General features: G+C 48.0%; 3 protein-coding genes across 3 annotated transcripts; 1 reads left to right on the forward strand and 2 right to left on the reverse strand.

The window, feature by feature from the left end:
- Positions 1-18,244: 18,244 nt before the first annotated feature.
- On the reverse strand, positions 18,245-75,477 carry LOC146337001 (semaphorin-7A-like). Its single transcript, XM_084816880.1, has 14 exons — positions 75,232-75,477; positions 40,778-40,911; positions 39,078-39,122; positions 38,677-38,772; positions 37,414-37,498; positions 36,168-36,278; positions 34,952-35,097; positions 32,331-32,509; positions 30,239-30,347; positions 28,843-29,026; positions 27,715-27,830; positions 25,113-25,279; positions 23,399-23,472; positions 18,245-22,650 (listed from the first exon to the last, which is right to left on the reverse strand). Exons 1-14 carry the CDS (start codon positions 75,359-75,361, stop codon positions 22,280-22,282), a joined length of 1,947 nt encoding a protein of 648 aa, XP_084673006.1. The 5' UTR covers positions 75,362-75,477; the 3' UTR covers positions 18,245-22,279.
- A 24,336-nt stretch (positions 75,478-99,813) lies between these two features.
- UBL7 (ubiquitin like 7) lies at positions 99,814-111,866 on the reverse strand. The gene is made up of 11 exons (XM_084816881.1): positions 111,651-111,866; positions 110,232-110,477; positions 108,933-109,052; positions 108,203-108,285; positions 107,979-108,063; positions 106,360-106,417; positions 105,617-105,750; positions 104,921-104,970; positions 103,987-104,154; positions 101,924-102,046; positions 99,814-100,422 (listed from the first exon to the last, which is right to left on the reverse strand). The coding sequence occupies exons 1-11, from the start codon at positions 111,712-111,714 to the stop codon at positions 100,285-100,287; spliced, it is 1,269 nt and encodes a 422-aa protein (XP_084673007.1). The 5' UTR covers positions 111,715-111,866; the 3' UTR covers positions 99,814-100,284.
- A 203-nt stretch (positions 111,867-112,069) lies between these two features.
- LOC146337003 (actin, cytoplasmic type 5) lies at positions 112,070-114,561 on the forward strand. Its single transcript, XM_084816882.1, has 2 exons — positions 112,070-112,155; positions 113,064-114,561. Exon 2 carries the CDS (start codon positions 113,091-113,093, stop codon positions 114,219-114,221), a length of 1,131 nt encoding a protein of 376 aa, XP_084673008.1. The 5' UTR covers positions 112,070-112,155; positions 113,064-113,090; the 3' UTR covers positions 114,222-114,561.
- The last annotated feature ends 4,039 nt before the right edge of the window (positions 114,562-118,600 follow it).

Consider the following 118,600-nt stretch of genomic DNA (forward strand, 5'->3'; position numbering starts at 1 on the left):
TTTATAGATAGATTTCACTGACAATGATGAGGGTTAATGACAGAGACCTGGTTTGCACAACTCCATGGCTCACCATGGCTTAATTTACCTATGGGGCCTCTCTCACTGTGGCAGGCCCCCACGGCAGCCATTCTGTGACTAGAATCATAGGATGGTAGGGTTGGAAGGGGCCTACAAGACCATCGAGTCCAACCCCCTGCTCAATGCAGGAATCTAACTAGCCGCACTCTCTGTGGGACGTATTTCATGGTGGTGCCCACAGCAGCTTCTCAAATTCCCAAATGTGCCTGCAGGTCCAAAGAGGTTGGGGGTCCTGCCTTGGGGCCTTCTTGCTGCTCAGAGCCTGATGGCAAGAGTCCTTCCCCAGGGTTCAGTAGGGAAGCCGTTCTCTAGGCCAGGGGCCTCGACTCCAAAAGGACCAGGGAGCGAGGTTGACACCTCCACAGAGCTGCTGCGGCTGCTGCTGCTCAAGGACTCCACCTCAGACGACCCGCCAGTGGCGGAGGGGAGGCACCAAAGGGCACTTTCCCATCGACCCGCTCAAACGTGGAGCCTGACAGAGACAGTGGACTTGCCACATCAGGACAGTCAGACGGTCTCTGTTGGCAAGTTCCTCATTCTATGAAAGCAGGAGGAAGAAAGGAACTGTGGCAGTTCCCTGCTTGAGACGAGGGCTGTGGAATTACCTACACAGGGAACTGAGTGAGGAAGCGGCAGTCCGCTTCCCCATCGGCTCTTAGCCTCCTCGTCCTCCGCCCCAAGTTTCGGTGTATGAGGGTGGCATCCGCAAGGAAGGACAAGGGAGCCACTGTGAAGGGAGGGACGTCTCTCTCGCGACCCATCAGCACTGCCACATGAGTCAGCTCTCCTCATCGCTGCCTTCAGTGATGCTGACGGTAGATCGCCTTCAGCCACTGCGCACAGTGGAGGCTGGTGGCTCCAATTTCGGTGGGGCTGTGAATTGTCAGGGTGGACACTGAGCCCATAGAATCCCAGAGTAGTTCTGATTCTGAGGAAGAGGAGTTGCTCCTGGGAGAGGAGCGCACTCCTCTTTCCCAGGGCCAACAGCTGACGGAGATTCCTCCCACCAGCATTCCTAGCTTAGATAGCAGTCCTGGGAGTGACAGAGCGCGGGAAGCAGACTTGATGGACACGTGACGCCGACGCAGAGAGCGGCGCCAAATGGAGGGCGCAGAAAGGAGGCGTAGTGCCCGTTTGGCGCGCAAACAACGGCTGCGCCCAGAGGATCCAAGGGAAAAGGGGAGGGACTCTCCCTAGTCCTTAAGTTCAGGGGTCTGCCAGTAATTCCCTTTCAAACGGGGACCAACTGTTCCAACGTAGGGCATAGGTACTCTGCTGCTCATATCTAGTTGCTAACAGTAGAGTTGTTAAGTTGTAAAAGAGGAATAAAGCTTTTAAAAGAATCCATTTGTCTGTGTCTGGACTTGGCTACTGGATTAGACTGAGAGAGGCCTCCAAGGAGCCCTTGACAGCTTGGTCCCCATTTGAAAGGGAATTACTGGCAGACCCCTGAACTTAAGGACTAGGGAGAGTCCCTCCCCTTTTCCCTTGGATCCTCTGGGCGCAGCTGTTGTTTGCACGCCAACCGGGCACTACGCCTCCTTTCCGTGCCCTCCATCTGGTGCCGCTCTCTGCTTTGGCGTCGCACATCCACCAAGTCTGCTCGGTCACTCCCTGGACTGCTATCTAAGCTAGGAATGCTGGTGGGAGGAATCTCCGTCAGCTGTTGGCCCTGGGAAAGAGGAGCACGCTCCTCTCCCAGGAGCAACTCCTCTTCCTCAGAATCAGAACTACGCTGGGATTCTATGGGCTCAGTGTCCACCCTGACATGAATCCACTCTGGGTTTCAGTCAGAACCACCCAGAACAGTAAAGGAGCTACCCAAGCTGCTGAACCCATGTTGGTGATATGTTTCAGAACTTTGGATAGCTCCTTTAGAGTTCTAGCTGGTTCTGACTGAAACCCAGAATGGATTCACAGCCCCACCATAATTGGAGCCACCAGCCTCCACTGGCCATGCAGAAACGGAATCCTGCCACCCAGGGCCTTTTTAAGGGGTTGGGGCAAGGAGGCAAATGCCCTGGGCCTCACATATGAGGGGGGCCTCACACATGACAGGGGGCACATCACCACCGGCATTGCTGCCAATTCATGTCTTTCAGAATCCCGCTAACTTGAGCTCCAGAAACCTAATGGGGAAAAATCACAAAGCAAACTCTACTGACGCTCCTGTCCTTTTGCCGTGGCAGAACGAGCAAGATGGCTGCAGCCGCAGGCAGTGCTATCCGCAGAAACCCAGCCCACCCTTTGTCAAACACACAGTACAGCATCCTCAATGCAGCGGCCCGGTTCACACATCACGACACCCCATCGAAGGTTGTTTTACCCTCAAGGAGCAGCTGCATGTGCTGGGCACCATTAGGAATATTCAAACCCCGACTGGGGGTTGCCATTGCGTGTGAACCCAGCCACCATGGGCTATGCGAAGGTTGTTTAACCCTCACATAACCCACAGTGGCCAGGTTCCATGCAATGACGACAACCGGTTGCGGGTTGAAAATTCGCAATGATGCCTGGCACGTAGGGTGGCTCCTCGAGCGTAAAATAACCCTCGATGGGGTGTCATGACGTGCGAACCAGGCCAGTGCCTACAGGCCCCAGTGTGCTGGTGGAGACCTGCCAGAGCGACCTCCATTTGAGGGCCCCTCAAACTAACGTTCTGCCCAGGGCCTCTCAGTGTCTTAAAAAGGCCCTGCCACCCCCATGAACCATGTGGACGTGACCTTCTAGGCTTCGATATCAAGTAAAGGTGGGTCTACTCAAGTAGAGAAGTCTCCACTCTGCAGATGTAGAGCCCCCAACACACGGAAGGCTGCAGGCACAGGAAAAGGGGCATGCGTAACAGAAGGCAATCGCCCCATCCCTTCTCTTCCCCTTGCACAGTGGTGATCGCATGTATGTGTGGCAGCGGGGAGAGCTGCTCATGACATTAGAACTGGAGGTCACTCAATGAAAGTGGCTGACAGGAATGGCGAAAGGGAAGAGGGAGACATTTTTCTCCCTCATTCAGAACAGATCACAGGAAGGTACTTCTTCACACACAGCGCAGAGTTAACCGTGGAATTCACTGCCACAAGATGGGGTGAAGGCCACCAACTTAGATGGCTTCAAATGTAATTTATTTTATATTTATTATCAGCATTTATATACCATCTTATCTGCAAAAAAAAAAGCCATTAAGGTGGCGCACAACCATTTAAAACAATAAACATGTAAAGCCATAAGAACATGAACATTAAAATGGTCAAACCATTCAACAGCTCGTTTTAAACTGAAAAGATGCATCTTGATGCCCTTTCTAAAAGCCAAGAGAGTGGGGGCCAAACGTAGCTCTTGGGGGATCACAGTCCATAGTTTGAGAGCAATAGCTTGGCGGATTAGACAGATAAGGGAAGATAAGGACTCCTAAGTGCTGCTGGTCATGATGGCTATTTATGGATTTATTTATATGTACCAATATTTATGAATCGCTTCAGTTAAAGAAATACCAAGGCAATGTACAGAAGGCAAGATTACGTTCCAGGGAATGCCTGTTGGAAAGGATATGTTACGAGGCCAAGAATCCGGAGGGGTTGCCACCAGCCTCATTTGTAGTCGTAGGGAGTTCCAGAGAGTGGCAGAAGGCCTCTGTGTACCAGGGGAACATGAGTTGGAGGGGGATGTTACGCTCATGGCCTGCTTCTGGGCTTCACAGAGACAGCTACTCGGGCATTGTGGGAACAGAATACTGGACAACCTAGGCCTTTGGTTTGATCCCACAGGATACTTCTTGTTTTCTTATTTGGGAAATATCAATATAAGTACTTATGGAATTTGCTGCCACAGCATGCAGTGAGAGCTGCTACCTTAGACTCTCTCAAAGGGGCTTCAGCAAATTCACCCATCAATGGCTACTGATCATCGTGGCTGAATAGAGCCTCCAGTATCACAGGCAGTATCCTTCTGAATACCAGTTGCTGAGCAACCCAAGCGGGAGGCTGCTATTGTGCTGTGAGGGTGACATTGGGAGAGGGCTGTTGCCTCCAAGTCCTACTCGTGGGTTTTCCAGAAGGCATCTGGTTGGCCACCATGGGAAATGGGATGCAGGAATTGATGGGCCTTTGGCCTGGGCCAGCAGGGCAGTTGTGTTCTTATCTTCAGGATTATGAGGGAGGCCAAGAAAAGGGCAGAAACATCACACAGAGCTGCTTCCCACAGAAATGAAACCACAAAACCACTCATACGATGTGACCTCCAAGCGTTCTCTCTGTTTGTGCTGAATATGAAACCAACAGCAGTCTCCTCTCACTGCAGATGGAGGCGGTTGTGTAGCAAGCTGTGGTGCAGACATGTTCTTTTTGTTGCTGACTTCCTTCAAAGGCACATGAGAACTTGGAAAGTGCTCTGGAAATGGCAGGCCACCCTTGAGTCAGATGAGCATTTTCTGTGGGATGAAAGCACATGAGCCTGCCTTTGGCAATTCCCCAAGCCATCATTTTATTCATCGACCTGAAATCGAGCGAATGAGGGGTGGCAGTCTTGCCGGATTTTACGCTACAGAAACCAGAGAGTACCGAAACTCTCAGAAGTCTGAATCATTTTGTTTTCTTGGGGGGCTGTCTTTGAAGACAGCTTGGAAACTTCAGTTGGCTCAAAATGTGACACAGGGCTGGCCCTACCGTTAGGCAGAGCAAGAGTGGCAGAACCTCTTTCAGCCCGAGGGCCAAATTCCATTTCAGAGAATCTCTCGGGGGCTGCATTCTAGTGGTGGGCAGGGCTGAAGGCAAAGGGGTGGGGCCAAAGGCAGAAAGGGTGAATCCAAAATACCAGCCATGCCAGCATATTGTAGCTTGAAGCTCTAAACCTCAAGATCTAAGCCTTATGGAAGACATTTCAACCTTTGAGAATAGGGAGGGGCCGTAGCTCAGTGTGATAGAGTACCTGCTTTGCATGCAGAAGGTCACTGGTTTGATCCCCAGCTTCTCCAGGGAGGGCAAGGAAAGAATCCTGCCTGAAACCCTGGAGTGCCGCTGCCAGTCAGTGTCAACAAGGTTGGGCTAGATGGGCCAATGGCCTTACTCAGTATAAGGCAGCTTCCTATGTTGCTATGTTCCTAATAGGGAAATGCAGCACAAAAGTCAGGAAACGTCCCAGGGCCTGATGGTCAGTGGAAAGGGGGTGTGTGTGTGGTCATCTTGGGAACCCTAGGGGGCCATATTTGGCCCATGGGCCTGAGGTTACACACCCCTGCGGAAGATCAACTCCCATTGCTCCCATTACTTTTAGGCCACCTATACTAAGAACCAGGATATCTCAAGAATCGACTCTTCCTATATAAACCTGCCTAAGCGTTGCAGTCCATCACTGAGACATCGTCCTAATCTCCCTGCCATCAGTCACACATGGGTAGATGTGAGGCACTTTTTTTCTTCTGTGGCAAAAGTTGGATCACAGCCGGTGTTTTTAACCCTTTCCTCTCCTGATGCGGTCCTGCAGGACATCTCGCAGCTGAAGCTGGTACTTGTATTGGGAGACAATCCCCCATTGCTGCCTTTAACGGGATGTTCCTCAGGACCACAGCAAGGGAGGAAAGAGTTCAGATTCCCCCTGTATGCCTACCCTGATCCCATCAGCGCCTCCAGCTGACACAGGTTGCATTTTTAAATACCTGCGCATCAAATGGAAAGGCACATTGAATTTGGCTCTATCGCCTTTGGCAGAGCTAAACCCTTTTGTAGGTCCTAAGTCCGCCCTCTGCACTGCCACTTCCTCTCAGGGCCACACCCACTTCCTGCCTGACAGACAGATGATGGCAACTCAGTAGCCAGCTAGCCCACAGACACGCACACAGACCCCTCCCACAGAGATCCTTTTCCGTGGTCAGTACAGAATTAGCTCAGCAAGGACAATTGCCTCCATCATCCAAGGGCACTATTTATGGAGAAGACACATTTCGCTGGTTATGTTTGGGCAAAACAACAGCCTTGAGAAACTCTCTGAACAATGGCTGGTGCTATATTAGCCTGTTTGAGTTGCTTATAACAATAATAGCAGGAACTGTTAATACACCGTAAACAAATGCCTGCAACGAAACAGTCACTCAGGCAGCTTCTGTCCATACAAGGAACTAGAAATGCCTGGAACAAAAATGAATCCCAAGTGGGAGATGAAAGTAAAACAGAAAGGCTATAAGCTGCACACCTTGCCCTGGCTAATGGAAATAAACAATATTAATAAAATATTAGTGTATGGAGGGGGGGTGGAACCCCTTGGGTATATTTCAAGCCCCTTCTTGAACATTCAGCTTTTTTTAAGTATCTTACAGCAGAACTGAGATGCCCCCTACTCATTTTTACTAAGCTATTTGCAATCAAAAGGAGCAGGGAGTCCTGTGATCTTGGGGGAGGGGGAGTAAAATGGATCAAAAGGAGGAAGAAAAGGGAATTATCTGGGGTAGCTGTCCTGCTGGCATCTGCCTTCCTCCCCTCCTCTTCCTCCCCCCCCCCCGCCCTGAATGCTCTCTGGGAATGACACAGAATTATGATGTAGCCTCATTCAAACAGGCATTCTGATGAGGGGGGCTTTTGCCCCATCCCACCTGCCACCCCAAATTCAAGCCAAATGCTGAAGGACTGCCCATTGAGCCCTAGAATTTCTAGCCCTTTTTATTTGTATAAGAAAAGGCATGATTTTACCCCGTTGCTCATTGAGATTTTAACCCTCTCCAGCCTTCCAGTGCTCTAGACAAGCACTAGGTTTTTCTTTTAGAATGCTATGACATTAGATTTGCTGGAATCAACAATGAATGTCCTTTCAATCATTTTAAACATAGCAAGCTCCCTAACTTTATGCCTTGGATGCTCTCTGAGGACTGAGTTTAAAAACTAGCTTCCGTTCCAGCAGGCCGTACAGAGAGAGATGAGAGGGAAAGCAAGACCATTTTCCTCTTTCTTCCCCATCACTTTTTCCTTATAAGCTGCTTCAGGAACCTTTTTGACTGAGGAGCAGGATAAAAATATTTTCAGTAAATAAGTAATAATACATAACACATTACTGCAATGCATTGTATGTTGGGCTGCCTTTGAAAATGGTCCAGAAACTTCAGCTGGTCCCGCATAGGACAGCAAGTTTGTCAACAGGGACAGGCCAATGCGATCATATGAAGCCAGTACTTTTCCATCTATGCTGGCTGCCATTCCATGTCCAGGCCCTATTCAAAGTGCTGGTATTAACATTCAAAGCCCTAAAGAACTTGGGGCCAGGTTACTTGAAGGATCATCTCCTCCCTCCCAAGTATCCCTGACCAGACCCTAAGATCATCCTCAGCGTTCCTTCTCCAGGAGCCCCCACCAAAGGAACTGAGGTGCATGGCTACTAAGAAGAGGGACTTTCCTGTTGTGGCACCCCAGTTGTGGAATAGGCTTCCCAGAGTCCTCACCTGGCACCTATGTTGTGCTCTTTTCAGCACCAGGTGAAGACCTTCTTGTTCTCCTAGGCATTTTAGTCTTTCAGTTTCTGTTGTTTTAAATCTGTTCCTGTATTTTAAATCTTTGCATTGCTGCAAAGTTTTGTGTGTTTATTTCTATTTTAAACTTTAGTTTTAAGCTTTTATAGGGCTTCTTCATGCAGAGCTTTTAACCTGCCATTGAGATTGCTCACTCACGGAAATTTGCAGGCCTTTTAGATAACGTCATGAACCTGCAGGGCATCTCCTGCACTAAATGACCTTTATTCCATTTTTAAATAGATCGGAGATCATGAGCTATCAAATTACCCCGCTTGTGTTCCGCTTGAGTTCCCTCCATGAAAAAGGAAAAGCCACAAGAAGAGGAGCAAAATCTATGAAACATGTGGAAGACTCAGATAAGGGGGGAAAGGAAGGGGAAAGGGGGGAGGAAGCACGTGTAAAGGGAGTTGTTGTGATCCTGCATTTAAAACAGAAGCAGAAAGCCTGTTTTAAATGAGGGATTTTAGGCTGGTGTAGAGATGTTCCCAGTGTATCTTATGTTGTATTTTATGCTTTCAATTGTTCTGAGCCGCCCAGAGAGCTTTGGCTATTGGGCAGTATAGGAATGTAATAAATAAATGGATCATAAAAAGCGATGCAGTGCTTAGCTGCAGATTGGGTTCCTATGCTTAGCCCAGCCCCATGACACAGGCTAGACAGCTCGCATTACCTGCTTAGCAGGAACACATGCCTGGCATGTATGCAGTTATAAGCCTGGCACGAGCAGGTGCTCCTGGCGTGGAGGAACCCTTGCCTCTCACTGACATCATTCACACAGTCTTGACATCGTGATATGACTGAGTTTCCTGCCGGCAGATGAGATCAGGCCCCATTGAAAAAGGTTTTCCTGTTTACACCAAGCAGCTGCTGTTGCTAAAATGAAATCAAGCCCGAGCTGAGTCAGGGGCCAAGAGATTGTTCACAGCTCCAGCCACCACCCTTCCCATGGAGTCTGAACTTGGCCAATGGGATGGGGTGGGGGGAAACTACCCAGACACTGAGGTTTAGCGCTCTCAGCACACACCGCAATGGCCCCATGAGGTCTAAATTCCTCGGTAGTTACAGTCAAAGTGCCAAAGTAGATGATACATGAAATGCAACTTATGCATTTTTTTTTTTTTTTATGAATTAGCAGCCATAACGGGGAAGGGAAGATGATCAGGACCACACCATACAGCAGGGGTGCTGAACAGTGGAGGCTGGTGGCTCCAATGTCAATGGGGCAGTGAATCTGCTGCAGGTTTCAGTCAGAACCAGTTGGAACTTTAAAGGACCTTAAAGCACCTTGGAGAGCTCCTTTAGAGTTCTGACTGGTTCTGCCTGAAATCTGGAGCAGATTCACTGCCCCACTGTCATCAGAGCTGCCAGCCTCCACTGGTGCAGAACCTCTAGACTGCTTGGGGCCCAAATACAGCTCTCCAGGGTTCCCAGATGGCCATGATCCCTTCCCTGGGCCCCACCCCATTTCCCCCAACCACTGATCATTCAGTGGTTTCCTAGCTGTTGTGCAGTTTTCCCCCCATTCTAAAAGGTTAAAATGCCTCTCATAAGGCTCAGTTACTGGCAGGAAGAGATTTAGAGCTTTTGTACATGAGCTTTTGTACATTTATTGTGCGCTCATGATTCCACACTCATGGTAGTTCGTGGGCGCTTTTGATGACAACGTCATCCTCCGGGGGGGGCCCCATGCATTCCAAGCATTTTTGCCGTGGGGGGGAGGTTGATCAGGGAAAGTCTGGTATTTTGGATAATGGTGGAACGAAATGCTACAGTAATTGCACAATTCTGCTATACCACAGCACCATCTAGAGGTTATGTGGCCGGACATGTAGTAAGCAGTGTCAAGAATTAATCTGAACACATGGAGATGTCTGGCAGCTCAGATTCGGAATCAGAATGGGAACAGCAAGACCAGAGGGAGGCACCCTCCCTAGTGAGCCCAGATACAGAGAGACTTTCTTGACACACAGATGGCCTAGCCTGAATGGCTCTCCCATTCCTCCCCCATGAGAACTCAAGTTTCAGAGGGAGAGGAGGAGGAGGGTGAGGGGCGTGACTTGAGGGACGCTAGGGTCCATCACAGAGGGAAGTGAGAAAAGTTAGGGGCAGGGCTCAGACACTCCACCAGGTTGGCCACTCATGGAAGCCAATGTAGGAGGTAGCCACCCTAGGGGTGGGCCATCCCTGCCAAGCAAGTCTGGTCAAGAAGTTCATGCCCAGACTGCTGGCAACTTCTCTAACTTCCACTTCATCTCCTCTACTGATATTCGTAGATGTGTGGATTAGCTGGTTCATTGCAGTCTGAGAGTTTCCTAGAATCTGCATTTGTAAATAAGCTAGTTGTTTACTAATGGTGTTGGCCTGAAGCTTGGTTTCCTGGAATGTGTTGATTGTGAAGAGAGAGGGCGAAGGAAGGTGACAGGCAGAGAAGGAAAAAATGGGGGGAAAACATGTATCTTAATCCCACAAAGACTCTGGAAGCAGAAGCCATTGTAAAGTGGCAGGTTAAAAGCCTCATCTAGAAAAGCCCTTAAGCTAAAACATGCTGGCATTTGGCTAATTTTTGTCCCACCCCTTTTGCCTTCAGCCCCAGCAAGCACTGGTATGCGGCTCCTGAGAGCTTCTCCAAAATGGAATTTGGCCCTTGCGGTGAAAGAGGTTCAACACCCCTGGGCCAGTGTCAAGGGTAGGCATGGCAGGGCACCAGCTGGAGGCCCACATCCCACCGACAAGACCCCCCCTGGAGACGCTCCTCCTCTTCACCCTTGCACCCTGCTTGTTCCCTTCCCTCCCCCTGTGGCCCAGACAACGGTAGTGGTAAGGAGGAGGAGATGCCCCTGCCTGCTTGCTCACTGGCTCTCGCCCAGTCAAGCAAGCAAGTCATCGCAATGATGCAAAAGAGGACGAGGACCAACAGCAATGTCAGAAGGCCTCTGCAAGTGATCAGGTCAGACCTTTGGTAAGAGTCATCTGTCCCTCCTCTGCTGGCAGCCTGCTGGGCAGGGAGGCACATGGGGAAAGAGAAAATGGGGTGGCAGAGAAAGAGGGTGGGCAGGCAAGTTCTGGCCCTGTCCACCTCTGGCTCTCAGTTGCCAATAGATTCCCTCCTGAGCAAAAATGGCCCTCAGCAAAAAAAAGAGAGAGCTTCCCGTCCCTGTTCTAAAGCCCTTATTCAGCACCAGCCTCGAGGGTAGGCACAGTTGGGCACTTGTCAAGGCCCACACCCCAGCAGGGGCCCAGTGGTAAGGGCTCCCTGGAGTTGCTCCTCCTCTTCACCCTTGCAATGTGCTTTGTTCACCTGCCTCTCACTCTGGCCCAGGCAATGGAGGTGGCGGGGGGGAGGATGAGGAGGAGATGCCACGGCATGCTTGCTTCTGCTCCCTGGCTCTCTTCCAGTCAAGCAGGCATGTTGCAGCCATGAGGGGAAAGGATGAATAGCCAGAGTGGCTGGTGACAATGGCCATGAGAAGGTAGACCCACTGAGGGAGGGGGCCCATTAAGGATTTCTTGCCCAAGTCTCCTCAAAAACCTGGAGCTGACACTCTCCTTAATGCAGGGATGGGCAACCACCAGCTCGACAGCAACAGCAGCTGCAGACAGTAAGAAGGGAGACTTCCTGGAGAAAGGGGCCCACTGAGGGTGTCTTGCTGCAAAGCCCCCAAAAACCTGGAGCCAGCAGTGGAAAGAGGGGTTAACCCCTTCCTCCTCCTCCAGGGTCCCACTGTAAATTGCCTGCAAATAGCTTGGGGGGGGGGGGTTCATAGAATCACAGAATCCTAGAATAGTAAGGTTGGAAGGGGCCCATAAGACCATCGAGTCGAACCCACTGCTCAGTGCAGGAATCCAAGTCAGAGCATCCCTGACAGATGGCTGTCCAGCTTCATCTTGAATGCCTCCAGTGTGGGAGAGCCCACCACCTCCCTAGGTAATTGGTTCCATTGTCATGTTGTTCTAAGAGTCAGGACGTTTTTCTTGATGTTCAGCCGGAATCTGGCATCCTGTAACTTGAGCCCATTATTCCATGTCCTGCACTCTGGCATGATCGAGAAGAGATCCTGGCCTTCCTCTCTGTGACAACCTGTCAAGTACTTGAAGAGCATTATCATATCTCCCCTTAAGTTTTCTTTTAAGGCTAAGCATGCCCAGTTCATTCAGTCTCATAGAATCATAGCATAGTAGGGTTGGAAGGGGCCTATAAGACCATCAAGTCCAACCCCCTGCTCAGTGCAGGAATCCAAGTCAGAGCATCCCTGACAGGTGGTTGTCCAGCTTCATCTTGAATGTCTCCAGCGTGGGAGAGCCCACCACCTCCCTAGGTCATTGGTTCCATCATCTTATCAAGCATTATGTTTGGTTTCCAACCAGTTTCCTGTGGGAAACCCCCAAGTAGGACATGAGTGCAATAGCATGCTTGCATTCATGTTCAACAGTAACTGATATACAGAGGCAGCATATAGCTGCCAGGACTAATAAGCATTCATAGCCGTCTGTTCCATTAATGTGTCCAATTTGTTTTGAAACCCATCCAAGTTGGTGGCCATCACTACATCTTGTGGTAGCAAACTCCAGTTTAATTCTGTGTTGTGCAAAGGGGTTCTTTTTTATCTGTCCTGAATCTCTCTCCATTCAGATTCATGGAATGACACCATGGGGTTCGAGTATTATGGGAGAACCACGCCCAAGACCAGGCAGCTATTAGTACAGGAAACATTTTCAAATTCTAAGTTCTAAGTTGTCCTGAGATTTAACTGTAAGTCACCTTGGGGGCCCTATTGGGGTCAAAAGGCAACTCAAAAATTTACAGATAATTTTTAAGGTGCAGCAGGCTAAAGTTGTAACTTGATGGAAGTGTTCTAGTGCCATTGGAATGGAGCCCAAATGCTTACCCCACAGAGAAAAACATTAGCCAGTATACAAGCTGTGTCTCACTCCTACCCTTTGCACAGACTTGTACATCGACCTTCCATAGATATTGGCTGGTTTCTGCTTGGCCAGCCTTCCATGGGTCCACTGTTGTCATTGCTGGCCACTCCACCATCAGCCACATTGGAACCACAGTGTGTGTGTGGGGGGAGGTTAACCTCCTGCCTAAATGGCATGCTCATGATCTTGATCTCACCACCCCCATGATACCCAATACATAAAATGAGTTCACACTTCCTCTAGAGAATGCCTGAAGGTTGCAGAGCCACGATAGAAGGTGAGCCAGGAAGATTAGCTCAGCTGTGCCAGGTATTATTAGGAAAAGGAACTGAAAAACAAAAACAGGAAACACCATAAATTCAGTGCAGCCAAATTTAGAATACAGTGCACAGATCTGGTGGCATCTCAGAAATACCCTAGGAATGCAAAATGTGTTTAGCAGAGTTTAACTCCACCAGTAATCAAGACGGGAATTGCAGGTGTTTTCTCACCTTTCTAAAAGTCTGCATGGATTTGCACTTAAGAAAAAAAAGATGAACCTCGAAATGGAAGTTAGGCTGGCAGATTCATTCCCTTCAAGAAAGAAAACGAAAAAATAATCCAAGGGAAAGGGCTGGTCTGAGACCAGATCCAAGAACTGGGCTTAAATCCAAGCATGGAGCAACTAGTCATCCTTAAGAAAATGGCTTTGGGCCTTGTTACTTTAAACAAAGGCAGAAAACCTGGAGGGTACCCATCATGCCAGCCATTCAAACCCCAAGGGGGAGGGGAAAGTCCCTCTTTCTCATACAAATGGGAAGTCCCTGTGATTGTCCAGAAATGTATTTGTTGTTGTTGTTGTTGTTGTTCAGTCGTTCAGTCGTGTCCGACTCTTCGTGACCCCATGGACCATAGCACGCCAGGCCTTCCTGTCCTGTGCTCTCTCCCGGAGCGTGCTCAAGTTCATATTCATTGCATCCGTGATGCTATCTAGCCATCTCATCCTCTGCCGTCCCCTTCTCCTTTTGCCTTCAGTCTTTCCCAGCATCAGGGTCTTTTCCAGGGAGTTTTCTCTTCGCATTAGGTGGCCAAAATATTGGAGCTTCAGCTTCAGTATCTGTCCTTCCAATGAGCAGTCAGGGTTGATTTCCTTTAGGATGGACTGATTTGACCTCCTTGCAGTCCAGGGGACTCGTAAGAGTCTTCTCCAGCACCACAGTTCGAAAGCATCAATTCTTCGGCGCTCAGCCTTCCTTATAGTCCAGCTCTCACAGCCATACATTACTACTGGGAAAACCATAGCTTTGATTAGACGGACCTTTGTCGGCAAGGTGATGTCTCTGCTTCTTACTATGCTGTCTAGGTTGGCCATAGCTTTCCTCCCAAGGAGCAAGCGTCTTTTAATTTCATGGCTACAGTCACCATCTGCGGTGATCTTGGAGCCCAAGAAAGTAAAATCTGTCACTGCTTCCATTTCTTCCCCTTCTATATGCCAGGAAGTGATGGGGCCAGATGCCATGATCTTCGTTTTTTTAATGTTGAGTTTCAAACCAGCTTTTGCACTCTCCTCTTTCACCCTCAACAAGAGGCTCTTGAGATCCTCTTCACTTTCTGCCATTAGGGTGGTATCGTCTGCATATCGGAGGTTGTTGATAATTCTCCCAGCGATCTTAATTCCGACCTCTGATTCATCCAACCCGGCATTTCTCATGATGTACTCTGCATATAAGTTAAATAAGCAGGGTGACAATATGCAGCCTTGTCATACTCCTTTCCCAATTTTGAACCAATCGGTTGTTCCATGTCTGGTTCTTACTGTTGCTTCTTGACCCTCGTACAGGTTTCTCAGGAGACAGGTAAGGTGGTCTGGTACTCCCATCACTTTAAGAATTTGCCACAGTTTGTTGTGATCCACACAATCACAGGCTTTAGCGTAGTCAATGAAGCAGAAATAGACGTTTTTCTGGAATTCTCTTGCTTTCTCCATGATGCAGCGAATGTTGGCAATTTGATCTCTAGTTCCTCTGCCTCTTCTAAACCCAGCTTGTACTTCCGGTAGTTCTCGGTTCGCATACTGCTGAAGCCTAGCTTGTAGGATTTTGAGCATCACCTTGCTGGCATGTGAAATGAGTGCAATTGTGCGGTAGTTTGAACACTCTTTGGCGCTGCCCTTCTTTGGAATTGGAATGTAAACTGACCTTTTCCAGTCTTGTGGCCACTGTTGAGTGTTCCAGATTTGTTGGCATATTGAATGCAGCACTTTAACAGCATCATCTTTTAGGATTTTAAATAGCTCGGCTGGAATACTGTCATCTCCGCTAGCTTTGTTGTTACTAATGCTTCCTAAGGCCCACTTGACTTCACTCTCGAGGATGTCCGGCTCAAGTTCAGTGACCGCACTATCATGGCTATCAGGGACATTCAGATCTTTCCTGCATAGTTCTTCTGTGTATTCTTTCCACCTCTTCTTAATCTCATCTGCTTCTGTTAGGTCCCTGCCTTCTTTGTCCTTGATCATGCCCGTCTTTGCACAAAACGTTCCCTTGAGATCTCCAATTTTCTTGAAGAGATCTCTAGTCTTTCCCATTCTGTTGTTTTCCTCGATTTCTTTGCATTGTTCATTTAAGAAGGCCTTCTTGTCTCTCCTTGCTATTCTCTGGAACTCTGCATTCAGTTGGGTATATCTTCCCCTTTCTCCCTTGCTTTTCGCTTCCCTTCTTTCCTCAGCTACTTGTAAAGCCTCATCAGACAGCCACTTGGCTTTCTTGCATTTCTTTTTCTTTGGGATGGATTTCGTTGCTGCCTCCTGAACAATGTTACGGACCTCCGTCCATAGTTCCTCAGGCACTCTGTCTATCAGGTCTAATCCCTGAAATCTATTCCTCACCTCCACTGTATATTCATCAGGGATATGATTTAGGTCATACCTGAACGGTTTAGTGGTTTTCCCGACGTTCTTCAATTTAAGCCAAAATTTTGCAAGAAGCAGCTCATGATCTGAGCCACAGTCAGCTCCAGGTCTTGTTTTTACTGACTGTATGGAGCTTCTCCATCTTTGGCTGCAAAGGACATAATCAATCTGATTTCGATATTGACCATCTGGTGATGTCCATGTGTAGAGTCGCCTCTTGTGCTGTTGGAAAAAAGTGTTTGCTATGATCAGCATGTTCTCTTGGCAAAACTCTATTAGCTTTTGTCCTGCTTCATTTTGTACACCAAGGCCATGCCTGCCTGTTATCCCGGTGATTTCTTGACTTCCTACTTTAGCATTTCAATCCCCTATGATGAAGAGGACATCTTTTTTTGGTGTTAGTTCTAGAAGGTGTTGTAGGTCTTCATAGAACCGATCAACCTCAGCTTCTTCGGCCTCAGTGGTTGGGGCATAGACTTGAATTACTGTGATGTTGAATGGTTTGCCTTGGATTCGTACTCAGATCATTCTATCATTTTTAAGATTGTACCCCAGTACTGCTTTTCCCACCCTTTTGTTGACTATGAGTGCTACTCCATTTCTTCTAAGGGATTCTTGCCCACAATAGTAGATATGATAGTCACCTGAATTAAATTCGCCCATGCCTGTCCATTTTAGTTCGCTGATTCCCAAGATGTCGATGTTGATGTTCAATCTTGCCATCTCATGTTTGACCACCTCCAGCTTACCTTGATTCATTGATCTGACATTCCAGGTTCCTAAACAATATTGTTCTTTACAGCATCGGATTTTCTTTTCACCACCAGACACATCCACAGCTGAGTGTCCTTTCGGGTTTGGCCCAGCCGCTTCACTCTTTCTGGCGCTACTTGGAAATACCCTCTGCTCTTCCCCAGTAGCATATTGGACACCTTCCGACCTGAGGGGCTCATCTTCCGGCGTCATCTCTTTTAGCCTTGTGATACGTTCCATGGGGTTTTCTTGGCAAGAATACTGGAGTGGGTTGCCATTTCCTTCTCCAGTGGACCACATTTTGTCAGAACTCTCTGCCATGACCTGTCCGTCTTGGGTGGCCCTGCACGGCATAGCTTATGGCTTCATTGAGTTACGCAAGCCCCTTCGCCACAACAAGGCAGTGATCCATGAAGGGGAGAAATGTATTACTTTCCAACAATACCTACATTGTAGGCTCCCCACTTCTGAGGGGTGGAAAGTCCGAGGGCCAATGTGACAGGTGTGTGTGTGTGTGCATGCGTGCGCTCTGGATGGAAGACCCCTAGAGACTTTGTGTGTCTCGATATTATTCCCTCTATTTCCAATCTTCAGGCAGAGAGTGCCGCTTCATTATATAGCCAAAATGGCATCCTTCATGCACAAGAGGAAAACAGCATCCGTTGAGGGAACCACAATGATTGCAGAAGTACAAAGAAGATCTTTAGAAAAACCCCTAAGGAGGACCCAAAAAAAATAGCCTGCTGAAGATGGTATGAGCTCAGTGGCCTGGAAATGCTGAATGTTGGCGTGTGGAATGGAAAACTGGGATGGGGATGTGGGGGCAAGGAAGCAGAATGGATCAGAATGGCTGGAAGCACTCTACATGCAACATCTTTTATGTTGCATTGGGTTGCTTTATTAATGAGAACAGTCTCATTGGGGGAACAAACAGGTACTACAGCAGGCAGAAAATTGACAGAAAGTAAATTCTTCCCCAGGCCACCCAGGTTCTCCATCAGCTAGAGTCTAAATAGAAAGTCCCACTCCAACTAGAAACTCCTAGCTCTCTTCTTGCTTAAGAACATAAGAAGAGCCATGCTGGATCAGACCAAAGGTCCATCTAGTCCAGCATTCTGTTCACACAGTGGCCAAGCAGCTGTCAACCAGGAACCCACATGCAGGGCATGAGTGCAACAGCACCCTCCAACCCATGTTCCCCAGCAACTGGTGTACATAGGCACACTGCCTCTGCTACTGGAGGTAGTACACAGCCCCAGCCAGCATGGCCAATAGTCAGGGATTATGGGAGTTGTAGCCCAAAACACCAGGAGGGCACCAGGTTGCCACAGGCCAGGGATCCAATGCAACAAAAAGGAAGATTTGTTCACAGCAAGCCTTAGTTCTAAGCAATCACAAAAAGTGCATAGGATTGGGCTGACAGTCAGAACATAAGAGATGGGCTGGATCTCAAGGGTCCATCTTGTCCAGCATTCTGTTCACACAGTGGCCAACCAGCTGCCTGTGGGAAGCCCACAAGCAGGACATGAGTGCATCAGCACCCTCCTGCCCATGTTCCCGAGCAACTGGTGTACATAGGCATACCGCCTCTGATGCTGCAGGTAGCATAGAGCCATCAGGTCTAGTAGCCACTGATAGCCTTTTATTTTAAGGCAGGGATGGGTAAACGTCTCCCTCCAGATGTTGTTGGACTATAACTCCCATCATCCTTCACCATTGCCTATGCAACCTAGGTCTGATCAGAGCTGTCATCCAACAAGATCCAGAGGGCCACACATTCCCCATCCCTGTTTTAAAGGACAGCCGTTCTTCCAAAACCGCACAGCCTCAAACATAATGCAAATCCCATGCCTAGTAACTTCTTCCCACCCAATCCTTTTCCCATTTGTATCATGCGTTTTGGACTGTGAGCCTGCAGTCAGGGTCTGTCTTGTTTTTCTTAATCTTTGTGAGCTGCTCTGGGAGCCCTTTTGGCTGAAGAGGAGTAAGGTAAAAGTGCTTTCAATCCACCAGACAAACAGCCATACTCATGAGTGGTGACGGGGTGGTAGGTTACATGACACCGAGAAGACAGATAAGTAAGAAATATCACATGTACTTCAATCTCTTTTGAACATTCTTTTTTATTTTATAAAAGCATTTAAAAAACATATCTGCTACATATCTGCTATACATTGCCCCCTTCATGAACATACACGTTATATTAAAGTACAGAGAACAAAACAACGTCAGCAAGGAAACCCATTGCAACTAAAAGGAATGGACTGTAAAAACAACCTTTTAAAAATGGTAGTGCAGCCTAATGCAGCCTCCTTGGCTTGAAAGCAGAGTGACAGAAAAACCCCTCACTAGCTACAAAGAACACACAGTTTAATTTCACAGTTTATTCTCAGGCAGACCTGATAAGGGACAGAAGAATTACACAGAGGGACAAATGAAACCCAAAGGCAGGGTTCATGGGCCATCATCTGGGAAGTAGCCATCATCTGGGAAGTATTTGAAATCACCCCTAATGCTCCATAAGGCAAGCAGTTCATGGATAGCCATTTGCTGCACAGATGCCACTTTGGTTTTTGGTTTTTCTATTTGTAAGAAACGTTCACCACCCTGATCCACCTGTCAGTCTGCTGCACACAGTTAGCTGTGTGGAGATGGCAGCCAGAGTTCACAATTTAAAAGCAGCCTTTAACTCGCAACTGCTGTACATGAGCTAGCCCTCATTGTTTAGCCATCTCACAGCCCAGTTCCAAGCCTCTTTACTCAGGAGTTAGGCTCCAGTTCCACTGATTTCAGCCAACAGGGCCTGTAATAGCCCCACTCTCTGTCATAGCCCAATGATTATGGAACTGCCTGTTAAGGAAGTCTGTCAGTGCCTAAGGGTGCTTCCAGATGAGGCTTTTGTCATGCAATTGCCCTGCCCCATTCACAGAATTTTACAGAGGAGACAGACATAGCCATCTTCCAGATAAAACCCGCCCATGTTTTCCCACCACTGCTTCTATCTTTCCCACAAGAAAATATGTTACGTTAAATGTCTTTTGATTGGTAGTGTTAGGAGCCCTCCATAGTCATAACCCTCAGCCCTTGAACCATCAAGTATGCAGAGAGAGTTCTGATGAGGACACAGGCTACTTCCTTGGGGGTAGGACAGTCAGTGCCTTCTTCAAGGCCCTCGGAGCCAGAGTTCACAGCCCTGCCATCATCCTGTGGCTCAGGAAATGAGTTACCAGCAAAAGCTCTATCTCCTCAGCCTTGCAGAAGTCTCAGGCTACAAGATCAGGTGAGGACCCTTTAACAGTTCGGTCAGCTTCTCCAAGTGGGGTGGAGTTCACCACACCACAGGTCTTGTCAACCTACATAAAACTTCAGTTGGCTTTAGCTCCCTGCTGAGACAACGTGTATTGTTGTAGTAGGACAGAGTTCCAGCCAGCAGGTCCCACTTGGAGCTATCCAAGGTCCTGTTTTCTTCCTGCCTTGTTTCAAATGATATTGGATGCTACCAGCTTCCCCTGTGAGCCTCAACAGACCTCAGTATGGGATATCCCCCTGAAAGACCCAGTGTGACACAGACCAGGAATAGACTCCTTTGCCCAGCCCTAGGAGGTGGCAGCACCACCAATCAGGCTGCAGAACCCTTGAGGAAGAGCAAGATGAGAAACATAAGAAGCTGTCTTATTCCAAGTCAGACCATTGGTCCATCTAACTCAGTATTTTCTATACTGACTGGCAGCAGCTCTCTAGGGTTTCAGACAGAAGTCCAACCTGGAGATGCCGGGGATCAAACTTGAGACCTTCTGCATCCAAAGCTATGTGCTCTACCACTGAGCTACAGTCCTTCCCCAAACAGGTACACAATGATACACTAGCAAGGTGTATCATCTCCCTCTCTCATAATACCAGAACCCAATGGGGTCATCCTATGAAGCTGGTTGGTGGGAGATTCAGGACAGATAAAAGGAAGTCCTTCTTCACAACCACATAGTTAAACTATGGAATTCATTTCCACAAGACAAAGTGATGGCCACCGATTTGGATGGCTTTAAAAGGGAATTAGACAAATTCATGGAGGAGAAGACTATCAGTGGCTACTAGTCCTGATGGCTATATGCTACCTCCAGTATCAGAGGCAATATGCCTCTGTACACCAGTTGCTGGGGAACATGGGTGGGAGAGTGCTGTTGCACTCATGTCCTGCTTGTGGGTTTCCCATAGGCAGCTGGTTGGCCACTGTGTGAACAGAATGCTGGACTAGATGGACCCTTGGTCTGATCCAGTATGGCTCTTCTTATGTTCAAGGTGTGAACACACTTTGATCTCCCTCTTTATATTTCATCTATATATTCCCTTACAGGCTTCAAGAGACTAATACAAAGGATTTTGTTTCTGAAAGGCTTAGAACAATGTTCAACATGCCATGCCATTATTAGATTGCAGCTGTTGGTTTTCTTTTCTTTCTTTCAGCATCTGCCATTTACATTAATATTTTATTCTTTGGGAAGGGTTTCCATCTTCTTTCCCTGAGCACTTTTTGTTTTGTTTTGGCTGCGGGATGAGTGGGAGGGGCAGGATCTTTTTATAATATACAATAAATAAATAAATATCTTCCACCACTGAAACAAGACAAAGGATTTCCAAACATCTGTGACCTAACCACATGGGAAGCTTGCTCTCATCTCGGCACTTCACACTCGGAAGAGCAGGAAGCTGCCTCGTCAACAAAATGCACTGTCGGGACTTTTGCCCACCAGCTTCCCACATTTGCCACCTGGATGGGCACAGAACCAAACTGGTCTGCAAATGGACAGGGTAGACCAGGGGAGGGCAGGGGATGATCTGCTGATGGACCACTGGCCAATTTCCAGTGGATCACCAAGTGCTAGCAGAGATTCTTGCAAGAGCTATACTGGGTGGATCTTAGGTTGAAACTAAGATGCAACTTCATTCTGAAGAGTGCATACTGAGAATCACTTTACATGGATTAGTTCTGCCTTAACTGTTCAGAGATCCCAAGTATGTACCCTTGCTTTGCAAATGGACAATGGAGATTCTGGTGAGAAAATAATAAGTAGATCATGCCTGGCTAAATGCTACAACAGGGTGGCTGACAACAAGCCCTACAGAGCCCTCACCTCAGAACTCACTGCCCAGTTGGAGAAACTTTATACCTAGCATGTGGACTGCCTTGGATCTTGATCTCTTGCCTGATTTTGACCACACTATTTCCTGGCTGATGGCTGTTTGCTGTTCTGGACCTCGACTTCTACCTCTTTTGCACCACCACGCACCCACTTCTGGCCCACTCGGACAGAGAGATCACTCCCCTGGGTCCCATAACCTGATTGTCTAGAGCATGACCTTTGCTGAAGCCTGATATAGTCCTACCCCAGTCATTCCCTCTACCTCATTGGCTATTTCATGCCTTGGTGTTTTTTTTAACCAGGGGTGAAGAACCTCTGGTCCAGGGGTCAAATCCAGTCCACCTGGGGTCCCAATCTGGGCCTCTGGAGTTCCCTAGATGGCCATGATCTCCAAGCCCCACCCCATTTCCCCCAACCACTGATCATTCAGTGGTTTCCTGGCTTTTGTGCAGTTTCCCCCCCATTCTAAAAAGGTTGAAATGCCTCTCCTAAGGCTGAGTTACTGGCAGGAAGAGCTTTGAGCTGCAATATGCTGACATTTTGGGTCCCATGCCTTTCCTCTTGGGTCTCACACCTTTTCCCTTGGGTCCCAGCCCCTTTTGCCTTTGCTCCTGCCCACCACTGGAATGCAGCCCCTGAGAGCTTCTCTGAAATGGAAATTGGCCTGCAGACTAAAAGACGTTCAACATTCCTGTTGTAGAAGCTTCCATTTCTCCACCAGAAGACCACAACTTCAATGGTACCAACCATGTTCCTGCCCTGGAGTCTTCTAGGATATTATTCCTCAACATAAATACAGCCACCCTGTCTGGTTGTCTCCATTCTGCTATCAACTACGGATCACTGGGCTGCCTCTTCTCCAGGCAATTGGAGGCAGTCCCCAAGGATTAGATCTAGAAGGAGACGGGAGATGTCTTCTGAACCCAAAAACCAGACATACCCCACATACACAGCCAGTGGCACAGGGTGGGGAGTATTCATGCTGGTAAGTCGTCAGGAGGTCAGTCTTTACTGGATGATCAAGAACACTGCTACCATATGCAGCAGGCCCAGCCAGAAGGATAAGGAGCCTGTGGTGGCCCAATCTCCTGGTGGCATGCCCCTGAATGCCTTTGTCTCTGGGGGCTTCATCAGGCATTCCTTCACAAGTGTCTGGTTAAACCAGTCCTCCTGGGAAACGCAGGAGTAGGTGCCATAGAGTCCATCCGTCATGTTGCCTATGAAGTGTATGCAATGACGATGTCCGGAACCACAATGTGCAACGCTTCGGCCGTCACGGTACCAGCTGTAATTGGCATGGTGGGATTCGATGGAGCAGTTCAGGTAATAGCGGGACTGTGGGACCACGGTGATGTTCTCACAGAGCTCACCGCCATTTCCTATGGGGAGGGAAGGGGAAGAAGAGGAAAAGGTGAAAGAATGTGAGCACCGCACTCAGGGCCAGAGTCAAGGGTAGGCATGGTTGGGCACTTATTTATTTATTCATTCATTCATACATTTCATTTAATTTCTATACTGCCCAATAGCTGAAGCTCTCTGGGTGGTTCACAAAAATTAAAGCCAAAAACGCAGGATGAAACAATATAAAATATAACAGCATTAAAACCAATATAAAACCACTTGTCAAGGGCCCACACCCCAGCAGAGCCCCACTGATAAGAGCCCCTTGGAGTTGCTCTCCCTCTTCACCATTGCAAGGTCGAAGCGCCGGGACTTTTTGATTAGTAGGGATGCTGACAGCAGCTGCCCCCCCACACTCAGAAATCCCTGTACCCTCTGAGCTTAGCTGCAATCCTCACAGTAGCTGGGAGGGAACTGGATTTTCCCTGGATTTTCCCTATTGTATTTGGGGTGAGCTGGTCTTGAATGGGCCATTAAGAACCACTAGCTTGACAAAAGACCTACAAAAGACATATATAATAGAGAGAAAGAGAGAGATGGATCAACACAGTTGCCTCTATTTTTGGACTCTCTTTGGGGCAGTGGCTATGGGGTCTGTTACGATGAGTGCCTGAACTTCCAATTTTATCACTACCCCACTGAGTATAGGTCATCTGCTCTCAGACAAGGTGGCTACTGGGTTCCTTCCATGTCTAAAAAGGACGACACTGTATTCGTGAACACTACCTTTTCCGTTGCTGTGGTTTGAAGAGGCACAAATATCCAAAGGCACAGCATGGGTTAGAGCCTGTAACAGTGTTCTAGAGAGAGACAGACAGACAGACAGACATTGGAAGCCTGGTAAACATCATGTACATATTTAAACTCAACCATCGCAAGATTGGCAGCGCTGTTGTTGCCATAGAAGGCCTGTTCACACAACCATTTACATTCGGTTGGCCCATGTAAAACAGGAGGAAGGCCCATAAACAAAAAAGACGGGGCAGCATAAAATCCACAAGAAATGTGGCTGTGCAGCGGATGCAGTGGCATTAGCCGGTTTGAGGAATGGTTTCCAGCTTCAGGACATAGGGCAAGGCATGGCTGGGCTGGTCCTGCCCTTTGCATATTCAGTCATGTGGGGTGGCACAAAGATGAATGAGCAGCAACAGGCAACCACTCAAAGGCTTCAATGCCAAGGGAAGGGCTGCTCCTGAGGGCTGCCATCCTTGCTGCGGTCCCTTCCAGAGCAGAGGTGCAGAACCTCTTTCAGCCCAAGAGCCAAATTACATTTCAGAGAAGCTCTCGGCGGAGGTGAAGCAGTAGAGTTCTGCAGTGGCCCAGTGCCGTGTCAGCTGGCGGTGGGAGAGTTATGTTTTTGAGCGCCGCCTAGGGATGTCGGAGGAATCCACAATGGAACCAAATGAGTTTGCATACAGATTCTGCTGACTTGAGGACCATTTTTCTAACTTTCCCAATTTTGCGCAAATTTCATCATAGAAACATATGCAAAAACATTTTAAAAAGCAGCCAAAATGTGCATTTCCCCACTGGCTAAAGTGTGAAAATGCACATTTGGGGGGGATTTCATGCACTGGGGGGGATTTGCGTATCCGCACATGTGCGCAGTTGCACAAATGTGCGTTTCTGCCAATTCTGGAACTAAAAAAACCCTGATTCCGTTCATGGACAGACTGCAGAATGAAAGGTGCCTGACAATCTGTGAAACACAGACAGAACAGATTTTACACAATCTGTACATCCCTAGTGCTGCCCTGTGAAAAAGCTCCCTGCAAGTAGGAAGTCAGCTCAGTATAAAATGGGTCAGACTAGCATTTGGCAATCTGAGAAACTGTCCTGGGCACCACCACAAAATGGCTGCCATGGGAGGCATGCAAAAGATGAGTAATCTGCAAAAAGACTTGAGCACAAGGCAGAAGAGGGGTCTGAGCCCCAACACACTAAACAGGTCCTTTGAACCCATTGTTTTCAGCACCACCAGAAACCTGTTTCACAGCAATCCCACCTCCCAGTAAGAAAATGTATTAATTTTTTTAAAAGAAGTGGGAGGGGGAGGACACCTTGGCGGGCACCAAGGACGGTCTCCAGGAGCACCGCGCTGCTTGAGAGCACCATGTTGTCCAGCCCTGGACAGAACCTTTCTCCCTGATGTGATTGTCCTCTGCTTGCAGGGAGTTTTCACACAGAAGAGCATTCAAAAATGATGTCTCCTGCTTGCAGTGGGGCGGTCCGTTCTGCTATCTCAGCTTTACCAGTTGAATGGGTGGCCTGAGAAGAACCTAAAACTCTGGAGGGTGAGCTGGAAGGCCGCCTCTGCCTTAGAGAAGAAAGCAGTCATGGGGCATTTGCTAGAGAAGACAATATGCAAGGAATACGGCGGTTCAGGCAGGAGCAATGATGAAGGTAAACAAGGGGTGAAGTGCACAAAGTGGGGGCATACCGATTTCCATGCTGGTCGCGGTCATAAACAGAAGTACATTTCCCATCGATCCATCCGCAGTAGGGATCCCTCGCCAGCACACAGCTCCCACAGTTGTCCTGGTACGCCCCACACATGGCCATGGGGAGCCGGACCACCTCGCCTTCAGAGGCTACGAAGAGTTCATTCTGCCAAATGAAAAAGAGCGACCGCTGCAGCAAGCTCTCTCAAGCACTAGGGCCAAGAGGCAACGAGCATCAATGCTCAAAGGGCGCATCCCGGACCAGTCTTTCTGCACTCCAGAGGGTACTGCCATTGTGAAAATGCTACAGGCTCCCAGTGTACAAGGTGTTACAAGGACCAGACAATGCTGGCATCCTTGCCTAGACCAGCCACACCCCCAGAATATAGCAAGGGGCCGTAGCTCAGTGGTAAGAGCCCCTGCCTTGCATGCAGAAGGCCCCAGGTTCGGTCCCCGACATCTCCAGGTCGGGCTAGGAAGGAATCCTGCCTGAAACCCTGGAGAGCAACTGCCACTCAGCTGGCCAGTTTGCACTATCACCACAGCCCACCATAGCTCATGTATTTAAGCCACAGTGGGTTGCAGTATGGCTGGGTGGCCATTTTGAATATTCAGCCCCTGCTGGGGGTTGCCATGGTTTATCATATCATCCAAACCCAGGTGGCAGGGGATGTTTGCAGGTTAAACTGCTGTCAGGGTGGAAACTGAGCCGATAGAGCCCCAGAGCAGTTCTGATTCTGAGGAGGAACAGCAATCCGTGGGAGAGGAGCTCGCTCATCTCTCACAGGCACAGCAGCTGGCAGAGATTCCTCCTGCCGGCATTCCTAGGAGAGAGAGTGACCCTGGCAGTGGGATAGATAGTGACCCTGGCAGCCACCTGGAGGGTGGCTTGCTGGACGCTCGATGCTGACACAGGGAGCGACAACAGCTGAAGGGCGCGGAAAGGAGGCGTAGCGCTCGTTTGGCCCGCAAGCAACGGTCGCATCCCAAGGACCCAAGGGAAAGAGGGAGGATCTCTCCCTAGCCCATAAGTTCAGGGTCTTCCTGTGATTCTCCTTCAAATGGGGACCAACTGCCTAACCTGGAGCATAGCCTACTCTGCTATCTTTCCCCAGTGCTGTTCCTTGCTTAGTCGCTAGTGATTAGCATCTGAAAGAGTCATTAAGCTGTAAAAAGATTAAAGCCTTGAAAAGAATCCTTTTGTCTGTGTCTTGAGTTGGCTATTGGAGTAGACTGTAAGAGGCAGCTAGGGCGCTCCTGACAACTACCCCCATATAACCCTAAAACAAGCTATGGGTTATTTGAGGGGTTCTTTAACCCTCAAACCACTGCCTGGGTTTTCATGACATGACAAGCCATGGCAAAAATGGCACCAATATGTGCTCACCATGATGCAACAGCCCCCGTGGGTGATTAAGCCAGAATGGGTAGTTGTGTTGTGTGAACCAGGACTGTGTTGAAAATACCAGGCTAGACAGAACGATGTTCTGACTCAGTATAAGGCAGCTTCCTATGTACCTAATATATACTCACAGTGGCTGGGTTCACACAACATGCTAACCCACACTCAGTTGTGGGTCAACACGCAGGTTGTTGTTGAAGTGTGGGTTGTTTGTTGAACCATGGGTTACCATGTTGTCTGAACCCAGGACATTTTCCGCAGGCCGGCTTGTTAGACATGCAGGTTGGCTTATTTTTCTCAAAGCACCTTGACAGCCCACCGTTTATTGTTGGGCTGTTCAGGGTGGTTAACAAGCCACCCTGCAGAAAATGTCCTGGGTTCAGACAACACGCTAACCTGTGGTTCAACAAACCACCCACGGTTCAACAACAACCCACACTCAGCAACGGAGTGTGGGTTAGCGCATTGTGTGGACCCAGCCAGTGGTACTGCCAGGGTTGAGGGAGCCCTGGGCAAGATGCCACCTAAGGGGGACCCCACAGCAGCCTGCACTGACCAGGCAGCAGGAAGGGAACAAATGTGTCCACCCCTTTTTCCTTCTTTAGAACACCTTTTACAGTGGTTCTCCGGCATGCTGGGCAGCCCAACGACCTCGGGGGGGGGGGATCAAGAAGGAAGGGGGAGTGACCTGTTCCCTTCCTACCACCTGCTCACTCTCCCTCCCAAGGAGATGGTGGCGGCGGCAGCAACAGCACTTTCTCCTTCCCTCTGTGTAATAGAACCCCGTTCCTGTGGGGCTCACAGGCTCCCTGAGCCAACGGAGCTGGCTGCTGCAGCTGGAGTTCTGCTCCACAGCACCCACCCCCCGTGAAAGGTCTGGGGTGCTTTTTATCGAGGAAGAGAAAGGGAAAAGGCGCTGCTGCTCATCGCCCTGCCAACCCTGGACCGTGGGGCCCCAGATCCGCGCCCAGCCCTCGCAGCACCACCGTCCTCTTTCCCTGCATGCATTTCTTTGCTGCATATGTGTTTGTCCTGCGATGTGGCCATTCCAGCCCACGGAAAAGCGCGTCAATGTTTCCGCATCTTTTTGCGGGCCTCGATCCGGTGGTTGAGGCTTTTCCATGGCCCTGGTGCCTTGGCGGCCTTTCAGGGACTCAGCATGCTGTAGTCAGAGTCTACCACAGGGCGGTTTCCCTTACCCTGGCGCTGTCCAAAGTCATGGACAGGATGGCAGAGGAGGATCGGAAGGGCTGGATTTCCAGGACATTCATGGCGGCCTTCGGTAATGCTGCAACCTTGTGGATGGTTCCTTTGTCTGCGCAAAGGACAGAAGAAAGGATTAGGAGGGGCGGGGGGAGATAAGCAGAAGGTGGGCGGTGGGGCTGGATGGACAGAAACCAAGGACGCAAAGGGACCAGCAGTGGGAAATATGGCAAGGTTTTACTATCAACCGTTGCACAGGGCTTAAAGCTGCCAGGATGTGCTGTTTTGTCCTTCCTTCCCCATCCCTTCCCAACACTCCTCTTTTTCCTGCCCTTCAGCCCTTTCCTTTCCCCCCCGCCCCCTCACTCGGGCCTCTGAAGCTTTTTATCTTTGCTGAAGCATATTCTTTGGGCTCAGCTACAAATTAGCTGCTCCAGAAGTCAATTTATTTCATTTGCTGTCAAAAAGCCAGCATGTGGATTCTAATGTCAGGATGGTGCCATGGCCAGGCTGAAAAGGCAGCATAGTGTATTGGCTAGAGCACCTGCCAGATGTGTTGGACAAGAACTCCCATCATCCCCAGTCAGGATGCTGGCTGGGGCTGGTGAGAGTTGTGGTCCAATACATTTGGAAGGCCCTGGTTCTAGGAGTCTGGGCTAGAGTGTTGGGCATTGGGAGACCCAGGTTCAAATCCCCACTCAACCATGAGGCTTGCTGGGTGATCTCTGTAGCCTCAAGTTCTAGCTTTTGGGGAGAGAGAGTTGAGCCCTAATGAGTCCCAGCAGCATCGCAGGGCTGAGCGGCCAGTGGAGGAGTTCACTCACAGCAGCAGCAATACCGAGGCCTATTGCGGGCCGCTTGTACCGTCATCCCATCACACCCAGTACTGGAAGGTCTCCGCTGGTTGCTTTCTGGGCTGAGTTCAAGGCATTGGCTTTAGCGGCTAAAGCTCTTCATGGCTTAGGGGTGGCTATCTGAGGAACCGCCTATCTCAGCATGAACCTGCTTGGTTCTTAGGACTGGCTGCTTTATTTTCTGAACTTTTTGAGAAGCCATGTTGGCTGGCTTCAGAAAGGCCGCATAGAGATCCCATACATAAATTAAATAAATAGTTAGCACACTACCTGTGGCCAAATAGAAGACATCGTAGGTCTTCCCGTCAGCCGCCTGGACCTGGTGGACGCGGATTTGCTGGTAGCGATGCTTGCTGTAGAATCTGGCTTCCTGCTTCACTCTGTGCAGCACCTCGGGGTGGCTGTCTGCCACTTTGAAGGTCTCATGGGGCGTCTTCTGTCCTCCTTCCAGACACTGTTAAGAGGGACACATAGATGATGCAACTGGATTAGGCTAGGCAAGGAATGATACAGTGATTAGAAGCCCTGCTCCCAACACCTGAGCCAGATCTACACCTCGTGTCGTATCGATACGATCCCATCACGGTAACGCTATATCCTTCCTGAGCATTTATACGTCATAGCACACACAAGGACATCTGTTGGGGTATTATGGATAATACTGAATAAATAGCGGGAAATAATACTAGAAAAGTGGTATATAGAATGTGCCCCAACCATTATCAGTGCACTTCAATACCGATAAAAAAAGCACTAGTGTAGGTCTGCCCTGGATTCTCTAAGGACCCATTTGGCTTTTGACCTACCAGACACCCTGTGCACATCTGCAAGCTTCTCCAAGCCATGAAGACTAGAAACTTGCTTTTCCCTTAAAAAAAAAACAACTGCAGTGCAGATTTCAGTTTCAGAATGGCTCACCAAAAAAAGTTGGATGAGGCATCGCTAATGAAATTAACTTGTTTTTCAGGAAGCTATTCTAGAAATGAAATGCCTTCAAAGATGGCCTTTTCATATAACTTACTGAAACAATAACTTTCTAGAAAAGTTACCACCAATTGTTTCCTTCTTGTCGAGATGTTAATCAATGTCTGAATAACTTAAAAATCAATGTTGGGGTGGGGGGTCCTGATTAATTTATTCAAGGGCATTATAAAGCATACTGATTATGTTTAGTTTTCCATTTTTTCCTAAATTTCACCAGTTCATTCATTCTTAGTAATTTTTATATGTATTTTTTGTATGACTTTAATAAGCAAAATTAAAATCTGCACTGCATGACATGTTCTATACGTTCCCAGTTACATGGAAGTTTTGACTCCATAAACTGGGTACCTTGCACGTTTTTCTTCTTGCCCTCCCAACAGTCACTCCATAATGCATACAAGATCTTACCTGTCTTTTCAATATTCCGCTTCCCCAGATTTAAATCTTACCTCTACTTATTTCACGGATGGGCAAACCAGGGCAAGAGGTGATATGGCTGCCTACCTGCAGTCACCCACTGACAACATGTCTACGCTGCAGCTTCCTACACTTTCAGTTCCGTACATCTAATCCCTCCATTCCCTCCACACTCTGCACGTTCATATGGATATACCCCAAGGCTACTCCACGGTGGGAAGAGAACCTAAAACTTTCCCCACTTTCACTTGCCTATGTCCCTTACCTGCCCAGGCCTCACAGCGGGGAGAACATCAGTATAGCCTTTGAGAGGTGATGTCTGGAAAACTTTGTTGATTTCACCAACAGAATAGACACAGACTGCTGAATACTCCCTGTGGATAAGAGCGAAAAGCAGTTCATCAGCCTGTTGGCAATATCATAGAATAGTAGGGTTGGAAGGGGCCTACAAGGCCAATACAGACTACTTTGGGTAAAATCCAATGTAAGCCCTACTTAGAGTAGACCCATTGAAATGAATTGGACAAGTTAGTCTTGATCTTATAGTAGACCCATTCAAAGGGTAAGTAGGGCTTACTTTGGATTGCACCCTTTGTTTTTTATTACCCTGCTGTTCTGTTAAAATAGAGGTGGGGAACCCATAGTCTTCTGACTAATTTCATGCAGGTAGTAGATATGGGGTGCATAGAGAAAGAAAACTGGGATGGGGGGGAGAGAGAGAGAGAGAGAGAAAGAGCTAAACAATCTTACAGTGTGGTAACTCCACCCACTTTGGGCTCCTCCTACTGCCCACCCATTAGTTCATGCAACCCACGACAGATCAGCCCCGAGAAAATGCAGCCCTTGACAGGAGGAACATTCCCCGCCTCTGTGTTAACACAGCCAAAGCAGTTTAGGAAAAAAGAAAAGAAATACATGCAAATAGAAAATCAAACAACATGGAACAGTAAAATGACGCACTAGCACATCAGAAAAGCAAACCATTTCTAAAACAGGCTATAACAATCCCTTAATATAGAAGATGGTATATATAAAGCTAGTTGAAATTTTAACGAGCCTCCAGAAGCTGTCTAAAAAGAGAGAGAGGAGGACCCTGGTTGGTCTCCACTGGGAAGGTATTTCATCATCTTAGTGTCACCACAAAAAAGGCCCTATCTCCTGTACCGGCACCTTTGAGGTCATGTAACATTGTGGGAAGAGCCGCAGTTCAGTGATAGGAGCATACGCTTTCCATGCAGCAGGTGCCGGGGTTTTAATAGCCAGCATCTCCAGGGGGAGCTGGGGGAAAACCCCTCTGAAACCATGGAGAACCCCTCCTGGTTTGGTGACCTTCTCCAACACGGTGCCCTCCAGATGTTTTAGATGACAACTTCTAGGATTCCTGACCACTGGCCATGTTGGCTGGGGCTGATGGGAGCTGAAGTCCAAAATATGATGGGAACTGAAGTTGGATGATGGGAGTTGAAGCTGAAGACTAGCCCTCTCCGACCTGGGAGTTAGAGTTGGAGTTGAAGTTGGATGATGAAGCTGAAGTTGAAGACTAGCCTTCTCCAACCTGGTGCCCTCCAGATGCTTCAGACTACAACTCCCAGAATTCTCCATCATTATATATGTTGGCTAAGGCCGATGGGAGTCAAAGTCCAAACCATCCAGAGAGCACCAGGTTGTGGGGAAGGAGGCTGTGTAGACAATACTGAGCTAGACAGACCCATGGTCTGACTCAGGAGAAGGCAACTTCCCGAAAGGATGAAGAGCAGGGCCTCTGATGCTGCTCTCAAGGGCTGGGTAGGTTCATGTGACAGCAGGAAATATACATATATGCTCTTACATTGATATGGAACTCAGGGTACATAAGATTTCTTAGACTCTGACCAGTCCCAGGACTACTTAGCTTTCAGCCTTCACACAATTGGCTACATCAGAGGTGTTGAACCTCTTTCAGCCCATGGGCCAAATTCCATTTTGGAGAAGCTCTCGAGGGCCAGATTTCAGCAGTGGGCATGGCCAAAAGCAAGAGGGGCATGCCCAAAAAGACCAGCACATTTTAGCTTGAAACTCTTACTGCCACTGGCTAAGCCTTAGGAGAGGCATTTCAACCGTTTAGAATAGAGGACAAAGCACACAAAAGCCAAGAAACTACCAACAATCGGCAGTCAGGGGAGGAGGTGGGAGTCCAGTCAGGCTGGATTTGGACCACTGGCCAGAGGCTTAACATCCCTGGCCTACATCTTGGACCTTGGTCCACCCCAAACCCAAGTCACATCCATGCCAGGAGCCATCATTGGCACAGAGGAAGCCCCTTCTACACATCCCCCCCCCCATTCATCCACATACAACCAAGGAAACAAGGCACTCACCACTCGTTTGAGAAGAGCCCGTACACTTTCGTCTCAGACCAGTGGGCAGACTCAAGGATAAAGACGTCCTGCAGCTGGTTAAAGTGCCGGTCAGAGGCCGGGTCAACACAGAGCAACGTGGCCTTCAGGAAGGTCGTCCACTTGGCACCAGAGAGCGAACCGCTGCCTCCTTTGTCTCCCTGCAAAGCGGGGAAGGAAAGAAAGGCCTTTGATCAGAGGCTGGCAACTGACTGCTCCTGGGCCAAACTCTAAGCTTTGCACACAAGCACTGAAAGTTGCATCATGGAAAGCATGTGCAGTGGTAAGCAACATGGCACCCAAACGTAGCCTGCACTGAACCCTTTCCCATCTGCAGTGCCCAACTTATTTCTAAAGACATTGCAGGGGCTTTTCAGTGGTAGCACCCCATTTCTGTAACTCCCTTCCCAGAGAGGTTCACCTAGTGCCAAGGGAATATACAGTAGATATAGATATAATTTGTCCAGACCTAATACGATATATATTTTATGCTGGATTAGAAAAAACAATAATATCCTTAAGAGTTTGGTTGCAATACTGTATATTATTGCAATTATTTGCTTGTTTTTATTTTGTTTTATGGATTGTTACTGGGGTTCTTTTCCTTCATTGTATTGGTTTTATGTAAGCTACTCTGGGATCCTCACTGGCTTAAGAGTGGGGAGGACGGGGACCCCAAACAGGCAGCAGTTTCACAAAGAGTAAAAACCAATTATCAGTATCCCAAATTCTTCTCCCAGCAAAATTCAACAGCAACTTCATTCAATGGAAGGGGGGGAAAGGACCCGTCTCTTACGAACTTCCAGCTCTTCTAAAAGCATTCTTACCTTGTACTCTCAGACATTATTTGCTTCATAGCATTGGCATAGAATAGCCTTGCCCAGCTGGGTGGCATGCAGATGTGTTAGCCTAGAACTCCTATCATCCCCAGCCAGTAGTGCATGGACTGGGGATGTTGGGAGTTGTGGGAGAAAGGCTGGCATAAAATATTTGATGTCCCTCTTGTTAGCGTGTTTGGCTCCTACAATCTTTCGTTTAGGAACACTTTGCTTCCCCATCTGAAATCCAGACTCTGAATTTTAAAATGCCAAGGAGAAGAGGGCTTTGGAGGCCACCTAGTCCAGCCCCCTGCTCAGTGCAAGAGGTCTAGCGCATCCCCAAAAGATTCTGTCTGGCCTCTGCTTGAAAACTCCCAGCCAGGGAGAACTCACCACCCCTCTAGATGCCATTGTTGGTCTTCCAGTTTATCCTAATGTTGAACCAAAATCTACCCTGCTTATAACTTCAGCTGATTAGACCTGGGTCTGCCTTCTGGCCCTCTTCAATGCAGCATCCCCTCAGGTGTTTGATAAATGCTATCACATCTTGGGGGGGGGGGCATAGCTCAGTGGTAGAGCCCCTGCTTTGTACGCAGAAGGTCCCAGGTTCGATCCCCAGTATCTCCAGGTGGGGCTGGAAAAAAAACCCTGCCCGAAACCCTGGAGATCCCCCACCAATCAATGTTGACCATACTGGACCAAGGGTCTGACCCAGTATAAGGCAGTTTCCTATGTCTTTGCTTGTTAGTCTTCTCTTCGCCGGGGTGAACATACCCAGTTCCTTCAACCAGGGATAGCCCAAGACATCTTGCCGCCTGAGGCAAAGAAGAAGATTGCGCTCCCTCCAGTTCCATGTTCAAAAGCTGACTTTGCTAGCAGTTGAATCTTGCTTCAAGACTAGCTAGGAGACAGCTTCCTCCACTGCACCTGAAGGCCGCAGGCCCTCTTAGTGGGGACAGGGCAGGCTACGTGGCACACAGCTCTCTCCTCCAATACCGTGCTGGCGCCTCCCAGCAGGTGCCACCTGAAGCGACTACCTCACTCTACCTAAAGGTAGGGCCGGCCCTGCCTTCAACACTGCTTCATAGGACTTGTTCTCCTATGACAGGGGTGTTGGACCTCAGGCCCAGGGGCCAAATCTGCCCCTCCTGGAGTCCCAATGCAAGCTTCCAGGGGTTTTCCAGATGGCTACACCCCTTCATCACATCACAAGGCGTTTTCTGGCTTCTTCCCCGCCCCCCTGCCCCAATCCTGTGGCTACTTCCCAGCTTTTACTCATTTTTTCCACCATTCTAAAAAGTTGAAATGCGTCTCCTAAGTTACTGGAGGTAAGAGATTTAAGGTAAAATAGATTGGGATTTCGGAAATTTTGGCTCCACCAAAGTAAAAAAAGAAACTGCTGCACCAATTGAATTCCCAAAGCGTTTCGAAACTTGGTCTTTCTCAAGGGAAAACCTCTTGGAGATTCTTTTGGAGGATTCCTCTCCCTTGCTTCTTCCAAAGAAGACTGAAAAGACTGAAAAGTCTTATTTTGGTAGAAGACTTTTGGAAAGGTAGAATACTTTGGAAGAAGCAAGGGAGAGGGAATCCTCCAGAAGTATTTTCCCTCCACCCTTCCGCCTCCGCCTCCACTCACCACGAGAATGTGGCCCCCGAGAGCTTGGCTGAAACTGAATCCAGCCGTCAGGCTGACAGAGGTTCTGCACCCCGTCCAGTGAGGAATGAACTGGCTTCTCATCCAGCTGCGCTCTCTGCAAAAGACACCCCCCCCCCCCAGCTCTTTACCTTGCACAGCTGAGCCACCCTGGAGATTCTCTTTGGGGCCTCCGCATTCCTTGGCGAGTCAGGGTTGTCCTCTCGGAAGAAGTAGTAGATCTTATCATTGTACGCCTGGTCTTGCTTGATGACAGCGGCCTTGACAAACTGGGGGTCTGGGAAGGGACAAGACAGAGCTCCGGGTGAGATGAGAAGGGACCAAGCAGGGGCTTACACAGATTGCTCGACTCAGCTCGAGGCTGCTAGACCTCCAGGGCCTGGAACACAGCTTCATTCTGCATATTTGCTACTGCCTTCATTAAATGTTATTTGGAGAGGTACCAGGCCTGAACAGGGTTGGCACCAAAGGTTCCCCAAAGCCTGAGGATACTTCCCTCTTGCACTTGGATGGTTCCATTTTGGCTACATAAGCACTGGCTCTCACAGCCTGAGCACTGGAAATACAAGGAAGAATAACAGTGTCCCTGCGGAGGAGAAAGCCCTGCCGGTCACGTCTGTTGTGCGCTGGAAATGCCCCCGGCAGCCTCTCCTCTGCTACATGAGCTCAGAGAAGAAAGGCCCTCAGCGGGGAGGCACCGAGTGGAACGTTGCATCACTGGAGACTCATTATCGAGGGTTTCCCGTTGTTAGGGGAACTCAGCCTCCATTGTGTTAATTGCGCGGAAGGCTCCGGCTTCTGTTATCTCCTGCTCCGAGCCACTCCCTCCAAGGGAAAGGTTGCGTTTGTTTTCAACTGGCAACTTTTTTCTCCCTTTAGCCATGATGCTCGTTCTTCACTGGGGATGCCTTAGAAACCTTCAGGTTTCCTTCCTCTGAAGATCTGTCAAATAAGGTGGCCAGGTGGCCTACTTTACAGAGGACATTCCTCTATTTGAAGAGCTGTCCGGTCCAACTCCAGTTCAAAAAAAAAAGAACCATAAGAAGGGAGGGCAGCAGGTGCCTTGAAGTAACCCAGCACCTTTTAGCACCTGGACACCAGACTGAGCAGGCACACTGTGGTGAGATATATTATATGACATCCTATCATTCCCAGCCATGCTGGCTTGGAATGATGGGAGCGGAAGTCCAAGACCTCTGGAGAGCACCAGGGTGGGTATGCTGCTATAAAGCAGCATAAGTGAAGGGTTAGTCGCCTTACAGATGTGTTGTTGAGGAGGGGTGAGAATGGGGGAAAGTGAGCCAAGCGGCCGGGGACCCCCACCCCTTCAAGAAACACAGCACTCACTATCCATCACGGTGTCACTGGTGTACAGCTCGGCAGACCCTCGAATCCGACGGAAACGTGGGATCCGCCCATTGTACTGGTGCTTCTTGATGGTAGAGTAGATATCTTTACCTGCAGGGGAGCAAATGTATGCAGACGAAATGTCAGTATGAGTAGAGATGGGTTGATTTGTCAAGACTGTTTCCGAGGACATCCTCCTTTTCCCACCTCCCATGCCAGTTCCATGTGGATCTTTCTCTCTTTCTTATTTTATGGGGGGAAATCTGTATGTATTTTTGTGCACATTTTTTAAATGAACACATGCTCCACTGAGAAAGGCGCGTTTGCACACATTTTAGAAATGTACCCAGTGGGTTTTGCACAGTTTTCAAATATGTGCAAGTTGAACACATTTTGCTTTCTTTCATAGATTTCATCACGTGTACAGATTTCCGACCACTTTGCATCTGTGTTTGCAATCCATTAGGTTTTTTACACTCCTAATTATTTTGTTCATTTTCTATCAATGGAGAGGCAACAGATTTGGGATCTCATAAAAGGGCAGGAAATTGTTCATTCTTTCCTTGCTCATTCTGGTTTTTGTTACCACCAGGGATGGGGAGAGATCCTTGTGGGGTTTCTTGCCTCATGTGCCAAAATAACTTGGGTTTGTGTGCCATTTGCTGCTCTCTCTCAGGTGGCAAAAACGGCTGGCCCCACTCAGTGCTTAGGATAAAATGGCACAAGCTACAAGCAAACACATCAACGCATCAACGCATCTGGTCCAGAGCAGGCGCGAGCAGCACATGCAATCCAAACAGTTTCCTGTCACAGCAATCATTTTGGAAGAAGCCAGTCACAATGCAGTCTCAGAAGGGCACCCTGGGAGCCCTTGCAACATCACAGAGACCACGGGGCCAAAAGTCTTGGCTTGCATGGCGCAGCTGCTTGGGGGTGGGGACTCACAACTATCGGTCTGGCGAGGGGTCACTGTTCGCACAAGAACTATGAGCCAGTGTGGCATAGTGGTTAGATCGTTGGACTGGGACTTGGGAAATCTGGGTTTTAGTCCCCACTGGGCCATAAAGCTCACTGGGCCATAAAGCTCACTTTGGGCCAGTCACTGCCTCTCAACCTAAGGTACCTCACAGGGCTGTTGTGAGCATAAAACTGAGAGGACTATGTAAGCCACCTTGCAAGATAAAAAAGGCAGGAGGAGGAGGAGGAGGAGAAGGAGAAGGAGAAGGAAGTATTCATTCAGACTTACCATCCACCAGGACAAGGGTGTTTTGGTCCAGGCCAAAGGGTGCCAGGCTCTGGGCATCGATGCCTGGCTCCTTCTTCCCACCCACCTGCAGGAGGACAGAAAAGGCAATGCCACACGGATATTTCCCAGTCAGGTGCTGCTGGCCGTCCAGCACTTCACAGAGAGGAGACAGTGGGGGCCCTGCTCTCAGCTCCTCTCCTCACACAAGCCTGGAGTGCTGTCAGAGATGCCCTGGGGCCAGGGCTCACAGGGACACAGTGCCAACACTTTTGCATTAGAAGAGACGCTGGCGTCATCTGCCTTCCCACCCCCACTCCCTCCGAGTTCCTTGTTCCCTCTGACAAGCCAGGGCAGCTCCTTTCCCCCCCGAGCTGCCTCATTAGCAGCACAGGCTATCATGACGTCTGAACCCAGCAAGGGTGGGTGGCTGGGGAAGTTTGCACCCCCCCTCCGAAACCCATGGCTTGTTCTAGGGTTGCTGAGTGGCTTGTAAACCACCCCAGCCACCACCCGGACATCACAACAGCCCCCCCTCATCCAGTGAGGGTGATTCTGCTAATTAGGTGGTTCCTGGACCTGAGGTACGGGGGCAATGGGGTGCTTGTGGCAAAGGAGACACAGAAGAGGCAAGTTTGGAGGAAAGGGCTGATGGAAGAGAAAGTTTGGGCATCGGGGGGGGGGGTCCGGGAGGCAGTTCCAGGCCCAAGGGGCCGAAGGCCTTAGGAAGGCAGTGGAGCTAGATGGAGGTTCCCAACCTTTTTGGGTTGATGGGCACATTTAGAATGTTGATGAGTGTTGTGGGCTGTCTCACAAAATGGCTGCAATGGGAGGGCTTGCCCATTCAGAAAATGGCTGCCGTGGCTGGTCACACAACACCCATTTCCCAAGCAGGTGAGACTAAAAGAAAAGCAACTTGCCCAAGAACCAATAAGGCAGAGGTGGGATCCGAGCTCCAAAACACAAAACTAGTGTTTCAAACCCAAGTAGAGATGGTGCGGGAGGGCAGCCCTTCACTTGCAGCATGCCAGCCTCCCGGGTAACAAAAAGAGAAAGAAATGTAATTAGAAATATCTTTAAAAGGAAAATAAAAATCAGAAGAGGCAAGGAGCCTGGTGGGCACTTAGTGGCATGTCTGTGGGCACATTGGTACCATGCAGAAGACCAGGGCTAAGGTCATACAGGCAGTGATGTAGCAGGACACAAGAGCAGATAGATTCGGGGCGGGGGGGGGGGAGATCACAGAAGCCAAACTCCACTCCTTACCCAATTCCAGCAGGTGGGCCTGCAGGCGTTGGTGCCACAGATCAACAGCTTGTCGTCATATTTTTCCAGCAGTGTGAGATAGTTCTTGGCATCCTCCTGGAGGGAAAAAGAGAAAATGGCTGAGATGAAGAAGAGAAGAAAAACACTGTATTAGCCTCAACTTATTCTGGCAGACTTGGAGCAGTGGCCTTATTATCTGTGGGGGCCTACCTTCTCCTTCAGTTAGAATCCCCCCCCCTCGAACAAGAGACCCTCTGGATGTAAAGCATGCACTCTACCATGGGATGCTTATTTTACTCTCCCCACTTGCTGGATAATTGAGGAGGGTAACAGAGAAAGAGAGAGGGGACACCCTTGTAAAGGTGTTCAGGGGGTGGCTACAGCTAGTTCTCCAGACTTACCTGATTTCTGCAGTTTAAGTCCGATCCGTTTACTCCAAAAGGCTCCTGAATGAAAAAGGAGGGGAGAAAAATACACACATCATTTTTCATTCAGCTTCCATCTATACCGGGGGGGGGGGCAGCATGCAGCCCCCCAGGCCTTTCTTGTGAACCCAGCCCCGCTACCCAATTTGCCACTGTAGCAGCAGCAGAATTGTATCTGGGGAGAAGCCTCCCAGGAGCGCGGCTTTGCTTCCGAAGGAGGGATGCGGGGAGTGCGAATCTCATTTTCAAGCAAAATCGGTGCTTTTTTTGCTGGCATGTCGCCCAGTTTCAGTGACAAATTTGGTGGCAGGGGTGCAGCCCCCAGTGGGGTCCAGGGAGAGCAATGCAGCCCCCGAACCCCCAGACGTTGCCCACCACATATGGATATAATTTGTATTCTTTTAAAAAAGAGATCAAATTAAATATGAATTCAACACACACAGCTGGAACATATAGCTTAGAATGAAGATGGCATGATAGAGGATCAAAAAAATAAAGCACCTCCAAGTACAGGTCCATTTGTAGCCAAAACAGTGCCATCCACACACAAGAGGGAAGTATCAGCAGGCTTGGGAAACCCTGAGGTTTGCAGAACTGCAAATACGTATATGAGGGAAAAAAACCTTTCAGGAAGCACCCAAAATGCAACCCTCTGAGGACGGAGTGTGCTTCGTGGCCACAGAATGCTAAGGGACTGTTGGAGGTGGAGCCAGGAAAGGGGAAATGCAGGGCCGGCCCTCCCATTAGGCAGAGTGAAGCACTCGCCTCAGGCAGCAGACGTGAGGGGCGAGGAAGAGCGGTGAGGTGTTGGAGGACAAAGCTGTGTATGCTACTCAGCCTACCGCCTGTCCCCTAAGCTAGCTTGCTGTCCTCGGGTTCTATGAAGGATGCTGTCCCGTTGCCAGTATTGAAGTAAAGTCCAACTGCCAGTCCGGTCGGCTTCTGTATGTGGTATGGGGGTGCATCTCGTCCTTGGCTTCAGGCAGCAAAATATCTTGGGCCAGGCATAGGCAAAGCTGGCCCAAGATATTTTGCTGCCTGAGGCAACGAACAAATTCCAAGTCCAAAAGCTGACTAGACTGACAATTAAAGCTTTCTTCGACACTGGTGATGGGACAGCATCCTTTGCCACACCTGAAGGCAGCAGACTAGCTTAGGGGGCAAAGGGAAGACGGTGTGGCACACAGCTCTCTCCTCCAACTGGCTGCCGCCTCTTCGCATCTGCCAACTGAAGCAACTGCCTCACTCTGCTTAAAGGAAGGGCCGGCCCTGGCCATGGGGAAACGGAATGGAGTATCTTACAAAAGAGTATGGCTGGCAGGCAGACACCTGGAACAGAACCACTCCACCACTGCAACAGATTGTTGCAGGTCCTGCTTGTTGTACTAAAAATCTTCCAGCAATCATGGTACACATAACAGCTTCCCATCCCACGTGGCTGCACCAGGGCAATTAGTCACTAACACTTGGATGTTTTTTCCAGACCAGCCCCAGAAGGAGCTAATTAACCTGAGGTTGCAAAAAGGAGAATATTAGTTGACATGGGATTGGAAGTTTTTCTAGATTTCGGTGGATTTCCAAATAGCTGGATTTGAAATCCTGCACTAAAATGCAATGTTGAACTCCAAAATCCACATTTGTTTGTGGATGGTGAACTTCACCCGGAGTCTCCTCACCATATGTCTGGTGGTGGTCTCAAAGTCGAAGTAATAAAGCTTGTTTTCTGCTCCCACGAATACAGAAGAGGTTCCTTGTTCATGGTAGAGCACGATGTGCTTCTCGGCAGTGTCAAACTGGAATCTCTTCTCTCCTACGAAGTACAAACAAGGGAGGAGATTCAGCACCATGTCACCGATCGCAGAACAGCTGTGGTGGAAATCACAAGGCTGGTGGAAATCACAAGGCTAGCTGGAAATTCAGCGCCATGTCACCGATTGCAGAACGGCTGGTTCTTCAGAGTTCACGTGGAGGGAACTCACAAGGCTGGTGGTGGTAGGGCCAGTGATGCATACCTAACCCACTGGCTTTACCGACTACCAAGTGTTCCCCCGCCCCCTCATAAAGTAAGTCACACCCGACTTTCCAACAACCCTAAACCTCAACCAAATTGTTGGGCCACCCACATTCCCTGCTCCTCTCGTTCCCTCACTCCCATCTAGAAGCAGATGTCTCCAACAATGCCCTTGTTGATAGCTACAGCCAAGTAATAATAAATGTATTCAGCTCTCAAACTGGCAAACCTTAGAGTGTAAGTTAAGCGTCGATGGACAGACTAGGCCCAGAGCAGAAGTCTATTCTTATTTATATTTATTTAGGTACTCAATCATCTCTCTCTGGAATGCTGTACATGGCACTCCCCACACTTGGAGCCTGGGAAGTAGGTCAGGATTATTATCAGGAAAGATGGCAGAGCAAATAGAGAGAAGCACAGCATAGCATTGCAATTCACCCACGGGCAAAGTGAACCAACAGCAAAACATTTCCCAGCTGTGTTTCCTCCTCCTTGATCCAGCTACTGAAAAGAGTCTCGGGATGAATGAGAACTTCATTTCAGTCCATTTAGGAACAAAATTTACCCAGTTCGGACCTCCCACACATGACCTGCTGTCAGAGTTTGTACATTCCTGAGCTTGTGATACTATTCATCAGAGGGGAACCACATTTGAAAAATGATATATTAGACAAATGCGCGTGAAAAAATTGTTTTGTAAATGCACACACAAACATGCTTTAATCTATGGGAGAAGGTTGCCTAGTTTTTAATGGGCACCCAAGTACTTCACAATTTCCATGTGAAAAGGGGGGAAAGTTCGCAATTGGATACACGTACAAGGACCAAGCTTTGAGGTGGAACTAGGGATGTTGGAGAAATCCATGATGGAACCAAATGAGTTCATATTTTCATGAATCTGACCCAGAGATTCCACAGCGGACCAGCTTTTCCCCTGTCAGGCAGATTCCATTGACTTGTTACCAGTTTTCTAACTTTCCAGAATTTTGCACAAATTTCATCATAGAAAAACAGGCATTAAAAAAAAAACTGGCCAAAAACATGCATTTCCCCCATAGGCAAAAGCATGAAAATGTGCATTTGGGGGAATTTGCGTGTGTGAAATTGCACAAATGTGCTTTTGCACAAATGCAAATTTGTGCAAATTCAGAAACAAAAATTATCCAATTCCAGTGATAGGCAGACAGTGGAACAAAACACAAACAAAACACAAATGAAAAGTATTTTACACATTCCATACATCCCTAGGCGGACCTCTGAGAACCTCAACAAGCTCAAGTTTTGCCGATGTCCACATCCTGAAAAGAAAAACTCATCATCCTATTTAGAGGCATTCATCCTGCCCTGATGCAAGGCCTAGATTCACAGGAAGCACAATCTAGGCTACAGGGACCTATTCCGACTCCAAGTTTCAAAGCTCCCACTCAGACCATGCGTTGGGCAGAGTCTCCCAATCATGGCTCCCAGCAGTTCGGCCCCAGTGCCTTATCCCTGGCATCACCAGGGTTCTGTTACCATTGCTATGCCAGGAGATTGAGTTCTTTGCTTCAAGGGTGCCATCTAGCTTGCAACATCAGGCAGTCTGAGCATTCTGTCACCTGACTGGCTAAGGGCCAATCCCTGTCTACCAGGCCCTATAAAGTCCTCACTCCTCATTCTGAGCAACGTTGTTTCTGCGTGAGGACAACACTGCCTAAGTATCTGCTTCCCTCCCTACCCTTCTGGATCACAGCCTTTGATTTTGACCCATCTGTTTTGGACCAGATCTGGAGCAATGAACAGGAGGCCAGGTTTAGTGTTGTGCCATGAAGTTTTTCACTGGCTGATTTCTGAAGATCAAGCCTCTGTTAAAAACAAACAAGCGAGACTGCTTGTTTTCTGTACCACTGATAACTCTGCCTTCCAAAACAAAAGACTGCTCCCTGGGGAATTAAGAGAGACGAAACAGCCCTATGGAAACTGAAGCCTCAAACATATCACCGCACACCCCTTTCTAAACAAGCCAGTCTCAGATTCTTTGGTCTCTGGGGAGTATTATATCATTATCACAAGAGGCAACAAAGCTTCCCTCCCTGGGCTCTGTGAGTCACCACTGATCATGAAGAAGGGGAATCCTTGTTATTGTAGCCAAGATGTGTCATCGATCTGGCTAAGCACTCAAACTGGAACTTTGCAAGCTTCCCAGCTCTTCTTCTGGAGACTCCCCAATAGACACAACATCCAAGTCAGCACACATTTTTAAGATATTTTAAGATATTCTTAAAATTATTAACTAGGAGCAGAGGAAGAGGCCTTCTACCAAGTCAGAGCATTAGCCCAACTCAGCATATGATGGGATGTTTAATGCACTGGACAAATTGTTTGCGGTTCTCACTGATGTTTTAGCTGTTTATGGGGTGGTTGGATTTTAATGGATAATTGTTGTAGCTGTTTTCAGTTTTGCATGTTTTAATTCTATAGTAAGTTGCCCTGAGTCTTTTTTCCTTTTGTTTTTCTTTTTCTTGTCTTTCCTTTTTTCCTTTTTGAGAAAGGTGCCCAAGAAATAAAAATAAATAAAACTCTTGCCCACTGAAAGCCAAATTGCAATACTTTGGCTCAGATACCATTCATGTTCAACCAATGTTCAGATTCCAAGATGATCCCTCTCATAATACTAAAACCCAGTGGGGTCCTCCGATGAAGCTGATTAGTGGGAGATTCAGGCCAGATAAAAGGAAGATCTTCTTCACACAACATATAGTTAACAATGGAATTCACTTGCACAAGATGTAGTGATGGCCACCAATTTGGATGGCTTTTGAAGGGAGTTGGGCAAATCCCTGGAGGAGAAGGCGATCGATGGCTACAGGTCCTGATGGCTATATGCTACCTGCATTATCAGAGGCAGTAGGCCTATGTACACGAGTTGCTGGGGAACATGGGTGGGAGGGTGGTAATGCACTCGTGTCCTGCTTGTGGGTTCCCGGTCAACAGCTGGTTGGCCACTATGCGGACAGAATGCTGGACTAGATGGACCCTTGGTCTGATCCACATGGCTCTTCTTGGGTTCTTATGTCTGATCATTTCTCATAGAGAGGCCAGGTGTCCTCTTTCACAGAGGACCATCTTCTGTTTGAAGCCATCCTCTGTTCGAGAGACTGTGTATCCAGTTCTGGTTTAATGATAAAGATCCCTCAGAACTGCTGCCCATCAAGCACTAGCACCTCAACAGGCAGGCACACAAGCCAACCAGGTCACAACCTTCCATGTATTTCCATTCAAATTATAATTATTTCTAAATTTGCATCTATACCTATAAATTGGCATATGCAAATTATGCAGATCTGTCCTCTTTTTTGGCAATGCAATTCCTCTTTTTTGGCAACATGCAAGTACCCATCCTAGCTTTTGTTGTTGTTGTTGTTTTTAATGGCAGCTTTTCGTTGGCAGCATTGTCACTCCAGCAATTCAGTCCAAAGTGCTGAATGGGCGGCATTGCTGGAGGGAGAGAAATGGAGTCAGCCGCACACACAGGGACAGAAAAGTTGCCACGTGCCAACAATTCATTTCCTAGCTGCTCTCTCTGCACAAAGGCTAAAGGCCAGGGGCACACAACGTGACTGCTCAAAAGGTCCCTATTCAGCAGGGCGGAGAGCAGCAGCATATTCCAGAAAGAAGGCTTGCAGATTTTTTTGCTTTTATGGCACAACGGACGCATTTAGTGCTTTCTCCCCTGACCCGGCCATGCGCAACCAGCTGGACTCGCTTCCCCCACCACGATATGCAGTCACTGCAAGCTTGTTGGAAGTTTTAAAGGTTTGCTGCCAGCCTGATGGCTGATGCTGCCAACTCCGAACTGAGAGCACCCTGTCAAATACCCTGGCCTTTGACCTGCACAAATCCCATAAAGCCATGGCATTTTAAAGGTGCTCCTTCCTCCACACCACATTACTTGAAACAGAGAAGTTCATGCTTGGCAACACAAAAGAATGTTAGAATCCACCGAAAAAGAGGGGGTGAGGGGGGAATAAGGCAGAACGGTTCCACTGCATTTGCACATTTTCGGCTTAACAGAGGGCCAGTTCATCACTCTCTTAATCCAGAGGCAGTTGTGGTTTATAGTCAGCTTGTGCTGACTTAACCACACCACTATGGGCTGAGTTGGTCATGTGTACATCAATGCCACGAGTTGAGAAGGCGTGTACAAGAAATTATTTTTCTTGTCATTCTGTTCCTTCACTCATTTTCATTATTTGTTCATTAACAGGCCCGTTTGATTTTCATTCCCCCCCCCCTGCATTATTTACATTTGCTTTTGTTGTGTTTGGGGTTTCCCCTAAACACAACATGTTGTTGTTTATTTTAACATCACTTATGGCAGGCTGACCATTTATGACTGGCTCCCAAAAAGAGGAAATGCGTCGCAAAAAAAAAAAAAAAAGAGGGCAAAAGAGGGCAATGATTTGCATAAATGTTGCATATGTGTATATGTATAGATGCAAATTTAGAGAGAATTATAATTTAAATAGAAAAACAGTACATAGTATGGAAGATGGTATCCAGGTGACCTAGGTGCACTGCTGTCCAGGTGGCTGCTGTTGATGGGCAACAGTTGCTTTGGTTCTTTATCTTTCAGCTAGAATTGGACAGGAGAGCACTTAAAGGACCGTCCTCCTTAAAAGAGGACACATGGCCACCCTAGGAAGGCTGTTCTAGAGCAGGGGTAGATCTCCAGATGTTTTGGATTTCCAGCTCCCATAAGTCCCTGCCAGCATGGCCAATGGTCAGAAATGTTGGGGGTCGAAGTCCAGAAACATCTGGAGATCAGAGCCAGTTGTTTCCTGTCTGAGCAGCCAAAAACATGTGGTCAGACTCTGTCTGTGGAGTGCAGCAGAAGCAGCATGGCCAAAGGCCAAGCTAAATTTGACCGGATGTCCCAATGTTTGTTCCTTTGCTTAAAAAACAGCAATCTCCGGCAATTTGGATCAGGACCCCGCAGAGCTGGCCCAAAATATTTTGCTGCTTGGCACCACATGCACCTGACCAACCCCCAGTCAAGGTGCATAGCGCTCAAGGCCAACCAAGTTATTTTGGCACCGGAGGCAAAACAATCCCATAAACACCTCTCCCCTTCCCTGGCAATTAAAAAAAACACAATGGGTTGGATCCAACCCAATAATAATATATGGAGAGCTAACAGTTTGCTTCCTATTTATGACATCAAAAATCTGCTGGCTAAGGCAGCTGCCTCACTCTAATGGTAGGACCGGCCTTGGGATCGTGGCACTAGCAGAGGGCAGTTATACCTCCCCCTCCCACACCATTTTCCCAACAGGGCTGCCCTCCCCAAATGTTGCTGTCCCAGATGAAAGACAAGATGGCACGTCCCAATACCACCACTGCCCTGTTGTACACACAGAGGTGTTGAGACTAGCAGATGACTCTTGCTTCAACACTGGTTAGGGGGCTGCATCCTTGACCACACCTGAGAGCAGCAGGCTAGCTTAGGGGTGCAGGGCAGGCTGACTGCCACCCACAACCCTCAACAACTCTCCACCCCTCAATCTGCTGCCCCGGACCACATGTGGCCTCAGTGTCATAGAATCATAGGGTTGGAAGGGGCCTACAAGACCATCGAGTCCAACCCCCTGCTCAAAGCAGGAAGCCTGATTCCCAGGCGGTCTCCCATCCAACTACTGAACAGGGCTGACCCTGCTTAGCTTCCAAGATCAGACGAGATCAGGCACATCCAGCCCTTTGCTCATCCACACATTAGACATGGACATCTGCAGGCAGTGGGGAAGAACCTACATGCACAGGCTTCCCTGAGCCCTGGACCTGTGAACATGCAAGGGGGGAATGGTCCCTGATCACCTGGAGGCTTCCCTCAGCCTGCAGAGCAACCATGCCTAGTGAGCAGATGTCAGAGACAACGCTGGAGGATGCCACGCATCAACTACAGAGAAGCACTGGAGGTGAAGACTATCAATGTCTACTAGTCCTGATGGCTGTATCTGACCTCCAGTACCAGGGGCAGTAGACCTACGTATACCAGTTGCTGGGGAACATAGGCAGGAGGGTGCTGCTGCACTCATTTCCTGCTTGTGGGTTTCCCATGGGCAGTTAGTGGGCCACTGTGTGAACAGAATGCTGGACTAGATGGACCCTGGGTCTGATCCACCAGGGCTCTTCTTACGTCCTAAGCATACAGAAGACGTTGCATTGTTGAGATTCTATGTCAGCCTAACCCAACATGTACCCTCCAGAAGTGTTGGACTTTATGACCCCCATGAGCCCCTAGCCAGATGGGAGTTGTAATCCAACACATCTGGAGGGCAGCAGGTTGGGGGAAGGGTGCACAACATCATGTTTACGCATGGTGGGTTCTCTCATCAAAAAGGAGGAGAATCAACTTGGACGCGACATAGTGTGTTTTATGGTTGGGCACTGCCAGTGCGGGCTTGAGGCTCCGATGTCAATGAGATGATGAATCCTCTCTGGGTTCCCATCAGAACTCTAAAAAGCTATCCAGGGTGGTTCTGACGAAAAACCGGAGCAGATCCACCGCCCCACTGACATTGGCACCGCCAGCCTCCACTGGGCACAGCTGAATGGCTGATCTATCATGACTGCGTTGCATTCAGGGCAGGGAGAGCTCATGATCCCCGCGAGACCAGGGTAGGGAAGGGTGGATGTAGCTGCCAATTTATCTTTCACACAGTTTCAAATTTTTTCCAACTGTAAGTTTGTTTCATCCCTTTCCACATCAGTTTGCCCAGAAAGGGAAGGGTGTGTGTGGCGATTTCAGTCTGCGTGAAAACCTGTATGCATTTTGGGGCATATTTCTCCTAATATCTGCATTTTTTGTACACAATTTTGCTTAAGATGTGCATTTTTGTTAGCAAGGTGCTTCTGCACCTTGGATGGCTTCTTTAGAGTTCTGCCTGGTTCTGACAGAAACCCGGAGCGGATTCACTGCCCCACTGGGCACTGCTGAGTGGCTGGTCTATCATGACTGGGTTGCATTCAGGGTAGGGAGAGCTCATGACCCCGCTGAGACTAACCCCGCTCACTCCCCTCCTTTGAATTACGTGTCAGGAGTACTTTGTGCCTTAGGTAGAGGCTGCACCGACACACCCTCAGCCGTTCGTTCCATCAAGGGCACGGGAGAGGGTTCGGAAGGAACGCAGAGGAGCCCTTTGCCTGCGGGTCTGAAGAGCGGCCTCCTCCCAGATTGCCAACAGCATCCTCGCAGTAGGTCCTCCAAGGGAGCAGCCTTGAGCCTATCTGTCAGAAGAGATGCCTGGTGTTCTCCAGATGTGTTGGACTACAAGAAATCTGTCCATCTCTCTCTTGGCTAACATAAATAAGCTTGAAAGCGGAGAGCCAACTATTTTGCTATAGCTGTTAAGATGAGACCATGATTAATTGATGGCTGACAGTAATTGTTTTGGGGTGATAAATGGTATGGGCACCATTTCTAATGTAAAGTTGGTTGCCATTTTTATGTTGTGTGTATGTATGTTTAGTTTTTAATTAATGCTTTTATTAGGTTTGTGCATGTGCGCGCACACACACACACACACACACACACACACAGAGAGAGAGAGAGAGAGAGAGATCTATTTGCTGTACATACCTTAATTTATCCCTGTTTTATTGCTTGTTTTAATAACTGTCTTTGTACCAATATGTGGAAAGGTCTCTGGACTAAACAAAGACTTGTGTTTGGTTGGCTATCAGAACAAATATAACAACTTTCCTAATCCTTGTCCAATTTGCTGTTACCGGATCTGTTCTTACTATGCTAAAGTTGCCAAGTCTGGGACGTGCTATAAGTCACGGACAGTCGCATGCTCCGAGGTGCACATTTTACCAAGACAATGTCCCTTTCCACATGTTCAGAAAGTGCATAAAACATGCTTTCTCCCTTCATGTGCAGGACCATGTCCGTTCTCCTCCTTGCTGACCTTCACTTGTTCACCAGCTCTATGTGCCCAGAACTGACACAGCTGTCCACTGTATGTGCATAGGTTCTCTCCATCCAATGGAGAACCCAAATTTTTCAGGAGATCATATTCTGCATTCAGCCTGCACTTGTGTAACACTGGTGAGCCAATGAAGTGTAGTGGTTAGAGCAGCCGTCCAACACGGCCATTGGCCATTCTGATTGGGGAATATGGGAGATGTAGTCTAACCCATCTGGGGTGCACCAGGTTGGGGAAAGCTGAGTTAAGAGTATTGGACTGAGGAGAGCCAGGTTCAAATCCCCACTCAGCCATGAAGCTCACTGGGTGACCAAGGATCAATCACACCATCTCTCCACCTAACCTACCCCACAGGGTTGCTGCGAGGATTAAAATGGGGAGGGGAGGAGGAGAAAACCATGCATTCTGGGAGGAAAGGTGGGATATAGATATATAAAAACCAAATCTATTGTTTCCTCTCATTTGACCTTGAGGCAGTGAACAAGTTATTTATCAACCATTTATCCTCCACCACCAATTTTTTATTACTAGACTCATATCCCACCTCTCTTCCATCATGGAATTCAAGGTGACTACATGGAGTTCCTAACTGGTCACCCATCCAGGCACTGACCAGACCTGGAACTGCTTAGCGTCAGCAAAGTTACAGCATCATATACCTTTAGACCAGGGGGGAGCAACTTGTGGCCTTCCAGATGTTTAGGACTACAACTCCCAGCAGCTCTAGCCAGCATAGCCAATGATGAGGGATGATGGGAGTTCTAGGGCAAAACTTCGCCCACCCTGCTTCAGACAACGCTCCGAGATACCCATTGACAGCTATACAAAGGACTATCTTATCCCCCATTTTCTTCCACAAATTGCTAAGAGGGTATGCGATTCTTCTCCTCACCAGTGATATTACACATCATGAGAAAATGAACACATACACACACAAAAATGCCGTTCGAGAAACATACATCAATCCTCTCCAATCAGGCTGCCAGCCAAGGGTTACTCAGGGGCTGAAGGCCGGGGGGGGGGGGGGAGAAATCACAAAGAGCTTTAAGTCTCCCCATCAAGGGCAACTTGCAGCCAAGATCAGGCATTACTAAGAGTCATTCATGCCCTGGACTCATCTGGAACAAAAGCCTTTCGACCTGGGACTGAATGTATGGAAAACTGAACCATTGGAGGATCTGGAATGGTTTCAGCTACATCTTCTCCTTAAAAAAAAAAAAAATGAAATAAAAGCTGGGGAGAGAGTTTCCAAGTACATTTTAAAAGCCAAACTACTGACCAGGAACTTAAGGTTTCCTTTTGAACCCAGATGCTACCTGCCCCCCCCCCGCAAATCACCAGTAATTTTACAGTTGCTGTTCTAACGCCATGGCCAAGGCCAAGGCGGCAGAGCTGGTCTGCAGAACTTAACACGAGCCCAGTTGGATCAGACAGCAGGACTTTAGCAGGGGTGAGGAGTGTGTGGCATTCCAGGTGTTGCTGGACTCCACTTCCCATCAGTCCCAGCCAGCAGGGCCAATGGTCAGGATGATGGCAGCTGCAGTCTGACAACATCTGGAAGTCTGCAAGCTCACCAACCCTGGTCTACCTAGCCAAGCATCTTATTTGGCACAGCTGCCAAACAGATGCCTGCGGCGAGCCCACTAACAGGACATGTGCTCATGTTCCCCAGCGACTGATACCAAGAGCCTCCGATACTGAAGGTAATATATATATATAGCCAACATGACTAGTAGCCTTTGCTAGCCTTATCCTCCACAAATTTGTCCAGTCCACCTTTAAAGCTATCCATGTGTTGTGGACATTTTGTGGTGACAAATTCCATAGTCTAACAATGTGGGGGGGGGGGTGTAGAAGTATGTGCTTTCATCTGTGCTAAATCTCCCACCATTTAACTTCCATGGACGACCTCAGGTTCTTGCATTCTGAGAACAGTGGGAGGAAAACGTCTTTATCCCACAAGAGGTGTTCAGCAATTTCTCCCCAAGGATGATGAAACTAAACATCCTAAACCACAAAGTTGACACAGCACACAGATAGGAATAATGTGGCCAACACCATAATGCTAAATAATCTGCCTTCTAGACTTGGTTTAAGTCTAAAACTTAATCATAGAAGAAAAAACCACCCAGCTCTGAGACACACCAGTTAGCTAAATTGACACATGCATCAAAACTTTAAAAAGACTCCACCTCTCCTGGGAAATTGGTATCCCTATTGTGTCTATTTTTGCCATTTGGAGATGCTCTGATAATTTTGTTTGCAGGGTTAGCTCCCTGTTGAGGGAGGCTTTTGTAAAATGAGCACATGGATGCCATTTTAAAAGTTCCCCACAATGCATTGGAGCAACGCTACATCTGGCGCTCCAGGGCATTCTGGGAAATTTTAAATGGCAGGCAGCTCCCAGTGCTAGACACCACTGGGCTCAGGGTACCTCACACAAGCCTTTCTGGAATGCTTAGACCCTGGCAGCTACCCCAGAACTCTCGGGAAAGAGCGCTCCAAGGACACCAGCCTTGACTGCGAATGCGAATTGTTAGAGTTGTCCTTCTTCAGGGTTCAGCCCCTTCCTCAAGGACTCCCAAATTTAAATATGCATTTCTATGCATGCACATGAGCACTAAGGCTCCATGTAATTCACATCCTGCCATTTCACACACAGCAGAAGCCAAGAACTGTGGGGATAAGTGAGTTCTTCATTCAGCTTGTTGTGGTTTTTCACAAGAATGGATCAAAATATGCACATATCTTCATATTCAGGATGAGAAGAACTTGAGCTAAAGAATTCAAATGAGGGAGAAAGTGAAACTGACAGACCTGTCCATGCGGGCACTTTGCACGCTTGGCTCGTCAACATCTGCCTTTGAATCCCTGTATATCCAGCCATGTTTGTGGTGCCGAATTAGGGCCACCTCTTTTTTTCCTGAAAGGCTCCTCATCTTTAACAGGTACACGACAAGCAGGGACAACATGCTGGGAATACCTAAAATCTTTTTGAATTTGGTCAGTGCAGATGGGTGAGAATGTGTTTGGTTCATTCATATATATATATATATATATATATATATATATATATGAATGAGAGAGCTTCAGCTATTGGGTGGTATAGAAATGTAATAAATAAATGAAATTTGCAAATTTCTTAATAAAATGGAAAGAACTTGAGATTTAAAAAAAAAAATCAAATGTGAGAAAAAAGCGAAACTGACAAATTTGTCCATTCCTAACTTTGAATTGTGAGAACATACTGCCAAGCAAATTACACTTTCCCATAGATCTTTAACAGAAGCAGATACCGTCTTGGCTTTTTAGAATGGTGGTGGACAGACTGTTGAAGAGTCGAAACAGCAGGCACAGCATCAGGGGTCGGCATGGGCACGCAGGTGTCAAGGGCCCAGAGGCACAAAAGGGCCCATCCTTGCCCCAGATGCCGCCATCCTCCTCGCCCACCCCATCAGCCCTGCTGGCAAAAAGAAGCACCGTGGCCAAACCTGCAACCAAGCTCTATAGTGCCCCATTTTAAAAGATTTTTTAAAAAACAAAATTACATTTTGAGTAGCCAAGATCTGAACCAATCAGACTCTGGCTTTTGTGGGAGGGGGGCACCAATGAGAGTACAGGGTGATTTTTATGTCACTTGCCCTCACTGGCCAAGTTCCCTCCAAAGGTAGCATCTGATTGGTTCAGATCACTGCTACTCAAAATGTAAGTTAAACACGCACACACACACACTTAAAATCCCATGCAGGACGTATGAGACATGCAGCCTCGACTAGGCTAACCGCACTTTGCCTCCTCAGGGAGGAGGAGGAGCCACCCTGTATCAGGTAAACGAAACTGGGTAGGGGGTGGCAGCGGGCAGATGGGTGAGTGGCAGAGGGTGGTGTGGGCAGGGGCAGTGACTGGTGGTTTGGTGGGCGAGAGGCTGCAGCGGTTTGGTGGTGGGAGTGGCAGCAAGCAAGAAGCTGTGGTGGGTGGATGGTGGGTGTTGAGAGGTGGGTGGGCGAAGGGCTGCAGCAGGCAGGTGAGGGGCTGCAGCGGGGGGTGGGTGGGGGCTTTGGCAGCAGGGGCCCACGGCAGCAGTATGCCAAGGGCCGACTCGTGTCTGGCACCAGCCCTGCAATACAGCAGGCACAGCAGAACCGCCAGGTAAGATGTCGCGGCAGTGGAGACTTGTGTAAGGACTCCTTGAACCCTCGCTGTGGTGCCCCTGCTTCCCTCCATGAAATGCTGGGGGGCGCGTTTCACCTCCCAGTGGCTGCTTTCGCCGACACAGAATCAACCAAGCACAGTGCCCGGAGCAGCAGATTCCAGAGCATCCAGGACAGCAAAGCTGACACACTCCATAGGACCTAAGCAGGGATGAAGTGGAGATGCAGCCAGGCTCAGAAGAACCCACTTCTCCAAGCGAATGATTTACTGCAATTTGCAAGAGACCTCAGTCGTGGCTGGTTCAAAGGCACCCTGATGAAAAAGTCCAGTAGAGCACATAGGCTAAAAGTTTATTGCCTGGAAAAGCACACAGGCAGGTAGATTCTTCAAGATTAAGCAGGCTTTGAACAGACCTTGAAGATGATGCAACTTGATGTGGTGTTCTGCCTCCACCCCAAATTAGCCTCCGTATGACCTGCTTCCTAGGAGTGGGGGAGAAACTCTTAAAAATCAAAAAGAAGAAACGTGTGTTTCCAGACCCTGCTTTTCCACAAGCACAAAGCAAAACAGTAATCTCCAGGCGCCAAAGCTATACTTGTTTCCTTGTCCTTGGGATGTGGCTTTGTTTCAATCTGAACCCAAGAAAGTTAAAGCGCTTGGAGCCAAGATAAGAGAAAAATGAACAACAGTGATATTGAGCCTTTGAGGAACTATTACTTGTTCAGCTCTCTAAAAGTCCAACAGGTTTTCTTTGGCAGTGTTTCAACCAGGGATAAAGAAAGAAAAAAAGAGTGTAACCCCCACCCCCTTCACAGGCAACATCAGCTTCCCCCAACTTGTTGCCCTCGAATGTGTTGGACTACAATTCCAGCCATCCCCAGCCAGCATGGTCATTGGCTGTGCCGGCTGGTGAAGGGGAGAGTTGTAGTCCAACACATCTGGAGGGGATTTAGTTTGGGGAAAGCCAGGCTCTGTCATGTCATATTGATAGGTGGTGTACGTAATAGAACATCTAAAACTTACAAACAGCCAGATTTTAAAAACAAACAAACAATTTCTTTGAAATATCCCAGAGAGCAGAATCATGAAAAACCATTAAAAGCCAAATGGAACAGAAACGTCTTCACCACCCACATAAAAACTGAGCAAGGACAAGCCCAATCTAACCTCCCAACATATTGCAAATGAAAATAGGATGCTTAACATGTGCATAACATATCATAGGACAATTTGGTGCTTACAGTCTCCCTCTAAAACCCAAGAACAAACAGCCTCGTGGCTTTGAAATATCAGTGGAAGAGAGGCAATTACCATCTGAATGAGTGTTCATTTATTTTGCACAGCCTCGGGCAAGGCATCACCCATAGGGGGGGAAAGCAGGCATGGTAATTTAGAGCACCAGAAGAGAGAGATTGTCCCTGAAAGCAGGGCCGGCCCTACCATTAAGCTGATCCTCCAGGTACTGGTAAATTGGGACATTTGGAACATATGTAGGCCTGAGGCTCTTGGACCATTAGTTGTGCAAGCTATTTATGCTCTTTGTATATTTATTCCATTCCGAGATGGCCTGTAAAGGAACCCTGGGAAAAGATCAGATAGCAGACTGACAAGTCCAGCCAAGCCATTTGGCTCAGAGCAGGAGACAGAAATTATTCGAGATAACATTTGCAAATGTGTGGTGTGGGGAGGGAAATGGTAGTTCTCTAAAGCTTTGAGACAAAGGATGCCATGACATGGGGGGCCTTTATTCATTGGCCACCTTTGGTCAAACCTATCAGCGTCCCCAGTGTTCTCTTCGAACTTGCCCTTTGTACAAAGGCAGCGATAGCCAGGCAGGGCTGCCAGCATGGACAGAAATGAATAGAATACTTTGAGCTTCACAATGAAGTCACATAAACGGGAGTGTAATCTGAAGGGAGGGAAGGAAGGAAGGACGCAGCGTGACGGCAGAGAGAACTGCACGTCCCGAGAGGAAGCTGAGGAGCAGCGACCTCTCGGGAAGCCAAACGGAGGTCGTTTGAGCAGAATCTAAGGACCATTCTGACCTTTGCTTATTGGGAATGTTTAAAATTATTAGCAAGCGGCAAATCCTTGGGTCAACACAGAGGCCTTTTAAAAGCCATCTGCATGTTCCTGCAGCTTTTACTCAAGGATGGAACGCATGTCGTTCTACACACAAGATAATTTTCCCCAAGGTCTCATGCACAGCCTATTTCAAGCAGGCCCCGGCTGACGCACTCACGACGAAAGAAATGTGATCCATGTACAGTTGTGCCTTTAGGTAACTTTAGCCCCTGGACTTAATGGTCCTGGAATGCAATCTTATGCATGTTTAGACAGAAAAAAAGTCCTAATGCAGGCTGGGAATGCTGGAAATTGTAGGACTTTTTTTTCCTGTGTAACATACATAAGATTGCGCCCTCGGGGGGCAGGGGGTTAGCATTACTTCAGTTGTGGAGCACACAACTAACATTTCTCTTCCCACCCCACCCCCTCCAACCACCATTCTGTGCTTTAAAACTGCTTCTACATTCCAGATATATTAGAACTGTAACAAAACTGTTTGCCAATGCTGATATTAAAAAATAATAGTCTCGCGTTTCAGAGGCTTTGGGATAATTTATTGATGGACAAGCTTAGCCACCATTATGAAAGTCATTAAAGGTCATTTTATGCAACGTGGTACCCGTTTTTATGGAATGTTCATCATACATCCCTGAGCCAAGCCCTTCCAGATCATTAGAAGGTTTTGCTAACCTATTGAGGGTACAATCCTATGCATGTTTAGGATAACATGGCTGGCTGGGGAATGCTGGGAGTTGTGGGACTTTTTTCTGACTAAACATGCATAGGATTGCACCCTAAAATGATTTTAGCTTGAAAGTTTTGCAGTTCTGTACTCTTGGGCATCCTAAATGAATTTAATTGTGTTTGATTGTTTTCTTCAACTCTTTCAGGCTTTGTTTAGCCCATGTTCATTGTACTGGAAAAATGATATAAAAATAAAGTTTAAAAAAAAATACTCTTTGAGCATGTGCAGTTTTAAACTCACCTAAATTATAGCAACCCCATGACCGCACAAATAAAATGGAGTTTGCATCTGCACTTGCCACTCTCTGGGTGGTCATTTGAGTAGGCTGTGCGCTACAGACTCAAGGTCGAGCCCTAGCTCACCACTGGCTGGGTTCAGACAATACGTTAACCCACACTCAGTGGTTGAGTATAGGTGGAGTGTGGGTTGTCATTGAACCATGAGTTGGTGTTGAAACGTGGGTTATTGTGTTGTCTGAACTCAGCCATGCTAACAAACTATGGTTTGTTAACCATGAACAACCGACAGTTCACAACCGAACAACAAACCATGGGTTCTCTTCAGGAAAAAGGTGGGCAATAAAACCCCAAATGGTCCTCTAGTCTGGAACAATTGAATGGTTGATTGCCTAGCATCGTGAGCACTTTGCCAGTTGCAAAACCTTTTGTTAAAATGCCCGGCATCCTCAGCATAAAGCTTCCGAGAAGAAAGCACCATTAGCCGAGATCCCTACAAATTCAGACCTACACATTCTGTAGGAAGTGAGCCTGACAGCATTTGCTATTATTCCCAGCAACAGGAGTTGCCACGCAGAAGAGCGAGCCTCCAAGGCTGCAAACAAAGAATGATATTGTCTTTGCGGAACAGGCAACAAAATGGGTGGATTTTTAGCTTCAGTTTCTCTCAGCCCTGTGTTCCCAGCCATGCGGAAGGTGTGTCTAATGGACTTCCTGGACACAGTGCTGAACCCACATCATTACCATGAGCCAAGATCCTTTTCGCCTCCCTGCTCCAGCTGCACCATGCAATCAGAGATTAAGAACCGCCGAGCAATTGTGGTCCTGGGGTGGGGTGAGTGTTTAGCTGGCTTTCCCCTCCCAAGGGTGGGCTGTTGTGCTGTTTCTAGCAGCAGTCATGGGAAGCAGCAATCCAGCTACTGTGGCTGGAACCAAGAGGTTATCATACCAGTTGTCGAAGGGCAGCATCTGGCCCCTGGGAGTATTTTTGTCTGGCCGCCGACAAGGCGGTCTTTAAGCTGCCCTGGCCTCAGACCCCTGCAGAGGAGAACTGGAGGAAAGAGGGGAGCAGTGAATCCTCCTAGCTCAAATTTGCTTGCTCATTTCATTTAGATGTTGTAAGTCCTTCCATTTCCCATCTTCAAGCCCAAGTGCCGCTACTGATGGAACCCAGACAGCACCACCCATGAAGAAGAGGGCAGTCTCTGCCTGCTCAGAGGATCCTTTAAGTAGGTACACATTTTAGGAACTTTAACAAAACAAACAAACCCACAATTGGCCAAAAAATGCAAATAGGAAAAAATTTGAATGGCTCATGCCTGCACTTGTGGGGAGTGGGGGCAGATGTGGAAGTGGTCAGCCAAGCTTCCACTCACAGCATGAACTGCACCAATGGAAGAATCTTGCCCAGAAGGAAATTACAGCCTCAGGAAAGGGATTTTTCTCAGGCCCACAGCAGAGGAGGAAAGGATTCACACACACACACACACACACACACACACCCGTGCCTGCTTTCATCCCATGAATTAGGACCCGCCAGCTGGCGCATTTGACTAAACTTGCACATCGGGGTGCAAAGATGCATTTCAACACCAAGAGTAGATTTGCCCTCAGCCGACTGGCAGGCCTGCAAGATGGGCTTCCTCTGAGAGCAGTGGAGGCTGGTGGCTCCCGTTGGGGTGGGGCCGTGGACCCATCCCGGGGCTCAGTCACAGCCAGCCACAATTCTGAAGGAGCTCTCCGAGGTGCTGAGCCCCACCCCCAAATAGTTCCAGCACCTTGGAGAGCTCCTTTAGAATCCCGGCTCCTTCTGACTGAAACCCTGAGTGGACTCACAGCCCCACCGAAAGCAGAGCACCGGCCTCCCCGGCTTGAGAGGAACTCTGAAGCTGGGCGGCCACTGAGGAGACACGGGCAAGCAGAGAGAGCGGCCTTGTGCCAGGTCAGACCACTTTTCCGTTTAGCCCCGTACTGTCTTCTCCATTCTTCCCTAGCCGGGTCCCCTCCAGATCGTTGGACGATACCACCTTGCTGGCTGAGGATGACAGAAGTTGTGGTCAACGGTTGGCTTTGAAGATAAAACCAGCACACTGAACTGAGCCTGGAAAACAATTGGCAACCAGTGCCGATCTTCTGATATTGGAGTGAGGCGATCTTGATGCGGTCAGCTGCCAAGCTCCACATTTCGCACTGGCTGAAGCTTCCAGCTGCTCTTCAAGACTGGCCCTGCGTAGAGCACATTGTTGTTCAGTTGTTAAGTCATCTCCGACTCTTCATGACCCCATGGACCATAGCATGCCAGGCCTTCCTGTCCTCCGCTCTCTCCCGGAGTGTGCTCAAGTTCATATTCATTGCATCGGTGATGCTATCTGGCCATCTCATCCTCTGCCGTCCCCTTCTCCTTTTGCCTTCAATATTGCCTTCAATATTTTCAGGTCGAAAGCATCAGTTCTTCGGCGCTCAGCCTTCCTTATAGTCCAGCTCTCACAGCCATACAATGCTACTGGGAAAACCATAGCTTTGATTATATGAATCTTTGTCAGCAAGGTGATGTCTCTGCTTCTTACAATGCTGTCTAGGTTTGCCATAGCTTTCCTCCTAAGGAGCATCTTTTAATTTCATAGCTACAGTCACCGTCTGCGGTGTTCTTGGAGCCCAAGAAAATAAAATTTGTCACTGCTTCCATTTCTTCCCCTTCTATATGCCAGGAAGTGATGGGGCTAGATGCCATGATCTCAGTTTTTTTAATGTTGAGTTTCAAACCAGCTTTTGCACTCTCCACTTTCACCCTCAACAAGAGGCTCTTTAGATCCTCTTCGCTTTCTGCCATTAGGGTGGTATTGTCTGCGTATCTGAGGTTGTTGATAATTCTCCCGGCAATCTTAATTCCAACCTGTGATTCATCCAACCCGGCGTTTCTCATGATGTACTCTGCATATAAATTAAATAAGCAGGGCAACAGTATGCAGCCTTGTCATACTCCTTTCCCAATTTTGAACCAATCGGTTGTTCCATGTCTGGTTCTTACTGTTGCTTCTTGACCCTTGTACAGGTTTCTTAGGAGACAGGTAAGGTGGTCTGGTACTCCCATCACTTTAAGAATTTGCCACAGTTTGTTGTGATCCACAAAATCAAAGGCTTTAGCGTAGTGAATGAAGCAGAAATAGACATTTTTCTGGAATTCTCTTGCTTTCTCCATGATCCAGCAGACGTTGGCGATTTGATCTCTAGTTCCTCTGCCTCTTTGAAACCCAGCTTGTACTTCCGGTAGTTCTCGGTTCACATGCTGCTGAAGCCTAGCTTGTAGGATTTGGAGCATCACCTTGCTGGCATGTGAAATAAGCGCAATTGTGCGGTAGTTTGAACACTCTTTGGCGTTGCCCTTCTTTGGAATTGGAATGTAAACTGACCTTTTCCAATCTTGCGGCCACTGCTGAGTGTTCCAAATTTGTTGGCATATTGCAACAAGAAGCTCATGATCTGAGCCACAGTCAGCTCCAGGTCTTGTTTTTACTGACTGTATAGAACTTCTCCATCTTTGGCTGCAAAGGACATAATCAATCTGATTTCGATATTGACCATCTGGTGATGTCCATGTGTAGAGTCATCTCTTGTGCTGTTGGAAAAGAGTGTTTGCTATGATCAGCGTGTTCTCTTGGCAAAACTCTATTAGCTTTTGTCCTGCTTCATTTTGTACACCAAGGCCATGCCTGCCTGTTATCCCGGTGATTTCTTGACTTCCTACTTTAGCATTCTAATCCCCTGTGATGAAGAGGACATCTTTTTTTGGTGTTAGTTCTAGAAGGTGTTGTAGGTCTTCATAGAACCGATCAACCTCAGCTTCTTCAGCCTCAGTGGTTGGGGCATAGACTTGAATTACTGTGATGTTGAATGGTTTGCCTTGGATTCGTACTGAGATCATTCTATCATTTTTGAGATTGTACCCCAGTACTGTTTTTCCCACCCTTTTGTCGACTACGAGTGCTACTCCATTTCTTCTAAGGGATTCTTGCCCACAGTAGTAGATATGATGGTCACCTGAATTAAATTCGCCCATGCTTGTCCATTTTAGTTCGCTGATTCCCAAGATGTCGATGCTCAATCTTGCCATCTCATGTCTGACCACCTCCAGCTTACCTTGATCCATTGATCTTACATTCCAGGTTCGTAAACAATATTGTTCTTTACAGCATCGGATTTTCTTTTCACCGCCAGACACATCCACAGCTGAGTGTCCTTTCGGCTTTGGCCCAGCCGCTTCACCCTTTCTGGCGCTACTTGGAAATACCCTCTGCTCTTCCCCAGTGGCATATTGGACACCTTCCGACCTGAGGGGCTCATCTTCCGGCGTCATCTCTTTTAGCCTTGTGATACGTTCCATGGGGTTTTCTTGGCAAGAAACTGGAGTGGGTTGCCATGTCCTTCTCCAGTGGACCACATTTTGTCAGAACTCTCTGCCATGACCTGTCCGTCTTGGGTGGCCCTGCACGGCATAGCTTATGGCTTCACTGAGTTACGCAAGCCCCTTCGCCACAACAAGGCAGTGATCCATGAAGGGGATAGAGCACATTGCCACAGCCTAAACGTGATGCAACACCAGAGTAAGCTCTATTGAACACGGTGGGACTTCTGTCCGGGTGACCATGCAGAGGATCAGGCTGCAGTTCTGATTTCGGAGGCCAGCTCAAGGCATGGCATGAGAGATATCCTGGGGGAGGTGTTACAGGACAGACCTGGTGGGTGGAGAAGGGTCGAGCACACCCCTCCACAGGTTATCCCCAGCAAATGCATGTGGGTATGCGCGCACACCATGCTCATGTTGTGAAATACATACGAGTTTTGGAACATGGTATTGACTTCTTCAGATGTAGCTCAACCCCAAATCAATCCATCCTGTCAATAAGCGTAAATACTGTTACATCATGACACATCGCAGCGTGATGCTAAAACAAGCAAAGTCACAACCACAGGAGGGAGGCCTAGGGTTAGACATGGATATAAATTGCTCAGGAAGGAAAGAGGAATTACAAAAATAAATATACAATGTTCATATTCCTTCTGCCAGAGGGTCAAATATAGATAGCAAATGAGTCAGCGTCTGTCTATGGGCATATTTGGTGGCAAAGAGAGACCTTCAAAACTGCTTTCGAAATCACAAGGACCAGACTGGCATACTGGCAGGTTCAGCAGATCTCTTGAACTTTGGGCTACTGCATTGGAAGAAGGTGGAGCCGGAGTAAGTGGTACTCATGTCTAGAGCTTTCTGCTAGAGCCAGCTTTGTGTCCTGGAAGGAACGTGGGGGGGGGGGACACATTGTGCCTGTGTTTTATTAGGGCATGTCTACATTATACAACAACAACTCTGGGGTCCCTGGGAATTGTAGTTCTAGGAAAGGGTGGGGATCACTCAATAAAACATCCTTGATTCCCAGAACTCTCTGGGGGAGCTACAGTAGTTAAGCTTTTTGCAAACCATTTAAAAATAATAATATGTGAATGTGCTCAAATACACATTACGCCATTCATGCTTCTTTTGTTAAGTGTGCTCGAGCTGGCCCCTTATTTTCCAGAGCATACGGGGGCCATACCAGCTTCTGGTCAAAACAATTGCTCTCGCCGGTTGTTATTTCCCCCATTTGCAATACACAGCACCTTTCGAGGGGCAAATAGGAGGAGGGATTTGGGAGGTCAGAAATTGGTGTAAGGCCCCAAGCCAGGTTGATCTGGAACATGCTGACAGGACCCGCATGCCGGCTTTTCCTTTTTTAAAAATAGGGGCAGGGGAGTGACCAGTTCAAGCATAATTTTAAAAAGGAAAGGAAAGCATGAACAATGCAGCATGTAGTTCAGCTCAGTTATTCCACCCTCCTGAAGCCAGATGAGAAAAAGAGATGGGGCCGGCAGGTTCAATCCAGACAGAGAATCATAGAATCATAGGGCTGGAAGGGGCCTACAAGACCATTGAGTCCGCCCCGCTGCTCAGTGCGGGAAGCCTGATTCCCAGGTGGTCTCCCATCCAAGTACTAACCAGGGCTGACCCTGCTTAGCTTCCGAGATCAGACCGATGGACCATTGTTCCGATTCAAGCAGCTATGCGCGTGTACGCGCGTGCGCACAGACCAGTGCCAGCTCCAGGGTTCTGAGGGCCCTTGGGCAAGACTTCCTCAATGGCCCCTGACTCAGTGGGTCCACCATCCCACCACCATGGGCACCAGCTGCTCTTGCCCCTCATCCTCTTTCTCACCATTGCTCCCACTGGCTTGCTTGACAGGCAGAGAGCCAGGGAGCAAGGAGGCCGTGGCATCTCCTGCTCATGCTTCTCACCACCTCCATTGTCTGGGCCAGAGCGAGAGGCAGGTGAACAGGCAGGTGAACAGGCAGGCTGCAAGGGTGAAGAGGAGGAGCAAGTCCCGGGGGCTCTTGTCTGTGGGCCCCTGGAGGTGCCCAACCATGCCCACCCTTGCGATCGGCCCTGCACCCCCACACACACACACGTTCACACGTGCAGCTATGCTGTCCAAACAGGACTGTGCAACAAACCGATCGGGGCGCCAAGTCGCTTGAGCTGTGCCGTCCCTCTGCAGTGGCAGCTTGCTCAGGCCACTCAACGTACGCCCGCGAGATGAAAAGGCACGGGGGTGGAGTGGGGCTGACGCCGAACTGGCAGATAAAAGCCTTTGTAGGTGGAGGGAGAAGCAGGGGCATTTCGCATGAAACAAAACCTGCGGAGGGGGGAAGATTGAGGAAGTTGCAGAGTTGCAAAGTTTTGGAGGAGGCACATGCCTCATAGAGAGAAAGTTAGTCACCACATGAGCATCTCGCGCGTCTTGTATGTATGTATGATTGACATACTTCTGAGTAAGTGCACATGGCCCCCAATTCAGGCCCATGGCAATTTAGGAGGGGGGATTTAAGCTTTCCCCCCTCATGCTGAAATCAGGAGGGGGGAATGCTTAAACACTTGTGCTGGAGTAGGGGGAGATCGTGAACATGTCCGAGACGCTCTCCGGTGTACTTTCGTCTAGAGTGTTAGGAGCACAGGGCAGAGGGCACTAAGCAGAGTTGGGAGTGGCAGTTGCCCCACAAGATCACAAAGGGCAGCAGGAGTTTTCTCCACTCTTGCTGGGTGGCTCTCTAGTCATTCCCAATGATGAAGTCACCTTGCTGGGTTCGGACGTCACAAAAAGCCACCATGGGTATGAACAACCCAACAACAAGTCATGGGTTCTCAGGGTGGTTGTGAAAATTAGCCACCCTGCAGAAACCACACCAGGTTCATACAACATGACAACCCACCACAGCTGATCGGCCATGATGGGTTGTTATGTCATGCGATCCAGGTCAATTGGTTCTCAAAGTGTCTTGTGCGTGGTTACCAACCCACGGTTAAGCCATCACGCCAGGTTTGGACAACATAACAAACCACTTTGAAACAAACAAGGCTGACAAACCACCATGGGTTGTCATATTGTGCAAAGCAACTTGAATATGTGGCCCAGCCCTTGGGAAGGCTGTTGAAATATGGCATATCCCTCAAGGATGGAGAATGAGCATGATTAAGAACATAAGAAGAGCCATGTTGGATCAGATCAAAAGTCCATATCTTCTTGCATTCTATTCAAACAGCGGCCAGCCAGCTGCCTATGGAAAACCCATGCGTGGGGCCTGAGTGCAATAGCATTAAAGGACTGGGAATGAAGCATGATTTTGCCAGTTTTCAAAATACAAAATAAAAGGTGTCCCCAGCAATTATCACCCAGCAAGTGTCAGACGTTGCTTTGAAGCCATATGCACACGTTTACTTAAGAAGATGAAAAACCTGGGCCATTTAAACAGAGGTACTCATAACTGCTGACGGGTTTTTACAAAGTGGAGAAACACAATAGATCAAGGCTTCGTGCTAAAGTAAATGATATGATATATACAAAAGGCTCAAAGAAACAGCTCTACTAGCTTTGAGATATCTCATTTCAGCCTTCGACAAGATTAACTTGGAGAGACTGTGGCTTAAACTTTGAAACTCAAATATAAACAAATGATATTTGCTCCAATTCAAACTCTTTCAAGCCCTGCTCAGGCAATCAAAGAAGATAGGTGGACTATGTGGGGAGAAGAGGGTTGTGTCAGCAAACCTCATTCCCGAACTACACAGCTTAAGATGCAGTACTATGCATGTTTGGACAGAAAAAAAAAGGCCTACAACTCCCAGCATGCCCTAGCTGGCCATGCTGGCCAGGGCATGCTGGGAGCTGTAGGCCTTTTCTCTGTCTAAACATGCGTAGAATTGCACCCTAAATATCTTTAAATTTTAGAAGTGAGCCCTACTTTGTACACCTGAAAGCTATTACACTGGGGTTTACCCCTGAGTAGTTGTGCATGGAAGTGAGCTGTAGCCTGGATGCTTGGAGGGGAGAGGTCCAAATTACATCTGGCTCAACCCATTGTCCTTGGCCCTGCCTCCTTTGACTTTAGCCCCACCCACTGCTGGAATACAGTCCCCCAAGGCACTCCCCAAATTGGAATTTGGTTCCCAAGCTCCGACAAGGCTGCCTTTATACTCCTGTGCTGCTGGCACCTCTGCAATTATACTTTCCAGCATTGCTTTTGCACCATGTAAACTCTTGTTGTTGGAATGCCAATGAAATGGTCCTTTCCACAACTTCACAGATTGGCCCAAGATGGTTGCCAAGAGATTAAGAGGCTGCATGTCAAAGACAATGGTGCAGCTAAGACCCTGGGGCCAAATTTCATGGCTCTGCAGCCTGGGTGGGCAAATGACCACCCAGTGAGTGGTAGATGATGAGGGCACCAGGGAAGCAGATGCAAATGGCACTGTATTAGTGCAGCCATGAGGGCGCTATGATGTAAGTGAGTTTAAAAGGCAAGAACTGCACATGCTCAAATTATTTTTAAAAACAAGGTTGGTAAATACTTTTGCTGAAGGAATATAGAAGCAGTTTTAAAGCATGGGATGGTGGCTGGAGGGAGGGAAGAAAAAGGTTTGCTGCGTGCTTTGCAGCTGAAGTAATGCACACGGCCATCTAAAGGGGGCCCTATAAAACCATGAAGTCCAGGATCTAAAATGACCCAGCTGCACCAGTGGAAAGAGAACAGGTGACTTGCTAGTTGCTACTGATAATTGACAAAAGCTAAAGTTAAGATGCAAAAATATACACCACTAAACTGTTTAAATGTTAAAAAGAACAAATATTAAAAATGCTGTATCTAAAACGTATGTGTCATGATATATAAAATAAAAACAGAATTGTAAAACCCAACTGTGATGTTAAAATGTTGAACTAATATAAAAGGACACATATGACAAAATCAGTGGCGGCTCCTGGCTCTGATGTCAGTGGGGCAGTGAATCCGCTCCAGGTTTCAGTCAGAACTCTAAAGGAGCTACCCAAGATGCTTCACTTCACACCTTGGATAGCTTCTTTAGAGTTCTGACTGGTTCTGACTGAAACCTGGAGTGGATTCACTACCCACCGTATCGGAGCCACCAGCCTCCACGGGACGAAATACAAAAAAAATCATAAAACCCTTTAAAAACTATAAATGGTCCAAATACTTTTCAACTTTTCATCTTCGTCAGTAGCCTGTGCAAAACTACAACATAAAAACATAACAAAGCATTTGCACTATCAGAGTCTCAACAAAGTAATTACGCTTTTAAAAAGCAACCGATACTCACTGCGTCTATGGCCTGAGCTCCAATTTAAAATTATTCTGATTTTATTTTTATATATTGCGACACCTATGTTTTGGATACAATGTTTTTAATATTTGTACTTTTGAACATTATATCATTTTAATTGTGTATATTTTTGTACCTTCACTTTGGTTTTTGTCAATGGTATATATACTTAAGGACTAGGGGTGCTTTGCTGTCATCAACACTTGTCACTTCTACCATTAAGACCAGTGTAGTTTTTATGTTACTTATTTATTTATTGCATTTATATCCCACCTTTTTTCCTCTTGCAAGGAACCCAAGGCGGCTTACATTATCCTCCTCCACTCCATTTTATCCTCACAACAACAGCCCTGTGAGGTAGGTTGGGCTGAGAGTCTGCGACTGGCCCACAGTCACCCAGTGAGCTTCCATGACCGAGTGGGGACTAGAACCCGGATCTCCCGGCTCCCAGTCCAGCACTCTCGCCTCTACACCACACTGGCTCTTAGAGTCCTTCTCTCATGACACAAGTAGACACCTGAGACACAAGAAATTGAGCAAGGGCAGCCTTTTAATGATTGGGGCACATTCCAAAAAAGGTGGTTGGACTGACTGTTTATTTGCAACTAGCATGGAAGTCTTGAGAAACATTAAAATGTTTAGGGGAGATTTTGCAAGAGATAAAAAGGGGGAACTGTCTCTCCAGACAGTGTTCCCTCAAAGAACATGGGGGAACAGAGATATGGTAACATGACAAATTGAGAGTTCCCCGAAGAACAGAGCTCAAGATTCCCCATATTAGGTGGAACTACACATTTTGCATAGTTCTATGATACTTTTGTGAAAGTGTTTTTTGTTTTTTTTAATGCAATGCAACCACTGGGTAAGCCACATTTGCATGAGGTGCGGGGAAGAGGCTTCTTAACTCCCCCACCATCACCACATTTTTCTGCTGAAGACCAACCCCACACTGGTTTTCATCCACACTGGGGGAAAAGATATGAATACCCATACATATTTTTCCCTCGCAGGGGTAAAAGCTGCAGTGGAGGGCACATTATCCAGCAGAGAAACTGAGCACATAGAAAATGTTAATTGGCGTTGTATAAAACAGGAGCAAGGAACCAGTTTGAGGTATGAGTGCAGAGAAGGGATTCTTCCCCTCACCTTCTCTCCATGCCACCTGTCTGAAGGCCAAAGACGCAGGGCCAAAAATACCATGATATTTCCACTCAGAGTTCTTCCTCCCAGTCACTAAGCCCTAGGAGAGGCATTTCGGCTTTTTGGAATGGGGGAAAAACTGCACAACAGCCGGGAAACCACCAAATGATTAGTAGTTGGGGGGAAGGGGAAGGGGCCAGGGGGAGGGAGCGTGAACATCTGGAGGACCCTGGAGGACCGGACTGCGACCCCAGGTGGGCCAGACTTGGCCCCCAAGCTTGAGATTCTGCACCCCTTCAATAGAGCAAGTATTATATTTCTGAGCGAGCTAAAAACACACATCCCCATATATTGTATCAATATGATCACAACTCAAAGTAAATTTACTTCTGAGCAAGGCACACTCAACAGAGTGGGACTTCCTTCCAAGTCAACAAACATAGGATTGGGCTGCCCATGTTGCAGTGCATAAAATCCATCCTAAGTCCTACTTAGAGTAGACCCACTGAAATGAATAAAACTTTAGTCAGTCATGATGACTAACTTAACTCCTGTTCATTTCAGTGGGTCTGTTCTAAGTAGGACTGAAGTTGGATTTTACCCACGGTGCATTTCTACACCTGGCTAAAATCCCACAACTTTACCTGGGCTTTCTGCTTCCGTTTTAAATGCCAGATCACAACAGGCTCCCCTTACACACGGTTCCCTTCCTCCCACCTTTTCCCCCTTATCTGCATGTCCTACATGTTTCATTATACAGCCACTAGATGGCACTGTGGTCTAGCTCCTCTTATTGCAGATTTTCCTCTTTTCACAAAGGAACTCAAGCACTGTAATTTGATAGCTCATTATCGCCAATCTTTCTAAAAACGGGATCAAGCTCATTTAGCACGGGAGGAGCCCTGGAGATTAACGATGTCATGTAAAGGACCTACAAACTTCCGTGAGTAACCAAGCCCAATTGCAGGATAAAAGCCCTGTGCGGAGAAGCCCATTGTCTCAAATATATTATAGATAATCAAGGAAGAAAAAAATCAGAGCAAAATACTTAACCGACATCCCGAAGGCAAACATTCAGTCAATAGTAGGGCATATATTATGTACAAAGTTGCTAAATTTGTGGCAGTTACAGAGAAGCAAAGAAGGAAGTGTGTTGAAACAGATACTGTAAATTGTTATGCAAATGCATCATCTGATATTTATTTATATTCACACATACTATTACTAACCACGTTTTCCAGCTTCATCATTGTTACATTCCATGACTGTTAGTCATGATGACTACATATTACCTTCAGTATCGGAGGCAGTATACCTCTGAATTCCAGTTGACCAGGGAACGTGAGCAGGAGGAAATGCAATTGCACTCATGCCTTGCTCGTGACACTTTCCACAGGCCGCTGATTGGCCACGGTGGAAACAGAAAGTATTTTATTTATTTATAGTATCTTTATCCTGCTCCTCAGCCAAGCAAAGCTCCTAGATCGGCTTACAATCAATCAGTCTTACAATTTAAACAGACGCGACACACAAGGAAAAAGGGATGGGCAGGAAAGAGGAAAAAATTAAGTAGAGTGCCAGCAGGGTTGATGGAATGGTCCTATTTCCCTCTCATCTTCTGGAGGTGGGGGGGCAGTCCAAATGGAGGAGAATGCTGAACTAGACCAGCCTTTGGTCTGATCCCGGCCAGCACAGGGAACAAGAGGAAGGAGACGGAGTCAGATATGGCTGGCTGGGTCCCAGGAATCTTTGCCCCAGCTCGACAAAGGAGGTAGCTGGATGACAGAGCCCTACAGCAAAACCCCTAGAAACTCTTGGGAAGGGATTGCAGCACTCCCTCAATGCACACCAATGTGAGGAAGGACAAGCCACCGCACCCAGCAGGAACATTTGCAAGACGACAACAATGCAGTCAGCTCCTGCCCTAGAGGAAGGGTGGGCTAGACCAGGGTTACGTCCTCTCTGGTATGCACACATGCCTTTGTGACTACTATTGCAGGAAAACTTACTGGAAGCAGAATAAAATTTGTGGTTTGATCAGTTGAAGTGACTTTCAAAGCTATGCAGTGCACCAAATCCCACCATCTGCCCACTGGAAAGCTTGTGTAGACTCCCCCTGCACTTTCAACCCTATCTTTCTTTGCCACATTTTTGAAATCAAGTTTCTAGTCCTTAGGATTCTGCCCTCGGTTCTTCTTCCAGGACTTGTGGAACCCACGATCGCAGCAACTCCAGCCGTGTCAGGGGAGTTTCTCCCCCTGTACACATATAATTGGCCACACCTTCCTACACAGTCCATGGTGAAAACAGACACACACCTAACACTTATCACTTTCTTTATGGGGCAGAGTAATGCCTTTGTGTGAAGCAGCCTGCAAACAATAGTAAAGCATGAGGTAAGGAATTAGGTAATAAGCCATGAATTATTCTGGCACGTACATCCTTCTGAGACTTTAAAAGCCCTACTGCATTAGTCAGACTGTTTCTCCAGGTTATGCAATCCTTTTGGGACCTTGCCCCATTATCAGCAGATACACTTTTAACAACCAGCCTCCTTACTACGCCTGAAACACAGTGCATCACAAAACCAATCGCCTGAAGGTCTTGTGGCTTCTTTGTGTCAATTACCACCAAAGATTACAAGCCTTGCTGAAACAATCCCAGGGACAAGTGAATGCCATGCATTTTTATTTGCACATGCGATGATGTTCACAAATGGAACTGGTGACCTAGCTGGAGAAGGGCCTTTCACATCACCTCCTGTTCTTTTTAACTCAGGGCTGTTGGACCTATAGCCTTCCAGATATTGGCAAACTACTCCTCCCATCATCCCTCACCCTTTGCCAGGGCTGATGGGAATTGGAGTCCAGCCACATCTGGAGGTTCTCAGAGCCCTATTTTAACTAGGAATGCTAGGGGTTGAACCTGGAACTTCCTGCATCAAAAGCAGCTGCTTGACCCCAAGCTTAGAGTCCCTCCTCGTACAAGCCAATCCTCACCTAACTGCATTCTCAACACATGAGGAAAAACAAGCATTTTGTCACCAACACTTATTTATTATCAGGTACTCCAGAAGGACAGGACTTAAAGCAGGGGCCATCTGAACAAGTCCTTCCTACACGATCCAGTTTGAGCCCACATCTCCAAGCCAAGGCAGCTAAATATCTTGTGGCATGGGAAAGAGGGGGGGGGTGTCCTATTTTCCTTGCAAGACTGGCCCACCTGCCCCAACGGCTGTTATTTCCACCCACCAGCATCCACTGCATGTACCGCTGGGAGAGGTGGAGGATCGCTACAGGATCGGAGGCACTGAATCAGCACAGGGGCAGAACCCAAGAGAGGAAACAGGTGTGGTCTCCTCTTCTGGATGCATCCCTGAGATCCGGCTGACCCTGGAGAGCTGCACCCTAGGAACCTGCTGTGGTCTGTGGCAGAGAGGACTGGACCAACCATCACTCCAAAATGGGTTTCTCAGATTCCACGGAATCTCCTCATCTTCTTATCAACCCTCTTTTCTCTCGCCATTTTCTTATAGAAACAAGGAACAAACAGCACCTACTAAATGCTTTGGCTGATTTAAAGGAGGAAGAGAGCAAAAGCCGAAACCCTTCCTGGATATGAAAACAGTTTGATCCAAGATAAAACAAAAAAAAGCTGCAGAAAAAGAAAGTCCTATTGTCAGCCCCCCACCCCACTCCACCACACACACACCCCACGCACACTTCCTTCAGCCCTTAAGGCTTCCACTTCTCCTTTTTTGGAAGAACCATCAACGTGGGCACAACTGAAAAACTCTCTGTGGAGATCTTTTCGTGAAATACAGCCAACGGAGACTGGTCATTTGACAGGAGTGGCAGCCAGAGCATGAATTAGCACGTGGGGGTGGGGGGAGATGACAGATCCCTGGTGCCCTTCACTAAATCCACAAGTCCCACCCTGACTCCCTCAAATGTTAACTTCATCATGCTGCCCTCACCCCCAAGCCCTCTTAAAGAACTGAGGGCCAGCTACACCGTAGGCTAGGTTAAATGCAAGATGGCAGTTAAGGTGTGTGTTTTGTTTTTAATAGCAGCTATAGACAGGGAGCAATCAGGATTACAGCATGTCAGGAGAGGGGTTTCACTCATTCCCCCATGCCATGATCCCAAGAAAGATCTCCCCCTCCCCTCAAAGTGAAGCTTTGCATCTTTCAGCACCAAGCTACGGGGGAAGACTTAACCAGCCCCCTTCATGCAACACAGTCTCAACGACCAGCCCCTGCTAATTAAAAAAGAACACAGACACATTAAATGCAACCGTGGATTTAATTGGGCATGTCTTCTGTCCCAAAAGGAACCATCATCACAGAAGGGAACGGGAGGGGTGGGCAGGCCTCCTCCAACAACCCGCCCCCCCCAATCCAAAGCCCCCAAGATCATGATGGCTTTCCTGCTCTAAAAATGAGCTGGGCTTCGTGTTAAGGAGTCCAAGATCATGTCAGTGACATTTCTCACCCCCTGGTGCCCTCTCCCTGCATAAGGAAGCATACAGTTGTGTGTGCTGATCTCAGTCTGACTCCTTGCCCCCATGGCCAACTGTTCCCCCTCAAACATTGCTGCGGAGTCATTTTCTCAGAAAAGGCATGCAGCTACAGCACAGCTCATTTAGGGCCAGGGTGGGTGGAAGTTAAACCTGCCTCTGCTGGTAGACCTGAGTTGTTTGCGGTAGATCAGTGTTGATCTCTAACTAGGTAGATCAGTGTTGATCTCTAACTTGCAGTTGTTTAACAGCAGCTGCACCCGAATGAATCCTGCCTGGACACATGCACACACACTCTCTAACTCAGGAGTGCAGAACCTCTTTCAGCACAAGGGCCAAATTCCATTCCAGAGAAGCTCTCAGGGGCCGCATTCCACTGGTGGGTGGGGCTGAATTCAAAAGGGGTGGGGCCAAAAATGCCAGCATATTTTAACTTAAAGCTCTTACTGCCAGCAAGTAAACGGTAGGAGAGGCATGTTAACCTTTTAGAAGTGGGGGGGGGGAGGAATACACAAAAGCCAGGAAGCCACCCAACTTTGGTGGTTGCAAGAAAGAGGTGGGGGCAGGGGAAAGACGCACAAAACCTGGCAGGCTAGATTGGGACCCCTGCCCTAAATTATACTGCTGAAATGAGGAAACCATGGAGAAACCAGGAGTGGACGTGTGCACAGGAAGACCAGCTGTGAGCTTCATTCAGTTCTGGTTCTCAAAACAAATTCCTAGGCTCAGAATTCTTTACGACAAAGTGTGTGTTTTTTGCACCGGGTTCCAGTTGGTAGAACTCGGGGTTCTGGTAAAATAACCCAACAAAGTATAGCCCACAAGCCTGACATCTTCCCACCCCTGGTTCAGGGCCCAGTTTCTAAGGAATTAACACCACACACGCACTCTAAGCAGAGTGCCCGGGAAGGACGTAGCCACCCTACTATTAAAGGGAGGCAGCCTACTTCACTTGGTGGACCACAGGGTGCAATTAAAGTGCAGCAAGTAGAAAATTACTCCATATATTTTTAACTGCCATATGAGACATCAAAGTGTCTTGGACTGTCGCCTCCAAGATGTTAATCCAAGGATCTACCACGACGGCACCCAGCCATGGGCTATTCTATAATTTCTCTGGTTAACGATGACCACTCAGCTAAAAGGGGCTCTTTGGTACATTTTTAAGCTCGCCCCAGTCTTGCCTTTGACTACCATGTTCAGTGAACACTTGAAGGGGGAGTATGCAGCACATGCCCCAGCCCCACTCTTGACCTCTGAAAACATTCACCAGAAGGTGTGGATGGAGCTGTACATGCATACAACTGTACATGGGTAGACTGTATCCCCCTGACCAGACAGTGATTGCAACCACGTGCATAATTGTACGCACATAGAATCCCATTTATACCTTCAGCTGAACTCACGGAAGTTGGGAACAGGGCCTGGGGGCACCATCTGACTCCCCTGATTGTGGTTTACAGCCAGTCAGCAAAAAAGGCAGTCCCTGACTACAGGCTTTAAGAAGACACAGCACAGAAGGAAAAAAGGATGCAGAGGGAAGAGGGAAAAGGGAAAAGGGAAAGGAAGTGCTTCAGAAAAAGGAGCTTAAATAAGAGATTGTTTTAAATGCAGAGGTGCATAGTAACGTGCAACTTTAAAAGGATATAAGTCAAAGCATTAACTGGTCCCTCGAGAATCATGCATGCACACACACACCCCTCAGGTGTTCCACTAAAGGGTATGAGAGATAAATAGCAAGGAAATCTCCTGAGACAAAGATGAAAAAATGGACCAAGGGAACAAAAAAGAATGTTAGTTTCATCAACAGATTCCTTCAGAAAAACAAACCATTAATGTCCTCTTAATTATTATGCTAACCCTACGGACCTGCAAGTGATCAGGGAGTCACCTGGCGATCTTCCTGCCACAGAGCAAAGAGTGGACCATCATCCACGCCTAGTTCTATTTCCATAATCCACACAACAGTTAGTTACAAAACTTGTACTACAGAGACATACAGATAGCTCAAGCAAATGAGCCAAGGCGCATGCAGAAGCTACAGGGGGACACAACATCCCTGCTCTCTCCCAGTTCCTAGGCAATCTGAAGGTGAAAGAAACCATTTTGATACATCCAGCCATCAGCAAATGTTTTCTGAGGGGGGATTTCTAAAGTTACTAAACTTCTAGGAACTTTAGTAATCATATAGCATTTGAGCATGCTCAAAAGCACTTCACAAACACTATGCAAGAGCAGAGCACTGAGGAGACCTGAGTTCGAATTCCTGCACAGTCACAAAGCTCATAGGATGGCCCTGAACAGGCTAACTTCACCTACATCACAGGGTTGTTATGAGGTTAAACTGCCCTGAGCTCCTTAGAGGAAAGCTGTTTACAACAATCCCATACTCTAGGCATATTATTCCACGGCTGTAAATCAAGTGACCAGCAAAGCTGGCTGGGGAATTCTGGGAGCTGTAGGACATTTTTTCTGTCAAAACGTGTATAGGATTGTGCCCTTAGTAAATTCATGGCATGGGTAAGATTCAAACTTCAGCCTCATAGCACAATCTTATGCATGTTTCTTTGTTCTTTATCCCATCCTTCTACATAAGGGTCAGCTCAGGGAACATTAACAGAGCAAGCCTATGCATATTTACTCAGAAGTAGATCCACCATGTTCAGTGGGGGTTTACTGCCAGCTAAGTGTGCACAGGGCTGTGATTTAACTGTGAGGTAGAGCGAAGGACAGAAGCTGTGTTACCTGGGAGGAGTCCCCACTAAACACAATGGGACTTGTATCTGAGTAGACTCTACTCACACTGTGGTGTAGTACAACTTTCCTGAACCTGGCGCCCTCCAGGTGTGTAGGACTACAACGCCAAATCCCACCATCCCCCAGCCAGCATGGTCATGGAGTATGGGACTAGGGACCCAGTGCCAGGTCCAACTCTCCACTCAGATATGTCATAACTATGAGCCAGTCATATGAGCCATAGTCTCTCTTTCAGCCTAACTTCACAATAGTCCTGTAAAGCAGGGTAAAATAGATCAGGCTGAATGTATCTTTTGGGAAGGACTTTTTTTCTGCCTGAACATGCATAGGATTGCACCTCACATCTTTAAAAGCTCGCCTAGAACAGGGCTCAAATTAAAGGGAGGCTTGATGAAATCCACAAGCCCGACTCTCCCCAACTTTAGCCAAATTTTGTCCGCCCCGCGTAGCCGTCTAAGAACGGGGGGGGGGGGAGGGGACGGGGACTCTGATCCCCCCCCCCTCCCCGTGCCGCGTAATTTTCTTACGCGTTTTTAAAACCCGGTTGAAGGCTCTACGGCGGGGACATGAAACCTCATTTTGCTTTGTTGTTTAAATCCCATTTTTGGAGCATCCCAACAATTCACATCAAAAGCCAGCCTGGACCGAAAGCCTCTCCCGCGACGATGGCGCAGACGGCGCAAAGAGCTCCAAAAGTTGCTTGAAAAGAGGGGAGAGGGGGCTGCGGGCGAGCGGCAGCCTTGCACACTTCGCGCGTCAGTTTCACCTGCGCCCTGGTCCATTTCTCTCCAGCTTCGCCGGAAGATCCCGCGCACACCGCCTTGCCCCCAGTCTTACCCCGCGAGGAAGCGACAATTCTCGGACTCGCCCTCGGATACGCAGCGGAGGCTGGACCGAGCAGCAGCAGCAGCAGCTGACTGGACCAAAGGACGATGAGAAGGGCCGCTCGACGCTCCTCGACACCCATTTTCCCCCCGATCTCCCGGGAGCCAAAAAGTACAATTTTGCTGAGGCTTTTTTAGCCGGCGCATCTGAGCAAGGCATAAATACATGTTCGGTACTTTGTGGCTGACCAATCTGAGCAGGGGGCGGGGCAAGCGGTGTGGGCGTGGCAAAGCCTCCATGTGCGGGAGTGGGAGATGCCGCCCTTTTCCCAAGGAGCTCAAAGGTTTCTAGCTACCCGTCGGTTCGAATATCACAATGCCCCTGTGAGGAAGACTAGGCTGAGAGATGGCGACCCCATGAGCTTTCCCGACTGAGAGTACGGGGAACATAGGAAGTTGCCTTATGTCAGACCATGGGTCCATCTAGCCCAGTGTTGTCCACGCTGACTGGCAGCAGCATTCCAGGGTTTCAGGTGCGAATTTTTTCTTAGCCCTACCTGAAGATGCCGGGAATCGAACCTGTCAGGTGCTCTACCACTGAGCTGTAGTGCCTCCCAGGGAGTTTGAACCTGAGTCTGCCCAGTTGTAGTCAAGCCCAGCTAAGGAGATTGGGTTCCTGGCATCTAGAGCAGCCTCTGGACACATTGGACTACATGTCCCATCATCCCCAAACGCCGGGATTGTGTTGATGGGTGATGTAGTCCAAAACATCTAGAGGCTGCCAGCTTGGAGGAAGGCTGATCCATTGTATAAACCACCTCAAAGCGCTTCTCCTAGATGGCACTATTGTGATCTTTGCAACAGCCCTATAAAATAGATTAGTATCACAGTACTGTGGATTCTCTGTGTGTGCGTGGGGTGGGTGGGGGAAGAGAGACTGAGACTGCCCCAGTTAGCTGCACCACTGACTGGAGATTTAAACCCCAGTCTCTCTGTTCCTATTCCAACACATACCACACTGGCTGATTTTATTTCTTTATTTCATTTCTATACCTCCCAATAGCTGAAGCTCTCCGTGCGGTTCACAGAAAAATGCACATCACAATTATAAAAACATAATATAAAATCCCTAACATGCAAAATTTAAAACAATTTAGGATGCAATCCTATGCATGTTTCGACAGAGAAAAAGTCCTACAATTTCCAGCATCCCCCAGCCAGCCATGCTGGGAATTGTAGGACTTTTTTCTGTCAAAACATGCATAGGATTGCACCCTTAAATAGCTAAAACATTTACAATAAGGTACTTGGCCTAATAGAAACAACTAATACAAATACCCCCTCAAATGCCTGGGAGCAAAGGACAGCCCTAACCTGGCTAAGAACAACAACATGCAATTTTTAAAATGTGTGTGTGTGTGTGTGTATTTACACACACACACACACATCCACACACATACACAGTAGTGCAGCAGAAAATATGAAGAAGTGCAGCTCTGGGACCTTTTTTTTTCAGAGTACAAACAATGATGGATCTGCCTTACTCTGGCAAGAGAATGAGGTGATAACGAGGCTTTCAAGTTTTACTGCTTGTGATAAATTAAGACAGAGGAAGCTGAAGAATAAGGGAAATAACTAAGCAGAAGTTGGGAATTTCTTTCATTTTCTTTTATCGAGTTTGTACTTCACACTAGCCATTTAACTTTGGAGTAGTGGATGTGCAAATTTCAAGCTTGTGGGTTCTGTGTTTTTTTGTTTTTTGTTTGTTTTTAACTAGAATGTCATGATTGACCAAGTGGAGCCTGGTGCAAAAAACATAAACTTACAATTAAGGAATTCTGTGCCTAAGAATTTGTGGACTACCAGCATCCTTCCACACAAAAAACCACTCCTGGTTACCCAAGCTTTTTTCTTTTCTTTTTTTCATTTCAGCAGTATAAATTAGAGGCAGACGGAAGGAGTAATTTTGTTGTTGCTGTTGTTAAACAATTGGGAGTTTGAAACCCTTGCTGATCTACTGCAGATCACCCAAAGCTCTACTGGTGGATCCAGATCTACCTTCTGCCCACCACTAGTTTAAATAGTAACACTTCTTAGCAGGATTGTTTGCCTTTCTATTTCTAATTCTAATGACAAGCTAAAGGTTGCATTTCAGCTTGGTAAAGATCTTTTGTTAAGGCCCAGTGTGTTTTAGAAGTTGTTGCTGTTCAGTCGTTAAGTCATGTCCGACATGGACCATAGCACGCCAGGCCTTCCTGTCCTCCGCTCTCTCCCGGAGCGTGCTCAAATTCATATTCATTGCATCGGTGATGCTATCTAGCCATCTCATCCTCTGCCGTCCCCTTCTCCTTTTGCCTTCAATATTTCCCAGTATCAGGGTCTTTTCAGAAATAAATGCCACCTTGTTCAATGGAGCCCACTCCCAGGTAAGTATACACAGGATTCCAACCATGCCCCGTACAGGTAGTTTTGAAATGTTATTAGTAGTTTGTTTGGGATGTCTGTGTTTCTATACATGTCTTGTCAGAGAGGTAAGCCCTGTGGACTTCAATAGGTCTTATTTCAGTATGGCATTTCTCCCCAACCTGGTGTCTGCCAGATGTTTTGGATTATAACTCCAAGCATTCCTGGCCATGCTGGTTGAGGCTGATGGGAGTTGAGTTCCAAAACATCTCAATGGGGCACCAGGTTACATAAGAACGTAAGAAGAACCATGCTGAATCAGACCAAGGGTCCATCTAGTCCAGCATTCTGTTCACACAGGGGCCAACCAGCTCCCTGTGGGCAAACGACAGGCAGGACATGAGTGCAACAGCACCCTCCTACCCATGTTCCCCAGCAATTGGTGTACATAGGCACACTGCCTCTGATGCTGGAGGTAGCACAGAGCCATCAGGACTAGTAGCCATCAATAGCCTTCTCCTCCTGGGATTTGTCTATTCCCCTTTTAATTCCATCCAAAGTGGTGGCCATCACTACACCTTGTGGTAGCAAATTCCGTCGTTTAACTATGAGCTGTGCGAAGAAAAACTTCCTTTTGCCTGTCCTGAATTTCCCACCAATCAGCTATATGGAATCATCCCGGGTTCTAGTATTATGAGAGAGGGAGAAAAATGCCTCCCTAGCCACTTTCTCCACGCCATGCATAATTTTGTACACCTCTGTCATGTCTCCCCTCACTTGCCTGTTCTCTAAGTTAAACAGTCCCAGACGTCGTTAACTTTTCATAGGGGATTGCTCCAGCCCCTTGATCATTTTAGTTGTGCTTTTCTACATTTTGGGAAGGCTGGTGTACAGGATTGCACTGTAAATCTCTCTCATTGGTTTTGATTATTGTACTTTTAATGGGTTGGATCTAACATAGCAGAATGGATTTCCCTCTCCCCTGTAGTCGTCCCCCCCCCCCCAATCTGATCCAAAGGAGAGGATGGGGAAGTCCCACTGTGTGAGCAGAAATCCATTCATGTAACATTGGATCCAACCCAATTTTCCCCCCTGCTCTGTGTTGTAAGCTGCTTTGAACATATGGCATATAAAAATTGTTAAATAAATTCCTTAGTGTGGTCCCATGCTATGATGTTTCCCTTGTAGATTTCTTCTGGTTAGGAAGCAATTCAGGGCACAGGAGCTCTGCCAGGAAGAAAAAGTTGGCAACCCTAGCCAGGATTTTAGAGAGTTGTGTTTTGTTTTAACTTGTCTTTCACGTCCCTATTCACAATATATCCCTTTAGGAAGGAACACAGAAGATTTTTCAGGGAAGAAGAAACCTCTCCCTACAAAGGAAATGGGCACCATTTCCCATTCAGTGATTCTAAACATGCTCTAAACATGGGAGCATGTTAAAGCTGGACATCAATAACTCATAAAAACATTAAAATGTTCTACAAAGAAAATTGAAGAAGTTTGACCCTTGAAATGCTTCAGAAGAACGGATAAAACAGGGATAATTTCAGATGGAAAATAAGAAGTCACAGCTCATAAAAGTTAAAGGTTCTGAGACTCTGCAAGAAGAACAGGAAACGTTGATTTTGGGCAGTGAAGAGGACATTATGGACTCTACATGTATATTGTTGCAGCCTTCCCCAAACCTGGGGCCCTCCAGATGGATTGGACTAAAACTCCCATCATCCCCAGTCAGCACAGATGACGTGAGCTGAAGTCCAACACATCTGGAGATGCCCCAGTTTGGAGAAAGGTGCATTATTGTCTTGCAACACTACCTGATTTTTAAATTATTATTGACTGAGATTTCTGGGACGAGTAAGAAGAGGACATCCTTCTTTACCATAAGCCATATAGGAGGTGTGTGTGAGCTAAGGCCTCGCTATGACTATGAGCAAGGGGCTTTGTTGCTGAATAGGTGGCCAATAACTCCAACAGATTCCATTTCCTGATCTTCTTCAGGAAATGAGCTGCAAACGTGAACTTCATCATGCTCTGGTTACATCCGCAATTAATGCCATCCTATCCTTGGTTCATTAACTCTGGCCCAGCCCTGCCATTAGGCAGAGTGAGGCGGCTGCCTCAGGCAGCAGATGCTGGGGAGGTGGGCAGTGGCCTAGTGGTGGATGCTTTTGCATCTCCAGTGTTGAAGTAAGATTCAGCTGCCAGTCTGATTGGCTTCTGCATGTGGAATTGTGTGGGGGGACGTGGCATCTTGTTTTTTGCCTCAGTCAGCAACTTGTCTTGGATTGACCCTGGCTCTTTATGGGAAGAGCTCAGAGGTTTTCAGGTATACATGTTTCACTCACAGTTGCATCATGGCTTTTGTGATCTTAAGGCTGCATCATCGATCATTCCTGTGTATAACTGATTTGGTTCAATAACCAGAATACACGATGCCTGTCCCATCCTGTATGAGTGTTATTCAGGACAAGACATCTAAGGGCACATTCCTATGCATGTTTAGACAGAAAAAAATCCTACAACTTCCACCATCCCCCAGCCACTATGGTTGGCTGGGAAATGCTGGGACTTATAGGACTGTTTTTTTGTCTAAGCTTGCGAAGCATTGCATCCTTAGTTTTACGTAGGGATGTACAGATTTTGTAAAATGTGTTCCGGCTGCATTTCCCAGATTGTTAGGTGCTTTTCATTCCATCATCCGATCAATGGTGGAATTAGATTTTTTCCAATTTCCTGAATTTGCACAAATTTACACTTGCAAAAATGTGCAAGTACCCCCCTCCCACACAAATCCCCCCCATATGCATTTTCATGCTTTCGCCTATGGGGGAAATGTGCATTTTTGGCCAGTGTGTGTATGTGTTTTATGTATTTTTCTATTACTAAATCTGCCTAAAATTCCGGAAACTAAAACAACTGGTCTGCAAGTTCACAGAATCCATGCAACTCGGGAAAAGCTGGTCTGCTGCAGAATCTGTGGGTTGGATTCATAGAAATCTGAACTTATTTGATCCCTTTGTGGATTTCTCCAACATCCCTAGTCATCCCAGAGCTAACACAACTTTCTGCATGTGTTTGTACAGCTGACAATCTTCAAGTCTCTGACAGGAAGCATATTGCTTCCATGTTTCATATCCATCCTTCCATCATGCACTCCCTGACCCACTGCTGAATGATGGGTCCCTATTGAGATTAATGGAAGGGTCGGTCACATTTAATTCCTAAGAATTCAGTGGTGACTTTGACATTGGGTGTGAATCCAGGGGTGGAGACACAGACTTTATTGGGAGACAGGAACTGACCTGTTGTTCCTAGAATCTGTCCCAGCACTTCCCAGGCAATGACAGGATTTTTGCTCAGAATCTGCTAGTTTTATTATATTCCTAAAATATCATGAAACGCTACTGAACGATCAACACCCCTTATTGATAGAGCCAACAATAATGAGGGAAGAGATACTGCACTCAAGATTTTCCACTTGATGCAGCCAGGGCAGGGCTGGAATGAACATTTGCACTACATATGCTACGGAGAGTCAAATGCGGCCAAAGCAGGAGATTGCATTACCTGCTTGTGAAAAGCTCCCGTTCTTTCAATAAAATCGTTTTGGTGAGCCTTGAAGGTGCTTTCAGGCACTTTCAATATGCATTGGTTGTTTCCCCTGCCTTATATGAGAGTCTGCTCTGTGATTCTGCCCTCCAGGTCAGCGTCCAGGAAATAATCTTCCCCAAAGTTTCTTGTGTACGGGAATTGGCATCTGGAGCAAAGATAACATCTGGCAACCCCTTTGCGATGCCACCGAGTTCATAGCCGGATGTACCCTATCCCAATAGTTTCTCGCAAAGGTTATGCATTACAAGCACGGATGTTAATTTTACACCCCCGAGATGCAACCTCACTGACGGAATGGAAACATACCATCGGGGATGAAAATAGAGCTTCAGGCAACACCTTAGGCAGGGAACACGCAAGGCCGAAGCGAGGCCTGGCCTTAACAGCTCTTCAGGTAGGAAAAATGTAATCACGCATGACGGAAACGGCATAGCTTGTTCTCTAAGGTTATTTAAATGCATTTGTCCTTCCTACTTACCGCTTTCAGAGAGATGTTTTGCTAAATCCTGCCTTAGAAGTCACACATGGGACGTGCAACAAAAAGCGGCCATTGGTGTGCTCTTTATTCAGGATTCAGTTTCTAGCCACTCTGTTCCCAGTCCCAGTGGTTTTCCCCCATCAACATTCCACAGCCACTGCCCCCTTGGGGTGTTTTGGAGATTCCCCCCTCCCCTTCAAGTTTGTTTGTCTTTTCTCTGCAAACTAACATTCCCTGAAGGCAGCTGATACTTCCCAGGTGGGCATGCATGCAGCCTGAACACGGGAACTAGAAAGAGCAACGTTACCCTCTGTGCTTCCTGAAGTTCTTCCTTCTAATCCCAAATGTTTGGAGGCTGGCTGGAGTTCCTTAGCAATGCGGGGAAATACTGTTTATTTTCTTGATCCTGCTTTCCTGTTAAAAATAAATGTCCAAAACTGCTGACAAAAAATATCAGGATGGGCATCAGAGAAGAGCCCAAAACAATAAAAACAAGGAGAGATATAACTGAAAACAACAGGGCGGGAAGCAAAATCAGCGGGCCCAAAAAGGGGATCCCACCAGGAGAAACTGAACCTGCTTTCCCCAAAGGCCCGGACAACAACAAGAGTTTTGGTGCAATGCCAGATGTGAGGAGCTCAGCCCAGCCTTCCCCAACTTGGTGCCCTCCAGTTGTGTTAGACTACAACTCCCATTATACCCAGCCAGGTTGCCAGGTTGGGGAAGGCTGGGCTAGACAGACCTCCAAGAAAGAGAGCGCCATAAAGTGCAGGGGGGATTGCAAACCTTCACACACATTGAATGCACCAGTGTTCGGGACCCTACATGTACATTGACATCCAGATGTAGCACTCCTCCACATGAGTGGGGATCCTGATTGGCCCAGGATTCCCCCTTTGTAGAGGATTCCTTCCCATTGGTCACTTGAACATGTGGCTGTCAGGAGATTCCACCCTGTGCCTTGATGGGTTTCTCCCAAAGCTTCTGAGCCACTGGCAGCCCGGACTAGCCGAGATGAAAAGAAGGCTTCTGCAATCCTGCCTTTCTTGCCTCACCTTCTCGCTCTCTCTGGGTGGCATTCCACAGCCTGAGATAAGTATGCAGGGACAAGGCCTTCCTGTCATTCATCCCTGAACTGCACCTTCCTTACCTGTGGGCCTCAGGCCTTTTGGCTCTTATGTCACAGCAAGGCCTGGTATTATAAGAACAGAAGAAGGGCGGTGCTGAGTCAGGCTGGCGGCCCATCTCCACCTTCAGAGCCACCAGGTGCAGCCACAGGGATGGGACTAAGCGGCACAGGCACTGTCTTGCCTGCTTTAAAGGGGGTCTGTGTGAAACCCCTAAAGTGGGGGGAGGTGATCTGTGGCCCCCACTGGATGTTGTTGGACTCCAACTCCCAGCAGCCCCTCCCCCAGCCAGGACAGCCAACGGTCAGGGGTGATGGAGGTCAACAACTTCCGAACGGGCACACGTCACCCAGCCTTTCAGAGTGCGACAGCTAAGAAGGCTCCATCCCATCCACCACCTGGCTCACCTCCAAAGGCCAGGGGATGAGGAGCAGGAAGATTTTGCTTGAAAATTTGAGAGAGCAGGTAGGTTCATATGGGGAAGGCAGCCCATAAGCCATCCTCAAGGACACCCATCCATTTCCAGGTCCAAGCCCCGGTTCTGGGAGCAGGTTACAGAGCTAGCCCTGGTTGACTCTGGCACAAACAACACCCCCATCTTTAAAAACTAAAACTAACTAAAACACTCTCCCTCCTTCCCTCTCCATATACATATAACAGCACCGCTACTGATGAGGGCGGAAGCCAAAACATTTAGCTTAAATATATTTTTGGAATACTTCGTGGTTAGTCTTTCTATCTTTCTTATATATACACACACACACACACACACACTGACCTGGTTCACACAATCACCGTAGCCCACCATGGCTTGTTTAAGCCATCATGGGTTGCAGTGCATGCCAGCCGCCATTTTGAATATGCAAGCGTGCACCATGGCTTATCCGGTCGTGTGAACCTGGGCGTTGTGGATTTTGTGAGGGTTCTTCTAGGGTCCTGCAAGGGTTGTTTTAGGGTTATCCAAGGATTGTTTAACCCTCATGTAACCCACGATGCCCAGGTTTGCATGACACAACAACCCACGGTGCCCACTCGCCATGTCTTGGGCTGGCAGCCGTCACCAAGCTCTCCGGGTGAATTAACCCATGGTGGCTTGTTGCGATGTGTAAACAGGCTCCTCTCTCACACACACACGCACACACACACCCTACCCATATCAACATCTGAGAGCCTTCTCCACGAAAGGTTCAGAGGATGGCACCAAGGAAGAGGGCCTTTTTGGTGGTGGCCCCCCTCCTGATTATGGAATGCTTTCCCCAGCGGGGTACAGGTGGCGCCCACATTGTCATCCTTTTGGCTCCAGGTTAAGACTTCTTCTGTTCCCAGAATCCCAGGCATTTGCTGGCATACGTTGGGGTTCCTTAATGCATTGGTCGAATTGCTTATGGCTGTCACTGATGTTTTCGTTGTTTTATGGGGTGGTTGTAGTTTAGTGGATAATTGTTCCAGCTGCTGTAAATTTTGTATATTTTAATTCTGTTGTAAGTTGCCTTAAGTCTTTTTTTTAGAAAGGCATTGAAGGAGGAGGAGGACGAGGAAGAGGAGGACGAGGAAGAGGAGTTCAGAACCGAATCGCCAAAATTCTCGTTTTGTTTCTCTTTGCTAGAGTATGTAATAGCCAGTTCAAAGCGATGTAGTTTCCTGTACTCCCTGATGTATTTAAAAAGGCTTTTTATGTATATGTATCTGTTGTCAGCTCATTGGAGTCTCCAGAAGTGAGACTATTAAGGGTTCTAATGTATAATGACAAATTATTTAGACACACTTAATGTGCGCTTTGCTTGTCTGTTTTCTGTTACCATCACATGAATCACTATTGATACTGGCAGTTCCACTGGGTGGAGAAAGCATCACTTCACTGTCTATTACCGACATAGAGTAAACAATTTATTTTTCAGAAACTTGAACAAACCATCCCATCCCCTGGCACACACGTTCGTCCCACCCCCCGCCACCCCCTCTCTTGCTAGGGTCTCCCAATCAAGCTTGTCCTCGTACCCTTAAAGCTAGATGTTTCTGAATGAAAGCACAGGGCAAAACTACATGTTATGATGAACGCATGATCATATTTAATGTGTTCGTAAAAAAAAAAGCTGGTATGGGGGGCAAATGATCAGACTCAGCACTGTGACTTGGGGAGGGGGAGTTCATCCTCTCCCCCTGACCCAAAGTACTGCTGAACCTTCTCCCTACTAGGTGATACTGGAGGCAGCAGGGAAGATACAAATGGTGACAAGAGTGTCTTTGGAAGGAAGATTTGAATCAGGGCTGTGGTACAGGGAGGGAAAGGGTTAGCCCTCTTCCTACACATATTTTTATTTTCTTTATTAATAGCTACTGAGTGGAAAACTAGCTTGCTTAGGGTGCAATCCTATGGGGTGGCCGTAAGCCTCCAAATGCAGAGGTTTACAGCCGTCCAATGCAGAGCGGGAGGAGCAGTGGAGGCAATCTTCAGCTCCATGCTCCCCCCACTCTGCATTTTAGCTGGACGGGCATTTGCACCTGTCTAGCTCAGGCATCAGGGAGTGGGGGAGGAAAGGAGGCTGGGGGGGCCTCTGGATATGGCATAAGCCGGCCTCCCCAGTCTCCTCCCCTCTCCGCCCATCGGAAAGCCCCTTTTCTGTCCTCTCCAAGGTCACCTTTGCAACCTTGGAGAGGCAGCCGGTTCAGTTCTTTCTGTTCCAGCTGCAAGGGGGAGGGGGCGGGGAGCTTGAACTCCTGGGTCTGAGGTCGGAGCACTGCCCCCAACCTCGGATCCAGGAATCTGAACTATCCTATGGCCCCCGAGACCCTGTCTAGGGACTGTAGGACAGCCCTCTTAAACTTTTAAGTTCACACTTTTAGCCCTCTGTGGTTGGGAGCAGCTCAGGCATTGTCAAGGGCTCCGTGGAGGCCTCTCTCAGTCTAATCCAGTAGCCAAGTCCAGACACAGACAAAGGGATTCTTTTCAAAGCTTTATTCCTCTTTTATAACTTAACAACTCTACCGTTAGCAACTAGATATGAGCAGCAGAGTACCTATGCCCTAAGTTGAAACAGTTGGTCCCCATTTGAAAGGGAATCACTGGCAGACCCTGAACTTATGGGCTAGGGAGAATCCCTCCCCTTTTCCCTTGGATCCTCTGGGCGCAACTATTGTTTGCACGCCAGCCGGGCACTACGCCTCCTTTCCGTGCCCTCCATTTGGCACCGCTCCCTGCGTCGGCGTCACGCGTCCATCAAGTCTGCTTCCCGCGCTCTGTCACTCCCAGGACTGCTATCTAAGCTAGGAATGCCAGTGGGAGGAATCTCTGTCAGCTGTTGGCCCTGGGAAAGATGAGCGCGCTCCTCTCCCAGGAGCGGCTCCTCTTCCTCAGAATCAGAACTACTCTGGGATTCTATGGGCTCAGTGTCCACCCTGACAGGCATGGGGGTGGATCTGGTTTGGGGCCACGGAGGGGCAGAGGGGGTTTGACTCTCCGCCCCAATGCCGAAGCCCCAATCCAAATCTGTAGAAGGTCCAAACATGGCGTTGCAGTTTGGCCCTTAAATGTGAAGGCTCCAAAGTGTAGGGATTTGTTACTTTCACAGCCTTTTGCAGCAATTTGACTTTCACAACAGATCTTTCTGGTAGGGCCTTATGACTTCACTGTTTATTGGATGAGAAAAACAGGGCCATCAAAGAAGCCAGTGAGCCAAAGAGGTGTCATTCCCAGTTCCCAAACTCAGCTTCAGCATTCTATGCCACCACAAGGACAAAAAAAAAAACCTGGGGGGATTCACGTGCTTCGGCTAAGATAGCTAAGGAGCTATCCAAGGAACAGAAGGCCCATGGAAGTGGGCCTTCAGCCTGACTCAGCACAGCTTTTCTTCTGTTCTTATAAGAAGACCGGTCCTTGCAGTGACATAAGAGCCAAAAGGCCTGAGGCCAACAGGTAAGGAAGGTGCAGTTCAGAGATGAATGACAGAAAGAGTTTGTCGCTGCATACTTATCTCAGGCTGTGGAATGCCACCCGGAGAGAGCAAGAAGGTGAGGCAAGAAAGGCAGGATTGCAGAAGCCTTATTTTCATCTCAGTTTCAGGGCTGCCGGTGGTTCAAACGCTTTGGAAGAAACCCATCAAGGCACATGGTGGAAACTTTTATCTGCCGAGACAATGAGTGGGGTGGAGGGTGGAAAACCAGCGTGAAAACAAATGGCATGGAATAATCCGGGCAGGGTGTTCTCAGCTGAGCCTGACTGAGCTCTTTCGCTTTGGAGAAGTCCCATAGCTCAGTGGCAGGGCCTGTGCTTTGCTAGCAAAAGGGTCCAGCTTCAAGCCCCAGCCTCCAGCCACACACTTAGGTAATTTCAGACTCTGGACTTAATAGTCTGGCTCTTTAGATCAGCCTTCTCCAACCCAGTGCCCTCCGGATGCTTTGGACTTCAACACCCATCAGCCCCAAGCAGTATAGCCAATAGTCAAGCTGTAGGCTCAAATATCTGGAGGGCACCAGATTGGGGAGGCTGTTTTAGAAGGCGATGTGTATTAGTTCACTTACTTCAAAATGCGGTAAGACAGGCTGGCTGCGCTTGGCAGCCCTCCTTCTCATTTTGGTGAACTGGGCCCCAGACTTCTGCCCCAAAGTCCTACCCTGCCAGCACCTGTGTCAGCACCTCCAGTGAGGGCTGGGATGAACTCCAGTCTGAAACCCTAGAAAGCTGCTTCCAGTCAGTATCGACCACGAGTAGTCAACCTAGGGCATGTTTCCATGCTATCAGCTTCACTTTGTTTGCAACTTTGTTGTGATGTTTCCCCAATCGCATCTTCTCCTTTTGCTGTTTCCACAGCCCTTAAAGTCCCGGCTTATCATCGCTGTAGCCTAGGGCTCTGTGCCGTTTCCACAGAGCTCTAATCAAATTGTTTTCTTGATGGTTGGGTGGAGTCTGAGTAGAGTTTGGGTTGGGTCTGATTACCTGATCCATGTTCCCGCCTCCTCGGCTGTGTTTCGAGGACAATGGAAGGAGGAGCTGATGGAGGAGTACCAGATTTTTTAAAAGGAATCAGCTTTGTTGCGAAGAGAGGCTTCCCCCCTCTCCCCCCATTTCTCCTTCCCCTGAAAGCCCAGATGCACCTGCATTTCAGGAGCAAGTCTCATTGAGCACTATAGGAGTTACTGCCGAGTAGACACACACAAGCTTGTACTGGGAAAGCGGGGGGAACACAAAGAGGGAAACCAGCCCCCATTTTAACCCAGAGGACCTCACAGACCACAATGGGAGTTACTTCTGACAAGACAATAATGGGTTTGTTGTAGGAAAGAAAGCAGTAAACACAAAGACAGAAACCAGCCCCCATTGTAACCCGCAGGATCTTTATAAGGAAGCTGTGAAGGAGTTACGTTCTAAGGCAATGGACCGAAGCTGCGAGATCACGCTTAATCGCATTTCAAGAATTGAGGGCTTGATATGTGCCGTGTCATTTGAGGGACTTCTCTGTCATTTCTGTGGTTGTTGAGGGGGCAAGCCTCATTCAGCACAATGGGATAAAACACCCCTTGACTGGGGTCATGGGCTGTGTTCTAGTGCTTATTTTCAATTATGTTTTAAAAGTTGGTCCCTTGGCATCCTGCTCCAAAACAGTGATGAAACTTCTGGAAAACAGGGAGGGAAAGGGTTGGGTCACTGAGGTCAGAGTGACACACCCACAAAGGCCAGGCTACACGAGCCGTGGGCAGGACTATGATGCCGAATCTAGTGCGGTTGTGGAAACAGGTCAGTAATGGAGCTGCGGTAAGCTGGAAAAGTCAGACCATAAGCAGTCTCAGAAGAAGTGGGTTTTCCATGTTAAAAAGTGGTGCTGGTGCTGAACGGCCATGACGTCATAGAAACACAGAGACCTCACAGCTCTTAACCACAAGCCTGTTCCAGTTCTTAAGGTGTGCAAAGTCCCATTTTTGCTAAATGATTACAAGTCACACATCTAAAACCTCATCCTTTACAACGGAAACCTCTGAAAGTATGCATGTCTCTGCCAAGGCCTATACTTTTCTACTCTGTTAGGGCCTGGGGTTGAATTGAGGGCCTGTAGATTAAAAATTATTCAGGCCAAAGATCTCACTAGTTTCGACCTTATACTACACTGCAAGGCTGGAGTTGTATCAGGGATCTGCAGATTTTTTTAAAAAAAATAGTTACCCGACTCTCAATAGTAGGAAGTTAAAGATAAGTTTAAAATTTCTGAGGTCTGAGGGGATAAATTCTGTAGCTCAGTCAAAGTGTGCATGGTTGGAGATGGAAAAAATAACTACGTATAACCTCTGCAAATACTTCCTCCAGTTAAAAGCAAAACAAAAACCTTAAAACTAAAAGTTCTCTCAAACCAGCCACCATTTCAATTAGTAATTTAGCAAATTACAAATCCCCCTCAAAAGAAAAACCCAACAACTCCTTAGCATAGCGCTCCTTTTCACAACCTAGTCTACCACATGTATGTGGTAGCTGTTGGTGGGAAACAGAATTAGCAAAAAGCACATAGGTTTTTGCGGACCTAGAATCTATGTCTCTGGACACTGGGCTTTTCTACATGAGGCATTTATTGTGCGCTTCTCGTTCCCTAATCACAGTCGTTTATGAGCTCTTGAGACAATGTCATGACCCTCCAGTTTCACTTCTGTGTCTAACCAGCACTTTCAGTGAGTATTTTTAGAGCAGAGAAGATGCGGCATTTAATTGTGAAAGTGAAAGAAAGTGCAATTTCCTTTTGTGTACTTGCACTATTCTGCTATACTATAGTGCCACCTAGAGGTTATGTAGCAGAAAAGCAGGAAAGGAAACACACCTCCTGTAGTGTTTGGATCTCAATTCTGTGATGAAAACAAAAGAAGATACAGTGGGTTTTCAACCAATTAACGGCCTCTTGTAGAAAAGCTCTTTAAAAATAATCACATCCTCATCACAAAACTGTTTATGTTAACATAAACTTAAACCATCTGCACTATGTTAAACAATAACAAATCCCTTAAAACTCAAAACATGGAATGTTTAAATCAAAATACACGTTGAAATACTTGCCTGCTGTCAGGAGCGACCTTGGTGCCTTCTGAAATCCTCAAGTAGCCCAGAATCAACACACAGGCAAAAGGGCTCTTTTCCAAGGCTTTATTTCCATTCAATCTAATGATGCTTACAGATGCTAATTGCCTTAGCCTAAGAGGAAAACATAAGAGGGAACAGCCTACCAAGGGGTTCTAGCCTTAGGGAGTCAGTTGGTCTCTGTTTGAAGGAAAAGGCAGGAAGCCTCTGAACTTAAGGGCTAGGAGGAGAGAGTCCACCCCTTTCCTGTGGGGATCGGGGCACAGCTGTTGTCATCGTGCCAAGCGGGCTGAGCGCCTCCTCTCGGCACCCGCAATCTCTTGCTTGTCCCTGCGCTGGCGCCTCGCGTCCAGAAGCTCCAGTCGTACCTCCCTCTCCCTGCCAGGGTCACTGTCACTCTCAGGAATGTGAGCAAGGAGGGACTCTCCCTCCAGCTGCGCCTCTGAAGGGCGAACGTGTTCCTCTCCCATGGTTTCTATCTCTTCCTCAGAATCAGAACTGCTTTGGGGCTCTATGGGCTCCGATCCAACCCTGACACCTGCTAACACAGTTACAAGAATTTCAGGAACACAGTTTGGGAAATTCTCTGTAGAAACATAGAACAGCTTTAAAAAATACAAACTCAAACTTTTTTTTAGTTTTTGAAACTTTACAATATACCCCTACAGAACACTTGGTGCTGTTGGGTCTATTGCCTTGGTGCTAAAAGCACGGCCATGACCAGGTATTTCTATAATAATTTTTTTAAAGGATTTTGTAATCATACCAGTTCTAGGGGGAGAGAGAGATAGAAGCATGCGTAACTTCTTGGAGAAATGTTGCCATGTGTCCAAGGGGCAAAAAAGAGGGAGTGCCTAGTTTAGCATTAGTCTTCGATCGCCTAAAATCCTGTTGTGTGAGTTCTGGAGCTGTGATTGAATACAGTCAGGGATTTTTCACCTCCGAGGATCTTGTGTATTATTAATTCCCATAGAAATTATGCAAGAGCTTTAAACATGCAGTCTTACCCAAACTTACTCCTGCCTTCGCCCTCTTCTGCCATCTCGAGACTAGCTTTCCACATACTCTCAGTTCTATGTTTGTTTCTGTTTTACAAAATAAATACATGCATACATACATACATAAAGTATGTGTGAAATGAAACTTTACCATTCAGTCCCAGGCCTGCCCCGGGATTTTGGGCTCCTTATAGGGCTTTTATACATCTTAGTGGTGCTTGCCCCAAGCTTAGAACATGTCCACTTTATGGTGTTGCCATAAACTTGCAACATTTATTTTATTACTTTTACATCTTACCATCATGGGTGGAAATTTACCACCTGGGACAGGGACAATGACATCGCGCTCAGCAACTGTACAAAAACACACCATGGTGGCTGGTGATATAAGAACTGCCACTTGACCAACCTCAAGGGCAAATTTTGTCTACCTTACAGGGTTGTTGTAAAGGATTCCTTTTCCTTCAGATTTGAAATGTTACTAACCTTTGGAACCATTATTTCATGATTTTTAACAAAATGCTTACATTTCCCCAATAAGGATTAAAATCTATTAGATTTTGAATACGATACCTCTGATATAGGGGTGATCTGCAGGGGTGCTTTCTACAGTTAAAACTAAAGGAGCCCTATTTTAGTACCATTCTCCCATACCACCTCCCTTTGGTTCTAGTTTAAGTACCGTTTGATATAAACCTACTTTGCATGGCTGTTGTTAAGGGTTACAAGTAACAAGATTGTTTTCCCCTACAAATAAATGTGCAAGATGGGCTGCAAACAGCAAACAAAAGTAATTACGTGTTTCTAGCCTATGTATGCAGCAAATTAAAGGCTGCTACTGCACATTTTTCTGTCTGTCAATGATATCAACTCTGCCAGAGTACCAGTATCTCCAAGCTCAGGTGATTGGATTTAATACGTTTCTCAAGCTGCTAGCTGCTTTCAGCTAGTTTACAAAGTAAAACAGGCAAAGCACATTTAAAATGAGTATTTTCCATTTTAAGCACTGTTTAAAAAGCACATTGTGAGCTTTTTGCACTCCAAATTCAGCTTTAGGGCACAATCCTATCTAGATAGGTGGCCACCTCCAAACTCAGAGGCGACCACCTATCCAAAGCAGGGCAGGAAAAGCACGAAGGAGATCGTTCCCTCCGTGCTTCTCCTGCCCTGCTTTCTCGGCTAGACAGCCGATTGCAGCTGTCTAGCTGCGGGAGGACAGAGCAGGGGAGGAGGCTGTGGTACGATACATTGGATGTGTCATGTCAGCATTTCTGCCCTACCCGCCCTGGAACACCCCTTTTCGACCGTTCCACACTCCTCTTGCGAGTGCACAGCACGGGGCTGTTCCGCACTGCCTCTGGGGGAGGTCGGTTCCCGGAAAATGGCATATCCTATGGCCGTCTAGCCACTGTCTAGCGGCCACAGGATTGCTCCTTTAGTGAAGTTTCATTTCACACACACAGCCACGCAGCCTTTTGACCGAGCTACACATTTTATCTCCGCAGACCACAGAAAATTTAAAATTATCTGTACTTTTCAACTATTGAGAGTCTGAGTAACTGTTTTGTGGTGTGTGTGTTTTTTAATCTACAGGCCCGTGATACAACTCTGGCCTTGCAATGCAGCACAAGGTAGAAACAACCAAGATCTTTGGCTTGAATAATTTTTAATCTACAGGCCCTCAATTCAACCCCAACCCCTAGCAGTGTAGAAAAGTATAGGGCTTGGGAGATACATACTTCCACAGGGGTCTTTTTTAAAGGACGAGGTTTTCGATGTGTGACTTATCATTTACTGGAAACGAGACTTTACACACCTTAAGAATTTTATAGCCTTGTAGCAAAGAGGTTAGCTCTTAAAAACCTCAAGCTTCACATTAAAAAAATAATAATTTGGTTTTACACCTGGGAGAGGAATTTGCCTTTATTTTAAACTTTAACACAGACCCCAGTTGTCTGTGACATACGTTTTTTAATAATGTGGTTTGTAACTTGAAGCGTACCTCTGTGCTTTCATCCCAACTCTTTCTAAACTGCAGCCCATGATCCTGATACAATGCAGGACTTTTAAAATCCATAATGCCCTACCAAGCTTCAAACATGTCTAATTTACAGACTTGCTGTAAAAGGACTCTTTTTGCTGTTAACCCCTTGCAAACCTCAATATGTGATTTTTACAAAATGCTTACTTTCCCTTCATTTTCCCTACCTTAAAGCATTGTGCAACGTTATCTGGACTTCTGAGGTGGTAAATGCCCCCTTGAGAGACGGCGAGGTCCCCGCAGCTTTGAAAGAAGCTGTGGTCAGGCCCTTGCTGAAGAAACCAAATTTAGATCCTATGGCTCCAGATAATTACTGCTCTGTGTCAAATTTGCCATTCTTGGGCAAGGTGCTGGAGCGTGTGGAGGCCTCACAATTCCAAGCGGTTTGGGATGAAACTGATTATTTAAATCCATTCCAATCAGGTTTCAGGCCTGGTTCTGGGATGGAAACAGCCCTGGTTGCCCTGGTTGACGACTTACGGAGGAATGGAGGGAGGGAGTGCAACCCTGTTGGTTCTTCTGTACCTCTCAGTGGCTTTCAATACCATCGACCATGGGATCCTTCTGGATCGTTTATTTGGAATGGGCTTGAGAGGCACGGTTTTAAAGTGGTTCTGGTCCTTTCTGGAGGAGCGGTCTCAGAAGGTGGTGCTGGGGGACTTTGGTTCCACCCCATGGCCATTAGTCTGTGGGGTGCTGCAAGGTTCTGTCTTGTCCCCCATGCTTTTTAACGTCTACATGAAACCGCTGGGGGAAGTCATCAGGAGGTTTAGGCTGAAATGTCATCAGTATGCAGATGATACTCAGCTCAACCTCTCGTTTCCATCGGCACATCCCAGAGAGGCTGTGGAACTCTTGAACCAGTGTCTGGAGGCTGTTTGGGGATGGATGAGGGTGAACAAGCTGAAGTTTAATCCAGACAAGACGGAGGTACTGTGGGTTGGGAGTCTTGGGACACCAACGACTTCGGATGGAGGTTTACAACTGGCCTTAGATGTGGTTGCACTCCCCCTGAAAGACCAAGTGTGCAGTCTGGGAGTCCTCCTGGACTCTGAGCTAACTGAGGAAGCCCAGGTGGCTGTGATGTCCAGGAGTGCTTTTTACCAGCTTAGGCTGGTACGCCAACTGCATCCCTATCTGGAGAGGATGGACCTTGCTTCAGTTATCCATGCACTAGTCATGTCCAGGCTGGACTACTGTAATGCGCTATACATGGGGCTGCCTTTGAAGATGGTTCAGAAACTCCAGCTTGTGCAGAATGCGGCCCCTGAGTATGGGTGGAGGTGAGGCGATTCAGTCACATCACGCCTATATTGCACCAGCTGCACTGCTTACCTGTGTGTTTCTGAGCCATTTCAAAGTGCTGGTTTTGACCTTTAAAGCCTTAAATGGTTTGGGACCAAGTCACTTGAAGGACCGCCTTAACCCATATCAGTCTGTCCGCGCTTTAAGATAAGAAAGAGAGGCCCTTCTCACTTGCCCACCTGTGAGAGCAGTCAGGTAGGTGAACTCATGTGAGAGGGCCTTCTCTGCAGTGGCCCCATACCTTTGGAACAAGCTGCCATTGGAGGTCTGCCATGCTCCATCATTGCAGACTTTTAAGAAGTCCTTGAAAACATATTATTTTACCTTGGCCTTCTCGTGATATGGCTGCTATTGTTGCTGTTACCACTGTTAACACTGTTGCTGGTTTTATTGTTGGCTTTTATTGTTGTTTTTATGTTTTTATCACTTTTAATATTTTAACTGTTTTTATGGATGTTATTGCTGTGAGCCGCCTTGGGAGGGCTTATGTCCTGAAAAGCAGCCAAGAGATATTTTAAATAAATAAATAATAAACGTTCAACTCTGCCCCGTCCATACCCCAGCACCCATGAATACAGCTGACAGGATTAAGGAATAGCTCCTGGAGATGCCTTGGTTTAATGTACGAACCTCACCCTTCTCTAGTTTACGTATTTAAAAAGTAAGCAACCCCCAAACCCTGTCTTGCTAACTGGGATCTCTGAATCCTACAGCTTTGACCATTTTTTAGAGCAAAAATAGTATTTTCTGTTTAACAGTCATGTATACGACTGCATATGAATGCTCATAACAACCTTTTCCGTATTTTTTTTCCCAACTCGTATTGGTATTTCAGCCATGCTGCGTGGCTTACACAGGCCGTTGGGCTGTGGAGAAAATGCAATAGCGTAAAGGGCCTGCCTGACCTTTCTACAGCTTAATTTGTAGTAAATGGTGTTCTCCACAGGAAAACAACAGTAGGGGTTGTTGGGAAGGTTAACATAAAACCTCTCTAACCAACACACTTCATATAGGTATTAATGATACAAAGCCTATCTTACGGGGTTGTTGTAGAAGGTTAAAATAACAGAAAGGGGGACAACGGGGAACCTCTCTTTTCTGCCTGCGGAAGACTTGACCCCTAATAGTTCTGTAAAAACTGCTATCATAACTTTGAGGAAACTGCGGCGGCAGTTCTATATGGCTGAGAAATTACTTCACATCTTTGTTTTTTAAGTTCTGTTAAACTGCTTATCGGAGACAAATAGTGGCTAACTCTATGCTGTTTTTACAGGCTGTGTACAGCCTGCACAGAGATGGCCTCCATAAACTTTCCAGGAACTTACCCCTCTGTAGAAATAGCTACAGGTAAGTTCCCTGTTACAGCAGAATCTCTTCTCCTTCCATTCTCAGAAGCTGTAGCAGGCTCTTCCCTCCTGGGCTTTCCATAGCATGTCGGCGTTACCCGGCTGTAAAGTATTATTCCAGCCCCTGCCCTTCTGGGTTGAATGTTCAAGGGCGGTAGGGGTGAAGAAAAAGCCATGGGTCTCAGAAGTATTATCTTTGCATCGGTTTTCTCTGCCCAGAACCTGTCTGGGCAAGGAAAATGGCTGCCTCTATCAAATATGAGTGTACCTCCTCTGGGTGACTGTTGGGGAAGGGTGTTTCTGGAACTAAAACTCCCTCTTGTTGTGCAGGGTGGGACATTGCCATAAAAGGCCATGTGTCCAACAGAAGCTGGTGGCTCTGAGGTCAGGGGGTGTGTGTGAATCCGCTCCAGGTTTCAGTCAGAACCAGCCAGAACTCAGAGCCTTTAGAGTTCTGGCTGAAACCCAGAGAAGTTTCACTACCCCACTGACGTCCCTGCTGTGCCAATCTGGGGAAGGGTTCCCATGTGTATGGCAGAGGTCTAAAACCTCTTCCTGTTGACCCATAGCTGCACGACACGTTTATAGAAGGGTTACATGTTCCTGTTGGACCAAGCTGGGGAAGGGGTAGAAATGACTCCCCTATGGGGGCCGTTTCCTCCCATGTGGGTCTGGGGGGGCTCTAAAACTCTTCTGACTGGCCAGGGGGTGATCAGGCAAGTTCGTAGAGGAGTTCAGATGTTCATTCAATCACCGGGGGGTGGGGGGTGGAAATGACAACTGCAGGTGTTCTGGTTCCGGGGCACACGATGTCATTCCCGGACACTTCTGGTCATCTGCCATCACAAAATAATCATTTCTGATCACCCACAATGCACATCATTTCCAGTCGCCCACAAGACACGTCATTGTCAGCCCCGCAGCCTTTATTTTGACAGCTGGTGCCATCACTTCGGGTCACGTGGTCTCTGTTTTGGCCACGTGACTGAGCTCACGGTGGAAGCATGACCACATTTTGGCAGGAAGTAGGGCCATACTACCAATCCCCTCCTTCAAGGAGGCTGCCTTCTCCCCACCATTGTCACCAGCTGCTTTTGCTGCTCATCCTCTTTCACACTATTGCTACCACGTGGTTGCTTGACAGGCAGGGAGCCAGGAGGCCGTGGCGTCTCTTGCTCCTCCTTCTCACCACCTCCATTGTCTGGGCCAGAGGGAGAGGCAGGTGAACAAGCAGGTTGCTATGGTGAAGAAGAGCAGCAACTCCAGGGGGCTTTTGTCCGTGGGCCCCTGCCCAACCATGCCTCCCCTTGACGCTGCCTATCCCCCTCCTGCTGTTCTCCAACAATTAGTATCCAGAAATAGCCACGCAGAATTAAAATCCAATATGGAATAATTTGGGGGCCATTTTAAAAAAGAAACATGGGCCAATTATGCTCAGTTCTTGAGAAGGTCACTGCCCACCTGTCCCCCTACTAAGGATGGGCAAATTAATCTTATTTCTTATTTTGCATGTTTGCAATCGTAAGAAGTCCATTCTGTCCCATCGCCACATCAGTCTGCAGGTGTTTTTTTATTATTATTAAAATGTATGGGGGGAAGTCACATTTATTTTTGTATGCAATTTCCCCTCACGTATGGCTTTTGTGCACAGCTTTCCCTAATATACAGTTTTGGACGCAACTTTCCCCAACGTATGCCTTTTGGGTGCAACCTTTGTGCTGCATCCCAAAATAGAGAAAAACTCACTATCTGAAGGTTAACAGTATATTTGCGCATTTGCCCAAGAGCATGTCAGACTGGCTCATTTAAAAATGCAGACCAAACCAAATTCTCTCCGCAAAAGAGCTCCCAAGCTGCAAGTGAGCAGGATCCTTTTTCTGAACTGCCTCATCATTTCCACCCCCGTAATCCTCCCATGATGCCTTTGCTACCTGCGGGAAAAATGCTTTTGTTTCGTTTACTGAAAGCAGAAGCTCTTGTTCCCTTCTCCCACAGGCCACAACAACTGTCTGAGTTTGTTCTAAAAACAAACGGTCGCTGATCCAGGAGGCTACTGTAATTTTTTTTTTAAAAGCGGTAGGCAGGGGGGAGAGTGGCAGAGAAATAGTGCAAAAATTAGAGGAGGTATTAGACACCCTGCTCTCCAGCTCATAATCATTTGTTGAGTGACATGTACAGGGCCTTCTTAGTGATGGCACTGCAGTTCTGAAGCACTCTCCCCAGAGTTTCAGGAAACAGAGCTGGTGCCATGGGTCAGCATTGGTGGGAGCTTGCTGGCCCACAGATGACGGTGAGAGGGACTTTTTTTTATTGCCCCTCGCTGGTACTGTCTGTTCATCTGTCTGCTTGACATGTGCCAAGGGTAACAAGAGTGAGGAGGATGAGCTGCCACTGCTCACCTTATCCTCTTCCCCTGGGTGGGGGGTGGAGGTGCAGACTGGTCCCAGGGGAGGGCAAGCGAATAGGCAGCAGGGACATGGAGATGGGACCATTAAGGGAGGGGGACCACTGAAGGCATCTGGTCCAAGCCCCACACGCAAACTCTGGAACTGACACTGCCGACAAGCTGTCGCCTGAGCAATTGTACCCAAAAATGAACACAGGGATCTCAGCAGAACATCACTCCCCTTTTTAAACAGGTCATCGGGTTTAACTGCATTCCTCCCAAAAATGCACTCCTGCCGATGCTGCAGTCCCAAACCCAGGAAGCAGGAGGGGTGCAGGGGATCAGGAAGCTCCTGCCCCACTCTCAGGCCTGCCCCAGGGATGTTTTTTAATCCCCTAAATGCCACCTTCTTTGCAGTTTTGTCTTAGCAGCCAGCTGGGACCATTTCTCTCTCTTCTTGCAAAAGCTATGTGGGAAGGGTGCCCCCTGCTGTCTCCAAACATCCTACATAGCAGCTCTCCAAGCATGGATCCTTGGGTAGCTAAAAACAGCACCAGCCACGCACGAAAGGGAGGTAGCGGCAGGCTTGGGGGAATCCCCAAAACAGCCTAATGAGGACTGAGCCTGCTCAGAGGGCACGGAACACTGTTGGGAGAAGGGAGAATGAACACTCCAGTGGGACGGAACATAATGCAGTAGCTGAAAGGAATAGCTGGCTGGCACCCTGAACAGAAGCACTGTACAGTGCAACTTTTTGTTGCAGGATCCACTTTTTAAAATTTGTTTTAAATGTCTAAATCGCCCTTCTTTCCCAATACCCTTTAACTGTTCCATATCCAGGACTCAGTTGCAAGCACAATCCTATGCATATTCATTCAGAAACAAGTCCCAGGGCTCAATTGTGCTTACGCCCCAGTGTGTTTAGGACTGCGCCTGTCACCCCTACCTGCAACATAGCACCCACTTTTGTTTGTCATCTTCTAGACTATTTTTTCCCCATTACATCTACTTTTTAAAAAATGAACAGACATACATCCTTAGCTGCAATCCTATACCCACTTACCTGGGAGTAGGCCACAGTGAACTATTGGGACTTACTTCCAAATAAACATGTCCAGGATTGCATTGTTAAAGAATACCAGAACTATGAATTGTTCCCAAAAGCAAATGGAGTTGACAGTGTCTCAGTGTTGCGTGCTGCTGCATTTTGTACCGATTAAAGCTTCCGAGCGTTTTTCAGAGATCTGGGACCTTTGACATGCAAGGCATGTGCTATTTGGTGAGCTATGCTCTCTCCTCCAAACACCCACTCAAGTTTCAGAACAGGGGCGAGGAGAAGTTTCCACGGGTTGATCAGCAACCTCCCGCACAATTAGGTTGCTGAAAAAGAATGCTCGAGGGAAAACCTGGAGTGGATTTTTTGTGCAAAAGGACTTGTGGGTTTGGTTCTGGTACTAATTACAAATTCCTGGGCTAAGCATGTGCTCAGAGGCACCCAGTTCCTTCATTCTTAGCCCACACCTGTTTTGTAACTGGATCTAGTTGGGTTCTAATAAAATAAAAAATTTAAGAGTCAATTCCACACGCCTGAAGTCATACCCACACGTGTTTTAGAGCAGGGGTGGGCTGAAGGTAGATCTCCAGATGTTTTGGACTTCCAACTCCCAGAAGCCCCTGCCAGCATGGCCAGTGGCCATGAATGGTGGGAGTTGAAGTCCCAAAAATCTGGAGATCCACTTTTTGCCCACCCTGTTTTTAAAGCACTCGATGGTTGTCTGTTAAGCATCAGGGGCTCACTGTCTCAAAACCTTGATAGTGATGACCACAGCAAAAAGGACAGGATGCTTGGGGAAGGGCAGGTTTATTGAAAGGGTCTGTGAGTCCAGCAAACCCAGAAGAACCTTGGAGAGCAGCAGGAAAACCACCACGGAAAGGAAGAGCGCACAAGTGCTTTAGGATGGTGCTGAGATGCTCGTTCCTCGGCAACCACTTTGGACAGGGCATGGCCTGACCACCGCCAGAGAGGCTTCCTAGCATCCGCTCCACAGTCCTTTCAGCACTGCCTGGTGACTGGATGCCTTTTGACCAAAATTTCATCCCAGTGCCAAGAGCTCCCGTCTCGTCACCATTTCTCAGCTGCTCTGCTCGGACACGGAAGGTAAGCGCGGGGAAGATTCCGGGCTACTCAAGGCGTGGAGGATGGAGCACCGTGCCACAGTGGGCTGGCGGGGCATATCCAAGGACTGGCTCAGTAGTGTAGGGATCAGAAACACACAGAACACCCTCCCGGGGTTTACGGCCTCTCCGAGAGAGGCATTAGGGGGCTCCTCCTGCAAAGATGAGCTCCAGGGCTGCCTGGATGTCCCCGCCAGTGGCCTGCAGCGCCCGGAAGCTCAGCTCGTCGTCATGAATGCCCATGTCGCGCAGCTGCTGCAGCTGTGGCTGCCACTGGCTCTGCAAACAAAGGGAAGGGAAAGCAGCCATTATCCACACTCCGACCCAGCAGGGCACCATCAGGGGTACCAGAGGGCTGGGGGTCTGGATGCAAGAGAACCAGATCCAAACCCCTGCTCAGGCACAAAGCTGACTAGCCTGACCTACCTCACCAATTTGCTGTGAGAGAGCGCCAGGGCGGTATGTTAACTACAGAAAGCTGGGCTTAGCTGTGGGAAACCTACATGGAAAGCTGTGACCGGCTATGAAGCAACCTGGGTGGTCCGGGGCACAGCCATGTGCCTTAAGCAGCATGCTGATGTGAGCATCCTGAAAAGGCAGTGAATGGAGTGGGATAAACACATCATGAAGAAACTGGGCAAGTCACTAGTCCCCTAACCTAGCCACATGCAGGATGGTTAAAGAGGACAGAATATAACTAGATTATACCATGACAAACCATGAGCTCGTGGGATAGAACAGGAAAAAATTAGAAGGCAGGAAATGCATTGCCTGAGAAACTGCAAGTTTAGGCCTTCAGTGCAAGTCCCTTGCACGGATAACAGACATCAGACTTTCGTCCCGTCCTGCGTGATTCAGTGATGCTATACTTGGGGCTGTGTCTATTCTGCAAGTCTGGGCAACAGCAGAAAAGCACACGACTGCATATCTAGTGAAGGATTCAGAATCCTGAGCAATTCAGCTTTCATTAGCTACAGATTTCTAGTCCTTATGATTCTAAAGATAGAATAAAAGCATGTGAGCACTGAAATCTCCAAAACCAGACATAGAATCAGCAGAATGGTCACTGGAAGGGAATTTAGGGGTGGGGGTGGGGTCTTCTTGTTAGTTTCTACAGCAACACACATAGGGGGAAAAAAATCTGCAAAATAAAAGCAGGCAGATGCAAGTTTGCCTAACCTCCATAATTTATACAGAACACAAAACTTTTTTTAAAAAAAAAGAAGTGTGGATTCTGGGTGACCCTGGGGCGCGACTTCTTTTTCCAAGTACAATGCCCTGGATACATATGGGTAATGCATCACTCAAGTAGGCAGAGCCCCATGAAAGCAGCAGCTGATGATATATCCGCTTTGAGATATCCTGCCCAGTCAATGGCATGTAGTTCCCACCTGGCCTTCCAGGCTGAAAAAGGCACCTGCTCAAGGAAAGCTGTCTTATACTGCCTCAGACCATTGGTTTGCCTAGATCAGGGCTGCGCATCCCACGGGCCACATGCGGCCCATGGCTGCTCCACTTTGCGTGGCCTGCAGAGTTTGGGAGCCCCACCCACATTCCCCTGCAACTCAGCTGCTCTGCTACACTGCAGGGGAGGAAATGCTGTCCCAGTGGGAGCAGTGATTTTGCTGGGAGTTAGGGGAGGGTTTTATGAACAATTTTTTGTCAACGTAGCAGCATGCTGTCCTGCGCAGTGCGATGCCCTGACTATGGCTGCAAGCAACGCATCAGTCAGGCCTGCTTGCCACAAGTGGGATGAATGAATGGGGCTGGGAATACTGACCTGTAGGTTTGGCTGCCCAGAAGCTAGTAGGGCATGTTGTAAGGCCTGGCTGAAGAGGTCATTGGTGATGGGTGTTCCTGACTGAACACTGGAGGACATAGGAGATGTGCCTGAAGAATGCCCCTGGAAAGAAGAGAAGAGGATGCTGTTGCCAAAGGGGACAGGCCACCTAACAGTGCAAGAGGTAAGTGTCAAGGACAGGCAAAATGCGGTGCTCCCGCCTATCGGCTTCGCATCGTGGATGGAACATGGAAGCACGTGGAAGTTAGCACCTCGCTCAGGAGACATTTTCTCAGCCAGCCCAGAGGAAGCAGATGGGACTCCTCCGAGATCAGCAAAACTCCCCGTGAGTGAACTTGCATGTCGTTGCACCATCACAGGGAAACCCCATCAACATTTGGGATAATCATCGAACAGGCCTTCCCCGAGGAATCGCTGCTGCGCAGGAGAGAGAACCATCATCCGCTTCTATGGAGCCTGTCCGAAAGAACAACTCCTTGCATCCCTCGCAGGTCTTTGTGAGGACATAAGCTGGCTGAGAGGTGGTGCTTGTTTGACAGGGAACGCCCACCACGCCGCAACGCAGCGCCTGTGAGAACAGGGCCATTGGCAGTGCAATCTGTCTAACCTGGCAGGAGGGGACTTGTGGCCCTCCAAGGTGTTGCTGACTCCAGCTCCCATTAGCCCCAGCCTGCATAGCCAATGGCTAGGGATGATAGGAGGTATAGTCCAACAGTACCTGGAGGGCCACAGGCTCTCCCTGCTCCTGGCTGAGCCCATCCAGTGAAGCTCCTTTGGGAAGTTTGTAGGAACATGGCCATTTTGATGGGTCTTTTGTCAGAAGAGATGCGCTCCTATGGAAATTTACTGGCAAGTGGGTTCCCCTGACCTCCCTGGGTCTTACCTGCTCTGCCTGGGCTGTCTGACCATGTCTCTGGGATGATTTGCAAACTTCCTTCCATATGCATACCACCAACCCCCTGCAATCTGTAGCTCATAGGTAGAAGTTAAATATGTTCGCATTACACGGCTCAGGACCGCACTACCTGGCAAAACATATCTCCCGACCTGAACTCACTCAGATACTACCAACATCTGAGGCCTTCCTCCGAGTGCCACCTCCAAGGGAAGTTTGGAAGGCAGCAACAAGGGAGAGGGCCTTTTCACTGGTGACCCCCCAACTAGGTTAAGATTGCCCTCTACACCCAGGCATTTAATCGCATATGGGACCAACTTGGGACCAGGATACCTGAGAGAGCGCCTTCTTCTTTAGCAACCTGCCCGGTCACTGAGTTTCATCAGAGGGCACGTTCCTGGTGGTTCCACATGGACCCATGGCCCGGTTGGAGTCCAGCAAGAAAAGAGCCTTCCGTGTGGTGGCCCCCTTCCTGTGGAACTCCCCGCCTTTGGAGGTCAGGCAGGAGCCAACGGTGTGTTGCTTTCGGCACCTCCTGAAGACGTTGCTAATTTGACAGGCCTTCCCTGAGTGACGAGCCGTGGTTTATTAAGTTCAGAATCTGTTCTTGGCAGCTGTTTTAATTGTTTCAATTATGGGGTTTTATTCTTTTACCTTGTTGTTCACCACTCTGAAATCTTCTGATGTGGAACGGTATATAAATATTATAAGTAAGTAAGTAAGTAAGTAAATAAATAAATAAATAAAAATAGGATGGGGCATCTTTGTCAGCTGTCTTGAACAGCTCTATTATTAAAATAGTTTATTGATACTGTGTTTAGCTGGTTAAATCGTTTTAAATTTTGTACGTTAAAACTTTTTAGATTGTGTTTTATCATGATGTTGCATTATGTAATGTCATATACTGTTGTTTGTATTTTTGGCAAGTGTTGTAAACCACCCAGAGAATTTCAACTATTGGGCGATATAGGGAGGAAAGGAAGGAAGGAAGGAAGGAAGGAAGGAAGGAAGGAAGGAAGGAAGGAAGGAAGGAAATAATAATAATGCTCCTGCACTGTCAGTGCCGTGTTGCAGAGCTCTCCCCCTACAGAGGCCTTCTCTCTCTGGACTGAGAGGATGGCCATTGAGGCCTGTGCTTCTACTTTACCTGGGTCCCAGGGGTGGGAGTGTGGGAGCTGCTCTCTGGGGTGCTCGCCAGGGCCAGGGCTGTTGCCAGTTCACTCTGCGTGATGGGCCGGGGTCCGGCCGCCCCAGTGTAGCCCAGAGATGCTGGGCGAGACCCTGACGTGCTGCTGGAAGGGGTGGTCCTCGTGCTCTGTCAGGGAAGAGAAGAACTCCTGCTCATTACTTGTCATGCAAAACAGCTTATTACAATTTATTTACAATATTTGTATACTGCTCCAGAGTGGTGAACACAAAAGATAAAACAGTGAAAGAATGGAACACCCTAACTCAAGCCTTCCCCTGACCTGGCGCATTCCAGGTCTTTTGCACTTCAACTCCCATCAGCCCCGGCCAGCATGGGTAGTGGTTAGGGGTTCTGGGAGTTGTAGTCCAAAACATCTGGAGGGCGCCAGGTTGGGGAAGGCCGACCTGATTTCTCACTAAGGAAGGTGCTGACGTGAGACGGGCTGTGAAACTTCAGCTCCTTTTAAAGGGAGTCATGCTCGTTCTTATTTCTCAATGAATAAGATGCGTTCACATGAACACAATTCCCTCATATATACTATCTGTGATCTCATAGGATCCATAGGAAGCTGCTTTATATGAAGTCAACCCTCGGCCCATCTAGCCCAGTATTGTCGACACTGACTGGCAGCAGCGGGTCCCCAGAGTTTCAGGCAAGGTTCTTTCCTTGCCCTATCTGGAGATGGCAAGGATCGAACTGGGGACATTTTGCATGCCAAGGAGATGCTCTACCACTGAGCTATGGCCCCTCTTCAAGAGGGCAGAAAAAAAGACCCCGTAACAAGGGGCTTAAATGACCACCGTATGTCACAGATCACTTTGGTTTCCACACTTCTGCTTCAGACTTTCCTTCATACAGACACCCACCCACCTCCTGGGTCTTTTGACATTACCTGATGAAAATCATCTTCATCATCGGAGAGTCCTTCAAAGAGAAAGCCACCTGCCCAAGAGAAGGTATTGCAATGAAGCACAATCTATCCCAGCCAGCCAGGCCCTTTTCCAGGGTACTCCATTTCAGGATACTCCATTGCATTCCCTCCGGTTTTCCATTTTCCCCCTCCACTCAGTATTCTGTGGGCACTGAGCATGGTCATGTCTTTGCAGGGGTGGAGGCTGCCCCATAAGGTTCCCTCCCACCAAAGAGTTTCTACTTCTGCAAACATTGGGGTTCCCACAAGCACGCTGATAGCTCACTCTTGTTTCTCAGTAGCTCAGCTCTAGCTATACAGCCATCATAATTCAGCACCTGAAGGTGTGCATATGTGTGCATATGCGTGCGTGCGTATACATATATATATATGAGAGATACTTAACGCCCACCAACATCAGCTGTCATCTAGGGCAGGCTGCTGGCTCCCTCCAGATGTTTTGGGCCACAACTCCCAGAATCCCTGATCATTGCCCATGCTGGCTGGGGCTGATAGGAGTTGTAGCCCAAAACATCTGGAAGGCATAAGGCTACCTAGCAAACCACTGGCACTAGAGAAAAATGAGAATGCTGCCAGCAGCAATGGCGACAACAGCTTCTGTTCCTCTCCAGCCCCTCTGCTAATCATCTGCACCCCATCTTGGAGGGTGTCATGTACCTGGCATGTCCCGGTAGGAGCTGGAAGGCATGCTACGTGAGGAGGTCTCCCCAGTGGGCAAAGGTGTGCTGCCTGCCACGGAGTGGAGAACCAGGACAATGGCATTCACCAACGCGGGATGGGTTGGGATGAGCCTAGAAAAAGAGTGGTGAAAGCAGGTAAGTTGCGGGGGGTGGGGGAAGCTGGAGAGTCATGGAATCAGAGTTGGAAGGGACCTCAAAGGTCATCTAGTCCAACCCCTGCCAATGCAGGAAATCCACAACGATGGCCAACCCTGATTCGTGGCCATCCAGCCTCTGTTGAAAAACCTCTTATGGAGAGTTAATTGCCTTTGGGGGGAAAGTCTGTATCACTGCTGAACTGCTTGTTCTTCCTAAAATTTAGTCAATCCATTACACAATTTGGGTTCAGTTCCAATCCAAGGTCACCAGTTTGAACTTTCTGGTTTAGACACAAACTGGGGAAAAAAATGGCTCTGTATGGTTCAGATGCATTTCACGTAGAGAAAGGTACCGGGTGCAAACATTCCACATTCTGAGAACCTTGAATCTCTTTTCTGCTGAAGGGAGGGTTTAAGTCAAGCTGCTAGCCCTTAAGCATGAAATTGTCTGACCAAGGCCTGGTAAAACTTGACAAGTGAGGCTGAACAGAGCATAGGAGCATAGGAAGCTTCCTTATACTGAGTCAGACCCTTGGTCCATCCAGCCCAGTACTGTCGACACTGACTTATTTAACAAACTTACGTGTCCAACATGGTCGGGTCGGCAAAGACAGAGAAAAGGTCCTTATCTTGCAAGACGCCTGTCAAACACAGAAACCATTGTAAATAATGAGAGAAATCATTGTCCACCAAGAAATAAGTGATCCATCAAAAGCCAAACAGTTCCTATACGTCAGGAAGACTATGCATGATTTGAAGTCTGGTTAATTACATGACCTTTTCTCACTACTGGTTTTATTCTTGGTTTTATAATCTGGTGGTCGTTTTATTTTGCTTTTCTCTGACTTGTATTTTATTATTTTTATTATTATTACCACCATGGGTAGTATTCAGTATTTGTCTGACATAAAGTAGACCCACTGAAATGAATGAGACTTTAGTTACAATGTTAGTTTGTTAAATAGCTGTACTAACTTAAGTCCTATTATTTCAAAGGCTCTACTCGCCGTAGGACTAACATTGGGTATTACCTCTTGCGTTTTATATTTTTTGAATTGCATTACCTTTATTGCTAAAAGCGATAAGCCACCACAATTTGATATATTTAAAATAAAATACAAATAGGACAATAAGCTAAAATGGAATACCATAAAAATAGTGAGATAAAATACAGTAAAAATGGTCAACAGAAATACGAGAGTAAAAAGACCAATAAAATGCAAGATCATACTGACATGGCTCAAAAGCTCCCAATGGGACACCAGGCCGACACATATAAAGGAAAACGAAATTTATATGGGCCCCATGTAGGGATGCATTATGGGTGGTTTTAGTTCCTAGCTCTTAACTGACTTGCAGCCAGGGCAAATTTTGCAGCCAGAACAGTAATATATACATTATTATCAGCCAACAAAATACACATTTGATCAAGGGAAGGTCGATTAGATAAAGAGTGGAGAATGTATTCAGGGAATTTTTGTCCGGGGCTGGGGTATATAGGGGGAATCGTAACAAATAATGTTGAATGTCCTCCACTTCTCCTGATCTGTGCACCACCCAGAGAACTTTGATTATTGGGAAGTTTCAAAATGTAATAAGTAAACAAAGTAAAATGATAATGTGTGTTTTCTCTTGCATAATTTATCCCATGCACAAACGTCCAGATTTTTCAAGTCCCAGAGAAGCAGGGGAGCACACTGAATTCTAGATGCTTATTTATGCCACCAACATGCATGATGTTGTACAAACAATAAGTGCAGAAGTCCCTGCCCTGAGGAGCTGGCAGTCTGGAAGTCAACACGGGGGAGACAACAGAGGACGTTGGGGATGGAGGCAGAGGTAAACAGGGGAAGAATGTGCATTTATTTCAGTTTCAGGTAGTTTGGGATCATTTCCCAGTCTTGGGTCCCCAGCTGCCATGAACTACAATTCCCATCACCCCCAGCCAGCACAGCAATTAGTCAGTGATTATGGGAGTTGTAGTCCAACACACACATGGGGGCGCACAGTTGGGAGAAACTGCAGTAATGGATGGAGAATGAGGGATTCATGGAAAGGGTAGGTTTCAAGGAGGGATTTAGAGGGGAGAGGAGTAGCATCACACAGGTGAATCCTTGGCTTCATCCAGGTACAAGAGGCATGAGAGAAATATGGGGCAGTAGCATCCTTGCTTACACCCAAACCCCACTTGGCTGTACTCACCCAAAGCGACTGGGTCATTGCTAAGGCCCGGGGTAGCAACAATGATTTGATCCAGGGATTCTTTATTTCCCAGCATCTTGAAGACCTTCATGGGAAACAGAAAAGATCGGCAATGCCAGGCAAGAGAGCTGCAAGGTGTATGCTGAGATTCCTCATTGTCTGTATTGACGTCTCCCATGGAATGGGGCAAAAGGTTAGAGGAGGGAAGTGTCAGTGATGCTCACCGAATCCCTGAAGACGGGGCTGCTGTGCAAGGCGGTGTGCAGGACCCGGAACTCTCGTACCGCCGCAACTTTATCCACCGGTTCTGGGGACAGGAAAGGCAAGCGATCGTACATCCACTAGAATGACTCAGTCACACAGCTATGCGCAGGGGTCCAGCAGCCTTCCCTCAACCTGACACCCTCCAGAGGGGTTGGACTACAACTCCCGTCAGGGCAATCCACCCAGGTAGCTGTACTAACTTAAGTCCTATTAAGTTAGGGCCAGAAGACTAGGCCGAGATCTGCACCCGCGAGGCCGACCCCCACAAGCCGAATTTAAAACTTGATGCAGAGCTACCTGGCATTCAGAAAATCTCAGCTTTCAATTGAAAAACAAAATAAATGTCTAGCTTTTCTGGTTGCAGAAGGTTTAAAAAAGTGTAAAGTCAACACACGGTGAAATCGCCAAAGAATTGGCTTTTTGTGTAATAGAAAGCTACCAGTGAAGATCTGGCTGGGAGAGGCAAATATACTGGGATTGGAGTGTGCTGGGTGTCCCCATCCCACCCCACCCCAAAATCACCCACCCACTCAAGAGAGGACAGTGTGCAGAGATGAAGGAAGGATCGTTTGGGATGCTATTGTTTTTGCATTATCTGCTCTTTTCCTTTCCCCTAAACCAAAAAAACCTGTCCCCCATCACAAAACACCAATCCTGTCCATGCTGAGCTTCACAGAGTGCTGCCCCTACCTGGTTTCTGTTCTGGCTCAGGCCAGGACTTGCGGAGGACGTGGATGGTGGAGCCAGACTGGATACCATAGAATTCAAGCGTCTGGTCATCCCGCAGCTTACGGCCACAGTAGATCAGATCTGAAAGACAGCTCAGGCTTGTATTGGAGGGTAACGCACTAGTAAATGCGGGTCTTGCAGGACAGGGAGACACCAGTGACACTTTCCATTTCCCAAGAGACATGGCTGTTTAAGAAGACCACCATCACGAATATGCTGGTGATGGAAAAGATTTATGCTCGAGCACTTGGAGAGCCACCGCCAGTCAGGGGAGACCAGGAGTGGGCAGACTTTAGTTATTTAGGGCACGATCCTATACATATTTAGACAGAGGAAAAGGCCTACAATTCCCAGCATGCCCCAGCCAGCAAGGCTGGCTGGGGCATGTTGGGAGTTGTAGGCCTTTTCCTCTGTCTAAGCATGTATAGGATTGTGCCCTTATTTAGGCATTTCTATACCACTGAATATCGTATAATCTCGCAGCAGTTCACAATATTAAAATACAACATTAAAAACACAATATTAAAACTCAGCAATAAAAACACATCCAACTACAGTAAAAAAAATCAAGGAGCAGTAAAATGGAGCAGCATAATTACTTGACTTACAGCCCAGGGAAAGCCTAGGTGAACAGGTCTGTTTTCAGGAGGCATTTAGAAGATCTCACCTTTCCTGCCTCCCGAACGACACGAGGGAGGGTTTTCCAGAGGGTGGGTGCCACTACAGAGCAGGCCCGCCAGCTGGGTATTTCACAGCAACGTTCCATTCATTTTGGAATGACCAGAGGAGACCAGGGGTGGGTAGACTGTAGACTTGTGGGATCTACTTTGTGTTTCACTAGAATCCCAAGGTCTATGGACTGCAGCCAGGTGCAGAATAGTGTCTCAGGGAGGTGGACACAGAACTGAGGAATAAGAGTGCCTCTGAGCACAGGCTTGCCCTAGAATTTCTTTTCAGCACCAGAACTGGGGCTTGCACACAGGTCCTTCTGAAATAATTCAGCCACGGAACTACTGGGGGCGGGGCTGCACTGAACACAAGTTCCTTGGTGCTACCGAAGTTCAGAACCCTAGGCAGACTCATTCATATATCTTTGGAGAGAGGATTTCCAGGCACGGCCACTGCACTGGTGCAATGCAGTTTCCGGTCAGCTGTGCCCCTTCGAGGGGGCCTGGCTTGCACAGCCAGCTTGGCAACAGACAGGGCCGTGCCCATGAGCTCTGATGAAGGTGTGCTACAAAGTTTAAAATGGCAGCTTACCAATGAGTTCCGGGTCGGGGACGGATTCCTGTAGCTTTCCCGTGATGAGCTGTTTCAGATAGGAGATGCTGCACCCGCCCAAGGGGCACTCTCCCAACTCGGTCTCCGGCAGCCGCAGGATGGATTTGGGAGCCAGGGGCTGGTCTGCGAGCTTCACCGCGATGTAACACTCAGAGAGGGACATGGTGCCTGTTTCCCTGGGAGGGCTTGATTCAGTGAGGCCCCAATCTGAACTCCAAGTTGAATCTGTGGAAGGAACCCAAAAACGTAAGAAGAGCCTGGATGCCCAGGTATGTGTGCATGTGTGTGTGGGTGGGGAGGTTGGGACCCCGTGTGTGCGTGTGCGTGTGTGTGTGGGGGGAGATTGGGACCCCAGATGTGTGAGAAAGAGAGACTGGGACCATGTGTGTGCACGCGTCTGAGAGAGAGTGAGAGACTGGGACCCTGAGTGTGTGTGCGCGGGGGAGGGGGGATTGAGTGCATGGGTGTGTGGGGAGATTAGGATACTGTGGGGGGGGGGATTTGGGGACCCAAGTGTGCGAGTGTGTCTGTGTGTGTAGGGGGAGATTGGGACTCAGGGGGGTGGGGAGATTGGGACCTTGGAGAAATGGCGAGGATAACACCATGTGTGTATGGTGGTGGTGGGATTGGGGCCCCAGGTGTGTGTGCGTGGGATGGGGAGATTGGGACACTGTGTGTGTGTGTGTGTGTGTGTGTGTGTGAGAGAGAGAGAGAGAGAGAGAGAGAGAGAGAGACTGGGACTGTGTGTGAGTGAGGCTGGGACTCTGAGTGTGTGTGTGTGTGTGTGTGTGTGTGTGGAGGGGGGGTTTGAGACTCCAGGTATGTGTGTATGGGAAGAAGAATTTGGGACACCATGTGTGTGTGGTGGTGGGGATTGGGATCCCAGGTATGTGTGTGTGTCTGTGCGTGTCTGTGTGTGAGTGAGTGAGAGAGAGAGATTGGGACCCCGTGTGTGTGCGGGGGGGGGGAGATTGAGACCCCAGGCATGTGTGCATGGGTGTGTGGGGAGACTGGGATACCGTGGGGGGGGGAGGGGAATTTGGGGCCCCAAATGTGCGTGAGTGTCTGTGCGTGTAGGGAGAGATTGGGACTGGGGGGGGGGGGAGAGATTGGGACCTTGGAGAAATGGCGAGGATGACATTTAGTCAGCGAGAAGAGCCCCCCCGCGCGCCCCCTCCCCAAGGGCGCCTTAATCCATGGCTCTGCCCACGAGGCCACGCTGCCGCTTTGCTCTTCGAGGTCTCCCCAGATACACAACAGCCCAGCCTGGCCACGAAGATGTGCCCATTCCAGGGAACGGGTACGAGAACAAAAGCGGGCCGGGGACGCAAAAGAAAGTCTAGGCCAGACCCCCCCCCCCGCTCCCCCCGCGAATCGGCCCACTCATCTCCCCCCTACCTGGATGTTTACAACCGACAGCCTGCTCCAGCCGGAAGCGCTTCCCTGAGCCCGCGCGAGGCATGCCGGGGGTTGTAGTGCTGCAGGAACGAACCCTCACATGCTCTGGTAGGCGGCCGACGACAAGGCGAAAGAGAAGCTGCAGGAGGAGGAGGAGAAGGAGGACGAGGAGGAGCGACGGAAGCTCCGCCTCTCAGGACTGCCTCAAGGGATCTTGGGAACTGCAGTTCTTGCGCAAGCGGGGGGGGGTGGAAGGGAGGAGGGGTCGATAGAGCCTCGGAAAAAGAAGCGCATTGTGACGTCGGCGAGCTCCGCGTCTTCGCCAATCAGGGAGGCGACGGGGGCAGGAGCCGACCAATAGGTGCTCGGGATTCCGCGGTGCGGCTCATTTAAAAAGAATCAGGGCGCGAAAGGTTGCCGAGGAGTTGTAGTTTTTTTTGTGCGGTCTTTTGCCGCGCTCTAAGGTGTGGCCTTTTCGGGCTGTGCGGACAGACTAGTTTTTCGGGTGAGTGTCTTTTTGTCCTTATTGATCCTAAAATCAAAGCTTGTCCATATTTGTATCCTGGCTTTGTACCCGGTTTGGGTCTGCTGCGAAGTGGGCGCCGATTTCTAAAATGAGCGCAAAGTGCGATTTAAGGCTGCAACCCCAAACCCAAATACCGGCGGGCGGGGAGCCGAACTGAATTCAGTGAGAGAGATTTCTGAGAAAACAGTCATAGGCTTTTAAAATCTCATACGAAACATATTTCATAATCTCGTATGAAATACATCTTATTTTAAAAGCCTGGTAATCCTGATGTTGCTACGACGCTCTTTGTGTGTTTGCTGGAATACACTAAGGAGGCAATCCTATGCATGTCCATAGAAGACGGGAAAAGGTCATATAACTCCACGTGCTGCAACTGGGAGTTGTAGCACTTTTTCCTGTCCAAACATGCATAGGATGGCCTCCTTAGGGTATTCCAGCAAACACACAAGAGTGTCGTAGCACCTAACTTGCCTTCCCACCCGACGAAGTGCTCCGTTCACATATTTGTGTATATATATTCGTTTTACTTTACTTTATGGACAAAATTTATTTGTATCTTAGACTTTATTATATTAATCAATAAATACTGCATTGTTTCTACACTGCCTTGTGAGGGTTTTGAGTACTGAAAATACATGTGTTCTGTATTTGGTTTATATTTTCTGTGTTTCTAATGTGTTAGTGTTTTTAACCAAGTTTTTATCTTTTTTTAAGTTCACATCATTGTTAGTTGCCTTGGGTGCCATTTTCTTGGTGGAAGGGGGGTACACATCGAATGAACCAATAAATAAGAGTGATCTAGAGATGGGTAGGGAAACAAATAATTGTTTCTCTGAAACCATCCCAACTGTGTCCTTAATCAACTGTCCATGTGTCTGTCCCAGCTTGCATTTCCTGCAGATTCGCTCAAGATGGCCGATGATGAGATTGCCGCTCTGGTTGTGGACAATGGCTCGGGAATGTGCAAGGCGGGGTTTGCGGGCGACGATGCCCCCAGAGCCGTCTTCCCCTCCATCGTGGGGCGGCCCAGGCATCAGGGCGTCATGGTGGGGATGGGCCAGAAGGACAGCTACGTGGGAGACGAAGCGCAGAGCAAGAGGGGCATCCTGACCCTGAAGTACCCCATCGAACATGGCATCGTCACCAACTGGGATGACATGGAGAAGATCTGGCACCACACCTTCTACAATGAGTTGCGGGTGGCCCCGGAGGAGCACCCGGTCCTGCTGACAGAAGCGCCCTTGAACCCGAAAGCCAACCGGGAGAAGATGACCCAGATCATGTTTGAGACCTTCAACACGCCCGCCATGTACGTGGCCATCCAGGCGGTGCTGTCCCTGTACGCCTCTGGCCGCACCACCGGCATCGTCATGGACTCCGGGGACGGGGTGACCCACACGGTGCCCATCTACGAGGGCTACGCCCTGCCCCACGCCATCCTGCGTCTGGACCTGGCCGGCCGTGACCTGACCGACTACCTCATGAAGATCCTCACGGAGAGAGGCTACAGCTTCACCACCACGGCCGAGAGGGAGATCGTGAGGGACATCAAGGAGAAGCTCTGCTACGTCGCCCTGGACTTCGAGCAGGAGATGGCCACGGCCGCGTCGTCGTCCTCTCTGGAGAAGAGCTACGAGCTGCCCGACGGGCAGGTGATCACCATCGGCAACGAGCGCTTCCGGTGCCCTGAGGCCCTCTTCCAGCCCTCCTTCCTGGGCATGGAGTCGTGCGGCATCCACGAGACCACCTTCAACTCCATCATGAAGTGCGACGTGGACATCCGCAAGGACCTGTACGCCAACACGGTGTTGTCGGGCGGGAGCACCATGTACCCCGGCATTGCTGACCGGATGCAGAAGGAGATCACGGCCCTGGCCCCCAGCACGATGAAGATCAAGATCATCGCCCCGCCGGAGCGCAAGTACTCGGTGTGGATCGGGGGCTCCATCCTGGCTTCTCTCTCCACCTTCCAGCAGATGTGGATCAGCAAGCAAGAGTATGATGAGTCTGGGCCATCCATCGTCCACCGTAAATGCTTTTAAGGTGTTCTGTTGTCATTAATAGCTAGAAAAACAGGGTGATGCATTAGGATTTTTTTTAGCCTCTTGCACAGTTGTACCGTCCTACTAGTTTGATCATAGGCTATTTGATAGTTCCTCTGAGCAGTTCAAGTAAGGTACCTATGTGCAGCCCGAGTCCCCTCAACCCTGATGAATAACCAGCTTTCCCTTTGTAGCTGCCGAGGTGGCCTGGCTTCATTCTAGTTCAATTGTAGCTGTCTTAACATTGCACAGCCTGACAAGGTCTCGATGTGGACGGGCCCTTTGTAAGCGTTGCATGATGAAAAAAATTCATAATAAAGCTTGAGGATGGAACAATAAATGTTTGGCGTCTGTGTAGTTTCTTGGAGATGGTAGCTCACTGTCAGATCGCTTCTGTTTGCAGCATATCTCAGGATCAGTTTTTATTTATTGTATTTATATCCCACCTTTTTTTCCTCTTGCAAGGAACCCACAGGGCCTCCATTATCCTCCTCCTCTATATTTTATCCTCACAACAACAACCCTGTGAGGTGGGTTGAGCTGAGAGTCTGTGACTGGCCCAAAGTCACCCAGTGAGCTTCCATGGCTGAGTGGGGACTAGAACCCGGATCTTCTGGCTCCCAGTCCAACACTCTTGCCACTACACCACACTGGATCAGTTCCTAGTATTCCAGGTAAAACTGGGAAAGACTCAATGGCTGTGCAGACTGGGGGTGATGGGAGTTGTAGTCCAGAGGACACCAGGGTGGGGAAGCTTGGTGTTAGGTGATGCTGAGCTAATGGACCAATGGTTTGACTTGGCATGAGTCACCTCTGTATTTGGGTTGGAGTTGGATAATAAACTTAGCTCTGCTAGAGGAGAGAAGTGGGGTGTCTGCTAATGCACCATTGAGAACTGACTGTGGCAGCAAAAAAAAAACTTTGCCACAAAAGACTGAAAGCCTGGGATATACAGCTTTAGTACTGCTCTTCTGTAATCAGGCAAGTCTTAGTCCGTCAACTAAGACTTGAGGTTGATTAAATCAATTTGAATATAAATAAAATACTGTCTTGGATGATACACAGATGTGGCAGCAGGCAACATTGCAGAGACATCTCTTTGAGGTGCAGCATAACTGCACACGAATCTGAGACAGAAGGTGGGATGCCTTGAGAAATTTGCCACCCACAGGTCTTGGAAGCCTTAACCATCTGCTGCATGATTAAGCAGGGACACCTTTTTCTTTTTAGGTGGCCCAAATCCTCACCTGTTAAGCATTTTGTGTTTCTAGTTCTATAATCTGGGCTTCTCTCGTGTAGCTGGTGGGATAACGCGTACCTGTTTCATACAACTGTCCAGCTACTGAATCAAAATGATTATGTGGTGTACGGAATTAACATTGCAACATGAGCTGTCCCATGGATGAGGGGTGGGGAACCTCCAACCCAACGGAGACTCCCTTTCGTGTTGCCCTTCTCTCCCCCTCTCCCAATTGGGGAGGCCTAAATGGTACATCATAGGGAATGATGCTTTGAAATTGGCACTGTTTGGCAGTGACAACGACACTTGTGTGACTGTTTTCCCTTATTACTATTACATTTATATCCTGCCTTTTTCCCTCTTGCAAGAAAGCCAAGGCAGCTTAAATTATCCTCCTCTCCATGTTATCCTCATAATAACCCTGTGAGGAAGGTTAAGCTGAGAGTCAGAGACTGGCCTAGAGGCACCAGTGACCTTCATGGCTGCGTGCGGACTAGAACCCAGATCTCCAAAGTCCCAGTCCAGCACTCTAGCCACTACACCACAATGAGAATCAGTTGATGTACTATATCCTCTTTCCTTCAGAATGGGAATATACTACAGGAGGTGATGAGAGGAACTCTGCAATCGTGCCAAGGATCCCACTTAGGCGTGGCTTGATGATTCAGTTTCATGCCTATCGTGCTGTAAAGTCAACAATTGGTCTTGGTCCCTCTTAACAAAAAGATACAATACTAGGAAAGTGAATATAAAGCATGAAATACTGAGTGAGCGTGGGTAAACAGGGGTGGCCCTGGTTCTGCACGAAACTATTTCTCACACCATTGTGGCGATTTCCTTCCACTGAGTGATGTCATGTGTACTGCTTTGTCTATAGTGGGGGTGGGAACTTTGGAGGGTTGGGGGGGCATTTTTGCCACTCAGTCACACCCTGCAGTGCCCCCCCCCCAACCTAATAAAAATGGTGTCTGGAGCAGCTACAGAGCGCTAAAAATTAGCTTGTTTGCGCTGCAAGGGCCAAAAAAGCTTCAAAATGACTGCTCTAGATGCTATTTTGTGTTTTAAACTTTTTAAAACTTTCCTGGGGTAGTAGGAGCCACATGCTGCCCAGCCCTGGTCTATATTGAGTAGATACTTGTATACAAAGTAAACACTCTGGAAATAGCTGTTTAACTTTAGTGCAGCAACACCTTTAAGCGTGGGAATGTAATACAAATCCTTCCCCCCCCCCCCCCTGGCCCATTTTTTATTATGTTTTAATTTACACATGGTTTTTGTGGTATACAAATAATATATCAGCTTCAAGATTGCACAGCCACATCAGGAAAACGGAAATAGTGAGAATTCTCTGTACGTAGAGTTCAAAATTAAGTGCATTACGCTCCCAGGTAGCAACTGTGGCTACACCACCGTGTGCTGAAACGAGAAGCGGGAACCAGCGTTCTGTTTCCTGGCTGGCCTCCCACTGAGATAAACAACCCGAGGACGGAGAGTTTTATTATTATTATTAATTACATTTATATCCCACCTTTCTTCCATCATGGAACTCAAAGTGGCTATATATGGTTCCCAGGTGGTTCCCCCTCCGAGCACCGACCAGACCAGCTTAGCTTCAGCACGGTGGCTATGTCAAGTGCCTTCTGACTATTCAGGGTTTGTTAACTGTGGGTTGCTGCAATGCACAAACCAGGTCAGAGATGGGGCTCCGAACAAGCTGAGCATCCAATGAACATGGGTGTAGCTGCAAGCATAACTGCTGTATGAAGCAGCTTTTGAGTTTTTCAAACTTCTCCAACACAAAGCTGTTGTCTTCTAGACATCAGGTAGGGTAGTCTTCCCCCACCTGGTGCCCTCTGGATATTTTGGACTACAACTCCCAGTATTCCTGATGGTTGGAGCTGTTGGAGGTGAAGTCCAATACAGTGGGGAAGGCTGCCATAGCTAAACTATACGCTGTGTGAAGGCCTTCCTTTTGTCCGTCCTGAATCTCCCACCATTCAGCTTTGTTGGATGACCCCCAGTTGTCCTGTTGAAAGGATGAAAAGCTTCTCTTCTGTTTCTGCACACCAGGCATGATTTTATATGCCTAAATGCCCTCTTACTTGCCTTTTCCCCTAAACTAGGAGAGCCAGTGTGGTGTAGTGGCTAGAGTGTTGGACCGGGGGTTGAAAGATCCGGGTTCTAGTCCCCACTCGGCCATGGAGGCTCACTGGGTGACGTTGGGCCAGTCACAGACGCTCAGCACAACCTGCCTCACAGGGTTGTTGTGAGGATAAAATGGAGAGGAGGAGGATTATGTACATGGCCTTAGGTTCCTTAAGTCCCTGTCTTGGACTGCAATTCCCATCAGCACTAGCTAGCATAGCAAGCCATGATGGGCTGCAGCCTGGCTACAGCTCAAGGACCCCCTCCTTGGGTTAGAAGAATAAGACTCCTCACCCAGCAATACAAACCTTATAGTGGTCTGCTTACCCAAGCTGATGCCCTCTGGATATTTGGGGCTACACCTCCCAGCATTCCTGACCTTGGGCCAATCCGGCTGGGGCTCATGGGCATGGGAGGCCAAACACCTGGAAGGTACCAAGCTGAGTTAGCAGAACTCTATACAGTGTGTATCATTGGGTGGCAATGGCTATGCTAAACTGAAAACTTTAGCATTTTTATCCTTCCTGTAGGAACATAGGAAGTTGTCTTACACTGAGTTAGACCGCAGTCAGTCTACACTGGGTAGGCAACTTGTAGCCCAAAACAGCTGGAGGGTGCCAGGTTACCTAATCCTGCTCTGCATCGACTGGCGGTCAATGCATTTAAAATGTGTGCTTCATCAATCAGCTGTAGGGCCTTTCCCTCTCTTTGACAAACACATGCAGGGCAGCCTAAGATCCAAAAGTAAAAATGGTCAAACAAGTTAAAATACAATCCTAACAAAAGCAAACCTAGTAGCACCATCCTGAAACATAGGCACTAAGTAAAATCAATGCATGCGTGCTAAATGCATTAGAGCAGCTTTTCCAAATCTGGTGCCCTCCAGATGTTTTGGACTACAACTCCCATTAGTCCTAGCCACCATGGCCATTAGTTGGGGATGGTAGAGGTTGTAATCCAAAACATCTAGAAAGCACCTGGTTCACAGGGCAGT

The sequence above is a fragment of the Heloderma suspectum genome, chromosome 11 (assembly GCF_057233095.1).
Source record: "Heloderma suspectum isolate Gila_16-S chromosome 11, 16-S_ref, whole genome shotgun sequence".
Lineage (NCBI taxonomy): Eukaryota > Metazoa > Chordata > Lepidosauria > Squamata > Helodermatidae > Heloderma > Heloderma suspectum.

What these genes read in the sequence shown, in the direction of transcription:
- LOC146337001 (XM_084816880.1), bottom strand. Translation starts at nt 75,361, where the DNA reads ATGGGTGTCGAGGAGCGTCGAGCGGCCCTTCTCATCGTCCTTTGGTCC. An exon ending in AATTGTCGCTTCCTCGCGGG is followed by an intron (nt 40,912 to 75,231) that starts GTAAGACTGGGG and finishes TGTACTTCGTAG; the next exon opens with GAGAGAAGAGATTCCAGTTT. An exon ending in CAGTGACACCGTGATGGATA is followed by an intron (nt 35,098 to 36,167) that starts GTGAGTGCTGTG and finishes GTCCCTTCCCAG; the next exon opens with ACCCCCAGTTTGTCAAGGCC.
- UBL7 (XM_084816881.1), bottom strand. Translation starts at nt 111,714, where the DNA reads ATGCCTCGCGCGGGCTCAGGGAAGCGCTTCCGGCTGGAGCAGGCTGTC. An exon ending in CAATGACCCAGTCGCTTTGG is followed by an intron (nt 106,418 to 107,978) that starts GTGAGTACAGCC and finishes TGTGTTTGACAG; the next exon opens with GCGTCTTGCAAGATAAGGAC. An exon ending in CTGGGCAGCCAAACCTACAG is followed by an intron (nt 100,423 to 101,923) that starts GTCAGTATTCCC and finishes CTTTGTTTGCAG; the next exon opens with AGCCAGTGGCAGCCACAGCT.
- LOC146337003 (XM_084816882.1), top strand. Translation starts at nt 113,091, where the DNA reads ATGGCCGATGATGAGATTGCCGCTCTGGTTGTGGACAATGGCTCGGGA.